Consider the following 141,313-nt stretch of genomic DNA (forward strand, 5'->3'; position numbering starts at 1 on the left):
GGGAAATTAAGCTGCATCGGTGGAGACTGCTGTGCGTTTCCCTACCCTCGGCGTAGAGAGAGTGGCTCCAAAGGGCTACGGGGCTGGATGTTGCTTAGGAGACCTAAGGGGTCCTGGGGTTAGTCTGTGTTACAGCCGGGAACAGGGAGCCCACGCGATTTTCCTAGGTGTCCGGAAAACTCTACTGCCATCAAAGATATGCAGAGCAGAGGCTACGGCCTCATGGAAAGGGCTGCACGCCTCCGTTTCTGCAGGGCAAGTCCGGCCTTAACCTACAGGCATGTGCTCACACTGAGTGTCCCGTTAGCGACACAGCTTTGAAAGATGCTGACTTTCTCCTCGAGCTGAGTGACTTCAGGTACGAGGTCCGCGAAGTATGCAAAGCAGAGTGTTTTCTCTTGGCAGCTCACACAAGGGCGGCAACCGGTATTTCCTGGGCGCTTTGGAAACACCAGAAATCGTGTCCTGAAGCTGTTTGAGGGCTCTGGAAATAGAGCTCTCCTCAAGGAACGCGCAGTGTGTTGCCCATCACTCGGCACGCACGGAGGGCATCGGAGGGGAAGACCACTGGGCCTCGATGTTGCTCAGCTGGTCCACCGGGGTCTGGAGATACTCACTGACAATGGAGGAAAATGGATGCAAACCAGAGGGGCCTACGAGTCCTCAGAAGGGTACTTCCCTGAAAGTAAAGGCAAAGAGCTACTAAGAACTCGTGGAAACAGCTGCATGCCTCCCTTTCTGCCCGGCTACTCAGGGCCTAACCTGGAGGCAAGTTCTCACGTTGAGTTTCTCTTGACTTCTAGAGCTTGTCAGGCTGACCACTACGGCGGCCATGGAAGCACCTGGTTTAGACCGAGCAAACTCAGTTTCTTCCCAGAAGCATTCCTACAGGGTTCCCAGGCCTGTCAACAGCAGGGATTTCAGGTAGCTTCAACGCACCGTGAATGCAGCCTTCCAAATTGGAAAGCGAGGATGTTTAAATCAGGCCCCCGATTTCATGCGCAAACGCAGCATACATTGCTGTTGTTTCTAACAAGTCAAAAGAGACACATGGCCCCTTGTGTTTGCTTGCCTGAATCAGCTTCTCGAAGCAGGGGGTTGTGCATCAAGTGGACTGCCTCAACCAAGGAACGCCCTAGCTACTCCCCTGGGGCCTGTGGCTATTCAGAAGCCTGCATTGCCACCGCAAGAAGCGGACTGAAATTGCAGTAAGAACGCAAGGGGACTTTCTTCTGGAGGCACGGTGACTTCAGGCAGGAGGTCCTAGATGGAATGCGAGGTCGAGGGTACTCTCAGTGCAGCTCAGACTATGGCAAGGAGTAAGACCTCAAGGCCTGTGAGACGTGCCAAAATTCTGTTCGTGAACGTGTGGGTATGATGGGGAAATTAGGCTGCTTCGGTGGAGACTGCTGTGCGTTTCCCTACCCTTGGCGTAGAGAGAGTGGCTCCAAAGGGCTACGGGGCTGGATGTTGCTTAGGAGACCTAAGGGGTCCTGGGATTAGTCTGTGTTCCAGCCGGGAACAGGGAGCCCACGCGATTTTCCTAGGTGTCCGGAAAACTCTACTGCCATAAAAGATATGCAGAGCAGAGGCTACGGCCTCATGGAAAGTGCTGCACGCCTCCGTTTCTGCAGGGCAAGTCCGGCCTTAACCTACAGGCATGTGCTCACACTGAGTGTCCCGTTAGCGACACAGCTTTGAAAGATGCTGACTTTCTCCTCGAGCTGAGTGACTTCAGGTACGAGGTCCGCGAAGTATGCAAAGCAGAGTGTTTTCTCTTGGCAGCTCACACAAGGGCGGCAACCGGTATTTCCTGGGCGCTTCGGACACACCAGAAATCGTGTCCTGAAGCTGTTTGAGGGCTCTGGAAATAGAGCTCTCCTCAAGGAATGCGCAGTGTGTTGCCCATCACTCGGCACGCACGGAGGGCATCGGAGGGGAAGACCACTGGGCCTTGATGTTGCTCAGCTGGTCCACCGGGGTCTGGAGATACTCACTGACAATGGAGGAAAATGGATGCAAACCAGAGGGGCCTACGAGTCCTCAGAAGGGTACTTCCCTGAAAGTAAAGGCGAAGAGCTACTAAGAACTCGTGGAAACAGCTGCATGCCTCCCTTTCTGCCCGGCTACTCAGGGCCTAACCTGGAGGCAAGTTCTCACGTTGAGTTTCTCTTTACTTCTAGAGGTTGTCAGGCTGACCACCACGGCGGCCATGGAAGCACCTGGTTTAGACCGAGCAAACTCAGTTTCTTCCCAGAAGCATTCCTACAGGGTTCCCAGGCCTGTGAACAGCAGGGATTTCAGGTAGCTTCAACGCACCGTGAATGCAGCCTTCCAAATTTGAAAGCGAGGATGTTTAAATCAGGCCCCCGATTTCATGCGCAAACGCAGCATACATTGCTGTTGTTTCTAACAAGTCAAAAGAGACACATGGCCCCTTGTGTTTGCTTGCCTGAATCAGCTTCTCGAAGCAGGGGGTTGTGCATCAAGTGGACTACCTCAACTAAGGAACGCCCTAGCTACTCCTCTGGGGCCTGTGGCTATTAAGAAGCCTGCATTGTCACCGCAAGAAGCGGACTGAAATTGCAGTAAGAACGCAAGGGGACTTTCTTCTGGAGGCACGGTGACTTCAGGCAGGAGGTCCTAAATGGAATGCGAGGTCGAGAGTCCTCTCAGTGCAGCTCAGACTAGGGCAAGGCGTAAGACCTCAAGGCCTGTGAGACGTGCCAAAATTCTGTTCGTGAACGTGTGGGTGTGATGGGGAAATTAAGCTGCTTCGGTGGAGACTGCTGTGCGTTTCCCTACCATCGGCGTAGAGAGAGTGGCTCCAAAGGGCTACGGGGCTGGATGTTGCTTAGGAGACCTAAGGGGTCCTGGGGTTAGTCTGTGTTCCAGCCGGGAACAGGGAGCCCACGCGATTTTCCTAGGTGTCCGGAAAACTCTACTGCCATAAAAGATATGCAGAGCAGAGGCTACGGCCTCATGGAAAGTGCTGCACGCCTCCGTTTCTGCAGGGCAAGTCCGGCCTTAACCTACAGGCATGTGCTCACACTGAGTGTCCCGTTAGCGACACAGCTTTGAAAGATGCTGACTTTCTCCTCGAGCTGAGTGACTTCAGGTACGAGGTCCGCGAAGTATGCAAAGCAGAGTGTTTTCTCTTGGCAGCTCACACAAGGGCGGCAACCGGTATTTCCTGGGCGCTTCGGAAACACCAGAAATCGTGTCCTGAAGCTGTTTGAGGGCTCTGGAAATAGAGCTCTCCTCAAGGAACGCGCAGTGTGTTGCCCATCACTCGGCACGCACGGAGGGCATCGGAGGGGAAGACCACTGGGCCTCGATGTTGCTCAGCTGGTCCACCGGGGTCTGGAGATACTCACTGACAATGGAGGAAAATGGATGCAAACCAGAGGGGCCTACGAGTCCTCAGAAGGGTACTTCCCTGAAAGTAAAGGCAAAGAGCTACTAAGAACTCGTGGAAACAGCTGCATGCCTCCCTTTCTGCCCGGCTACTCAGGGCCTAACCTGGAGGCAAGTTCTCACGTTGAGTTTCTCTTGACTTCTAGAGCTTGTCAGGCTGACCACTACGGCGGCCATGGAAGCACCTGGTTTAGACCGAGCAAACTCAGTTTCTTCCCAGAAGCATTCCTACAGGGTTCCCAGGCCTGTCAACAGCAGGGATTTCAGGTAGCTTCAACGCACCGTGAATGCAGCCTTCCAAATTGGAAAGCGAGGATGTTTAAATCAGGCCCCCGATTTCATGCGCAAACGCAGCATACATTGCTGTTGTTTCTAACAAGTCAAAAGAGACACATGGCCCCTTGTGTTTGCTTGCCTGAATCAGCTTCTCGAAGCAGGGGGTTGTGCATCAAGTGGACTGCCTAAACCAAGGAACGCCCTAGCTACTCCTCTGGGGCCTGTGGCTATTCAGAAGCCTGCATTGCCACCGCAAGAAGCGGACTGAAATTGCAGTAAGAACGCAAGGGGACTTTCTTCTGGAGGCACGGTGACTTCAGGCAGGAGGTCCTAGATGGAATGCGAGGTCGAGGGTCCTCTCAGTGCAGCTCAGACTATGGCAAGGGGTAAGACCTCAAGGCCTGTGAGACGTGCCAAAATTCTGTTCGTGAACGTGTGGGTATGATGGGGAAATTAGGCTGCTTCGGTGGAGACTGCTGTGCGTTTCCCTACCCTTGGCGTAGAGAGAGTGGCTCCAAAGGGCTACGGGGCTGGATGTTGCTTAGGAGACCTAAGGGGTCCTGGGGTTAGTCTGTGTTCCAGCCGGGAACAGGGAGCCCACGCGATTTTCCTAGGTGTCCGGAAAACTCTACTGCCATAAAAGATATGCAGAGCAGAGGCTACGGCCTCATGGAAAGTGCTGCACGCCTCCGTTTCTGCAGGGCAAGTCCGGCCTTAACCTACAGGCATGTGCTCACACTGAGTGTCCCGTTAGCGACACAGCTTTGAAAGATGCTGACTTTCTCCTCGAGCTGAGTGACTTCAGGTACGAGGTCCGCGAAGTATGCAAAGCAGAGTGTTTTCTCTTGGCAGCTCACACAAAGGAGGCAACCGGTATTTCCTGGGCGCTTCGGACACACCAGAAATCGTGTCCTGAAGCTGTTTGAGGGCTCTGGAAATAGAGCTCTCCTCAAGGAACGCGCAGTGTGTTGCCCATCACTCGGCACGCATGCAGGGCATCGGAGGGGAAGACCACTGGGCCTCGATGTTGCTCAGCTGGTCCACCGGGGTCTGGAGATACTCACTGACAATGGAGGAAAATGGATGCAAACCAGAGGGGCCTACGAGTCCTCAGAAGGGTACTTCCCTGAAAGTAAAGGTGAAGAGCTAGTAAGAACTCGTGGAAACAGCTGCATGCCTCCCTTTCTGCCCGGCTACTCAGGGCCTAACCTGGAGGCAAGTTCTCACGTTGAGTTTCTCTTGACTTCTAGAGCTTGTCAGGCTGACCACCACGGCAGCCATGGAAGCACCTGGTTTAGACCGAGCAAACTCAGTTTCTTCCCAGAAGCATTCCTACAGGGTTCCCAGGACTGTCAAGAGCAGGGATTTCAGGTAGCTTCAAGGCACCGTGAATGCAGCCTTCCAAATTGGAAAGCGAGGATGTTTAAATCAGGCCCCCGATTTCATGCGCAAACACAGCATACATTGCTGTTGTTTCTAACAAGTCAAAAGAGACACATGGCCCCTTGTGTTTGCTTGCCTGAATCAGCTTCTCGAAGCAGGGGTTTGTGCATCAAGTGGACTGCCTCAACCAAGGAACGCCCTAGCTACTCCTCTGGGGCCTGTGGCTATTCAGAAGCCTGCATTGCCACGCAGAAGCGGACTGAAATTGCAGTAAGAACGCAAGGGGACTTTCTTCTGGAGGCACGGTGACTTCAGGCAGGAGGTCCTAGATGGAATGCGAGGCCGAGGGTGCTCTCAGTGCAGGTCAGACTAGGGCAAGGCGTAAGACCTCAAGGCCTGTGAGACGTGCCAAAATTCTGTTCGTGAACGTGTGGGTGTGATGGGGAAATTAAGCTGCTTCGGTGGAGACTGCTGTGCGTTTTCCTACCCTCGGCGTAGAGAGAGTGGCTCCAAAGGGCTACGGGGCTGGATGTTGCTTAGGAGACCTAAGGGGTCCTGGGATTAGTCTGTGTTCCAGCCGGGAACAGGGAGCCCACGCGATTTTCCTACGTGTCTGGAAAACTCTACTGCCATAAAAGATATGCAGAGCAGAGGCTACGGCCTCATGGAAAGTGCTGCACGCCTCCGTTTCTGCAGGGCAAGTCCGGCCTTAACCTACAGGCATGTGCTCACACTGAGTGTCCCGTTAGCGACACAGCTTTGAAAGATGCTGACTTTCTCCTCGAGCTGAGTGACTTCAGGTACGAGGTCCGCGAAGTATGCAAAGCAGAGTGTTTTCTCTTGGCAGCTCACACAAGGGCGGCAACCGGTATTTCCTGGGCGCTTCGGACACACCAGAAATCGTGTCCTGAAGCTGTTTGAGGGCTCTGGAAATAGAGCTCTCCTCAAGGAACGCGCAGTGTGTTTCCCATCACTCGGCACGCACTGAGGGCATCGGAGGGGAAGACCACTGGGCCTCGATGTTGCTCAGCTGGTCCACCGGGGTCTGGAGATACTCACTGACAATGGAGGAAAATGGATACAAACTAGAGGGGCCTACGAGTCCTCAGAAGGGTACTTCCGTGAAAGTAAAGGCGAAGAGCTACTAAGAACTCGTGGAAACAGCTGCATGCCTCCCTTTCTGCCCGGCTACTCAGGGCCTAACCTGGAGGCAAGTTCTCACGTTGAGTTTCTCTTGACTTCTAGAGCTTGTCAGGCTGACCACCACGGCGGCCATGGAAGCACCTGGTTTAGACCGAGCAAACTCAGTTTCTTCCCAGAAGCATTCCTACAGGGTTCCCAGGCCTGTCAACAGCAGGGATTTCAGGTAGCTTCAACGCACCGTGAATGCAGCCTTCCAAATTGGAAAGCGAGGATGTTTAAATCAGGCCCCCGATTTCATGCGCAAACGCAGCATACCTTGCTGTTGTTTCTAACAAGTCAAAAGAGACACATGGCCCCTTGTGTTTGCTTGCCTGAATCAGCTTCTCGAAGCAGGGGTTTGTGCATCAAGTGGACTGCCTCAACCAAGGAACGCCCTAGCTACTCCTCTGGGGCCTCTGGCTATTCAGAAGCCTGCATTGCCACGCAGAAGCGGACTGAAATTGCAGTAAGAACGCAAGGGGACTTTCTTCTGGAGGCACGGTGACTTCAGGCAGGAGGTCTTAGATGGAATGCGAGGCCGAGGGTGCTCTCAGTGCAGGTCAGACTAGGGCAAGTCGTAAGACCTCAAGGCCTGTGAGACGTGCCAAAATTCTGTTCGTGAACGTGTGGGTGTGATGGGGAAATTAAGCTGCTTCGGTGGAGAATGCTGTGCGTTTTCCTACCCTCGGCGTAGAGAGAGTGGCTCCAAAGGGCTACGGGGCTGGATGTTGCTTAGGAGACCTAAGGGGTCCTGGGATTAGTCTGTGTTCCAGCCGGGAACAGGGAGCCCACGCGATTTTCCTAAGTGTCCGGAAAACTCTACTGCCATAAAAGATATGCAGAGCAGAGGCTACGGCCTCATGGAAAGTGCTGCACGCCTCCGTTTCTGCAGGGCAAGTCCGGCCTTAACCTACAGGCATGTGCTCACACTGAGTGTCCCGTTAGCGACACAGCTTTGAAAGATGCTGACTTTCTCCTCGAGCTGAGTGACTTCAGGTACGAGGTCCGCGAAGTATGCAAAGCAGAGTGTTTTCTCTTGGCAGCTCACACAAGGGCGGCAACCGGTATTTCCTGGGCGCTTCGGACACACCAGAAATCGTGTCCTGAATCTGTTTGAGGGCTCTGGAAATAGAGCTCTCCTCAAGGAACGCGCAGTGTGTTTCCCATCACTCGGCACGCACTGAGGGCATCGGAGGGGAAGACCACTGGGACTCGATGTTGCTCAGCTGGTCCACCGGGGTCTGGAGATACTCACTGACAATGGAGGAAAATGGATGCAAACTAGAGGGGCCTACGAGTCCTCAGAAGGGTACTTCCGTGAAAGTAAAGGCGAAGAGCTACTAAGAACTCGTGGAAACAGCTGCATGCCTCCCTTTCTGCCCGGCTACTCAGGGCCTAACCTGGAGGCAAGTTCTCACGTTGAGTTTCTCTTGACTTCTAGAGCTTGTCAGTCTGACCACCACGGCGGCCATGGAAGCACCTGGTTTAGACCGAGCAAACTCAGTTTCTTCCCAGAAGCATTCCTACAGGGTTCCCAGGCCTGTCAACAGCAGGGATTTCAGGTAGCTTCAACGCACCGTGAATGCAGCCTTCCAAATTGGAAAGCGAGGATGTTTAAATCAGGCCCCCGATTTCATGCGCAAACGCAGCATACATTGCTGTTGTTTTTAACACGTCAAAAGAGACACATGGCCCCTTGTGTTTGCTTGCCTGAATCAGCTTCTCGAAGCAGGGGGTTGTGCATCAAGTGGACTGCCTCAACCAAAGAACGCCCTAGCTACTCCTCTGGGGCCTGTGCCTATTCAGAAGCCTGCATTGCCACCGCAAGAAGCGGACTGAAATTGCAGAAAGAACGCAAGGGGACTTTCTTCTGGAGGCACGGTGACTTCAGGCAGGAGGTCCTAGATGGAATGCGAGGCCGAGGGTGCTCTCAGTGCAGGTCAGACTAGGGCAAGGCGTAAGACCTCAAGGCCTGTGAGACGTGCCAAAATTCTGTTCGTGAACGTGTGGGTGTGATGGGGAAATTAAGCTGCTTCGGTGGAGACTGCTGTGCGTTTCCCTATCCTCGGCGTAGAGAGAGTGGCTCCAAAGGGCTACGGGGCTGGATGTTGCTTAGGAGACCTAAGGGGTCCTGGGGTTAGTCTGTGTTCCAGCCGGGAACAGGGAGCCCACGCGATTTTCCTAGGTGTCCGGAAAACTCTACTGCCATAAAAGATATGCAGAGCAGAGGCTACGGCCTCATGGAAAGTGCTGCACGCCTCCGTTTCTGCAGGGCAAGTCCGGCCTTAACCTACAGGCATGTGCTCACACTGAGTGTCCCGTTAGCGACACAGCTTTGAAAGATGCTGACTTTCTCCTCGAGCTGAGTGACTTCAGGTACGAGGTCCGCGAAGTATGCAAAGCAGAGTGTTTTCTCTTGGCAGCTCACACAAGGGCGGCAACCGGTATTTCCTGGGCGCTTCGGACACACCAGAAATCGTGTCCTGAAGCTGTTTGAGGGCTCTGGAAATAGAGCTCTCCTCAAGGAACACGCAGTGTGTTGCCCATCACTCGGCACGCACGCAGGGCATCGGAGGGGAAGACCATTGGGCCTCGATGTTGCTCAGCTGGTCCACCGGGGTCTGGAGATACTCACTGACAATGGAGGAAAATGAATGCAAACCAGAGGGGCCTACGAGTTCTCAGAAGGGTACTTCGCTGAAAGTAAAGGCGAAGAGCTACTAAGAACTCGTGGAAACAGCTGCATGCCTCCCTTTCTGCCCGGCTACTCAGGGCCTAACTTGGAGGCAAGTTCTCACGTTGAGTTTCTCTTGACTTCTAGAGCTTGTCAGGCTGACCACCACGGCGGCCATGGAAGCACCTGGTTTAGACCGAGCAAACTCAGTTTCTTCCCAGAAGCATTCCTACAGGGTTCCCAGGCCTGTCAACAGCAGGGATTTCAGGTAGCTTCAACGCAACGTGAATGCAGCCTTCCAAATTGGAAAGCGAGGTTGTTTAAATCAGGCCCCCGATTTCATGCGCAAACGCAGCATACATTGCTGTTGTTTCTAACAAGTCAAAAGAGACACTTGGCCCCTTGTGTTTGCTTGCCTGAATCAGCTTCTCGAAGCAGGGGTTTGTGCATCAAGTGGACTGCCTCAACCAAGGAACGCCCTAGCTACTCCTCTGGGGCCTGTTGCTATTCAGAAGCCTGCATTGCCACCGCAAGAAGCGGACTGAAATTGCAGTAAGAACACAAGGGGACTTTCTTCTGGAGGCACGGTGACTTCAGGCAGGAGGTCCTAGATGGAATGCGAGGCCAAGGGTGCTCTCAGTGCAGGTCAGAGTAGGGCAAGGCGTAAGACCTCAAGGCCTGTGAGACGTGCCAAAATTCTGTTCGTGAACGTGTGGGTGGAATGGGGAAATTAAGCTGCTTCGGTGGAGACTGCTGTGCGTTTCCCTACCCTCGGCGTAGAGAGAGTGGCTCCAAAGGGCTACGGGGCTGGATGTTGCTTAGGAGACCTAAGGGGTCCTGGGGTTAATCTGTGTTCCAGCCGGGAACAGGGAGCCCACGCGATTTTCCTAGGTGTCCGGAAAACTCTACTGCCATAAAAGATATGCAGAGCAGAGGCTACGGCCTCATGGAAAGTGCTGCACGCCTCCGTTTCTGCAGGGCAAGTCCGGCCTTAACCTACAGGCATGTGCTCACACTGAGTGTCCCGTTAGCGACACAGCTTTGAAAGATGCTGACTTTCTCCTCGAGCTGAGTGACTTCAGGTACGAGGTCCGCGAAGTATGCAAAGCAGACTGTTTTCTCTTGGCAGCTCACACAAAGGCGGCAACCGGTATTTCCTGGGCGCTTCGGACACACCAGAAATCGTGTCCTGAAGCTGTTTGAGGGCTCTGGAAATAGAGCTCTCCTCAAGGAACGCGCAGTGTGTTTCCCATCACTCGGCACGCACGCAGGGCATCGGAGGGGAAGACCACTGGGACTCGATGTTGCTCAGCTGGTCCACCGGGGTCTGGAGATACTCACTGACAATGGAGGAAAATGGATGCAAACTAGAGGGGCCTACGAGTCCTCAGAAGGGTACTTCCGTGAAAGTAAAGGCGAAGAGCTACTAAGAACTCGTGGAAACAGCTGCATGCCTCCCTTTCTGCCCGGCTACTCAGGGCCTAACCTGGAGGCAAGTTCTCACGTTGAGTTTCTCTTGACTTCTAGAGCTTGTCAGGCTGACCACCACGGCGGCCATGGAAGCACCTGGTTTAGACCGAGCAAACTCAGTTTCTTCCCAGAAGCATTCCTACAGGGTTCCCAGGCCTGTCAACAGCAGGGATTTCAGGTAGCTTCAACGCACCGTGAATGCAGCCTTCCAAATTGGAAAGCGAGGATGTTTAAATCAGGCCCCCGATTTCATGCGCAAACGCAGCATACATTGCTGTTGTTTTTAACAAGTCAAAAGAGACACATGGCCCCTTGTGTTTGCTTGCCTGAATCAGCTTCTCGAAGCAGGGGGTTGTGCATCAAGTGGACTGCCTCAACCAAGGAACGCCCTAGCTACTCCTCTGGGGCCTGTGCCTATTCAGAAGCCTGCATTGCCACCGCAAGAAGCGGACTGAAATTGCAGAAAGAACGCAAGGGGACTTTCTTCTGGAGGCACGGTGACTTCAGGCAGGAGGTCCTAGATGGAATGCGAGGCCGAGGGTGCTCTCAGTGCAGGTCAGACTAGGGCAAGGCGTAAGACCTCAAGGCCTGTGAGACGTGCCAAAATTCTGTTCGTGAACGTGTGGGTGTGATGGGGAAATTAAGCTGCTTCGGTGGAGACTGCTGTGCGTTTCCCTACCCTCGGCGTAGAGAGAGTGGCTCCAAAGGGCTACGGGGCTGGATGTTGCTTAGGAGACCTAAGGGGTCCTGGGGTTAGTCTGTGTTCCAGCCGGGAACAGGGAGCCCACGCGATTTTCCTAGGTGTCCGGAAAACTCTACTGCCATAAAAGATATGCAGAGCAGAGGCTACGGCCTCATGGAAAGTGCTGCACGCCTCCGTTTCTGCAGGGCAAGTCCGGCCTTAACCTACAGGCATGTGCTCACACTGAGTGTCCCGTTAGCAACACAGCTTTGAAAGATGCTGACTTTCTCCTCGAGCTGAGTGACTTCAGGTACGAGGTCCGCGAAGTATGCAAAGCAGAGTGTTTTCTCTTGGCAGCTCACACAAGGGCGGCAACCGGTATTTCCTGGGCGCTTCGGACACACCAGAAATCGTGTCCTGAAGCTGTTTGAGGGCTCTGGAAATAGAGCTCTCCTCAAGGAACACGCAGTGTGTTGCCCATCACTCGGCACGCACGCAGGGCATCGGAGGGGAAGACCATTGGGCCTCGATGTTGCTCAGCTGGTCCACCGGGGTCTGGAGATACTCACTGACAATGGAGGAAAATGAATGCAAACCAGAGGGGCCTACGAGTTCTCAGAAGGGTACTTCGCTGAAAGTAAAGGCGAAGAGCTACTAAGAACTCGTGGAAACAGCTGCATGCCTCCCTTTCTGCCCGGCTACTCAGGGCCTAACTTGGAGGCAAGTTCTCACGTTGAGTTTCTCTTGACTTCTAGAGCTTGTCAGGCTGACCACCACGGCGGCCATGGAAGCACCTGGTTTAGACCGAGCAAACTCAGTTTCTTCCCAGAAGCATTCCTACAGGGTTCCCAGGCCTGTCAACAGCAGGGATTTCAGGTAGCTTCAACGCAACGTGAATGCAGCCTTCCAAATTGGAAAGCGAGGTTGTTTAAATAAGGCCCCCGATTTCATGCGCAAACGCAGCATACATTGCTGTTGTTTCTAACAAGTCAAAAGAGACACTTGGCCCCTTGTGTTTGCTTGCCTGAATCAGCTTCTCGAAGCAGGGGTTTGTGCATCAAGTGGACTGCCTCAACCAAGGAACGCCCTAGCTACTCCTCTGGGGCCTGTTGCTATTCAGAAGCCTGCATTGCCACCGCAAGAAGCGGACTGAAATTGCAGTAAGAACACAAGGGGACTTTCTTCTGGAGGCACGGTGACTTCAGGCAGGAGGTCCTAGATGGAATGCGAGGCCAAGGGTGCTCTCAGTGCAGGTCAGAGTAGGGCAAGGCGTAAGACCTCAAGGCCTGTGAGACGTGCCAAAATTCTGTTCGTGAACGTGTGGGTGGAATGGGGAAATTAAGCTGCTTCGGTGGAGACTGCTGTGCGTTTCCCTACCCTCGGCGTAGAGAGAGTGGCTCCAAAGGGCTACGGGGCTGGATGTTGCTTAGGAGACCTAAGGGGTCCTGGGGTTAGTCTGTGTTCCAGCCGGGAACAGGGAGCCCACGCGATTTTCCTAGGTGTCCGGAAAACTCTACTGCCATAAAAGATATGCAGAGCAGAGGCTACGGCCTCATGGAAAGTGCTGCACGCCTCCGTTTCTGCAGGGCAAGTCCGGCCTTAACCTACAGGCATGTGCTCACACTGAGTGTCCCGTTAGCGACACAGCTTTGAAAGATGCTGACTTTCTCCTCGAGCTGAGTGACTTCAGGTACGAGGTCCGCGAAGTATGCAAAGCAGAGTGTTTTCTCTTGGCAGCTCACACAAAGGCGGCAACCGGTATTTCCTGGGCGCTTCGGACACACCAGAAATCGTGTCCTGAAGCTGTTTGAGGGCTCTGGAAATAGAGCTCTCCTCAAGGAACGCGCAGTGTGTTGCCCATCACTCGGCACGCACGCAGGGCATCGGAGGGGAAGACCACTGGGCCTCGATGTTGCTCAGCTAGTCCACTGGGGTCTGGAAATACTCACTGACAATGGAGGTAAATGGATGCAAACCAGAGGGGCCTATGAGTCCTCAGAAGGGTACTTCCCTGAAAGTAAAGGCGAAGAGCTACTAAGAACTCGTGGAAACAGCTGCATGCCTCCCTTTCTGCCCGGCTACTCAGGGCCTAACTTGGAGGCAAGTTCTCACGTTGAGTTTCTCTTGACTTCTAGAGCTTGTCAGGCTGACCACCACGGCGGCCATGGTAGCACCTGGTTTAGACCGAGCAAACTCAGTTTCTTCCCAGAAGCATTCCTACAGGGTTCCCAGGCCTGTCAACAGCAGGGATTTCAGGTAGCTTCAACGCACCGTGAATGCAGCCTTCCAAATTGGAAAGCGAGGATGTTTAAATCAGGCCCCCGATTTCATGCGCAAACGCAGCATACATTGCTGTTGTTTCTACCAAGTCAAAAGAGACACATGGCCCCTTGTGTTTGCTTGCCTGAATCAGCTTCTCGAAGCAGGGGTTTGTGCATCAAGTGGACTGCCTCAACCAAGGAACGCCCTAGCTACTCCTCTGGGGCCTGTTGCTATTCAGAAGCCTGCATTGCCACCGCAAGAACCGGACTGAAATTGCAGTAAGAACACAAGGGGACTTTCTTCTGGAGGCACGGTGACTTCAGGCAGGAGGTCCTAGATGGAATGCGAGGCCGAGGGTGCTCTCAGTGCAGGTCAGAGTAGGGCAAGGCGTAAGACCTCAAGGCCTGTGAGACGTGCCAAAATTCTGTTCGTGAACGTGTGGGTGTGATGGGGAAATTAAGCTGCTTCGGTGGAGACTGCTGTGCGTTTCCCTACCCTCGGCGAAAAGAGAGTGGCTCCAAAGGGCTACGGGGCTGGATGTTGCTTAGGAGACCTAAGGGGTCCTGGGGTTAGTCTGTGTTCCAGCCGGGAACAGGGAGCCCACGCGATTTTCCTAGGTGTCTGGAAAACTCTACTGCCATAAAACATATGCAGAGCAGAGGCTACGGCCTCATGGAAAGTGCTGCACGCCTCCGTTTCTGCAGGGCAAGTCCGGCCTTAACCTACAGGCATGTGCTCACACTGAGTGTCCCGTTAGTGACACAGCTTTGAAAGATGCTGACTTTCTCCTCGAGCTGAGTGACTTCAGGAACGAGGTCCGCAAAGTATGCAGAGCAGAGTGTTTTCTCTTGGCAGCTCACACAAGGGCGGCAACCGGTATTTCCTGGGCGCTTCGGACACACCAGAAATCGTGTCCTGAAGCTGTTTGAGGGCTCTGGAAATAGAGCTCTCCTCAAGGTACGCGCAGTGTGTTGCCCATCACTCGGCACGCACAGAGGGCATCGGAGGGGAAGACCACTGGGCCTCGATGTTGCTCAGCTGGTCCACCGGGGTCTGGAGATACTCACTGACAATGGAGGAAAATGGATGCAAACCAGAGGGGCCTACGAGTCCTCAGAAGGGTACTTCCCTGAAAGTAAAGGCGCAGAGCTACTAAGAACTCGTGGAAACAGCTGCATGCCTCCCTTTCTGCCCGGCTACTCAGGGCCTAACCTGGAGGCAAGTTCTCACGTTGAGTTTCTCTTGACTTCTAGAGCTTGTCAGGCTGACCACCACGGCGGCCATGGAAGCACCTGGTTTAGACCGACCAAACTCAGTTTCTTCCCAGAAGCATTCCTACAGGGTTCCCAGGCCTGTCAACAGCAGGGATTTCAGGTAGCATCAAGGCACCGAGAATGCAGCCTTCCAAATTGGAAAGCGAGGATGTTTAAAAGAGGTCCCCGATTTCATGCGCAAACGCAGCATATATTGCTGTTGTTTCTAACAAGTCAAAAGAGACACATGGCCCCTTGTGTTTGCTTGCCTGAATCAGCTTCTCGAAGCAGGGGGTTGTGCATCAAGTGGACTGCCTCAACCAAGGAACGCCCTAGCTACTCCTCTGGGGCCTGTGGCTATTCAGAAGCCTGCATTGCCACCGCAAGAAGCGGACTGAAATTGCAGTAAGAACGCAAGGGGACTTTCTTCTGGAGGCACGGTGACTTCAGGCAGGAGGTCCTAGATGGAATGCGAGGCCGAGGGTGCTCTCAGTGCAGGTCAGACTAGGGCAAGTAGTAAGACCTCAAGGCCTGTGAGACGTGCCAAAATTCTGTTCATGAACGTGTGGGTGTGATGGGGAAATTAAGCTGCTTCGGTGGAGACTGCTGTGCGTTTCCCTACCCTCGGCGTAGAGAGAGTGGCTCCAAAGGGCTACGGGGCTGGATGTTGCTTAGGAGACCTAAGGGGTCCTGGGGTTAGTCTGTGTTCCAGCCGGGAACAGGGAGCCCACGCGATTTTCCTACGTGTCTGGAAAACTCTACTGCCATAAAAGATATGCAGAGCAGAGGCCACGGCCTCATGGAAAGTGCTGCACGCCTCCGTTTCTGCAGGGCAAGTCCGGCCTTAACCTACAGGCATGTGCTCACACTGAGTGTCCCGTTAGCGACACAGCTTTGAAAGATGCTGACTTTCTCCTCGAGCTGCGTGACTTCAGGTACGAGGTCCGCGAAGTATGCAAAGCAGAGTGTTTTCTCTTGGCAGCTCACACAAGGGCGGCAACCGGTATTTCCTGGGCGCTTCGGACACACCAGAAATCGTGTCCTGAAGCTGTTTGAGGGCTCTGGAAATAGAGCTCTCCTCAAGGAACGCGCAGTGTGTTGCCCATCACTCGGCACGCACGGAGGGCATCGGAGGGGAAGACCACTGGGCCTCGATGTTGCTCAGCTGGGCCACCAGGGTCTGGAGATACTCACTGACAATGGAGGAAAATGGATGCAAACCAGAGGGGCCTACGAGTCCTCAGAAGGGTACTTCCCTGAAAGTAAAGGCGCAGAGCTACTAAGAACTCGTGGAAACAGCTGCATGCCTCCCTTTCTGCCCGGCTACTCAGGGCCTAACCTGGAGGCAAGTTCTCACGTTGAGTTTCTCTTGACATCTAGAGCTTGTCAGGCTGACCACCACGGCGGCCATGGAAGCACCTGGTTTAGACCGACCAAACTCAGTTTCTTCCCAGAAGCATTCCTACAGGGTTCCCAGGCCTGTCAACAGCAGGGATTTCAGGTAGCATCAAGGCACCGAGAATGCAGCCTTCCAAATTGGAAAGCGAGGATGTTTAAAAGAGGTCCCCGATTTCATGCGCAAACGCAGCATATATTGCTGTTGTTTCTAACAAGTCAAAAGAGACACATGGCCCCTTGTGTTTGCTTGCCTGAATCAGCTTCTCGAAGCAGGGGGTTGTGCATCAAGTGGACTGCCTCAACCAAGGAACGCCCTAGCTACTCCTCTGGGGCCTGTGGCTATTCAGAAGCCTGCATTGCCACCGCAAGAAGCGGACTGAAATTGCAGTAAGAACGCAAGGGGACTTTCTTCTGGAGGCACGGTGACTTCAGGCAGGAGGTCCTAGATGGAATGCGAGGCCGAGGGTGCTCTCAGTGCAGGTCAGACTAGGGCAAGTAGTAAGACCTCAAGGCCTGTGAGACGTGCCAAAATTCTGTTCATGAACGTGTGGGTGTGATGGGGAAATTAAGCTGCTTCGGTGGAGACTGCTGTGCGTTTCCCTACCCTCGGCGTAGAGAGAGTGGCTCCAAAGGGCTACGGGGCTGGATGTTGCTTAGGAGACCTAAGGGGTCCTGGGGTTAGTCTGTGTTCCAGCCGGGAACAGGGAGCCCACGCGATTTTCCTACGTGTCTGGAAAACTCTACTGCCATAAAAGATATGCAGAGCAGAGGCTACGGCCTCATGGAAAGTGCTGCACGCCTCCGTTTCTGCAGGGCAAGTCCGGCCTTAACCTACAGGCATGTGCTCACACTGAGTGTCCCGTTAGCGACACAGCTTTGAAAGATGCTGACTTTCTCCTCGAGCTGCGTGACTTCAGGTACGAGGTCCGCGAAGTATGCAAAGCAGAGTGTTTTCTCTTGGCAGCTCACACAAGGGCGGCAACCGGTATTTCCTGGGCGCTTCGGACACACCAGAAATCGTGTCCTTAAGCTGTTTGAGGGCTCTGGAAATAGAGCTCTCCTCAAGGAACGCGCAGTGTGTTGCCCATCACTCGGCACGCACGGAGGGCATCGGAGGGGAAGACCACTGGGCCTCGATGTTGCTCAGCTGGTCCACCGGGGTCTGGAGATACTCACTGACAATGGAGGAAAATGGATGCAAACCAGAGGGGCCTAAGAGTCCTCAGAAGGGTACTTCCCTGAAAGTAAAGGCGAAGAGCTACTAAGAACTCGTGGAAACAGCTGCATGCCTCCCTTTCTGCCCGGCTACTCAGGGCCTAACCTGGAGGCAAGTTCTCACGTTGAGTTTCTCTTGACTTCTAGAGCTTGTCAGGCTAACCACCACCTCGGCCATGGAAGCACCTGGTTTAGACCGAGCAAACTCAGTTTCTTCCCAGAAGCATTCCTACAGGGTTCCCAGGCCTGTCAACAGCAGGGATTTCAGGTAGCTTCAACGCACCTTGAATGCAGCCTTCCAAATTGGAAAGCGAGGATGTTTAAATCAGGCCCCCGATTTCATGCGCAAACGCAGCATACATTGCTGTTGTTTCTAACAAGTCAAAAGAGACACATGGTCCCTTGTGTTTGCTTGCCTGAATCAGCTTCTCGAAGCAGGGGTTTGTGCATCAAGTGGACTGCCTCAACCAAGGAACGCCCTAGCTACTCCTCTGGGGCCTGTGGCTATTCAGAAGCCTGCATTGCCACCGCAAGAAGCGGACTGAAATTGCAGTAAGAACGCAAGGGGACTTTCTTCTGGAGGCACGGTGACTTCAGGCAGGAGGTCCTAGATGGAATGCGAGGCCGAGGGTGCTCTCAGTGCAGGTCAGACTAAGGCAAGGCGTAAGACCTCAAGGCCTGTGAGACGTGCCAAAATTTTTTTCATGAATGTGTGGGTGTGATGGGGAAATTAAGCTGCTTCGTTGGAGACTGCTGTGCGTTTCCCTACCCTCGGCGTAGAGAGAGTGGCTCCAAAGGGCTACGGGTCTGGATGTTGCTTAGGAGACCTAAGGGGTCCTGGGGTTTGTCTGTGTTCCAGCCGGGACCAGGGAGCCCACGCGATTTTCCTAGGTGTCCGGAAAACTCTACTGCCATAAAAGATATGCAGAGCAGAGGCTACGGCCTCATGGAAAGTGCTGCATGCCTCCGTTTCTGCAGGGCAAGTCCGGCCTTAACCTACAGGCATGTGCTCACACTGAGTGTCCCGTTAGCGACACAGCTTTGAAAGATGCTGACTTTCTCCTCGAGCTGAGTGACTTCAGGTACGAGGTCCGCGAAGTATGCAAAGCAGAGTGTTTTCTCTTGGCAGCTCACACAAGGGCGGCAACCGGTATTTCCTGGGCGCTTCGGACACACCAGAAATCGTGTCCTGAAGCTGTTTGAGGGCTCTGGAAATAGAGCTCTCCTCAAGGAACGCGCAGTGTGTTGCCCATCACTCGGCACGCACGGAGGGCATCGGAGGGGAAGACCACTGGGCCTCGATGTTGCTCAGCTGGTCCACCGGGGTCTGGAGATACTCACTGACAATGGAGGAAAATGGATGCAAACCAGAGGGTCCTACGAGTCCTCAGAAGGGTACTTCCCTGAAAGTAAAGGCGAAGAGCTACTAAGAACTCGTGGAAACAGCTGCATGCCTCCCTTTCTGCCCGGCTACTCAGGGCCTAACCTGGAGGCAAGTTCTCACGTTGAGTTTCTCTTGACTTCTAGAGCTTGTCAGGCTGACCACCACGGCGGCCATGGAAGCACCTGCTTTAGACCGAGCAAACTCAGTTTCTTCCCAGAAGCATTCCTACAGGGTTCCCAGGCCTGTCAACAGTAGGGATTTCAGGTAGCTTCAAGGCACCGTGAATGCAGCCTTCCAATTTGGAAAGCGAGGATGTTTAAATCAGGCTCCCGATTTCATGGGCAAACACAGCATACATTGCTGTTGTTTCTAACAAGTCAAAAGAGACACATGGCCCCTTGTGTTTGCTTGCCTGAATCAGCTTCTCGAAGCAGGGGGTTGTGCATCAAGTGGACTGCCTCAACCAAGGAACGCCCTAGCTACTCCTCTGGGGCCTGTTGCTATTAAGAAGCCTGCATTGCCACCGAAAGAACCGGACTGAAATTGCAGTAAGAACGCAAGGGGACTTTCTTCTGGAGGCACGGTGACTTCAGGCAGGAGGTCCTAGATGGAATGCGAGGCCGAGGGTGCTCTCAGTGCAGGTCAGACTAGGGCAAGCCGTAAGACCTCAAGGCCTGTGAGACGTGCCAAAATTCTGTTCGTGAACGTGTGGGTGTGATGGGGAAATTAAGCTGCTTCGGTGGAGACTGCTGTGCGTTTCCCTACACTCAGCATAGAAAGAGTGGCTCCAAACGGCTACGGGGCTGGATGTTGCTTAGGAGACCTAAGGGGTCCTGGGGTTAGTCTGTGTTCCAGCCGGGAACAGGGAGCCCACGCGATTTTCCTAGATGTCCGGAAAACTCTACTGCCATAAAAGATATGCAGAGCAGAGGCTACGGCGTCATGGAAAGTGCTGCACGCCTCTGTTTCTGCAGGGCAAGTCCGGCCTTTACCTACAGGCATGTGCTCACACTGAGTGTTCCGTTAGTGACACAGCTTTGAAAGATGCTGACTTTCTCCTCGAGCTGAGTGACTTCAGGTACGAGGTCCGCGAAGTATGCAAAGCAGAGTGTTTTCTCTTGCCAGCTCACACAAACGCGGCAACCGGTATTTCCTGGGCGCTTCGGACACACCAGAAATCGTGTCCTGAAACTGTTTGAGGGCTCTGGAAATAGAGCTCTCCTCAAGGAACGCGCAGTGTGTTGCCCATCACTCGGCACGCACGGAGGGCATCGGAGGGGAAGACCACTGGGCCTCGATGTTGCTCAGCTGGGCCACCGGGGTCTGGAGATACTCACTGACAATGGAGGAAAATGGATGCAAACCAGAGGGGCCTACGAGTCCTCAGAAGGATACTTCCCTGAAAGTAAAGGCGAAGAGCTACTAAGAACTCGTGGAAACAGCTGCATGCCTCCCTTTCTGCCCGGCTACTCAGGGCCTAACTTGGAGGCAAGTTCTCACGTTGAGTTTCTCTTGACTTCTAGAGCTTGTCAGGCTGACCACCACGGCGGCCATGGAAGCACCTGGTTTAGACCGAGCAAACTCAGTTTCTTCCCAGAAGCATTCCTACAGGGTTCCCAGGCCTGTCAACAGCAGGGATTTCAGGTAGCATCAAGGCACCGTGAATGCAGCCTTCCAAATTGGAAAGCGAGGATGTTTCAATCAGGCCCCCGATTTCATGCGCAAACGCATCATACATTGCTGTTGTTTCTAACAAGTCAAAAGAGACACATGGCCCCTTGTGTTTGCTTGCCTGAATCAGCTTCTCGAAGCAGGGGTTTGTGCATCAAGTGGACTGCCTCAACCAAGGAACGCCCTAGCTACTCCTCTGGGGCCTGTGGCTATTCAGAAGCCTGCATTGCCACCGCAAGAAGCGGACTGAAATTGCAGTAAGAACACAAGGGGATTTTCTTCTGGAGGCACGGTGACTTCAGGCAGGAGGTCCTAGATGGAATGCGAGGCCGAGGGTGCTCTCAGTGCAGGTCAGACTAGGGCAAGTAGTAAGACCTCAAGGCCTGTGAGACGTGCCAAAATTCTGTTCGTGAACGTGTGGGTGTGATGGGGAAATTAAGCTGCTTCGGTGGAGACTGCTGTGCATTTCCCTACCCTCGGCGTAGAGAGAGTGGCTCCAAAGGGCTACGGGGCTGGATGTTGATTAGGAGACCTAAGGGGTCCTGGGGTTAGTCTGTGTTCCAGCCGGGAACAGGGAGCCCACGCGATTTTCCTAGGTTTCCGGAAAACTCTACTGACATAAAAGATATGCAGAGCAGAGGCTACGGCCTCATGGAAAGTGCTGCACGCCTCCGTTTCTGCAGGGCAAGTCCGGCCTTAACCTACAGGCATGTGCTCACACTAAGTGTCCCGTTAGCGACACAGCTTTGAAAGATGCTGACTTTCTCCTCGAGCTGAGTGACTTCAGGTACGAGGTCCGCGAAGTCTGCAAAGCAGAGTGTTTTCTCTTGGCAGCTCACACAAGGGCGGCAACCGGTATTTCCTGGGCGCTTCGGACACACCAGAAATCGTGTCCTGAAGCTGTTTGAGGGCTCTGGAAATAGAGCTCTCCTCAAGGAACGCGCAGTGTGTTGCCCATCACTCGGCACGCACGAAGGGCATCGGAGGGGAAGACCACTGGGCCTCGATGTTGCTCAGCTGGTCCACTGGGGTCTGGAGATACTCACTGACAATGGAGGAAAATGGATGCAAACCAGAGGGGCCTACGAGTCCTCAGAAGGGTACTTCCCTGAAAGTAAAGGCGAAGAGCTACTAAGAACTCGTGGAAACAGCTGCATGCCTCCCTTTCTGCCCGGCTACTCAGGGCCTAACCTGGAGGCAAGTTCTCACGTTGAGTTTCTCTTGACTTCTAGAGCTTGTCAGGCTGACCACCACGGCGGCCATGGAAGCACCTGCTTTAGACCGAGCAAACTCAGTTTCTTCCCAGAAGCATTCCTACAGGGTTCCCAGGCCTGTCAACAGCAGGGATTTCAGGTAGCATCAAGGCACCGTGAATGCAGCCTTCCAAATTGGAAAGCGAGGATGTTTAAATCAGGCCCCCGATTTCATGCGCAAACGCAGCATACATTGCTGTTGTTTCTAACAAGTCAAAAGAGACACATGGCCCCTTGTGTTTGCTTGCCTGAATCAGCTTCTCGAAGCAGGGGGTTGTGCATCAAGTGGACTGCCTCAACCAAGGAACGCCCTAGCTACTCCTCTGGGGCCTGTGGCTATTCAGAAGCCTGCATTGCCACCGCAAGAAGCGGACTGAAATTGCAGTAAGAACGCAAGGGGACTTTCTTCTGGAGGCACGGTGACTTCAGGCAGGAGGTCCTAGATGGAATGCGAGGCCGAGGGTGCTCTCAGTGCAGGTCAGACTAGGGCAAGGCGTAAGAACTCAAGGCCTGTGAGACGTGCCAAAATTCTGTTCGTGAACGTGTGGGTGTGATGGGGAAATTAAGCTGCTTCGGTGGAGACTGCTGTGCGTTTCCCTACCCTCGGCGTAGAGAGAGTGGCTCCAAAGGGCTACGGGGCTGGATGTTGCTTAGGAGACCTAAGGGGTCCTGGGGTGAGTCTGTGTTCCAGCCGGGAACAGGGAGCCCACGCGATTTTCCTAGGTGTCCGGAAAACTCTACTGCCATAAAAGATATGCAGAGCAGAGGCTACGGCCTCATGGAAAGTGCTGCACGCCTCCGTTTCTGCAGGGCAAGTCCGTCCTTAACCTACAGGCATGTGCTCACACTGAGTGTCCCGTTAGCGACACAGCTTTGAAAGATGCTGACTTTCTCCTCGAGCTGAGTGACTTCAGGTACGAGGTCCGCGAAGTATGCAAAGCAGAGTGTTTTCTCTTGGCAGCTCACACAAGGGCGGCAACCGGTATTTCCTGGGCGCTTCGGACACACCAGAAATCGTGTCCTGAAGCTGTTTGAGGGCTCTGGAAATAGAGCTCTCCTCAAGGAACGCGCAGTGTGTTGCCCATCACTCAGCACGCACGCAGGGCATCGGAGGGGAAGACCACTGGGCCTTGATGTTGCTCAGCTGGTCCACCGGGGTCTGGAGATACTCACTGACAATGGAGGAAAATGGATGCAAACCAGAGGGGCCTACGAGACCTCAGAAGGGTACTTCCCTGAAAGTAAAGGCGAAGAGCTACTAAGAACTCGTGGAAACAGCTGCATGCCTCCCTTTCTGCCCGGCTACTCAGGGCCTAACCTGGAGGCAAGTTCTCACGTTGAGTTTCTCTTAACTTCTAGAGCTTGTCAGGCTGACCACCACGGCGGCCATGGAAGCACCTGGTTTAGACCGACCAAACTCAGTTTCTTCCCAGAAGCATTCCGACAGGGTTCCCAGGCCTGTCAACTGCAGGGATTTCAGGTAGCTTCAAGGCACCGTGAATGCAGCCTTCCAAATTGGAAAGCGAGGATGTTTAAATCATGCCCCCGATTTCATGCGCAAACGCAGCATACATTGCTGTTGTTTCTAACATGTCAAAAGAGACACATGGCCCCTTGTGTTTGCTTGCCTGAATCAGCTCTCGAAGCAGGGGGTTGTGCATCAAGTGGACTGCCTCAACCAAGGAACGCCCTAGCTACTCCTCTGGGGCCTGTAGCTATTCAGAAGCCTGCATTGCCACCGCAAGAACCGGACTGAAATTGCAGTAAGAACGCAAGGGGACTTTCTTCTGGAGGCACGGTGACTTCACGCAGGAGGTCCTAGATGAAATGCGAGGCCGAGGGTGCTCTCAGTGCAGGTCAGACTAGGGCAAGTCGTAAGACCTCAAGGCCTCTGAGACCTGCCAAAATTCTGTTCCTGAACGTGTGGGTGTGATGGTGAAATTAAGCTGCTTCGGTGGAGACTGCTGTGCGTTTCCCTACCCTCGGCGTAGAGATAGTTGGTTCCAAAGGGCTACGGGGCTGGATGTTGCTTAGTAGACCTAGGGGTCCTAGGGTTAGTCTGTGTTCCAGCCGGGAACAGGGAGCCCACGCGATTTTCCTAAGTGTCCGGAAAACTCTACTGCCATCAAAGATATGCAGAGCAGAGGCTACGGCCTCATGGAAAGTGCTGCACGCCTCCGTTTCTGCAGGGCAAGTCCGGCCTTAACCTACAGGCATGTGCTCACACTGAGTGTCCCGTTAGCGACACAGCTTTGAAAGATGCTGACTTTCTCCTCGAGCTGAGTGACTTCAGGTACGAGGTCCGCGAAGTATGCAAAGCAGAGTGTTTTCTCTTGGCAGCTCACACAAAGGCGGCAACCGGTATTTCCTGGGCGCTTCGGACACACCAGAAATCGTGTCCTGAAGCTGTTTGAGGGCTCTGGAAATAGAGCTCTCCTCAAGGAACGCGCAGTGTGTTGCCCATCACTCGGCACGCACGGAGGGCATCCGAGGGGAAGACCACTGGGCCTCGACGTTGCTCAGTTGGTCCACCGGGGTCTGGAGATACTCACTGACAATGGAGGAAAATGGATGCAAACCAGAGGGGCCTACGAGTCCTCAGAAGGGTACTTCCCTGAAAGTAAAGGCGAAGAGCTACTAAGAACTCGTGGAAACAGCTGCATGCCTCCCTTTCTGCCCGGCTACTCAGGGCCTAACCTGGAGGCAAGTTCTCACGTTGAGTTTCTCTTGACTTCTAGAGCTTGTCAGGCTGACCACCACGGCGGCCATGGAAGCACCTGCTTTAGACCGAGCAAACTCAGTTTCTTCCCAGAAGCATTCCTACAGGATTCCCAGGCCTGTCAACAGTAGGGATTTCAGGTAGCTTCAAGGCACCGTGAATGCAGCCTTCCAAATTGGAAAGCGAGGATGTTTAAATCAGGCCCCCGATTTCATGGGCAAACACAGCATACATTGCTGTTGTTTCTAACAAGTCAAAGAGACACATGGCCCCTTGTGTTTGCTTGCCTGAATCAGCTTCTCGAAGCAGGGGGTTGTGCATCAAGTGGACTGCCTCAACCAAGGAACGCCCTAGCTACTCCTCTGGGGCCTGTTGCTATTCAGAAGCCTGCATTGCCACCGCAAGAACCGGACTGAAATTGCAGTAAGAACGCAAGGGGACTTTCTTCTGGAGGCACGGTGACTTCACGCAGGAGGTCCTAGATGAAATGCGAGGCCGAGGGTGCTCTCAGTGCAGGTCAGACTAGGGCAAGGCGTAAGACCTCAAGGCCTCTGAGACCTGCCAAAATTCTGTTCCTGAACGTGTGGGTGTGATGGTGAAATTAAGCTGCTTCGGTGGAGACTGCTGTGCGTTTCCCTACCCTGGGCGTAGAGAGAGTTGGTTCCAAAGGGCTACGGGGCTGGATGTTGCTTAGTAGACCTAGGGGTCCTCGGGGTAGTCTGTCTTCCAGCCGGGAACAGGGAGCCCACGTGATTTTCCTAAGTGTCCGGAAAACTCTACTGCCATAAAAGATATGCAGAGCAGAGGCTACGGCCTCATGGAAAGTGCTGCACGCCTCCGTTTCTGCAGGGCAAGTCCGGCCTTAACCTACAGGCATGTGCTCACACTGAGTGTCCCGTTAGCGACACAGCTTTGAAAGATGCTGACTTTCTCCTCGAGCTGAGTGACTTCAGGTACGAGGTCCGCGAAGTATGCAAAGCAGAGTGTTTTCTCTTGGCAGCTCACACAAACGCGGCAACCGGTGTTTCCTGGGCGCTTCGGACACACCAGAAATCGTGTCCTGAAGCTGTTTGAGGGCTCTGGAAATAGAGCTCTCCTCAAGGAACGCGCAGTGTGTTGCCCATCACTCGGCACGCACGCAGGGCATCGGAGGGGAAGACCACTGGGCCTCGATGTTGCTCAGCTGGTCCACCGGGGTCTGGAGATACTCACTGACAATGGAGGAAAATGGATGCAAACCAGAGGGGCCTACGAGTCCTCAGAAGGGTACTTCCCTGAAAGTAAAGGCGAAGAGCTACTAAGAACTCGTGGAAACAGCTGCATGCCTCCCTTTCTGCCCGGCTACTCAGGGCCTAACCTGGAGGCAAGTTCTCACGTTGAATTTCTCTTGACTTCTAGAGCTTGTCAGGCTGACCACCACGGCGGCCATGGAAGCACCTGGTTTAGACCGAGCAAGCTCAGTTTCTTCCCAGAAGCATTCCTACAGGGTTCCCAGGCCTGTCAACAGCAGGGATTTCAGGTAGCTTCAAGGCACCGTGAATGCAGCCTTCCAAATTGGAAAGCGAGGATGTTTAAATCTGGCCCCCGATTTCATGGGCAAACACAGCATACATTGCTGTTGTTTCTAACAAGTCAAAACAGAGAGAGGGCCCCTTGTGTTTGCTTGCCTGAATCAGCGTCTCGAAGCAGGGGGTTGTGCATCAAGTGGACTGCCTCAACCAAGGAACGCCCTAGCTACTCCTCTGGGGCCTGTTGCTATTCAGAAGCCTGCATTGCCACCGCAAGAACCGGACTGAAATTGCAGTAAGAACGCAAGGGGACTTTCTTCTGGAGGCACGGTGACTTCAGGCAGGAGCTCCTAGGTGAAATGCGAGGCCGAGGGTGCTCTCAGTGCAGGTCAGACTAGGGCAAGGCGTAAGACCTCAAGGCCTCTGAGACCTGCCAAAATTCTGTTCCTGAACGTGTGGGTGTGATGGTGAAATTAAGCTGCATCGGTGGAGACTGCTGTGCGTTTCCCTACCCTCGGCGTAGAGAGAGTTGGTTCCAAAGGGCTACGGGGCTGGATGTTGCTTAGTAGACCTAGGGGTCCTGGGGTTAATCTATGTTCCAGCCGGGACCAGGGAGCCCACGCGATTTTCCTAAGTGTCCGGAAAACTCTACTGCCATAAAAGATATGCAGAGCAGAGGCTACGGCCTCATGGAAAGTGCTGCACGCCTCCGTTTCTGCAGGGCAAGTCCGGCCTTAACCTACAGGCATGTGCTCACACTGAGTGTCCCGTTAGCGACACAGCTTTGAAAGATGCTGACTTTCTCCTCGAGCTGAGTGACTTCAGGTACGAGGTCCGCGAAGTATGCAAAGCAGAGTGTTTTCTCTTGGCAGCTCACACAAACGCGGCAACCGGTGTTTCCTGGGCGCTTCGGACACACCAGAAATCGTGTCCTGAAGCTGTTTGAGGGCTCTGGAAATAGAGCTCTCCTCAAGGAATGCGCAGTGTGTTGCCCATCACTCGGCACGCACGCAGGGCATCGGAGGGGAAGACCACTGGGCCTCGATGTTGCTCAGCTGGTCCACCGGGGTCTGGAGATACTCACTGACAATGGAGGAAAATGGATGCAAACCAGAGGGGCCTACGAGTCCTCAGAAGGGTACTTCCCTGAAAGTAAAGGGGAAGAGCTACAAAGAACTCGTGGAAACAGCTGCATGCCTCCCTTTCTGCCCGGCTACTCAGGGCCTAACCTGGAGGCAAGTTCTCACGTTGAGTTTCTCTTGACTTCTAGAGCTTGTCAGGCTGACCACCACGGCGGCCATGGAAGCACCTGGTTTAGACCGAGCAAGCTCAGTTTCTTCCCAGAAGCATTCCTACAGGGTTCCCAGGCCTGTCAACAGCAGGGATTTCAGGTAGCTTCAAGGCACCGTGAATGCAGCCTTCCAAATTGGAAAGTGAGGATGTTTAAATCAGGCCCCCGATTTCATGGGCAAACACAGCATACATTGTTGTTGTTTCTAACAAGTCAAAACAGACAGAGGGCCCCTTGTGTTTGCTTGCCTGAATCAGCGTCTCGAAGCAGGGGGTTGTGCATCAAGTGGACTGCCTCAACCAAGGAACGCCCTAGCTACTCCTCTGGGGCCTGTTGCTATTCAGAAGCCTGCATTGCCACCGCAAGAACCGGACTGAAATTGCAGTAAGAACGCAAGGGGACATTCTTCTGGAGGCACGGTGACTTCAGGCAGGAGGTCCTAGATGAAATGCGAGGCCGAGGGTGCTCTCAGTGCAGGTCAGACTAGGGCAAGGCGTAAGACCTCAAGGCCTGTGAGACCTGCCAAAATTCTGTTCGCGAACGTGTGGGTGTGATGGGGAAATTAAGCTGCTTCGGTGGAGACTGCTGTGCGTTTCCCTACACTCAGCATAGAAAGAGTGGCTCCAAACGGCTACGGGGCTGGATGTTGCTTAGGAGACCTAGGGGGTCCTGGGGTTAGTCTGTGTTCCAGCCGGGAACAGGGAGCCCACGCGATTTTCCTAGGTGTCCGGAAAACTCTACTGCCATAAAAGATATTCAGAGCAGAGGCTACGGCCTCATGGAAAGTGCTGCACGCCTCCGTTTCTGCAGGGCAAGTCCGGCCTTAACCTACAGGCATGTGCTCACACTGAGTGTTCCGTTAGCGACACAGCTTTGAAAGATGCTGACTTTCTCCTCGAGCTGAGTGACTTCAGGTACGAGGTCCGCGAAGTATGCAAAGCAGAGTGTTTTCTCTTGGCAGCTCACACAAAGGTGGCAACCGGTATTTCCTGGGCGCTTCGGACACACCAGAAATCGTGTCCTGAAGCTGTTTGAGGGCTCTGGAAGTAGAGCTATCCTCAAGGAATGCGCAGTGTGTTGCCCATCACTCGGCCCGCACGGAGGGCATCCGAGGGGAAGACCACTGGGCCTCGATGTTGCTCAGCTGGTCCACCGGGGTCTGGAGATACTCACTGACAATGGAGGAAAATGGATGCAAACCAGAGGGTCCTACGAGTCCTCAGAAGGGTACTTCCCTGAAAGTAAAGGCGAAGAGCTACAAAGAACTCGTGGAAACAGCTGCATGCCTCCCTTTCTGCCCGGCTACTCAGGGCCTGACTTGGAGGCAAGTTCTCACGTTGAGTTTCTCTTGACTTCTAGAGCTTGTCAGGCTGACCACCACGGCGGCCATGGAAGCACCTGCTTTAGACCGAGCAAACTCAGTTTCTTCCCAGAAGCATTCTTACAGTGTTCCCAGGCCTGTCAACAGTAGGGATTTCAGGTAGCTTCAAGGCACCGTGAATGCAGCCTTCCAAATTGGAAAGCGAGGATGTTTAAATCAGGCCCCCGATTTCATGGCCAAACACAGCATACATTGCTGTTGTTTCTAACAAGTCAAAAGAGACACATGGCCCCTTGTGTTTGCTTGCCTGAATCAGCTTCTCGCAGCAGGGGGTTGTGCATCAAGTGGACTGCCTCAACCAAGGAACGCCCTAGCTACTCCTCTGGGGCCTGTGGGTATTCAGAAGCCTGCATTGCCACCGCAAGAAGCGTACTGAAATTGCAGTAAGAACACAAGGGGACTTCCTTCTGGAGGCACGGTGACTTCAGGCAGGAGGTCCTAGATGGAATGCGAGGCCGAGGGTGCTCTCAGTTCAGGTCAGACTAGGGCAAGGCGTAAGACCTCAAGGCCTGTGAGACGTACCAAAATTCTGTTCGTGAACGTGTGGGTGTGATGGGGAAATTAAGCTGCTTCGGTGGAGACTGCTGTGCGTTTCCCTACCTTCGGTGTAGAGAGAGTGGATCCAAAGGGCTACGGGGATGGATGTTGCTTAGGAGACCTAAGGGGTCCTGGGATTAGTCTGTGTTCCAGCCGGGAACAGGGAGCCCACGCGATTTTCCTACGTGTCTGGAAAACTCTACTGCCATAAAAGATATGCAGAGCAGAGGCTACGGCCACACGGAAAGTGCTGCACGCCTCCATTTCTGCAGAGCAAGTCCGGCCTTAACCTACAGGCATGTGCTCACACTTAGTGTCACGTTAGCGACACAGCTTTGAAAGATGCTGACTTTCTCCTCGAGCTGAGTGACTTCAGGTACGAGGTCCGCGAAGTATGCAAAGCAGAGTGTTTTCTCTTGGCAGCTCACACAAGGGCGGCAACCGGTATTTCCTGGGCGCTTCGGACACACCAGAAATCGTGTCCTGAAGCTGTTTGAGGGCTCTGGAAATAGAGCTCTCCTCAAGGAACGCGCAGTGTGTTGCCCATCACTCGGCACGCACGGAGGGCATCGGAGGGGAAGACCACTGGGCCTCGATGTTGCTCAGCTGGTCCACCGGGGTCTGGAGATACTCACTGACAATGGAGGAAAATGGATGCAAACCAGAGGGGCCTACGAGTCCTCAGAAGGGTACTTCCCTGAAAGTAAAGGCGTAGAGCTACTAAGAACTCGTGGAAACTGCTGCATGCCTCCCTTTCTGCCCGGCTACTCAGGGCCTAACCTGGAGGCAAGTTCTCACGTTGAGTTTCTCTTGACTTCTAGAGCTTGTCAGGCTGACCACCACGGCGGCCATGGAAGCACCTGGTTTAGACCGAGCAAACTCAGTTTCTTCCCAGAAGCATTCCTACAGGGTTCCCAGGCCTGTCAACAGCAGGGATTTCAGGTAACTTCAACGCACCGTGAATGCAGCCTTCCAAATTGGAAAGCGAGGATGTTTAAATCAGGCCCCCGATTTCATGCGCAAACGGAGCATACATTGCTGTTTTTTCTACCAAGTTAAAAGAGACACATGGCCCCTTGTGTTTGCTTGCCTGAATCAGCTTCTCGAAGCAGGGGTTTGTGCATCAAGTGGACTGCCTCAACCAAGGAACGCCCTAGCTACTCCTCTGGGGCCTGTGGCTATTCAGAAGCCTGCATTGCCACCGCAAGAAGCGGACTGAAATTGCAGTAAGAACGCAAGGGGACTTTCTTCTGGAGGCACGGTGACTTCAGGCAGGAGGTCCTAGATGGAATGCGAGGCCGAGGGTGCTCTCAGTGCAGGTCAGACTAGGGCAAGGCGTAAGACCTCAAGGCCTGTGAGACGTGCCAAAATTCTGTTCGTGAACGTGTGGGTGTGATGGGGAAATTAAGCTGCTTCGGTGGAGACTGCTGTGCGTTTCCCTACCCTCGGCGTAGAGAGAGTGGCTCCAAAGGGCTACGGGGCTGGATGTTGCTTAGGAGACCTAAGGGGTCCTGGGGTTAGTCTGTGTTCCAGCCGGGAACAGGGAGCCCACGCGATTTTCCTAGGTGTCCGGAAAACTCTACTGCCATAAAAGATATGCAGAGCAGAGGCTACGGCCTCATGGAAAGTGCTGCACGCCTCCGTTTCTGCAGGGCAAGTCCGGCCTTAACCTACAGGCATGTGCTCACACTGAGTGTCCCGTTAGCGACACAGCTTTGAAAGATGCTGACTTTCTCCTCGAGCTGAGTGACTTCAGGTACGAGGTCCGCGAAGTATGCAAAGCAGAGTGTTTTCTCTTGGCAGCTCACACAAGGGCGGCAACCGGTATTTCCTGGGCGCTTCGGACACACCAGAAATCGTGTCCTGAAGCTGTTTGAGGGCTCTGGAAATAGAGCTCTCCTCAAGGAACACGCAGTGTGTTGCCCATCACTCGGCACGCACGCAGGGCATCGGAGGGGAAGACCATTGGGCCTCGATGTTGCTCAGCTGGTCCACCGGGGTCTGGAGATACTCACTGACAATGGAGGAAAATGAATGCAAACCAGAGGGGCCTACGAGTTCTCAGAAGGGTACTTCGCTGAAAGTAAAGGCGAAGAGCTACTAAGAACTCGTGGAAACAGCTGCATGCCTCCCTTTCTGCCCGGCTACTCAGGGCCTAACTTGGAGGCAAGTTCTCACGTTGAGTTTCTCTTGACTTCTAGAGCTTGTCAGGCTGACCACCACGGCGGCCATGGAAGCACCTGGTTTAGACCGAGCAAACTCAGTTTCTTCCCAGAAGCATTCCTACAGGGTTCCCAGGCCTGTCAACAGCAGGGATTTCAGGTAGCTTCAACGCACCGTGAATGCAGCCTTCCAAATTGGAAAGCGAGGATGTTTAAATCAGGCCCCCGATTTCATGCGCAAACGCAGCATACCTTGCTGTTGTTTCTAACAAGTCAAAAGAGACACATGGCCCCTTGTGTTTGCTTGCCTGAATCAGCTTCTCGAAGCAGGGGTTTGTGCATCAAGTGGACTGCCTCAACCAAGGAACGCCCTAGCTACTCCTCTGGGGCCTCTGGCTATTCAGAAGCCTGCATTGCCACGCAGAAGCGGACTGAAATTGCAGTAAGAACGCAAGGGGACTTTCTTCTGGAGGCACGGTGACTTCAGGCAGGAGGTCTTAGATGGAATGCGAGGCCGAGGGTGCTCTCAGTGCAGGTCAGACTAGGGCAAGTCGTAAGACCTCAAGGCCTGTGAGACGTGCCAAAATTCTGTTCGTGAACGTGTGGGTGTGATGGGGAAATTAAGCTGCTTCGGTGGAGAATGCTGTGCGTTTTCCTACCCTCGGCGTAGAGAGAGTGGCTCCAAAGGGCTACGGGGCTGGATGTTGCTTAGGAGACCTAAGGGGTCCTGGGATTAGTCTGTGTTCCAGCCGGGAACAGGGAGCCCACGCGATTTTCCTAGGTGTCCGGAAAACTCTACTGCCATAAAAGATATGCAGAGCAGAGGCTACGGCCTCATGGAAAGTGCTGCACGCCTCCGTTTCTGCAGGGCAAGTCCGGCCTTAACCTACAGGCATGTGCTCACACTGAGTGTCCCGTTAGCGACACAGCTTTGAAAGATGCTGACTTTCTCCTCGAGCTGAGTGACTTCAGGTACGAGGTCCGCGAAGTATGCAAAGCAGACTGTTTTCTCTTGGCAGCTCACACAAAGGCGGCAACCGGTATTTCCTGGGCGCTTCGGACACACCAGAAATCGTGTCCTGAAGCTGTTTGAGGGCTCTGGAAATAGAGCTCTCCTCAAGGAACGCGCAGTGTGTTTCCCATCACTCGGCACGCACGCAGGGCATCGGAGGGGAAGACCACTGGGACTCGATGTTGCTCAGCTGGTCCACCGGGGTCTGGAGATACTCACTGACAATGGAGGAAAATGGATGCAAACTAGAGGGGCCTACGAGTCCTCAGAAGGGTACTTCCGTGAAAGTAAAGGCGAAGAGCTACTAAGAACTCGTGGAAACAGCTGCATGCCTCCCTTTCTGCCCGGCTACTCAGGGCCTAACCTGGAGGCAAGTTCTCACGTTGAGTTTCTCTTGACTTCTAGAGCTTGTCAGGCTGACCACCACGGCGGCCATGGAAGCACCTGGTTTAGACCGAGCAAACTCAGTTTCTTCCCAGAAGCATTCCTACAGGGTTCCCAGGCCTGTCAACAGCAGGGATTTCAGGTAGCTTCAACGCACCGTGAATGCAGCCTTCCAAATTGGAAAGCGAGGATGTTTAAATCAGGCCCCCGATTTCATGCGCAAACGCAGCATACATTACTGTTGTTTTTAACAAGTCAAAAGAGACACATGGCCCCTTGTGTTTGCTTGCCTGAATCAGCTTCTCGAAGCAGGGGGTTGTGCATCAAGTGGACTGCCTCAACCAAGGAACGCCCTAGCTACTCCTCTGGGGCCTGTGCCTATTCAGAAGCCTGCATTGCCACCGCAAGAAGCGGACTGAAATTGCAGAAAGAACGCAAGGGGACTTTCTTCTGGAGGCACGGTGACTTCAGGCAGGAGGTCCTAGATGGAATGCGAGGCCGAGGGTGCTCTCAGTGCAGGTCAGACTAGGGCAAGGCGTAAGACCTCAAGGCCTGTGAGACGTGCCAAAATTCTGTTCGTGAACGTGTGGGTGTGATGGGGAAATTAAGCTGCTTCGGTGGAGACTGCTGTGCGTTTCCCTACCCTCGGCGTAGAGAGAGTGGCTCCAAAGGGCTACGGGGCTGGATGTTGCTTAGGAGACCTAAGGGGTCCTGGGGTTAGTCTGTGTTCCAGCCGGGAACAGGGAGCCCACGCGATTTTCCTAGGTGTCCGGAAAACTCTACTGCCATAAAAGATATGCAGAGCAGAGGCTACGGCCTCATGGAAAGTGCTGCACGCCTCCGTTTCTGCAGGGCAAGTCCGGCCTTAACCTACAGGCATGTGCTCACACTGAGTGTCCCGTTAGCAACACAGCTTTGAAAGATGCTGACTTTCTCCTCGAGCTGAGTGACTTCAGGTACGAGGTCCGCGAAGTATGCAAAGCAGAGTGTTTTCTCTTGGCAGCTCACACAAGGGCGGCAACCGGTATTTCCTGGGCGCTTCGGACACACCAGAAATCGTGTCCTGAAGCTGTTTGAGGGCTCTGGAAATAGAGCTCTCCTCAAGGAACACGCAGTGTGTTGCCCATCACTCGGCACGCACGCAGGGCATCGGAGGGGAAGACCATTGGGCCTCGATGTTGCTCAGCTGGTCCACCGGGGTCTGGAGATACTCACTGACAATGGAGGAAAATGAATGCAAACCAGAGGGGCCTACGAGTTCTCAGAAGGGTACTTCGCTGAAAGTAAAGGCGAAGAGCTACTAAGAACTCGTGGAAACAGCTGCATGCCTCCCTTTCTGCCCGGCTACTCAGGGCCTAACTTGGAGGCAAGTTCTCACGTTGAGTTTCTCTTGACTTCTAGAGCTTGTCAGGCTGACCACCACGGCGGCCATGGAAGCACCTGGTTTAGACCGAGCAAACTCAGTTTCTTCCCAGAAGCATTCCTACAGGGTTCCCAGGCCTGTCAACAGCAGGGATTTCAGGTAGCTTCAACGCAACGTGAATGCAGCCTTCCAAATTGGAAAGCGAGGTTGTTTAAATCAGGCCCCCGATTTCATGTGCAAACGCAGCATACATTGCTGTTGTTTCTAACAAGTCAAAAGAGACACTTGGCCCCTTGTGTTTGCTTGCCTGAATCAGCTTCTCGAAGCAGGGGTTTGTGCATCAAGTGGACTGCCTCAACCAAGGAACGCCCTAGCTACTCCTCTGGGGCCTGTTGCTATTCAGAAGCCTGCATTGCCACCGCAAGAAGCGGACTGAAATTGCAGTAAGAACACAAGGGGACTTTCTTCTGGAGGCACGGTGACTTCAGGCAGGATGTCCTAGATGGAATGCGAGGCCAAGGGTGCTCTCAGTGCAGGTCAGAGTAGGGCAAGGCGTAAGACCTCAAGGCCTGTGAGACGTGCCAAAATTCTGTTCGTGAACGTGTGGGTGGAATGGGGAAATTAAGCTGCTTCGGTGGAGACTGCTGTGCGTTTCCCTACCCTCGGCGTAGAGAGAGTGGCTCCAAAGGGCTACGGGGCTGGATGTTGCTTAGGAGACCTAAGGGGTCCTGGGGTTAGTCTGTGTTCCAGCCGGGAACAGGGAGCCCACGCGATTTTCCTAGGTGTCCGGAAAACTGTACTGCCATAAAAGATATGCAGAGCAGAGGCTACGGCCTCATGGAAAGTGCTGCACGCCTCCGTTTCTGCAGGGCAAGTCCGGCCTTAACCTACAGGCATGTGCTCACACTGAGTGTCCCGTTAGCGACACAGCTTTGAAAGATGCTGACTTTCTCCTCGAGCTGAGTGACTTCAGGTACGAGGTCCGCGAAGTATGCAAAGCAGAGTGTTTTCTCTTGGCAGCTCACACAAAGGCGGCAACCGGTATTTCCTGGGCGCTTCGGACACACCAGAAATCGTGTCCTGAAGCTGTTTGAGGGCTCTGGAAATAGAGCTCTCCTCAAGGAACGCGCAGTGTGTTGCCCATCACTCGGCACGCACGCAGGGCATCGGAGGGGAAGACCACTGGGCCTCGATGTTGCTCAGCTAGTCCACTGGGGTCTGGAAATACTCACTGACAATGGAGGTAAATGGATGCAAACCAGAGGGGCCTATGAGTCCTCAGAAGGGTACTTCCCTGAAAGTAAAGGCGAAGAGCTACTAAGAACTCGTGGAAACAGCTGCATGCCTCCCTTTCTGCCCGGCTACTCAGGGCCTAACTTGGAGGCAAGTTCTCACGTTGAGTTTCTCTTGACTTCTAGAGTTTGTCAGGCAGACCACCACGGCGGCCATGGTAGCACCTGGTTTAGACCGAGCAAACTCAGTTTCTTCCCAGAAGCATTCCTACAGGGTTCCCAGGCCTGTCAACAGCAGGGATTTCAGGTAGCTTCAACGCACCGTGAATGCAGCCTTCCAAATTGGAAAGCGAGGATGTTTAAATCAGGCCCCCGATTTCATGCGCAAACGCAGCATACATTGCTGTTGTTTCTACCAAGTCAAAAGAGACACATGGCCCCTTGTGTTTGCTTGCCTGAATCAGCTTCTCGAAGCAGGGGTTTGTGCATCAAGTGGACTGCCTCAACCAAGGAACGCCCTAGGTACTCCTCTGGGGCCTGTTGCTATTCAGAAGCCTGCATTGCCACCGCAAGAACCGGACTGAAATTGCAGTAAGAACACAAGGGGACTTTCTTCTGGAGGCACGGTGACTTCAGGCAGGAGGTCCTAGATGGAATGCGAGGCCGAGGGTGCTCTCAGTGCAGGTCAGAGTAGGGCAAGGCGTAAGACCTCAAGGCCTGTGAGACGTGCCAAAATTCTGTTCGTGAACGTGTGGGTGTGATGGGGAAATTAAGCTGCTTCGGTGGAGACTGCTGTGCGTTTCCCTACCCTCGGCGAAAAGAGAGTGGCTTCAAAGGGCTACGGGGCTGGATGTTGCTTAGGAGACCTAAGGGGTCCTGGGGTTAGTCTGTGTTCCAGCCGGGAACAGGGAGCCCACGCGATTTACCTAGGTGTCTGGAAAACTCTACTGCCATAAAACATATGCAGAGCAGAGGCTACGGCCTCATGGAAAGTGCTGCACGCCTCCGTTTCTGCAGGGCAAGTCCGGCCTTAACCTACAGGCATGTGCTCACACTGAGTGTCCCGTTAGTGACACAGCTTTGAAAGATGCTGACTTTCTCCTCGAGCTGAGTGACTTCAGGAACGAGGTCCGCAAAGTATGCAGAGCAGAGTGTTTTCTCTTGGCAGCTCACACAAGGGCGGCAACCGGTATTTCCTGGGCGCTTCGGACACACCAGAAATCGTGTCCTGAAGCTGTTTGAGGGCTCTGGAAATAGAGCTCTCCTCAAGGTACGCGCAGTGTGTTGCCCATCACTCGGCACGCACAGAGGGCATCGGAGGGGAAGACCACTGGGCCTCGATGTTGCTCAGCTGGTCCACCGGGGTCTGGAGATACTCACTGACAATGGAGGAAAATGGATGCAAACCAGAGGGGCCTACGAGTCCTCAGAAGGGTACTTCCCTGAAAGTAAAGGCGCAGAGCTACTAAGAACTCGTGGAAACAGCTGCATGCCTCCCTTTCTGCCCGGCTACTCAGGGCCTAACCTGGAGGCAAGTTCTCACGTTGAGTTTCTCTTGACTTCTAGAGCTTGTCAGGCTGACCACCACGGCGGCCATGGAAGCACCTGGTTTAGACCGACCAAACTCAGTTTCTTCCCAGAAGCATTCCTACAGGGTTCCCAGGCCTGTCAACAGCAGGGATTTCAGGTAGCATCAAGGCACCGAGAATGCAGCCTTCCAAATTGGAAAGCGAGGATGTTTAAAAGAGGTCCCCGATTTCATGCGCAAACGCAGCATATATTGCTGTTGTTTCTAACAAGTCAAAAGAGACACATGGCCCCTTGTGTTTGCTTGCCTGAATCAGCTTCTCGAAGCAGGGGGTTGTGCATCAAGTGGACTGCCTCAACCAAGGAACGCCCTAGCTACTCCTCTGGGGCCTGTGGCTATTCAGAAGCCTGCATTGCCACCGCAAGAAGCGGACTGAAATTGCAGTAAGAACGCAAGGGGACTTTCTTCTGGAGGCACGGTGACTTCAGGCAGGAGGTCCTAGATGGAATGCGAGGCCGAGGGTGCTCTCAGTGCAGGTCAGACTAGGGCAAGTAGTAAGACCTCAAGGCCTGTGAGACGTGCCAAAATTCTGTTCATGAACGTGTGGGTGTGATGGGGAAATTAAGCTGCTTCGGTGGAGACTGCTGTGCGTTTCCCTACCCTCGGCGTAGAGAGAGTGGCTCCAAAGGGCTACGGGGCTGGATGTTGCTTAGGAGACCTAAGGGGTCCTGGGGTTAGTCTGTGTTCCAGCCGGGAACAGGGAGCCCACGCGATTTTCCTACGTGTCTGGAAAACTCTACTGCCATAAAAGATATGCAGAGCAGAGGCTACGGCCTCATGGAAAGTGCTGCACGCCTCCGTTTCTGCAGGGCAAGTCCGGCCTTAACCTACAGGCATGTGCTCACACTGAGTGTCCCGTTAGCGACACAGCTTTGAAAGATGCTGACTTTCTCCTCGAGCTGCGTGACTTCAGGTAAGAGGTCCGCGAAGTATGCAAAGCAGAGTGTTTTCTCTTGGCAGCTCACACAAGGGCGGCAACCGGTATTTCCTGGGCGCTTCGGACACACCAGAAATCGTGTCCTGAAGCTGTTTGAGGGCTCTGGAAATAGAGCTCTCCTCAAGGAACGCGCAGTGTGTTGCCCATCACTCGGCACGCACGGAGGGCATCGGAGGGGAAGACCACTGGGCCTCGATGTTGCTCAGCTGGGCCACCGGGGTCTGGAGATACTCACTGACAATGGAGGAAAATGGATGCAAACCAGAGGGGCCTACGAGTCCTCAGAAGGGTACTTCCCTGAAAGTAAAGGCGCAGAGCTACTAAGAACTCGTGGAAACAGCTGCATGCCTCCCTTTCTGCCCGGCTACTCAGGGCCTAACCTGGAGGCAAGTTCTCACGTTGAGTTTCTCTTGACTTCTAGAGCTTGTCAGGCTGACCACCACGGCGGCCATGGAAGCACCTGGTTTAGACCGACCAAACTCAGTTTCTTCCCAGAAGCATTCCTACAGGGTTCCCAGGCCTGTCAACAGCAGGGATTTCAGGTAGCATCAAGGCACCGAGAATGCAGCCTTCCAAATTGGAAAGCGAGGATGTTTAAAAGAGGTCCCCGATTTCATGCGCAAACGCAGCATATATTGCTGTTGTTTCTAACAAGTCAAAAGAGACACATGGCCCCTTGTGTTTGCTTGCCTGAATCAGCTTCTCGAAGCAGGGGGTTGTGCATCAAGTGGACTGCCTCAACCAAGGAACGCCCTAGCTACTCCTCTGGGGCCTGTGGCTATTCAGAAGCCTGCATTGCCACCGCAAGAAGCGGACTGAAATTGCAGTAAGAACGCAAGGGGACTTTCTTCTGGAGGCACGGTGACTTCAGGCAGGAGGTCCTAGATGGAATGCGAGGCCGAGGGTGCTCTCAGTGCAGGTCAGACTAGGGCAAATAGTAAGACCTCAAGGCCTGTGAGACGTGCCAAAATTCTGTTCATGAACGTGTGGGTGTGATGGGGAAATTAAGCTGCTTCGGTGGAGACTGCTGTGCGTTTCCCTACCCTCGGCGTAGAGAGAGTGGCTCCAAAGGGCTACGGGGCTGGATGTTGCTTAGGAGACCTAAGGGGTCCTGGGGTTAGTCTGTGTTCCAGCCGGGAACAGGGAGCCCACGCGATTTTCCTACGTGTCTGGAAAACTCTACTGCCATAAAAGATATGCAGAGCAGAGGCTACGGCCTCATGGAAAGTGCTGCACGCCTCCGTTTCTGCAGGGCAAGTCCGGCCTTAACCTACAGGCATGTGCTCACACTGAGTGTCCCGTTAGCGACACAGCTTTGAAAGATGCTGACTTTCTCCTCGAGCTGCGTGACTTCAGGTACGAGGTCCGCGAAGTATGCAAAGCAGAGTGTTTTCTCTTGGCAGCTCACACAAGGGCGGCAACCGGTATTTCCTGGGCGCTTCGGACACACCAGAAATCGTGTCCTGAAGCTGTTTGAGGGCTCTGGAAATAGAGCTCTCCTCAAGGAACGCGCAGTGTGTTGCCCATCACTCGGCACGCACGGAGGGCATCGGAGGGGAAGACCACTGGGCCTCGATGTTGCTCAGCTGGGCCACCGGGGTCTGGAGATACTCACTGACAATGGAGGAAAATGGATGCAAACCAGAGGGGCCTAAGAGTCCTCAGAAGGGTACTTCCCTGAAAGTAAAGGCGCAGAGCTACTAAGAACTCGTGGAAACAGCTGCATGCCTCCCTTTCTGCCCGGCTACTCAGGGCCTAACCTGGAGGCAAGTTCTCACGTTGAGTTTCTCTTGACTTCTAGAGCTTGTCAGGCTAACCACCACCTCGGCCATGGAAGCACCTGGTTTAGACCGAGCAAACTCAGTTTCTTCCCAGAAGCATTCCTACAGGGTTCCCAGGCCTGTCAACAGCAGGGATTTCAGGTAGCTTCAACGCACCTTGAATGCAGCCTTCCAAATTGGAAAGCGAGGATGTTTAAATCAGGCCCCCGATTTCATGCGCAAACGCAGCATACATTGCTGTTGTTTCTAACAAGTCAAAAGAGACACATGGTCCCTTGTGTTTGCTTGCCTGAATCAGCTTCTCGAAGCAGGGGTTTGTGCATCAAGTGGACTGCCTCAACCAAGGAACGCCCTAGCTACTCCTCTGGGGCCTGTGGCTATTCAGAAGCCTGCATTGCCACCGCAAGAAGCGGACTGAAATTGCAGTAAGAACGCAAGGGGACTTTCTTCTGGAGGCACGGTGACTTCAGGCAGGAGGTCCTAGATGGAATGCGAGGCCGAGGGTGCTCTCAGTGCAGGTCAGACTAAGGCAAGGCGTAAGACCTCAAGGCCTGTGAGACGTGCCAAAATTTTGTTCATGAATGTGTGGGTGTGATGGGGAAATTAAGCTGCTTCGTTGGAGACTGCTGTGCGTTTCCCTACCCTCGGCGTAGAGAGAGTGGCTCCAAAGGGCTACGGGTCTGGATGTTGCTTAGGAGACCTAAGGGGTCCTGGGGTTTGTCTGTGTTCCAGCCGGGACCAGGGAGCCCACGCGATTTTCCTAGGTGTCCGGAAAACTCTACTGCCATAAAAGATATGCAGAGCAGAGGCTACGGCCTCATGGAAAGTGCTGCACGCCTCCGTTTCTGCAGGGCAAGTCCGGCCTTAACCTACAGGCATGTGCTCACACTGAGTGTCCCGTTAGCGACACAGCTTTGAAAGATGCTGACTTTCTCCTCGAGCTGAGTGACTTCAGGTACGAGGTCCGCGAAGTATGCAAAGCAGAGTGTTTTCTCTTGGCAGCTCACACAAGGGCGGCAACCGGTATTTCCTGGGCGCTTCGGACACACCAGAAATCGTGTCCTGAAGCTGTTTGAGGGCTCTGGAAATAGAGCTCTCCTCAAGGAACGCGCAGTGTGTTGCCCATCACTCGGCACGCACGGAGGGCATCGGAGGGGAAGACCACTGGGCCTCGATGTTGCTCAGCTGGTCCACCGGGGTCTGGAGATACTCACTGACAATGGAGGAAAATGGATGCAAACCAGCGGGTCCTACGAGTCCTCAGAAGGGTACTTCCCTGAAAGTAAAGGCGAAGAGCTACTAAGAACTCGTGGAAACAGCTGCATGCCTCCCTTTCTGCCCGGCTACTCAGGGCCTAACCTGGAGGCAAGTTCTCACGTTGAGTTTCTCTTGACTTCTAGAGCTTGTCAGGCTGACCACCACGGCGGCCATGGAAGCACCTGCTTTAGACCGAGCAAACTCAGTTTCTTCCCAGAAGCATTCCTACAGGGTTCCCAGGCCTGTCAACAGTAGGGATTTCAGGTAGCTTCAAGGCACCGTGAATGCAGCCTTCCAATTTGGAAAGCGAGGATGTTTAAATCAGGCCCCCGATTTCATGCGCAAACACAGCATACATTGCTGTTGTTTCTAACAAGTCAAAAGAGACACATGGCCCCTTGTGTTTGCTTGCCTGAATCAGCTTCTCGAAGCAGGGGGTTGTGCATCAAGTGGACTGCCTCAACCAAGGAACGCCCTAGCTACTCCTCTGGGGCCTGTTGCTATTAAGAAGCCTGCATTGCCACCGAAAGAACCGGACTGAAATTGCAGTAAGAACGCAAGGGGACTTTCTTCTGGAGGCACGGTGACTTCAGGCAGGAGGTCCTAGATGGAATGCGAGGCCGAGGGTGCTCTCAGTGCAGGTCAGACTACGGCAAGCCGTAAGACCTCAAGGCCTGTGAGACGTGCCAAAATTCTGTTCGTGAACGTGTGGGTGTGATGGGGAAATTAAGCTGCTTCGGTGGAGACTGCTGTGCGTTTCCCTACACTCAGCATAGAAAGAGTGGCTCCAAACGGCTACGGGGCTGGATGTTGCTTAGGAGACCTAAGGGGTCCTGGGGTTAGTCTGTGTTCCAGCCGGGAACAGGGAGCCCACGCGATTTTCCTAGATGTCCGGAAAACTCTACTGCCATAAAAGATATGCAGAGCAGAGGCTACGGCCTCATGGAAAGTGCTGCACGCCTCTGTTTCTGCAGGGCAAGTCCGGCCTTTACCTACAGGCATGTGCTCACACTGAGTGTTCCGTTAGTGACACAGCTTTGAAAGATGCTGACTTTCTCCTCGAGCTGAGTGACTTCAGGTACGAGGTCCGCGAAGTATGCAAAGCAGAGTGTTTTCTCTTGCCAGCTCACACAAACGCGGCAACCGGTATTTCCTGGGCGCTTCGGACACACCAGAAATCGTGTCCTGAAGCTGTTTGAGGGCTCTGGAAATAGAGCTCTCCTCAAGGAACGCGCAGTGTGTTGCCCATCACTCGGCACGCACGGAGGGCATCGGAGGGGAAGACCACTGGGCCTCGATGTTGCTCAGCTGGGCCACCGGGGTCTGGAGATACTCACTGACAATGGAGGAAAATGGATGCAAACCAGAGGGGCCTACGAGTCCTCAGAAGGATACTTCCCTGAAAGTAAAGGCGAAGAGCTACTAAGAACTCGTGGAAACAGCTGCATGCCTCCCTTTCTGCCCGGCTACTCAGGGCCTAACTTGGAGGCAAGTTCTCACGTTGAGTTTCTCTTGACTTCTAGAGCTTGTCAGGCTGACCACCACGGCGGCCATGGAAGCACCTGGTTTAGACCGAGCAAACTCAGTTTCTTCCCAGAAGCATTCCTACAGGGTTCCCAGGCCTGTCAACAGCAGGGATTTCAGGTAGCATCAAGGCACCGTGAATGCAGCCTTCCAAATTGGAAAGCGAGGATGTTTCAATCAGGCCCCCGATTTCATGCGCAAACGCATCATACATTGCTGTTGTTTCTAACAAGTCAAAAGAGACACATGGCCCCTTGTGTTTGCTTGCCTGAATCAGCTTCTCGAAGCAGGGGTTTGTGCATCAAGTGGACTGCCTCAACCAAGGAACGCCCTAGCTACTCCTCTGGGGCCTGTGGCTATTCAGAAGCCTGCATTGCCACCGCAAGAAGCGGACTGAAATTGCAGTAAGAACACAAGGGGATTTTCTTCTGGAGGCACGGTGACTTCAGGCAGGAGGTCCTAGATGGAATGCGAGGCCGAGGGTGCTCTCAGTGCAGGTCAGACTAGGGCAAGTAGTAAGACCTCAAGGCCTGTGAGACGTGCCAAAATTCTGTTCGTGAACGTGTGGGTGTGATGGGGAAATTAAGCTGCTTCGGTGGAGACTGCTGTGCATTTCCCTACCCTCGGCGTAGAGAGAGTGGCTCCAAAGGGCTACGGGGCTGGATGTTGATTAGGAGACCTAAGGGGTCCTGGGGTTAGTCTGTGTTCCAGCCGGGAACAGGGAGCCCACGCGATTTTCCTAGGTTTCCGGAAAACTCTACTGACATAAAAGATATGCAGAGCAGAGGCTACGGCCTCATGGAAAGTGCTGCACGCCTCCGTTTCTGCAGGGCTAGTCCGGCCTTAACCTACAGGCATGTGCTCACACTAAGTGTCCCGTTAGCGACACAGCTTTGAAAGATGCTGACTTTCTCCTCGAGCTGAGTGACTTCAGGTACGAGGTCCGCGAAGTCTGCAAAGCAGAGTGTTTTCTCTTGGCAGCTCACACAAGGGCGGCAACCGGTATTTCCTGGGCGCTTCGGACACACCAGAAATCGTGTCCTGAAGCTGTTTGAGGGCTCTGGAAATAGAGCTCTCCTCAAGGAACGCGCAGTGTGTTGCCCATCACTCGGCACGCACGAAGGGCATCGGAGGGGAAGACCACTGGGCCTCGATGTTGCTCAGCTGGTCCACTGGGGTCTGGAGATACTCACTGACAATGGAGGAAAATGGATGCAAACCAGAGGGGCCTACGAGTCCTCAGAAGGGTACTTCCCTGAAAGTAAAGGCGAAGAGCTACTAAGAACTCGTGGAAACAGCTGCATGCCTCCCTTTCTGCCCGGCTACTCAGGGCCTAACCTGGAGGCAAGTTCTCACGTTGAGTTTCTCTTGACTTCTAGAGCTTGTCAGGCTGACCACCACGGCGGCCATGGAAGCACCTGCTTTAGACCGAGCAAACTCAGTTTCTTCCCAGAAGCATTCCTACAGGGTTCCCAGGCCTGTCAACAGCAGGGATTTCAGGTAGCATCAAGGCACCGTGAATGCAGCCTTCCAAATTGGAAAGCGAGGATGTTTAAATCAGGCCCCCGATTTCATGCGCAAACGCAGCATACATTGCTGTTGTTTCTAACAAGTCAAAAGAGACACATGGCCCCTTGTGTTTGCTTGCCTGAATCAGCTTCTCGAAGCAGGGGGTTGTGCATCAAGTGGACTGCCTCAACCAAGGAACGCCCTAGCTACTCCTCTGGGGCCTGTGGCTATTCAGAAGCCTGCATTGCCACCGCAAGAAGCGGACTGAAATTGCAGTAAGAACGCAAGGGGACTTTCTTCTGGAGGCACGGTGACTTCAGGCAGGAGGTCCTAGATGGAATGCGAGGCCGAGGGTGCTCTCAGTGCAGGTCAGACTAGGGCAAGGCGTAAGAACTCAAGGCCTGTGAGACGTGCCAAAATTCTGTTCGTGAACGTGTGGGTGTGATGGGGAAATTAAGCTGCTTCGGTGGAGACTGCTGTGCGTTTCCCTACCCTCGGCGTAGAGAGAGTGGCTCCAAAGGGCTACGGGGCTGGATGTTGCTTAGGAGACCTAAGGGGTCCTGGGGTGAGTCTGTGTTCCAGCCGGGAACAGGGAGCCCACGCGATTTTCCTAGGTGTCCGGAAAACTCTACTGCCATAAAAGATATGCAGAGCAGAGGCTACGGCCTCATGGAAAGTGCTGCACGCCTCCGTTTCTGCAGGGCAAGTCCGGCCTTAACCTACAGGCATGTGCTCACACTGAGTGTCCCGTTAGCGACACAGCTTTGAAAGATGCTGACTTTCTCCTCGAGCTGAGTGACTTCAGGTACGAGGTCCGCGAAGTATGCAAAGCAGAGTGTTTTCTCTTGGCAGCTCACACAAGGGCGGCAACCGGTATTTCCTGGGCGCTTCGGACACACCAGAAATCGTGTCCTGAAGCTGTTTGAGGGCTCTGGAAATAGAGCTCTCCTCAAGGAACGCGCAGTGTGTTGCCCATCACTCAGCACGCACGCAGGGCATCGGAGGGGAAGACCACTGGGCCTTGATGTTGCTCAGCTGGTCCACCGGGGTCTGGAGATACTCACTGACAATGGAGGAAAATGGATGCAAACCAGAGGGGCCTACGAGACCTCAGAAGGGTACTTCCCTGAAAGTAAAGGCGAAGAGCTACTAAGAACTCGTGGAAACAGCTGCATGCCTCCCTTTCTGCCCGGCTACTCAGGGCCTAACCTGGAGGCAAGTTCTCACGTTGAGTTTCTCTTAACTTCTAGAGCTTGTCAGGCTGACCACCACGGCGGCCATGGAAGCACCTGGTTTAGACCGACCAAACTCAGTTTCTTCCCAGAAGCATTCCGACAGGGTTCCCAGGCCTGTCAACTGCAGGGATTTCAGGTAGCTTCAAGGCACCGTGAATGCAGCCTTCCAAATTGGAAAGCGAGGATGTTTAAATCATGCCCCCGATTTCATGCGCAAACGCAGCATACATTGCTGTTGTTTCTAACATGTCAAAAGAGACACATGGCCCCTTGTGTTTGCTTGCCTGAATCAGCTCTCGAAGCAGGGGGTTGTGCATCAAGTGGACTGCCTCAACCAAGGAACGCCCTAGCTACTCCTCTGGGGCCTGTAGCTATTCAGAAGCCTGCATTGCCACCGCAAGAACCGGACTGAAATTGCAGTAAGAACGCAAGGGGACTTTCTTCTGGAGGCACGGTGACTTCACGCAGGAGGTCCTAGATGAAATGCGAGGCCGAGGGTGCTCTCAGTGCAGGTCAGACTAGGGCAAGTCGTAAGACCTCAAGGCCTCTGAGACCTGCCAAAATTCTGTTCCTGAACGTGTGGGTGTGATGGTGAAATTAAGCTGCTTCGGTGGAGACTGCTGTGCGTTTCCCTACCCTCGGCGTAGAGATAGTTGGTTCCAAAGGGCTACGGGGCTGGATGTTGCTTAGTAGACCTAGGGGTCCTAGGGTTAGTCTGTGTTCCAGCCGGGAACAGGGAGCCCACGCGATTTTCCTAAGTGTCCGGAAAACTCTACTGCCATCAAAGATATGCAGAGCAGAGGCTACGGCCTCATGGAAAGTGCTGCACGCCTCCGTTTCTGCAGGGCAAGTCCGGCCTTAACCTACAGGCATGTGCTCACACTGAGTGTCCCGTTAGCGACACAGCTTTGAAAGATGCTGACTTTCTCCTCGAGCTGAGTGACTTCAGGTACGAGGTCCGCGAAGTATGCAAAGCAGAGTGTTTTCTCTTGGCAGCTCACACAAAGGCGGCAACCGGTATTTCCTGGGCGCTTCGGACACACCAGAAATCGTGTCCTGAAGCTGTTTGAGGGCTCTGGAAATAGAGCTCTCCTCAAGGAACGCGCAGTGTGTTGCCCATCACTCGGCACGCACGGAGGGCATCCGAGGGGAAGACCACTGGGCCTCGATGTTGCTCAGTTGGTCCACCGGGGTCTGGAGATACTCACTGACAATGGAGGAAAATGGATGCAAACCAGAGGGGCCTACGAGTCCTCAGAAGGGTACTTCCCTGAAAGTAAAGGCGAAGAGCTACTAAGAACTCGTGGAAACAGCTGCATGCCTCCCTTTCTGCCCGGCTACTCAGGGCCTAACCTGGAGGCAAGTTCTCACGTTGAGTTTCTCTTGACTTCTAGAGCTTGTCAGGCTGACCACCACGGCGGCCATGGAAGCACCTGCTTTAGACCGAGCAAACTCAGTTTCTTCCCAGAAGCATTCCTACAGGATTCCCAGGCCTGTCAACAGTAGGGATTTCAGGTAGCTTCAAGGCACCGTGAATGCAGCCTTCCAAATTGGAAAGCGAGGATGTTTAAATCAGGCCCCCGATTTCATGGGCAAACACAGCATACATTGCTGTTGTTTCTAACAAGTCAAAAGAGACACATGGCCCCTTGTGTTTGCTTGCCTGAATCAGCTTCTCGAAGCAGGGGGTTGTGCATCAAGTGGACTGCCTCAACCAAGGAACGCCCTAGCTACTCCTCTGGGGCCTGTTGCTATTCAGAAGCCTGCATTGCCACCGCAAGAACCGGACTGAAATTGCAGTAAGAACGCAAGGGGACTTTCTTCTGGAGGCACGGTGACTTCACGCAGGAGGTCCTAGATGAAATGCGAGGCCGAGGGTGCTATCAGTGCAGGTCAGACTAGGGCAAGGCGTAAGACCTCAAGGCCTCTGAGACCTGCCAAAATTCTGTTCCTGAACGTGTGGGTGTGATGGTGAAATTAAGCTGCTTCGGTGGAGACTGCTGTGCGTTTCCCTACCCTGGGCGTAGAGAGAGTTGGTTCCAAAGGGCTACGGGGCTGGATGTTGCTTAGTAGACCTAGGGGTCCTCGGGGTAGTCTGTCTTCCAGCCGGGAACAGGGAGCCCACGTGATTTTCCTAAGTGTCCGGAAAACTCTACTGCCATAAAAGATATGCAGAGCAGAGGCTACGGCCTCATGGAAAGTGCTGCACGCCTCCGTTTCTGCAGGGCAAGTCCGGCCTTAACCTACAGGCATGTGCTCACACTGAGTGTCCCGTTAGCGACACAGCTTTGAAAGATGCTGACTTTCTCCTCGAGCTGAGTGACTTCAGGTACGAGGTCCGCGAAGTATGCAAAGCAGAGTGTTTTCTCTTGGCAGCTCACACAAACGCGGCAACCGGTGTTTCCTGGGCGCTTCGGACACACCAGAAATCGTGTCCTGAAGCTGTTTGAGGGCTCTGGAAATAGAGCTCTCCTCAAGGAACGCGCAGTGTGTTGCCCATCACTCGGCACGCACGCAGGGCATCGGAGGGGAAGACCACTGGGCCTCGATGTTGCTCAGCTGGTCCACCGGGGTCTGGAGATACTCACTGACAATGGAGGAAAATGGATGCAAACCAGAGGGGCCTACGAGTCCTCAGAAGGGTACTTCCCTGAAAGTAAAGGCGAAGAGCTACTAAGAACTCGTGGAAACAGCTGCATGCCTCCCTTTCTGCCCGGCTACTCAGGGCCTAACCTGGAGGCAAGTTCTCACGTTGAATTTCTCTTGACTTCTAGAGCTTGTCAGGCTGACCACCACGGCGGCCATGGAAGCACCTGGTTTAGACCGAGCAAGCTCAGTTTCTTCCCAGAAGCATTCCTACAGGGTTCCCAGGCCTGTCAACAGCAGGGATTTCAGGTAGCTTCAAGGCACCGTGAATGCAGCCTTCCAAATTGGAAAGCGAGGATGTTTAAATCAGGCCCCCGATTTCATGGGCAAACACAGCATACATTGCTGTTGTTTCTAACAAGTCAAAACAGAGAGAGGGCCCCTTGTGTTTGCTTGCCTGAATCAGCGTCTCGAAGCAGGGGGTTGTGCATCAAGTGGACTGCCTCAACCAAGGAACGCCCTAGCTACTCCTCTGGGGCCTGTTGCTATTCAGAAGCCTGCATTGCCACCGCAAGAAACGGACTGAAATTGCAGTAAGAACGCAAGGGGACTTTCTTCTGGAGGCACGGTGACTTCAGGCAGGAGCTCCTAGGTGAAATGCGAGGCCGAGGGTGCTCTCAGTGCAGGTCAGACTAGGGCAAGGCGTAAGACCTCAAGGCCTCTGAGACCTGCCAAAATTCTGTTCCTGAACGTGTGGGTGTGATGGTGAAATTAAGCTGCTTCGGTGGAGACTGCTGTGCGTTTCCCTACCCTCGGCGTAGAGAGAGTTGTTTCCAAAGGGCTACGGGGCTGGATGTTGCTTAGTAGACCTAGGCGTCCTGGGGTTAATCTATGTTCCAGCCGGGACCAGGGAGCCCACGCGATTTTCCTAAGTGTCCGGAAAACTCTACTGCCATAAAAGATATGCAGAGCAGAGGCTACGGCCTCATGGAAAGTGCTGCACGCCTCCGTTTCTGCAGGGCAAGTCCGGCCTTAACCTACAGGCATGTGCTCACACTGAGTGTCCCGTTAGCGACACAGCTTTGAAAGATGCTGACTTTCTCCTCGAGCTGAGTGACTTCAGGTACGAGGTCCGCGAAGTATGCAAAGCAGAGTGTTTTCTCTTGGCAGCTCACACAAGGGCGGCAACCGGTGTTTCCTGGGCGCTTCGGACACACCAGAAATCGTGTCCTGAAGCTGTTTGAGGGCTCTGGAAATAGAGCTCTCCTCAAGGAATGCGCAGTGTGTTGCCCATCACTCGGCACGCACGCAGGGCATCGGAGGGGAAGACCACTGGGCCTCGATGTTGCTCAGCTGGTCCACCGGGGTCTGGAGATACTCACTGACAATGGAGGAAAATGGATGCAAACCAGAGGGGCCTACGAGTCCTCAGAAGGGTACTTCCCTGAAAGTAAAGGCGAAGAGCTACTAAGAACTCGTGGAAACAGCTGCATGCCTCCCTTTCTGCCCGGCTACTCAGGGCCTAACCTGGAGGCAAGTTCTCACGTTGAGTTTCTCTTGACTTCTAGAGCTTGTCAGGCTGACCACCACGGCGGCCATGGAAGCACCTGGTTTAGACCGAGCAAGCTCAGTTTCTTCCCAGAAGCATTCCTACAGGGTTCCCAGGCCTGTCAACAGCAGGGATTTCAGGTAGCTTCAAGGCACCGTGAATGCAGCCTTCCAAATTGGAAAGCGAGGATATTTAAATCAGGCCCCCGATTTCATGGGCAAACACAGCATACATTGTTGTTGTTTCTAACAAGTCAAAACAGACAGAGGGCCCCTTGTGTTTGCTTGCCTGAATCAGCGTCTCGAAGCAGGGGGTTGTGCATCAAGTGGACTGCCTCAACCAAGGAACGCCCTAGCTACTCCTCTGGGGCCTGTGGGTATTCAGAAGCCTGCATTGCCACCGCAAGAAGCGTACTGAAATTGCAGTAAGAACACAAGGGGACTTTCTTCTGGAGGCACGGTGACTTCAGGCAGGAGGTCCTAGATGGAATGCGAGGCCGAGGGTGCTCTCAGTTCAGGTCAGACTAGGGCAAGGCGTAAGACCTCAAGGCCTGTGAGACGTACCAAAATTCTGTTCGTGAACGTGTGGGTGTGATGGGGAAATTAAGCTGCTTCGGTGGAGACTGCTGTGCGTTTCCCTACCTTCGGTGTAGAGAGAGTGGATCCAAAGGGCTACGGGGATGGATGTTGCTTAGGAGACCTAAGGGGTCCTGGGATTAGTCTGTGTTCCAGCCGGGAACAGGGAGCCCACGCGATTTTCCTACGTGTCTGGAAAACTCTACTGCCATAAAAGATATGCAGAGCAGAGGCTACGGCCACACGGAAAGTGCTGCACGCCTCCATTTCTGCAGAGCAAGTCCGGCCTTAACCTACAGGCATGTGCTCACACTTAGTGTCACGTTAGCGACACAGCTTTGAAAGATGCTGACTTTCTCCTCGAGCTGAGTGACTTCAGGTACGAGGTCCGCGAAGTATGCAAAGCAGAGTGTTTTCTCTTGGCAGCTCACACAAGGGCGGCAACCGGTATTTCCTGGGCGCTTCGGACACACCAGAAATCGTGTCCTGAAGCTGTTTGAGGGCTCTGGAAATAGAGCTCTCCTCAAGGAACGCGCAGTGTGTTGCCCATCACTCGGCACGCACGGAGGGCATCGGAGGGGAAGACCACTGGGCCTCGATGTTGCTCAGCTGGTCCACCGGGGTCTGGAGATACTCACTGACAATGGAGGAAAATGGATGCAAACCAGAGGGGCCTACGAGTCCTCAGAAGGGTACTTCCCTGAAAGTAAAGGCGTAGAGCTACTAAGAACTCGTGGAAACTGCTGCATGCCTCCCTTTCTGCCCGGCTACTCAGGGCCTAACCTGGAGGCAAGTTCTCACGTTGAGTTTCTCTTGACTTCTAGAGCTTGTGAGGCTGACCACCACGGCGGCCATGGAAGCACCTGGTTTAGACCGAGCAAACTCAGTTTCTTCCCAGAAGCATTCCTACAGGGTTCCCAGGCCTGTCAACAGCAGGGATTTCAGGTAACTTCAACGCACCGTGAATGCAGCCTTCCAAATTGGAAAGCGAGGATGTTTAAATCAGGCCCCCGATTTCATGCGCAAACGCAGCATACATTGCTGTTGTTTCTACCAAGTTAAAAGAGATACATGGCCCCTTGTGTTTGCTTGCCTGAATCAGCTTCTCGAAGCAGGGGTTTGTGCATCAAGTGGACTGCCTCAACCAAGGAACGCCCTAGCTACTCCTCTGGGGCCTGTGGCTATTCAGAAGCCTGCATTGCCACCGCAAGAAGCGGACTGAAATTGCAGTAAGAACGCAAGGGGACTTTCTTCTGGAGGCACGGTGACTTCAGGCAGGAGGTCCTAGATGGAATCCGAGGCCGAGGGTGCTCTCAGTGCAGGTCAGACTAGGGCAAGGCGTAAGACCTCAAGGCCTGTGAGACGTGCCAAAATTCTGTTCGTGAACGTGTGGGTGTGATGGGGAAATTAAGCTGCTTCGGTGGAGACTGCTGTGCGTTTCCCTACCCTCGGCGTAGAGAGAGTGGCTCCAAAGGGCTACGGGGCTGGATGTTGCTTAGGAGACCTAAGGGGTCCTGGGGTTAGTCTGTGTTCCAGCCGGGAACAGGGAGCCCACGCGATTTTCCTAGGTGTCCGGAAAACTCTACTGCCATAAAAGATATGCAGAGCAGAGGCTACGGCCTCATGGAAAGTGCTGCACGCCTCCGTTACTGCAGGGCAAGTCCGGCTTTAACCTACAGGCATGTGCTCACACTGAGTGTCCCGTTAGCGACACAGCTTTGAAAGATGCTGACTTTCTCCTCGAGCTGAGTGACTTCAGGTACGAGGTCCGCGAAGTATGCAAAGCAGAGTGTTTTCTCTTGGCAGCTCACACAAGGGCGGCAACCGGTATTTCCTGGGCGCTTCGGACACACCAGAAATCGTGTCCTGAAGCTGTTTGAGGGCTCTGGAAATAGAGCTCTCCTCAAGGAACGAGCAGTGTGTTGCCCATCACTCGGCACGCACGGAGGGCATCGGAGGGGAAGACCACTGGGCCTCGATGTTGCTCAGCTGGTCCACCGGGGTCTGGAGATACTCACTGACAATGGAGGAAAATGGATGCAAACCAGAGGGGCCTACGAGTCCTCAGAAGGGTACTTCCCTGAAAGTAAAGGCGCAGAGCTACTAAGAACTCGTGGAAACAGCTGCATGCCTCCCTTTCTGCCCGGCTACTCAGGGCCTAACCTGGAGGCAAGTTCTCACGTTGAGTTTCTCTTGACTTCTATAGCTTGTCAGGCTGACCACCACGGCGGCCATGGAAGCACCTGGTTTAGACCAACCAAACTCAGTTTCTTCCCAGAAGCATTCCTACAGGGTTCCCAGGCCTGTCAACAGCAGGGATTTCAGGTAGCTTCAAGGCACCGTGAATGCAGCCTTCCAAATTGGAAAGCGAGGATGTTTAAATGAGGCCCCCGATTTCATGCGCAAACACAGCATACATTGCTGTTGTTTCTAACAAGTCAAAAGAGACACATGGCCCCTTGTGTTTGCTTGCCTGAATCAGCTTCTCAAAGCAGGGGGTTGTGCATCAAGTGGACTGCCTCAACCAAGGAACGCCCTAGCTACTCCTCTGGGGCCTGTGGCTATTCAGAAGCCTGCATTGCCACCGCAAGAAGCAGACTGAAATTGCAGTAAGAACGCAAGGGGACTTTCTTCTGGAGGCACGGTGACTTCAGGCAGGAGGTCCTAGATGGAATGCGAGGCCGAGGGTGCTCTCAGTGCAGGTCAGACTAGGGCGAGGCGTAAGACCTCAAGGCCTGTGAGACGTGCCAAAATTCTGTTCGTGAACGTGTGGGTGTGATGGGGAAATTAAGCTGCTTCGGTGGAGACTGCTGTGCGTTTCCCTACCCTGGGAGTAGAGAGAGTGGCTCCAAAGGGCTACGGGGCTGGATGTTGCTTAGGAGACCTAAGGGGTCCTGGGGTTAGTCTCTGTTCCAGCCGGGAACAGGGAGCCCACGCGATTTTCCTAGGTGTCCGGAAAATTCTACTGCCATAAAAGATATGCAGAGCAGAGGCTACGGCCTCATGGAAAGTGCTGCACGCCTCCGTTACTGCAGGGCAAGTCCGGCCTTAACCTACAGGCATGTGCTCACACTGAGTGTCCCGTTAGCGACACAGCTTTGAAAGATGCTGACTTTCTCCTCGAGCTGAGTGACTTCAGGTACGAGGTCCGCGAAGTATGCAAAGCAGAGTGTTTTCTCTTGGTAGCTCACACAAGGGCGGCAACCGGTATTTCCTGGGCGCTTCGGACACACCAGAAATCGTGTCCTGAAGCTGTTTGAGGGCTCTGGAAATAGAGCTCTCCTCAAGGAACGCGCAGTGTTTTGCCCATCACTCGGCACGCACGGAGGGCATCGGAGGGGAACACCACTGGGCCTCGATGTTGCTCAGCTGGTCCACTGGGGTCTGGAGATACTCACTGACAATGGAGGAAAATGGATGCAAACCAGATTGGCCTACGAGTCCTCAGAAGGGTACTTCCCTGAAAGTAAAGGCGCAGAGCTACTAAGAACTCGTGGAAACAGCTGCATGCCTCCCTTTCTGCCCGGCTACTCAGGGCCTAACCTGGAGGCAAGTTCTCACGTTGAGTTTCTCTTGACTTCTAGAGCTTGTGAGGCTGACCACCACGGCGGCCATGGAAGCACCTGGTTTAGACCAACCAAACTCAGTTTCTTCCCAGAAGCATTCCTACAGGGTTCCCAGGCCTGTCAACAGCAGGGATTTCAGGTAGCTTCAAGGCACCGTGAATGCAGCCTTCCAAATTGGAAAGCGAGGATGTTTAAATGAGGCCCCCGATTTCATGCGCAAACACAGCATACATTGCTGTTGTTTCTAACAAGTCAAAAGAGACACATGGCCCCTTGTGTTTGCTTGCCTGAATCAGCTTCTCGAAGCAGGGGGTTGTGCATCAAGTGGACTGCCTCAACCAAGGAACGCCCTAGCTACTCCTCTGGGGCCTGTTGCTATTCAGAAGCCTGCATTGCCACCGCAAGAAGCGGACTGAAATTGCAGTAAGAACGTAAGGGGACTTTCTTCTGGAGGCACGGTGACTTCAGTCAGGAGGTCCTAGATGGAATGTGAGGCCGAGGGTGCTCTCAGTGCAGGTCAGACTAGGGCAAGGCGTAAGACCTCAAGGCCTGTGAGACCTGCCAAAATTCTGTTCATGAACGTGTGGGTTTGATGGGGAAATTAAGCTGCTTCGGTGGAGACTGCTGTGCGTTTCCCTACCCTCGGCGTAGAGAGAGTGGCTCCAAAGGGCTACGGGGCTGGATGTAGCTTAGGAGACCTAAGGGGTCCTGGGGTTAGTCTGTGTTCCAGCCGGGAACAGGGAGCCCACGCGATTTTCCTAGGTGTCCGGAAAACTCTACTGCCATAAAAGATATGCAGAGCAGAGGCTACGGCCTCATGGAAAGTGCTGCACGCCTCCATTTCTGCAGGGCAAGTCCGGCCTTAACCTATAGGCATGTGCTCACAATGGGTGTCCCGATAGCCACACAGCTTTGAAAGATGCTGACTTTCTCCTCGAGCTGAGTGACTTCAGGTACGAGGTCCGCGAAGTATGCAAAGCAGAGTGTTTTCTCTTGGCAGCTCACACAAGGGCGGCAACCGGTATTTCCTGGGCGCTTCGGACACACCAGAAATCGTGTCCTGAAGCTGTTTGAGGGCTCTGGAAATAGAGCTCTCCTCAAGGAACGCGCAGTGTGTTGCCCATCACTCGGCACGCACGGAGGGCATCGGAGGGGAAGACCACTGGGCCTCGATGTTGCTCAGCTGGTCCACCGGGGTCTGGAAATACTCACTGACAATGGAGGAGAATGGATGCAAACCAGAGGGGCCTACGAGTCCTCAGAAGGGTACTTCCCTGAAAGTAAAGGCGCAGAGCTACTAAGAACTCATGGAAACAGCTGCATGCCTCCCTTTCTGCCCGGCTACTCAGGGCCTAACCTGGAGGCAAGTTCTCACGTTGAGTTTCTCTTGACTTCTAGAGCTTGTCAGGCTGACCACCACGGCGGCCATGGAAGCACCTGGTTTAGACCAACCAAACTCAGTTTCTTCCAAGAAGCATTCCTACAGGGTTCCCAGGCCTGTCAACAGCAGGGATTTCAGGTAGCTTCAAGGCACCGTGAATGCAGCCTTCCAAATTGGAAAGCGAGGATGTTTAAATGAGGCCCCCGATTTCATGCGCAAACACAGCGTACATTGCTGTTGTTTCTAACAAGTCAAAAGAGACACATGGCCCCTTGTGTTTGCTTGCCTGAATCAGCTTCTCGAAGCAGGGGGTTGTGCATCAAGTGGACTGCCTCAACCAAGGAACGCCCTAGCTACTCCTCTGGGGCCTGTTGCTATTAAGAAGCCTGCATTGCCACCAAAAGAACCGGACTGAAATTGCAGTAAGAACGAAAGGGGACTTTCTTCTGGAGGCACGGTGACTTCAGGCAGGAGGTCCTAGATGAAATGCGAGGCCGAGGGTGCTCTCAGTGCAGGTCAGACTAGGGCAAGGCATAAGACCTCAAGGCCTGTGAGACGTGCCAAAATTCTGTTCCTGAACGTGTGCGTGTGATGGGGAAATTAAGCTGCTTCGGTGGTGACTGCTGTGCGTTTACCTACCCTCGGCGTAGAGAGAGTAGGTTCCAAAGGGCTAAGGGGCTGGATGTTGCTTAGTAGACCTAGGGGGTCCTGGGGTTAGTCTGTGTTCCAGCCGGGAACAGGGAGCCCACGCGATTTTCCTATGTGTCCGGAAACCTCTACTGCCATAAAAGATATGCAGAGCAGAGGCTACGGCCTCATGGACAGTGCTGCACGCCTACGTTTCTGCAGGGCAAGTCCGGCCTTAACCTACAGGCATGTGCTCACACTGAGTGTCCCGTTAGCGACACAGCTTTGAAAGATGCTGACTTTCTCCTCGAGCTGAGTGACTTCAGGTACGAGGTCCGCGAAGTATGCACAGCAGAGTGTTTTCTCTTGGCAGCTCACACAAAGGCGGCAACCGGTATTTCCTGGGCGCTTCGGACACACCAGAAATCGTGTCCTGAAGCTGTTTGAGGGCTCTGGAAATAGAGCTCTCCTCAAGGAACGCGCAGTGTGTTGCCCATCACTCGGCACGCACGGAGTGCATCCGAGGGGAAGACCACTGGTCCTCGATGTTGCTCAGCTGGTCCACCGGGGTCTGGAGATACTCACTGACAATGGAGGAAAATGGATGCAAACCAGAGGGGCCTACGAGTCCTCAGAAGGGTACTTCCCTGAAAGTAAAGGCGAAGAGCTACTAAGAACTCGTGGAAACAGCTGCATGCCTCCCTTTCTGCCCAGCTACTCAGGGCCTAACCTGGAGGCAAGTTCTCACGTTGAGTTTCTCTTGACTTCTAGAGCTTGTGAGGCTGACCACCACGGCGGCCATGGAAGCACCTGGTTTGGACCAACCAAACTCAGTTTCTTCCCAGAAGCATTCCTACAGGGTTCCCAGGCCTGTCAACAGCAGGGATTTCAGGTAGCTTCAAGGCACCGTGAATGCAGCCTTCCAAATTGGAAAGCGAGGATGTTTAAATGAGGCCCCCGATTTCATGGGCAAACACAGCATACATTGCTGTTGTTTCTAACAAGTCAAAAGAGACACATGGCCCCTTGTGTTTGCTTGCCTGAATCAGCTTCTCGAAGCAGGGGGTTGTGCATCAAGTGGACTGCCTCAACCAAGGAACGCCCTAGCTACTCCTCTGGGGCCTGTGGCTATTCAGAAGCCTGCATTGCCACCGCAAGAACCGGACTGAAATTGCAGTAAGAACGCAAGGGGACTTTCTTCTGGAGGCATGGTGACTTCAGGCAGGAGGTCCTAGATGGAATGCGAGGCCGAGGGTGCTCTCAGTGCAGGTCAGACTAGGGCAAGGCGTAAGACCTCAAGGCCTGTGAGACGTGCCAAAATTCTGTTCATGAACGTGTGGGTTTGATGGGGAAATTAAGCTGCTTCGGTGGAGACTGCTGTGCGTTTCCCTACCCTCGGCGTAGAGAGAGTGGTTCCAAAGGGCTACGGGGCTGGATGTTGCTTAGGAGACCTAAGGGGTCCTGGGGTTAGTCTGTGTTCCAGCCGGGACCAGGGAGCCCACGCGATTTTCCTAGGTGTCCGGAAAACTCTACTGCCATAAAAGATATGCAGAGCAGAGGCTACGGCCTCATGGAAAGTGCTGCACGCCTCCGTTTCTGCAGGGCAAGTCCGGCCTTAACCTACAGGCATGTGCTCACACTGAGTGTCCCGTTAGCGACACAGCTTTGAAAGATGCTGACTTTCTCCTCGAGCTGAGTGACTTCAGGTACGAGGTCCGCGAAGTATGCACAGCAGAGTGTTTTCTCTTGGCAGCTAACACAAAGGCGGCATCCGGTATTTCCTGGGCGCTTCGGACACACCAGAAATCGTGTCCTGAAGCTGTTTGAGGGCTCTGGAAATAGAGCTCTCCTCAAGGAACGCGCAGTGTGTTGCCCATCACTCGGCACGCACGGAGTGCATCCGAGGGGAAGACCACTGGTCCTCGATGTTGCTCAGCTGGTCCACCGGGGTCTGGATATACTCACTGACAATGGAGGAAAATGGATGCAAACCAGAGGGGCCTACGAGTCCTCAGAAGGGTACTTCCCTGAAAGTAAAGGCGAAGGGCTACTAAGAACTCTTGGAAACAGCTGCATGCCTCCCTTTCTGCCCGGCTACTCAGGGCCTAACCTGGAGGCAAGTTCTCACGTTGAGTTTCTCTTGACTTCTAGAGCTTGTCAGCCTGACCACCACGGCGGCCATGGAAGCACCTGGTTTAGACCGAGCAAACTCAGTTTCTTCCCAGAAGCATTCCTACAGGGTTCCCAGGCCTGTCAACAGCAGGGATTTCAGGTAGCTTCAAGGCACCGTGAATGCAGCCTTCCAAATTGGAAAGCGAGGATGTTTCAATCAGGCCCCCGATTTCATGCGCAAACGCAGCATACATTGCTGTTGTTTCTAACAAGTTAAAAGAGACACATGGTCCCTTGTGTTTGCTTGCCTGAATCAGCTTCTCGAAGCAGGGGTTTGTGCATCAAGTGGACTGCCTCAACCAAGGAACGCCCTAGCTACTCCTCTGGGGCCTGTGGCTATTCAGAAGCCTGCATTGCCACCGAAAGAACCGGACTGAAATTGCAGTAAGAACGCAAGGGGACTTTCTTCTGGAGGCACGGTGACTTCAGGCAGGAGGTCCTAGATGAAATGCGAGGCCGAGGGTGCTCTCAGTGCAGGTCAGACTAGGGCAAGGCGTAAGACCTCAAGGCCTGTGAGACCTGCCAAAATTCTGTTCCTGAACGTGTGGGTGTGATGGTGAAATTAAGCTGCTTCGGTGGTGACTGCTGTGCGTTTCCCTACCCTCGGCGTAGAGAGAGTAGGTTCCAAAGGGCTAAGGGGCTGGATGTTGCTTAGTAGACCTAGGGGTCCTGGGGTTAGTCTGTGTTCCTGCCGGGAACAGGGAGCCCACGCGATTTTCCTACGTGTCCGGAAAACTCTACTGCCATAAAAGATATGCAGAGCAGAGGCTACGTCCTCATGGAAAGTGCTGCACGCCTCCGTTTCTGCAGGGCAAGTCCGGCCTTAACCTACAGGCATGTGCTCACACTGAGTGTCCCGTTAGCGACACAGCTTTGAAAGATGCTGACTTTCTCCTCGAGCTGAGTGACTTCAGGTACGAGGTCCGCGAGGTATGCAAAGCAGAGTGTTTTCTCTTGGCAGCTCACACAAGGGCGGCAACCGGTATATCCTGGGCGCTTCGGAAACACCAGAAATCGTGTCCTGAAGCTGTTTGAGGGCTCTGGAAATAGAGCTCTCCTCAAGGAACGCGCAGTGTGTTGCCCATCACTCGGCACGCACGCAGGGCATCGGAGGGAAAGACCACTGGGCCTCGATGTTGCTCAGCTGGTCCACCGGGGTCTGGAGATACTCACTGACAATGGAGGAAAATGGATGCAAACCAGAGGGGCCTACGAGACCTCAGAAGGGTACTTCCCTGAAAGTAAATGCGAAGAGCTACTAAGAACTCGTGGAAACAGCTGCATGCCTCCCTTTCTGCCCGGCTACTCAGGGCCTAACCTGGAGGCAAGTTCTCACGTTGAGTTTCTCTTGACTTCTAGAGCTTGTCAGGCTGACCACCACGGCGGCCATGGAAGCACCTGGTTTAGACCGAGCAAACTCAGTTTCTTCCCAGAAGCATTCCTACAGGGTTCCCAGGCCTGTCAACAGCAGGGATTTCAGGTAGCTTCAAGGCACCGTGAATGCAGCCTTCCAAATTGGAAAGCGAGGATGTTTAAATGAGGCCCCCGATTTCATGCACAAACGCAGCATACATTGCTATTGTTTCTAAACAGTCAAAAGAGACACATGGCCCCTTGTGTTTGCTTGCCTGAATCAGCTTCTCGAAGCAGGGGGTTGTGCATCAAGTGGACTGCCTCAACCAAGGAACGCCCTAGCTACTCCTCTGGGGCCTGTTGCTATTAAGAAGCCTGCATTGCCACCGAAAGAACCGGACTGAAATTGCAGTAAGAACGCAAGGGGACTTTCTTCTGGAGGCACGGTGACTTCAGGCAGGAGGTCCTAGATGAAATGCGAGTCCGAGGGTGCTCTCAGTGCAGGTCAGACTAGGGCAAGGCGTAAGACCTCAAGGCCTGTGAGACCTGCCAAAATTCTGTTCGTGAACGTGTGGGTGTGGTGGTGAAATTAAGCTGCTACGGTGGAGACTGCTATGCGTTTCCCGACCCTCGGCGTAGAGAGAGTTGGTTCCAAAGGGCTACGGGGCTGGATGTTGCTTAGTAGACCTAGGGGTTCCTTGGGTTAGTCTGTGTTCCACCCGGGAACAGGGAGCCCACGCGATTTTCCTACGTATCCGGAAAACTCTACTGCCATAAAAGATATGCAGAGCAGAGGCTACGGCCTCATGGACAGTGCTGCACGCCTACGTTTCTGCAGGGCAAGTCCGGCCTTAACCTACAGGCATGTGCTCACACTCAGTGTCCCGTTAGCGACACAGCTTTGAAAGATGCTGACTTTCTCCTCGAGCTGAGTGACTTCAGGTACGAGGTCCGCGAAGTATGCACAGCAGAGGGTTTTCTCTTGGCAGCTCACACAAAGGCGGCAACCGGTATTTCCTGGGCGCTTCGGACACACCAGAAATCGTGTCCTGAAGCTGTTTGAGGGCTCTGGAAATAGAGCTCTCCTCAAGGAACGCGCAGTGTGTTTCCCATCACTCGGCACGCACGGAGTGCATCCGAGGGGAAGACCACTGGTCCTCGATGTTGCTCAGCTGGTCCACCGGGGTCTGGAGATACTCACTGACAATGGAGGAAAATGGATGCAAACCAGAGGGGCCTACGAGTCCTCAGAAGGGTACTTCCCTGAAAGTAAAGGCGAAGAGCTACTAAGAACTCGTGGAAACAGCTGCATGCCTCCCTTTCTGCCCGGCTACTCAGGGCCTAACCTGGAGGCAAGTTCTCACGTTGAGTTTCTCTTGAATTCTACAGCTTGTCAGGCTGACCACCACGGAGGCCATGGAAGTACCTGGTTTAGACCGACCAAACTCAGTTTCTTCCCAGAAGCATTCCTACACGGTTCCGAGGCCTGTCAACAGCAGGGATTTAAGGTAGCTTCAAGGCACCGTGAATGCAGCCTTCCAAATTGGAAAGCGAGGATGTTTAAATCAGGCCCCCGATTTCATGGGCAAACACAGCATACATTGCTGTTGTTTCTAACAAGTCAAAAGAGACACATGGCCCCTTGTGTTTGCTTGCCTGAATCAGCTTCTCGAAGCAGGGGGTTGTGCAGCAAGTGGACTGCCTCAACCAAGGAACGCCCTAGCTACTCCTCTGGGGCCTGTTGCTATTAAGAAGCCTGCATTGTCACCAAAAGAACCGGACTGAAATTGCAGTAAGAACGCAAGGGGACTTTCTTCTGGAGGCACGGTGACTTGAGGCAGGAGGTGCTAGATGAAATGCGAGGCCGAGGGTGCTCTCAGTGCAGGTCAGACTAGGGCAAGGCGTAAGACCTCAAGGCCTGTGAGACCTGCCAAAATTCTGTTCCTGAACGTGTGGGTGTGATGGGCAAATTAAGCTGCTTTGGTGGAGACTGCTGTGCGTTTCCCTACCCTCGGCGTAGAGAGAGTTGGTTCCAAAGGGCTACGGGGCTGGATGTTGCTTAGTAGACCTAGGGGGTCCTGGTGTTAGTCTGTGTTCCAGCCGGGAACAGGGAGCCCACGCGATTATCCTAGGTGTCCGGAAAACTCTACTGCCATAAAAGATATGCAGAGCAGAGGCTACGGCCTCATGGAAAGTGCTGCACGCCTCCGTTTCTGCAGGGCAAGTCCGGCCTTAACCTAAAGGCATGTGCTCACACTGAGTGTCCCATTAGCGACACAGCTTTGGAAGATGCTGACTTTCTCCTCGAGCTGAGTGACTTCAGGTACGAGGTCCGCGAAGTATGCAAAGCAGAGTGTTTTCTCTTGGCAGCTCACACAAAGGCGGCAACCGGTATTTCCTGGGCGCTTCGGACACACCAGAAATCCTGTCCTGAAGCTTTTTTAGGGCTCTGGAAATAGAGCTCTCTTCAAGGAACGCGCAGTGTGTTGCCCATCACTCGGCACGCACGCAGGGCATCGGAGGGGAAGACCACTGGGCCTCGATGTTGCTCAGCTGGTCCACCGGGGTCTGGAGATACTCACTGACAATGGAGGAAAATGGATGCAAACCAGAGGGGCCTACGAGTCCTCAGAAGGGTCTTCCCTGAAAGTAAAGGCGAAGAGCTGGTAAGAACTCGTGGAAACAGCTGCATGCCTCCCTTTCTGCCCGGCTACTCAGGGCCTAACCTGGAGGCAAGTTCTCACGTTGAGTTTCTCTTGACTTCTAGAGCTTGTCAGGCTGACCACCACGGCGGCCATGGAAGCACCTGGTTTAGACCGTCCAAACTCAGTTTCTTCCCAGAAGCATTCCTACAGGGTTCCCAGGCCTGTCAACAGCAGGGATTTCAGGTAGCTTCAAGGCACCGTGAATGCAGTCTTCCAAATTGGAAAGCGAGGATGTTTAAATCAGGCCCCCGATTTCATGGGCAAACACAGCATACATTGCTGTTGTTTCTAACAAGTCAAAAGAGACACATGGCCCCTTGTGTTTGCTTGCCTGAATCAGCTTCTCGAAGCAGGGGGTTGTGCATCAAGTGGACTGCCTCAACCAAGGAACGCCCTAGCTACTCCTCTGGGGCCGGTGGCTATTCAGAAGCTTGCATTGCCACCGCAAGAAGCGGACTGAAATTGCAGTAAGAACGCAAGGGGACTTTCTTCTGGAGGCACGGTGACTTCAGGCAGGAGGTCCTAGATGGAATGCGAGGTCGAGGGTCCTCTCAGTGCAGCTCAGACTAGGGCAAGGCGTAAGACCTCAAGGCCTGTGAGACGTGCCAAAATTCTGTCCGTGAACGTGTGGGTGTGTTGGGGAAATTAAGCTGCTTCGGTGGAGACTGCTATGCGTTTCCCTACCCTCGGCGTAGAGAGAGTTGGTTTCAAAGGGCTACGGGGCTGGATGTTGCTTAGTAGACCTAGGGGTCCTGGGGTTAGTCTGTGTTCCAGCCGGGACCAGGGAGCCCACACGATTTTCCTACGTGTCCGGAAAAGTCTACTGCCATAAAAGATATGCAGAGCAGAGGCTACGGCCTCATGGAAAGTGCTGCACGCCTCCGTTTCTGCAGGGCAAGTCCGGCCTTAACCTACAGGCATGTGCTCACACTGAGTGTCCCGTTAGCGAGACAGCTTTGAAAGATGCTGACTTTCTCCTCGAGCTGAGTGACTTCAGGTACGAGGTCCGCGAAGTATGCCAAGCAGAGTGTTTTCTCTTGGCAGCTCACACAAGGGCGGCAACCGGTATTTCCTGGGCGCTTCGGACACACCAGAAATCGTTTCCTGAAGTTGTTTGAGGGCTCTGGAAATAGAGCTCTCCTCAACGATCGCGCAGTGTGTTGCCCATCACTCGGCACGCACGCAGGGCATCGGAGGGGAAGACCACTGGGCCTCGATGTTGCTCAGCTGGTCCACCGGGGTCTGGAGATACTCACTGACAATGGAGGAAAATGGATGCAAACCAGAGGGGCCTACGAGTCCTCAGAAGGGTACTTCCCTGAAAGTAAAGGCGAAGAGCTACTAAGAACTCGTGGAAACAGCTGCATGCCTCCCTTTCTGCCCGGCTACTCAGGGCCTAACCTGGAGGCAAGTTCTCACGTTGAGTTTCTCTTGACTTCTAGAGCTTGTCAGGCTGACTACCACGGCGGCCATGGAGGCACCTGCTTTAGACCGAGCAAACTCAGTTTCTTCCCAGAAGCATTCCTACAGGGATCCCAGGCCTGTCAACAGTAGGGATTTCAGGTAGCTTCAAGGCACCGTGAATGCAGCCTTCCAAATTGGAAAGCGAGGATGTTTAAATCAGGCCCCCGAATTCATGGGCAAACACAGCATACATCGCTGTTGTTTCTAACAAGTCAAAACAGACAGAGATCCCCTTGTGTTTGCTTGCCTGAATCAGCGTCTCGAAGCAGGGGGTTGTGCATCAAGTGGACTACCTCAACCAAGGAACGCCCAGGCTACTCCTCTGGGGCCTGTGGCTATTCAGAAGCCTGCATTGCCACCGCAAGGAGCGGACTGAAATTGCAGTAAGAACGCAAGGGGACTTTCTTCTGGAGGCACGGTGACTTCAGGCAGGAGGTCCTAGATGGAATGCGAGGCCGAGGGTGCTCTCAGTGCAGGTCAGACTAGGGTAAGACGTAAGACCTCAAGGCCTGTGAGACGTGCCAAAATTCTGTTCGTGAACGTGTGGGTGTGATGGGGAAATTAAGCTGCTTCGGTGGAGACTGCTGTGCGTTTCCCTACCCTCGGCGTAGAGAGAGTGGCTCCAAAGGGCTACGGGGCTGGATGTTGCTTAGGAGACCTAAGGGGTCCTGGGGTTAGTCTTTGTTCCAGCCGGGAACAGGGAGCCCACGCGATTTTCCTAGGTGTCCGGAAAACTCTACTGCCATAAAAGATATGCAGAGCAGAGGCTACGGCCTCATGGAAAGTGCTGCACGCCTCCGTTTCTGCAGGGCAAGTCCGGCCTTAACCTACAGGCATGTGCTCACACTGAGTGTCCCGTTAGCGACACAGCTTTGAAAGATGCTGACTTTCTCCTCGAGCTGAGTGACTTCAGGTACGAGGTCCGCGAAGTATGCACAGCAGAGGGTTTTCTCTTGGCAGCTCACACAAAGGCGGCAACCGGTATTTCCTGGGCGCTTCGGACACACCAGAAATCGTGTCCTGAAGCTGTTTGAGGGCTCTGGAAATAGAGCTCTCCTCAAGGAACGCGCAGTGTGTTTCCCATCACTCGGCACGCACGGAGTGCATCCGAGGGGAAGACCACTGGTCCTCGATGTTGCTCAGCTGGTCCACCGGGGTCTGGAGATACTCACTGACAATGGAGGAAAATGGATGCAAACCAGAGGGGCCTACGAGTCCTCAGAAGGGTACTTCCCTGAAAGTAAAGGCGAAGAGCTACTAAGAACTCGTGGAAACAGCTGCATGCCTCCCTTTCTGCCCGGCTACTCAGGGCCTAACCTGGAGGCAAGTTCTCACGTTGAGTTTCTCTTGAATTCTACAGCTTGTCAGGCTGACCACCACGGAGGCCATGGAAGTACCTGGTTTAGACCGACCAAACTCAGTTTCTTCCCAGAAGCATTCCTACACGGTTCCGAGGCCTGTCAACAGCAGGGATTTAAGGTAGCTTCAAGGCACCGTGAATGCAGCCTTCCAAATTGGAAAGCGAGGATGTTTAAATCAGGCCCCCGATTTCATGGGCAAACACAGCATACATTGCTGTTGTTTCTAACAAGTCAAAAGAGACACATGGCCCCTTGTGTTTGCTTGCCTGAATCAGCTTCTCGAAGCAGGGGGTTGTGCAGCAAGTGGACTGCCTCAACCAAGGAACGCCCTAGCTACTCCTCTGGGGCCTGTTGCTATTAAGAAGCCTGCATTGTCACCAAAAGAACCGGACTGAAATTGCAGTAAGAACGCAAGGGGACTTTCTTCTGGAGGCACGGTGACTTGAGGCAGGAGGTGCTAGATGAAATGCGAGGCCGAGGGTGCTCTCAGTGCAGGTCAGACTAGGGCAAGGCGTAAGACCTCAAGGCCTGTGAGACCTGCCAAAATTCTGTTCCTGAACGTGTGGGTGTGATGGGCAAATTAAGCTGCTTTGGTGGAGACTGCTGTGCGTTTCCCTACCCTCGGCGTAGAGAGAGTTGGTTCCAAAGGGCTACGGGGCTGGATGTTGCTTAGTAGACCTAGGGGGTCCTGGTGTTAGTCTGTGTTCCAGCCGGGAACAGGGAGCCCACGCGATTATCCTAGGTGTCCGGAAAACTCTACTGCCATAAAAGATATGCAGAGCAGAGGCTACGGCCTCATGGAAAGTGCTGCACGCCTCCGTTTCTGCAGGGCAAGTCCGGCCTTAACCTAAAGGCATGTGCTCACACTGAGTGTCCCATTAGCGACACAGCTTTGGAAGATGCTGACTTTCTCCTCGAGCTGAGTGACTTCAGGTACGAGGTCCGCGAAGTATGCAAAGCAGAGTGTTTTCTCTTGGCAGCTCACACAAAGGCGGCAACCGGTATTTCCTGGGCGCTTCGGACACACCAGAAATCCTGTCCTGAAGCTTTTTTAGGGCTCTGGAAATAGAGCTCTCTTCAAGGAACGCGCAGTGTGTTGCCCATCACTCGGCACGCACGCAGGGCATCGGAGGGGAAGACCACTGGGCCTCGATGTTGCTCAGCTGGTCCACCGGGGTCTGGAGATACTCACTGACAATGGAGGAAAATGGATGCAAACCAGAGGGGCCTACGAGTCCTCAGAAGGGTCTTCCCTGAAAGTAAAGGCGAAGAGCTGGTAAGAACTCGTGGAAACAGCTGCATGCCTCCCTTTCTGCCCGGCTACTCAGGGCCTAACCTGGAGGCAAGTTCTCACGTTGAGTTTCTCTTGACTTCTAGAGCTTGTCAGGCTGACCACCACGGCGGCCATGGAAGCACCTGGTTTAGACCGTCCAAACTCAGTTTCTTCCCAGAAGCATTCCTACAGGGTTCCCAGGCCTGTCAACAGCAGGGATTTCAGGTAGCTTCAAGGCACCGTGAATGCAGTCTTCCAAATTGGAAAGCGAGGATGTTTAAATCAGGCCCCCGATTTCATGGGCAAACACAGCATACATTGCTGTTGTTTCTAACAAGTCAAAAGAGACACATGGCCCCTTGTGTTTGCTTGCCTGAATCAGCTTCTCGAAGCAGGGGGTTGTGCATCAAGTGGACTGCCTCAACCAAGGAACGCCCTAGCTACTCCTCTGGGGCCGGTGGCTATTCAGAAGCTTGCATTGCCACCGCAAGAAGCGGACTGAAATTGCAGTAAGAACGCAAGGGGACTTTCTTCTGGAGGCACGGTGACTTCAGGCAGGAGGTCCTAGATGGAATGCGAGGTCGAGGGTCCTCTCAGTGCAGCTCAGACTAGGGCAAGGCGTAAGACCTCAAGGCCTGTGAGACGTGCCAAAATTCTGTCCGTGAACGTGTGGGTGTGTTGGGGAAATTAAGCTGCTTCGGTGGAGACTGCTATGCGTTTCCCTACCCTCGGCGTAGAGAGAGTTGGTTTCAAAGGGCTACGGGGCTGGATGTTGCTTAGTAGACCTAGGGGTCCTGGGGTTAGTCTGTGTTCCAGCCGGGACCAGGGAGCCCACACGATTTTCCTACGTGTCCGGAAAAGTCTACTGCCATAAAAGATATGCAGAGCAGAGGCTACGGCCTCATGGAAAGTGCTGCACGCCTCCGTTTCTGCAGGGCAAGTCCGGCCTTAACCTACAGGCATGTGCTCACACTGAGTGTCCCGTTAGCGAGACAGCTTTGAAAGATGCTGACTTTCTCCTCGAGCTGAGTGACTTCAGGTACGAGGTCCGCGAAGTATGCCAAGCAGAGTGTTTTCTCTTGGCAGCTCACACAAGGGCGGCAACCGGTATTTCCTGGGCGCTTCGGACACACCAGAAATCGTTTCCTGAAGTTGTTTGAGGGCTCTGGAAATAGAGCTCTCCTCAACGATCGCGCAGTGTGTTGCCCATCACTCGGCACGCACGCAGGGCATCGGAGGGGAAGACCACTGGGCCTCGATGTTGCTCAGCTGGTCCACCGGGGTCTGGAGATACTCACTGACAATGGAGGAAAATGGATGCAAACCAGAGGGGCCTACGAGTCCTCAGAAGGGTACTTCCCTGAAAGTAAAGGCGAAGAGCTACTAAGAACTCGTGGAAACAGCTGCATGCCTCCCTTTCTGCCCGGCTACTCAGGGCCTAACCTGGAGGCAAGTTCTCACGTTGAGTTTCTCTTGACTTCTAGAGCTTGTCAGGCTGACTACCACGGCGGCCATGGAGGCACCTGCTTTAGACCGAGCAAACTCAGTTTCTTCCCAGAAGCATTCCTACAGGGATCCCAGGCCTGTCAACAGTAGGGATTTCAGGTAGCTTCAAGGCACCGTGAATGCAGCCTTCCAAATTGGAAAGCGAGGATGTTTAAATCAGGCCCCCGAATTCATGGGCAAACACAGCATACATCGCTGTTGTTTCTAACAAGTCAAAACAGACAGAGAGCCCCTTGTGTTTGCTTGCCTGAATCAGCGTCTCGAAGCAGGGGGTTGTGCATCAAGTGGACTACCTCAACCAAGGAACGCCCAGGCTACTCCTCTGGGGCCTGTGGCTATTCAGAAGCCTGCATTGCCACCGCAAGGAGCGGACTGAAATTGCAGTAAGAACGCAAGGGGACTTTCTTCTGGAGGCACGGTGACTTCAGGCAGGAGGTCCTAGATGGAATGCGAGGCCGAGGGTGCTCTCAGTGCAGGTCAGACTAGGGTAAGACGTAAGACCTCAAGGCCTGTGAGACGTGCCAAAATTCTGTTCGTGAACGTGTGGGTGTGATGGGGAAATTAAGCTGCTTCGGTGGAGACTGCTGTGCGTTTCCCTACCCTCGGCGTAGAGAGAGTGGCTCCAAAGGGCTACGGGGCTGGATGTTGCTTAGGAGACCTAAGGGGTCCTGGGGTTAGTCTTTGTTCCAGCCGGGAACAGGGAGCCCACGCGATTTTCCTAGGTGTCCGGAAAACTCTACTGCCATAAAAGATATGCAGAGCAGAGGCTACGGCCTCATGGAAAGTGCTGCACGCCTCCGTTTCTGCAGGGCAAGTCCGGCCTTAACCTACAGGCATGTGCTCACACTGAGTGTCCCGTTAGCGACACAGCTTTGAAAGATGCTGACTTTCTCCTCGAGCTGAGTGACTTCAGGTACGAGGTCCGCGAAGTATGCAAAGCAGAGTGTTTTCTCTTGGCAGCTCACACAAGGGCGGCAACCGGTATTTCCTGGGCGCTTCGGACACACCAGAAATCGTGTCCTGAAGCTGTTTGAGGGCTCTGGAAATAGAGCTCTCTTCAAGGAACGCGCAGTGTGTTGCCCATCACTCGGCACGCACACAGGGCATCGGAGGGGAAGACCACTGGGTCTCGATGTTGCTCAGCTGGTCCACCGGGGTCTGGAGATACTCACTGACAATGGAGGAAAATGGATGCAAACCAGAGGGGCCTACGAGTCCTCAGAAGGGTACTTCCCTGAAAGTAAAGGCGAAGAGCTACTAAGAACTCGTGGAAACAGCTGCATGCCTCCCTTTCTGCCCGGCTACTCAGGGCCTAACCTGGAGGCAAGTTCTCACGTTGAGTTTCTCTTGACTTCTAGAGCTTGTCAGGCTGACCACCACGGCGGCCATGGAAGCACCTGGTTTAGACCGACCAAACTCAGTTTCTTCCCAGAAGCATTCCTACTGGGTTCCCAGGCCTGTCAACAGCAGGGATTTCAGGTAGCTTCAAGGTACCGTGAATGCAGCCTTCCAAATTGGAAAGCGAGGATATTTAAATCAGGCCCCCGATTTCATGGGCAAACACAGCGTACATTGCTGTTGTTTCTAACAAGTCAAAAGAGACACATGGCCCCTTGTGTTTGCTTGCCTGAATCAGCTTCTCGAAGCAGGGGGTTGTGCATCAAGTGGACTGCCTCAACCAAGGAACGCCCTAGCTACTCCTCTGGGGCCTGTTGCTATTAAGAAGCCTGCATTGCCACCGAAAGAACCGGACTGAAATTGCAGTAAGAACGCAAGGGGACTTTCTTCTGGAGGCACGGTGACTTCAGGCAGGAGGTCCTAGATGAAATGGGAGGCCGAGGGTGCTCTCAGTGCAGGTCAGACTAGGGCAACGCGTAAGACCTCAAGGCCTGTGAGACCTGCCAAAATTCTGTTCCTGAACGTGTGGGTGTGATGGGGAAATTAGGCTGCTTTGGTGGAGACTGCTGTGCGTTTCCCTACCCTCGGCGTAGAGAGAGTTGGTTCCAAAGGGCTACGGGGCTGGATGTTGCTTAGTATACCTAGGGGGTCCTGGTGTTAGTCTGTGTTCCAGCCGGGAACAGGGAGCCCACGCGATTATCCTAGGTGTCCGGAAAACTGTACTGCCATAAAAGATATGCAGAGCAGAGGCTACGGCCTCATGGAAAGTGCTGCACGCCTCCGTTTCTGCAGGGCAAGTCCGGCCTTAACCTACAGGCATGTGCTCACACTGAGTGTCCCGTTAGCGACACAGCTTTGAAAGATGCTGACTTTCTCCTCGAGCTGAGTGACTTCAGGTACGAGGTCCGCGAAGTATGCAAAGCAGAGTGTTTTCTCTTGGCAGCTCACACAAGGCGGCAACCGGTATTTCCTGGGCGCTTCGGACACACCAGAAATCGTGTCCTGAAGCTTTTTTAGGGCTCTGGAAATAGAGCTCTCTTCAAGGAACACGCAGTGTGTTGCCCATCACTCGGCACGCACGCAGGGCATCGGAGGAGAAGACCACAGGGTCTCGATGTTGCTCAGCTGGTCCACCGGGGTCTGGAGATACTCACTGACAATGGAGGAAAATGGATGCAAACCAGAGGGGCCTACGAGTCCTCAGAAGGGTACTTCCCTGAAAGTAAAGGCGAAGAGCTACTAAGAACTCGTGGAAACAGCTGCATGCCTCCCTTTCTGCCCGGCTACTCAGGGCCTAACCTGGAGGCAAGTTCTCACGTTGAGTTTCTCTTGACTTCTAGAGCTTGTCAGGCTGACCACCACGGCGGCCATGGAAGCACCTGGTTTAGACCGACCAAACTCAGTTTCTTCCCGGAAGCATTCCTACAGGGTTCCCAGGCCTGTCAACAGCAGGGATTTCAGGTAGCTTCAAGGCACCGTGAATGCCGTCTTCCAAATTGGAAAGCGAGGATGTTTCAATCAGGGCCCCGAATTCATGGGCAAACACAGCATACATTGCTGTTGTTTCTAACAAGTCAAAACAGACAGAGGGCCCCTTGTGTTTGCTTGCCTGAATCAGCATCTCGAAGCAGGGGGTTGTGCATCAAGTGGACTACCTCAACCAAGGAACGCCCAGGCTATTCCTCTGGGGCCTGTGGCTATTCAGAAGCCTGCATTGCCACCGCAAGTAGCGGACTGAAATTGCAGTAAGAACGCAAGGGGACTTTCTTCTGGAGGCACGGTGACTTCAGGCAGGAGGTCCTAGATGGAATGCGAGGCCGAGGGTGCTCTCAGTGCAGGTCAGACTAGGGCAAGGCGTAAGACCTCAAGGCCTGTGAGACGTGCCAAAATTCTGTTCGTGAACGTGTGGGTGTGATGGGGAAATTAAGCTGCTTCGGTGGAGACTGCTGTGCGTTTCCCTACCCTCGGCGTAGAGAGAGTGGCTCCAAAGGGCTACGGGGCTGGATGTTGCTTAGGAGACCTAGGGGGTCCTGGGGTTAGTCTGTGTTCCAGCCGGGACCAGGGAGCCCACGCGATTTTCCTAGGTGTCCGGAAAACTCTACTGCCATAAAATATATGCAGAGCAGAGGCTACGGCCTCATGGAAAGTGCTGCACGCCTCCGTTTCTGCAGGGCAAGTCCGGCCTTAACCTACAGGCATGTGCTCACACTGAGTGTCCCGTTAGCGACACAGCTTTGAAAGATGCTGACTTTCTCCTCGAGCTGAGTGACTTCAGGTACGAGGTCCGCGAAGTATGCCAAGCAGAGTGTTTTCTCTTGGCAGCTCACACAAGGGCGGCAACCGGTATTTCCTGGGCGCTTCGGACACACCAGAAATCGTGTCCTGAAGCTGTTTGAGGGCTCTGGAAATAGAGCTCTCCTCAAGGAACGCGCAGTGTGTTGCCCATCACTCGGCACGCACGGAGTGCATCCGAGGGGAAGACCACTGGTCCTCGATGTTGCTCAGCTGGTCCACCGGGGTCTGGAGATACTCACTGACAATGGAGGAAAATGGATGCAAACCAGAGGGGCCTACGAGTCCTCAGAAGGGTACTTCCCTGAAAGTAAAGGCGAAGAGCTACTAAGAACTCGTGGAAACAGCTGCATGCCTCCCTTTCTGCCCGGCTACTCAGGGCCTAACCTGGAGGCAAGTTCTCACGTTGAGTTTCTCTTGAATTCTACAGCTTGTCAGGCTGACCACCACGGAGGCCATGGAAGTACCTGGTTTAGACCGACCAAACTCAGTTTCTTCCCAGAAGCATTCCTACACGGTTCCGAGGCCTGTCAACAGCAGGGATTTAAGGTAGCTTCAAGGCACCGTGAATGCAGCCTTCCAAATTGGAAAGCGAGGATGTTTAAATCAGGCCCCCGATTTCATGGGCAAACACAGCATACATTGCTGTTGTTTCTAACAAGTCAAAAGAGACACATGGCCCCTTGTGTTTGCTTGCCTGAATCAGCTTCTCGAAGCAGGGGGTTGTGCAGCAAGTGGACTGCCTCAACCAAGGAACGCCCTAGCTACTCCTCTGGGGCCTGTTGCTATTAAGAAGCCTGCATTGCCACCAAAAGAACCGGACTGAAATTGCAGTAAGAACGCAAGGGGACATTCTTCTGGAGGCACGGTGACTTGAGGCAGGAGGTGCTAGATGAAATGCGAGGCCGAGGGTGCTCTCAGTGCAGGTCAGACTAGGGCAAGGCGTAAGACCTCAAGGCCTGTGAGACCTGCCAAAATTCTGTTCCTGAACGTGTGGGTGTGATGGGCAAATTAAGCTGCTTTGGTGGAGACTGCTGTGCGTTTCCCTACCCTCGGCGTAGAGAGAGTTGGTTCCAAAGGGCTACGGGGCTGGATGTTGCTTAGTAGACCTAGGGGGTCCTGGTGTTAGTCTGTGTTCCAGCCGGGAACAGGGAGCCCACGCGATTATCCTAGGTGTCCGGAAAACTCTACTGCCATAAAAGATATGCAGAGCAGAGGCTACGGCCTCATGGAAAGTGCTGCACGCCTCCGTTTCTGCAGGGCAAGTCCGGCCTTAACCTAAAGGCATGTGCTCACACTGAGTGTCCCATTAGCGACACAGCTTTGGAAGATGCTGACTTTCTCCTCGAGCTGAGTGACTTCAGGTACGAGGTCCGCGAAGTATGCAAAGCAGAGTGTTTTCTCTTGGCAGCTCACACAAAGGCGGCAACCGGTATTTCCTGGGCGCTTCGGACACACCAGAAATCCTGTCCTGAAGCTTTTTTAGGGCTCTGGAAATAGAGCTCTCTTCAAGGAACGCGCAGTGTGTTGCCCATCACTCGGCACGCACGCAGGGCATCGGAGGGGAAGACCACTGGGCCTCGATGTTGCTCAGCTGGTCCACCGGGGTCTGGAGATACTCACTGACAATGGAGGAAAATGGATGCAAACCAGAGGGGCCTACGAGTCCTCAGAAGGGTCTTCCCTGAAAGTAAAGGCGAAGAGCTGGTAAGAACTCGTGGAAACAGCTGCATGCCTCCCTTTCTGCCCGGCTACTCAGGGCCTAACCTGGAGGCAAGTTCTCACGTTGAGTTTCTCTTGACTTCTAGAGCTTGTCAGGCTGACCACCACGGCGGCCATGGAAGCACCTGGTTTAGACCGTCCAAACTCAGTTTCTTCCCAGAAGCATTCCTACAGGGTTCCCAGGCCTGTCAACAGCAGGGATTTCAGGTAGCTTCAAGGCACCGTGAATGCAGTCTTCCAAATTGGAAAGCGAGGATGTTTAAATCAGGCCCCCGATTTCATGGGCAAACACAGCATACATTGCTGTTGTTTCTAACAAGTCAAAAGAGACACATGGCCCCTTGTGTTTGCTTGCCTGAATCAGCTTCTCGAAGCAGGGGGTTGTGCATCAAGTGGACTGCCTCAACCAAGGATCGCCCTAGCTACTCCTCTGGGGCCGGTGGCTATTCAGAAGCTTGCATTGCCACCGCAAGAAGCGGACTGAAATTGCAGTAAGAACGCAAGGGGACTTTCTTCTGGAGGCACGGTGACTTCAGGCAGGAGGTCCTAGATGGAATGCGAGGTCGAGGGTCCTCTCAGTGCAGCTCAGACTAGGGCAAGGCGTAAGACCTCAAGGCCTGTGAGACGTGCCAAAATTCTGTCCGTGAACGTGTGGGTGTGTTGGGGAAATTAAGCTGCTTCGGTGGAGACTGCTATGCGTTTCCCTACCCTCGGCGTAGAGAGAGTTGGTTTCAAAGGGCTACGGGGCTGGATGTTGCTTAGTAGACCTAGGGGTCCTGGGGTTAGTCTGTGTTCCAGCCGGGACCAGGGAGCCCACACGATTTTCCTACGTGTCCGGAAAAGTCTACTGCCATAAAAGATATGCAGAGCAGAGGCTACGGCCTCATGGAAAGTGCTGCACGCCTCCGTTTCTGCAGGGCAAGTCCGGCCTTAACCTACAGGCATGTGCTCACACTGAGTGTCCCGTTAGCGACACAGCTTTGAAAGATGCTGACTTTCTCCTCGAGCTGAGTGACTTCAGGTACGAGGTCCGCGAAGTATGCCAAGCAGAGTGTTTTCTCTTGGCAGCTCACACAAGGGCGGCAACCGGTATTTCCTGGGCGCTTCGGACACACCAGAAATCGTTTCCTGAAGCTGTTTGAGGGCTCTGGAAATAGAGCTCTCCTCAACGATCGCGCAGTGTGTTGCCCATCACTCGGCACGCACGCAGGGCATCGGAGGGGAAGACCACTGGGCCTCGATGTTGCTCAGCTGGTCCACCGGGGTCTGGAGATACTCACTGACAATGGAGGAAAATGGATGCAAACCAGAGGGGCCTACGAGTCCTCAGAAGGGTACTTCCCTGAAAGTAAAGGCGAAGAGCTACTAAGAACTCGTGGAAACAGCTGCATGCCTCCCTTTCTGCCCGGCTACTCAGGGCCTAACCTGGAGGCAAGTTCTCACGTTGAGTTTCTCTTGACTTCTAGAGCTTGTCAGGCTGACTACCACGGCGGCCATGGAGGCACCTGCTTTAGACCGAGCAAACTCAGTTTCTTCCCAGAAGCATTCCTACAGGGATCCCAGGCCTGTCAACAGTAGGGATTTCAGGTAGCTTCAAGGCACCGTGAATGCAGCCTTCCAAATTGGAAAGCGAGGATGTTTAAATCAGGCCCCCGAATTCATGGGCAAACACAGCATACATCGCTGTTGTTTCTAACAAGTCAAAACAGACAGAGGGCCCCTTGTGTTTGCTTGCCTGAATCAGCGTCTCGAAGCAGGGGGTTGTGCATCAAGTGGACTACCTCAACCAAGGAACGCCCAGGCTACTCCTCTGGGGCCTGTTGCTATTAAGAAGCCTGCATTGCCACCGAAAGAACCGGACTGAAATTGCAGTAAGAACGCAAGGGGACTTTCTTCTGGAGGCACGGTGACTTCAGGCAGGAGGTCCTAGATGAAATGGGAGGCCGAGGGTGCTCTCAGTGCAGGTCAGACTATGGCAACGCGTAAGACCTCAAGGCCTGTGAGACCTGCCAAAATTCTGTTCCTGAACGTGTGGGTGTGATGGGGAAATTAGGCTGCTTTGGTGGAGACTGCTGTGCGTTTCCCTACCCTCGGCGTAGAGAGAGTTGGTTCCAAAGGGCTACGGGGCTGGATGTTGCTTAGTATACCTAGGGGGTCCTGGTGTTAGTCTGTGTTCCAGCCGGGAACAGGGAGCCCACGCGATTATCCTAGGTGTCCGGAAAACTGTACTGCCATAAAAGATATGCAGAGCAGAGGCTACGGCCTCATGGAAAGTGCTGCACGCCTCCGTTTCTGCAGGGCAAGTCCGGCCTTAACCTACAGGCATGTGCTCACACTGAGTGTCCCGTTAGCGACACAGCTTTGAAAGATGCTGACTTTCTCCTCGAGCTGAGTGACTTCAGGTACGAGGTCCGCGAAGTATGCAAAGCAGAGTGTTTTCTCTTGGCAGCTCACACAAGGCGGCAACCGGTATTTCCTGGGCGCTTCGGACACACCAGAAATCGTGTCCTGAAGCTTTTTTAGGGCTCTGGAAATAGAGCTCTCTTCAAGGAACACGCAGTGTGTTGCCCATCACTCGGCACGCACGCAGGGCATCGGAGGAGAAGACCACAGGGTCTCGATGTTGCTCAGCTGGTCCACCGGGGTCTGGAGATACTCACTGACAATGGAGGAAAATGGATGCAAACCAGAGGGGCCTACGAGTCCTCAGAAGGGTACTTCCCTGAAAGTAAAGGCGAAGAGCTAGTAAGAACTCGTGGAAACAGCTGCATGCCTCCCTTTCTGCCCGGCTACTCAGGGCCTAACCTGGAGGCAAGTTCTCACGTTGAGTTTCTCTTGACTTCTAGAGCTTGTCAGGCTGACCACCACGGCCGCCATGGAAGCACCTGGTTTAGACCGACCAAACTCAGTTTCTTCCCGGAAGCATTCCTACAGGGTTCCCAGGCCTGTCAACAGCAGGGATTTCAGGTAGCTTCAAGGCACCGTGAATGCCGTCTTCCAAATTGGAAAGCGAGGATGTTTCAATCAGGCCCCCGAATTCATGGGCAAACACAGCATACATTGCTGTTGTTTCTAACAAGTCAAAACAGACAGAGGGCCCCTTGTGTTTGCTTGCCTGAATCAGCATCTCGAAGCAGGGGGTTGTGCATCAAGTGGACTACCTCAACCAAGGAACGCCCAGGCTATTCCTCTGGGGCCTGTGGCTATTCAGAAGCCTGCATTGCCACCGCAAGTAGCGGACTGAAATTGCAGTAAGAACGCAAGGGGACTTTCTTCTGGAGGCACGGTGACTTCAGGCAGGAGGTCCTAGATGGAATGCGAGGCCGAGGGTGCTCTCAGTGCAGGTCAGACTAGGGCAAGGCGTAAGACCTCAAGGCCTGTGAGACGTGCCAAAATTCTGTTCGTGAACGTGTGGGTGTGATGGGGAAATTAAGCTGCTTCGGTGGAGACTGCTGTGCGTTTCCCTACCCTCGGCGTAGAGAGAGTGGCTCCAAAGGGCTACGGGGCTGGATGTTGCTTAGGAGACCTAGGGGGTCCTGGGGTTAGTCTGTGTTCCAGCCGGGACCAGGGAGCCCACGCGATTTTCCTAGGTGTCCGGAAAACTCTACTGCCATAAAATATATGCAGAGCAGAGGCTACGGCCTCATGGAAAGTGCTGCACGCCTCCGTTTCTGCAGGGCAAGTCCGGCCTTAACCTACAGGCATGTGCTCACACTGAGTGTCCCGTTAGCGACAGAGCTTTGAAAGATGCTGACTTTCTCCTCGAGCTGAGTGACTTCAGGTACGAGGTCCGCGAAGTATGCAAAGCAGAGGGTTTTCTCTGGGCAGCTCACACAAGGGCGGCAACCGGTATTTCCTGGGCGCTTCGGACACACCAGAAATCGTGTCCTGAAGCTGTTTGAGGGCTCTGGAAATAGAGCTCTCCTCAAGGAACGCGCAGTGTGTTGCCCATCACTCGGCACGCACGGAGGGCATCCGAGGGGAAGACCACTGGGCCTCGATGTTGCTCAGCTGGTCCACCGGGGTCTGGAGATACTCACTGACAATGGAGGAAAATGGATGCAAACCAGAGGGGCCTACGAGTCCTCAAAAGGGTACTTCGCTGAAAGTAAAGGCCAAGAGCTACTAAGAACTCGTGGAAACAGCTGCATGCCTCCCTTTCTGCCCGGCTACTCAGGGCCTAAGCTGGAGGCAAGTTCTCACGTTGAGTTTCTCTTGACTTCTATAGCTTGTCAGGCTGACCACCACGGCGGCCATGGAAGCACCTGGTTTAGACCGAGCAAACTCAGTTTCTTCCCAGAAGCATTCCTACAGGGTTCCCAGGCCTGTCAACAGCAGGGATTTCAGGTAGCTTCAAGGCACCGTGAATGCAGCCTTCCAAATTGGAAAGCGAGGATGTTTCAATCAGGCCCCCGATTTCATGCGCAAACGCAGCATACATTGCTGTTGTTTCTAACAAGTCAAAAGAGACACATGGCCCCTTGTGTTTGCTTGCCTGAATCAGCTTCTCGAAGCAGGGGGTTGTGCATCAAGTGGACTGCCTCCACCAAGGAACACCCTAGCTACTCCTCTGGGGCCTGTGGCTATTCAGAAGCCTGCATTGCCACCGCAAGAACCGGACTGAAATTGCAGTAAGAACGCAAGGGGACTTTCTTCTGGAGGCACGGTGATTTCAGGCAGGAGTTCCTAGATGGAATGCGAGGCCGAGGGTCCTCTCAGTGCAGCTCAGACTAGGGCAAGGCGTAAGACCTCAAGGCCTGTGAGACGTGCCAAAATTCTGTTCGTGAACGTGTGGGTGTGATGGGGAAATTAAGCTGCTTCGGTGGAGACTGCTGTGCGTTTCCCTACCCTCGGCGTAGAGAGAGTTGGCTCCAAAGGGCTACGTGGCTGGATGTTGCTTAGGAGACCTAGGGGGTCCTGGGGTTAGTCTGTGTTCCAGCCGTGACCAGGGAGCCCACGCGATTTTCCTAGGTGTCCGGAAAACTCTACTGCCATAAAAGATATGCAGAGCAGAGGCTACGGCCTCATGGAAAGTGCTGCACGCCTCCGTTTCTGCAGGGCAAGTCCGGCCTTAACCTACAGGCATGTGCTCACACTGAGTGTCCCGTTAGCGACACAGCTTTGAAAGATGCTGACTTTCTCCTCGAGCTGAGTGACTTCAGGTACGAGGTCCGCGAAGTATGCAAAGCAGAGTGTTTTCTCTGGGCAGCTCACACAAGGGCGGCAAACGGTATTTCCTGGGCGCTTCGGACACACCAGAAATCGTGTCCTGAAGCTGTTTGAGGTCTCTGGAAATAGAGCTCTCCTCAAGGAACGCGCAGTGTGTTGCCCATCACTCGGCATGCACGGAGGGCATCCGAGGGGAAGACCACTGGGCCTCGATGTTGCTCAGCTGGTCCACCGGGGTCTGGAGATACTCACTGACAATGGAGGAAAATGGATGCAAACCAGAGGGGCCTACGAGTCCTCAGAAAGGTACTTCCCTGAAAGTAAAGGGGAAGAGCTACTAAGAACTCGTGGAAACAGCTGCATGCCTCCCTTTCTGCCCGGCTACTCAGGGCCTAACCTGGAGGCAAGTTCTCACGTTGAGTTTCTCTTGACTTCTAGAGCTTGTCAGGCTGACCACCACGGCGGCCATGGAAGCACCTGGTTTAGACCGAGCAAACTCAGTTTCTTCCCAGAAGCATTCCTACAGGGTTCCCAGGCCTGTCAACAGCAGGGATTTCAGGTAGCTTCAACGCACCGTGAATGCAGCCTTCCAAATTGGAAAGCGAGGATGTTTCAATCAGGCCCCCGATTACATGCGCAAACGCAGCATACATTGCTGTTGTTTCTAACAAGTCAAAAGAGACACATGGCCCCTTGTGTTTGCTTGCCTGAATCAGCTTCTCGAAGCAGGGGGTTGTGCATCAAGTGGACTGCCTCAACCAAGGAACGCCCTAGCTACTCCTCTGGGGCCTGTGGCTATTCAGAAGCCTGCATTGCCACCGCAAGAACCGGACTGAAATTGCAGTAAGAACGCAAGGGGACTTTCTTCTGGAGGCACGGTGACTTCAGGCAGGAGGTCCTAGATGGAATGCGAGGCCGAGGGTGCTCTCAGTGCAGCTCAGACTAGGGCAAGGCGTAAGACCTCAAGGCCTGTGAGACGTGCCAAAATTCTGTTCGTGAACGTGTGGGTGTGATGGGGAAATTAAGCTGCTTCGGTGGAGACTGCTGTGCGTTTCCCTACCCTCGGCGTAGAGAGAGTGGCTCCAAAGGGCTACGGGGCTGGATGTTGCTTAGGAGACCTAAGGGGTCCTGGGGTTAGTCTGTGTTCCAGCCGGGAAGAGGGAGCCCACGCAATTTTCCTACGTGTCCGTAAAACTCTACTGCCATAAAAGATATGCAGAGCAGAGGCTACGGCCTCATGGAAAGTGCTGCACGCCTCCGTTTCTGCAGGGCAAGTCCGGCCTTAACCTACAGGCATGTGCTCACACTGAGTGTCCCGTTAGCGACACAGCTTTGAAAGATGCTGACTTTCTCCTCGAGCTGAGTGACTTCAGGTACGAGGTCCGCGAAGTATGCAAAGCAGTGTTTTCTCTGGGCAGCTCACACAAGGGCGGCAACCGGTATTTCCTGGGCGCTTCGGAGACACCAGAAATCGTGTCCTGAAGCTGTTTGAGGGCTCTGGAAATAGAGCTCTCCTCAAGGAATGCGCAGTGTGTTGCCCATCACTCGGCACGCACGGAGGGCATCCGAGGGGAAGACCACTGGGCCTCGATGTTGCTCAGCTGGTCCACTGGGGTCTGGAGATACTCACTGACAATGGAGGAAAATGGATGCAAACCAGAGGGGCCTACGAGTCCTCCGAAGGGTACTTCGCTGAAAGTAAAGGCCAAGAGCTACTAAGAACTCGTGGAAACAGCTGCATGCCTCCCTTTCTGCCCGGCTACTCAGGGCCTAAGCTGGAGGCAAGTTCTCACGTTGAGTTTCTCTTGACTTCTAGAGCTTGTCAGTCTGACCAACACGGCGGCCATGGAAGCACCTGGTTTAGACCGAGCAAACTCAGTTTCTTCCAAGAAGCATTCTTACAGGGTTCCCAGGCCTGTCAACAGCAGGGATTTCAGGTAGCTTCAAGGCACCGTGAATGCAGCCTTCCAAATTGGAAAGCGAGGATGTTTCAATCAGGCCCCCGATTTCATGCGCAAACGCAGCATACATTGCTGTTGTTTCTAACAAGTCCAAAGAGACACATGGCCCCTTGTGTTTGCTTGCCTGAATCAGCTTCTTGAAGCAGGGGGTTGTGCATCAAGTGGACTGCCTCAACCAAGGAACGCCCTAGCTACTCCTCTGGGGCCTGTGGCTATTCAGAAGCCTGCATTGCCACCGCAAGAACCGGACTGAAATTGCAGTAAGAACGCAAGGGGACTTTCTTCTGGAGGCACGGTGACTTCAGGCAGGAGGTCCTAGATGGAATGCGAGGCCGAGGGTCCTCTCAGTGCAGCTCAGACTAGGGCAAGGCGTAAGACCTCAAGGCCTGTGAGACGTGCCAAAATTCTGTTCGTGAACGTGTGGGTGTGATGGGGAAATTAAGCTGCTTCGGTGGAGACTGCTGTGCGTTTCCCTACCCTCGGCGTAGAGAGAGTTTTCTCCAAAGGGCTACGGGGCTGGATGTTGCTTAGGAGACCTAGGGGGTCCTGGGGTTAGTCTGTGTTCCAGCCGGGACCAGGGAGCCCACGCGATTTTCCTAGGTGTCCGGAAAACTCTACTGCCATAAAAGATTAGCAGAGCAGAGGCTACGGCCTCAAGGAAAGTACTGCACGCCTCCGTTTCTGCAGGGCAAGTCCGGCCTTAACCTACAGGCATGTGCTCACACTGAGTGTCCCGTTAGCGACAAAGCTTTGATAGATGCTGACTTTCTCCTCGAGCTGAGTGACTTCAGGTACGAGGTCCGCGAAGTATGCAAAGCAGAGTGTTTTCTCTGGGCAGCTCACACAAGGGCGGCAACCGGTATTTCCTGGGCGCTTCGGACACACCAGAAATCGTGTCCTGAAGCTGTTTGAGGGCTCTGGAAATAGAGCTCTCCTCAAGGAACGCGCAGTGTGTTGCCCATCACTCGGCACGCACGGAGGGCATCCGAGGGGAAGACCACTGGGCCTCGATGTTGCTCAGCTGGTCCACCAGGGTCTGGAGATACTCACTGACAATGGAGGAAAATGGATGCAAACCAGAGGGGCCTACGAGTCCTCAAAAGGGTACTTCGCTGAAAGTAAAAGCCAAGAGCTATTAAGAACTCGTGGAAACAGCTGCATGCCTCCCTTTCTGCCTGGCTACTCAGGGCCTAAGCTGGAGGCAAGTTCTCACGTTGAGTTTCTCTTGACTTCTAGAGCTTGTGAGGCTGACCACCACGGCGGCCATGGAAGCACCTGGTTTAGACCGAGCAAATTCAGTTTCTTCCCAGAAGCATTCCGACAGGGTTCCCAGGCCTGTCAACAGCAGGGATTTCAGGTAGCTTCAAGGCACCGTGAATGCAGCCTTCCAAATTGGAAAGCGAGGATGTTTCCATCAGGCCCCTGATTTCATGCGCAAACGCAGCATACATTGCTGTTGTTTCCAACAAGTCAAAAGAGACACATGGCCCCTTGTGTTTTCTTGCCTGAATCAGCTTCTCGGAGCAGGGCGTTGTGCATCAAGTGGACTGCCTCAACCAAGGAACGCCCTAGCTACTCCTCTAGGGCCTGTGGCTATTCAGAAGCCTGCATTGCCACCGCAAGAACCGGACTGAAATTGCAGTAAGAACGAAAGGGGACTTTCTTCTGGAGGCACGGTGACTTCAGGCAGGAGGTCCTAGATGGAATGCGAGGCCGAGGGTCCTCTCAGTTCCGCTCAGACTAGGGCAAGGCGTAAGACCTCAAGGCCTGTGAGACGTGCCAAAATTCTGTTCGTGAACGTGTGGGTGTGATGGGGAAATTAAGCTGCTTCGGTGGAGACTGCTGTGCGTTTCCCTACCCTCGGCGTAGAGAGAGTTGGCTCCAAAGGGCTACGGGGCTGGATGTTGCTTAGGAGACCTAGGGGGTCCTGGGGTTAGTCTGTGTTCCAGCCGGGACCAGGCAGCCCACGCGATTTTCCTAGGTGTCCGGAAAACTCTACTGCCATAAAAGATATGCAGAGCAGAGGCTACGGCCTCATGGAAAGTGCTGCACGCCTCCGTTTCTGCAGGGCAAGTCCGGCCTTAACCTACAGGCATGTGCTCACACTGAGTGTCCCGTTAGCGACACAGCTTTGAAAGATGCTGACTTTCTCCTCGAGCTGAGTGACTTCAGGTACGAGGTCCGCGATGTATGCAAAGCAGAGTGTTTTCTCTGGGCAGCTCACACAAGGGCGGCAACCGGTATTTCCTGGGCGCTTCGGACACACCAGAAATCGTGTCCTGAAGCTGTTTGAGGGCTCTGGAAATAGAGCTCTCCTCAAGGAACGCGCAGTGTGTTGCCCATCACTCGGCACGCACGGAGGGCATCCGAGGGGAAGACCACTGGGCCTCGATGTTGCTCAGCTGGTCCACCGGGGTCTGGAGATACTCACTGACAATGGAGGAAAATGGATGCAAACCAGAGGGGCCTACGAGTCCTCAAAAGGGTACTTCGCAGAAAGTAAAGGCCAAGAGCTTCTAAGAACTCGTGGAAACAGCTGCATGCCTCCCTTTCTGCCCGGCTACTCAGGGCCTAAGCTGGAGGCAAGTTCTCACGTTGAGTTTCTCTTGACTTCTAGAGCTTGTCAGGCTGACCACCACGGCGGCCATGGAAGCACCTGGTTTAGACCGAGCAAACTCAGTTTCTTCCCAGAAGCATTCCTACAGGGTTCCCAGGCCTGTCAACAGCAGGGATTTCAGGTAGCTTCAAGGCACCGTGAATGCAGCCTTCCAAATTGGAAAGCGAGGATGTTTCAATCAGGCCTCCGATTTCATGCGCAAACGCAGCATACATTGCTGTTGTTTCTAACAAGTCCAAAGAGACACATGGCCCCTTGTGTTTGCTTGCCTGAATCAGCTTCTCGGAGCAGGGGGTTGTGCATCAAGTGTACTGCCTCAACCAAGGAACGCCCTAGCTACTCCTCTGGGGCCTGTGGCTATTCAGAAGCCTGCATTGCCACCGCAAGAACCGGACTGAAATTGCAGTAAGAACGCAAGGGGACTTTCTTCTGGAGGCACGGTGACTTCAGGCAGGAGGTCCTAGATGGAATGCGAGGCCGAGGGTCCTCTCAGTGCAGCTCAGACTAGGGCAAGGCGTAAGACCTCAAGGCCTGTGAGACGTGCCAAAATTCTGTTCGTGAACGTGTGGGTGTGATGGGGAAATTAAGCTGCTTCGGTGGAGACTGCTGTGCGTTTCCCTACCCTTGGCGTAGAGAGAGTTTTCTCCAAAGGGCTACGGGGCTGGATGTTGCTTAGGAGACCTAGGGGGTCCTGGGGTTAGTCTGTGTTCCAGCCGGGACCAGGGAGCCCACGCGATTTTCCTAGGTGTCCGGAAAACTCTACTGCCATAAAAGATTAGCAGAGCAGAGGCTACGGCCTCATGGAAAGTGCTACACGCCTCCGTTTCTGCAGGGCAAGTCCGGCCTTAACCTACAGGCATGTGTTCACACTGAGTGTCCCGTTAGCGACAAAGCTTTGATAGATGCTGACTTTCTCCTCGAGCTGAGTGACTTCAGGTACGAGGTCCGCGAAGTATGCAAAGCAGAGTGTTTTCTCTGGGCAGCTCACACAAGGGCGGCAACCGGTATTTCCTGGGCGCTTCGGACATACCAGAAATCGTGTCCTGAAGCTGTTTGAGGGCTCTGGAAATAGAGCTCTCCTCAAGGAACGCGCAGTGTGTTGCCCATCACTCGGCACGCACGGAGGGCATCCGAGGGGAAGACCACTGGACCTCGATGTTGCTCAGCTGGTCCACCGGGGTCTGGAGATACTCACTGACAATGGAGGAAAATGGATGCAAACCAGAGGGGCCTACGAGTCCTCAAAGGGTACTTCGCTGAAAGTAAAGGCCAAGAGCTATTAAGAACTCGTGGAAACAGCTGCATGCCTCCCTTTCTGCCCGGCTACTCAGGGCCTAACCTGGAGGCAAGTTCTCACGTTGAGTTTCTCTTGACTTCTAGAGCTTGTCAGGCTGACCACCACGGCGGCCATGGAAGCACCTGGTTTAGACCGAGCAAATTCAGTTTCTTCCCAGAAGCATTCCGACAGGGTTCCCAGGCCTGTCAACAGCAGGTATTTCAGGTAGCTTCAAGGCACCGTGAATGCAGCCTTCCAAATTGGAAAGCGAGGATGTTTCAATCAGGCCCCCTATTTCATGCGCAAACGCAGCATACATTGCTGTTGTTTCCAACAAGTCAAAAGAGACACATGGCCCCTTGTGTTTGCTTGCCTGAATCAGCTTCTCGGAGCAGGGGGTTGTGCATCAAGTGGACTGCCTCAACCAAGGAACGCCCTAGCTACTCCTCTAGGGCCTGTGGCTATTCAGAAGCCTGCATTGCCACCGCAAGAACCGGACTGAAATTGCAGTAAGAACGCAAGGGGACTTTCTTCTGGAGGCACGGTGACTTCAGGCAGGAGGTCCTAGATGGAATGCGAGGCCGAGGGTCCTCTCAGTGCAGCTCAGACTAGGGCAAGGCGTAAGACCTCAAGGCCTGTGAGACGTGCCAAAATTCTGTTCGTGAACGTGTGGGTGTGATGGGGAAATTAAGCTGCTTCGGTGGAGACTGCTGTGCGTTTCCCTACCCTCGGGGTAGAGAGAGTGGCTCCAAAGGGCTACGGGGCTGGATGTTGCTTAGGAGACCTAAGGGGTCCTGGGGTTAGTCTGTGTTCCAGCCGGGAAGAGGGAGCCCACGCGATTCTCCTAGGTGTCCGTAAAACTCTACTGCCATAAAAGATATGCAGAGCAGAGGCTACGGCCTCATGGAAAGTGCTGCACGCCTCCGTCTCTGCAGGGCAAGTCCGGCCTTAACCTACAGGCATGTGCTCACACTGAGTGTCCCGTTAGCGACACAGCTTTGAAAGATGCTGACTTTCTCCTCGAGCTGAGTGACTTCAGGTACGAGGTCCGCGAAGTATGCAAAGCAGTGTTTTCTCTGGGCAGCTCACACAAGGGCGGCAACCGGTATTTCCTGGGCGCTTCGGAGACAGCAGAAATCGTGTCCTGAAGCTGTTTGAGGGCTCTGGAAATAGAGCTCTCCTCAAGGAATGCGCAGTGTGTTGCCCATCACTCGGCACGCACGGAGGGCATCCGAGGGGAAGACCACTGGGCCTCGATGTTGCTCAGCTGGTCCACCGGGGTCTGGAGATACTCACTGACAATGGAGGAAAATGGATGCAAACCAGAGGGGCCTACGAGTCCTCCGAAGGGTACTTCGCTGAAAGTAAAGGCCAAGAGCTATTAAGAACTCGTGGAAACAGCTGCATGCCTCCCTTTCTGCCTGGCTACTCAGGGCCTAAGCTGGAGGAAAGTTCTCACGTTGAGTTTCTCTTGACTTCTAGAGCTTGTCAGGCTGACCACCACGGCGGCCATGGAAGCACCTGGTTTAGACCGAGCAAATTCAGTTTCTTCCCAGAAGCATTCCGACAGGGTTCCCAGGCCTGTCAACAGCAGGGATTTCAGGTAGCTTCAAGGCACCGTGAATGCAGCCTTCCAAATTGGAAAGCGAGGATGTTTCAATCAGGCCCCCGATTTCATGCGCAAACGCAGCATACATTGCTGTTGTTTCCAACAAGTTAAAAGAGACACATGGCCCCTTGTGTTTTCTTGCCTGAATCAGCTTCTCGGAGCAGGGGGTTGTGCATCAAGTGGACTGCCTCAACCAAGGAACGCCCTAGCTACTCCTCTAGGGCCTGTGGCTATTCAGAAGCCTGCATTGCCACCGCAAGAACCGGACTGAAATTGCAGTAAGAACGCAAGGGGACTTTCTTCTGGAGGCACGGTGACTTCAGGCAGGAGGTCCTAGATGGAATGCGAGGCCGAGGGTCCTCTCAGTGCAGCTCTGACTAGGGCAAGGCGTAAGACCTCAAGGCCTGTGAGACGTGCCAAAATTCTGTTCGTTAACGTGTGGGTGTGATGGGGAAATTAAGCTGCTTCGGTGGAGACTGCTGTGCGTTTCCCTACCCTCGGCGTAGAGAGAGTTGGCTCCAAAGGGCTACGGGGCTGGATGTTGCTTAGGAGACCTAGGGGGTCCTGGGGTTAGTCTGTGTTCCAGCCGGGACCAGGGAGCCCACGCGATTTTCCTAGGTGTCCGGAAATCTCTACTGCCATAAAAGATATGCAGAGCAGAGGCTACGGCCTCATGGAAAGTGCTGCACGCCTCCATTTCTGCAGGGCAAGTCCGGCCTTAACCTACTGGCATGTGCTCACACTGAGTGTCCCGTTAGCGACACAGCTTTGAAAGATGCTGACTTTCTCCTCGAGCTGAGTGACTTCAGGTACGAGGTCCGCGAAGTATGCAAAGCAGTGTTTTCTCTGGGCAGCTCACACAAGGGCGGCAACCGGTATTTCCTGGGCGCTTCGGACACACCAGAAATCGTGTCCTGAAGCTGTTTGAGGGCTCTGGAAATAGAGCTCTCCTCAAGGAACGCGCAGTGTGTTGCCCATCACTCGGCACGCACGGAGGGCATCCGAGGGGAAGACCACTGGGCCTCGATGTTGCTCAGCTGGTCCACCGGGGTCTGGAGATACTCACTGACAATGGAGGAAAATGGATGCAAACCAGAGGGGCCTACGAGTCCTCAGAAGGGTACTTCGCTGAAAGTAAAGGCCAAGAGCTACTAAGAACTCGTGGAAACAGCTGCATGCCTCCCTTTCTGCCCGGCTACTCAGGGCCTAAGCTGGAGGCAAGTTCTCACGTTGAGTTTCTCTTGACTTCTAGAGCTTGTCAGGCTGACCACCACGGCGGCCATGGAAGCACCTGGTTTAGACCGAGCAAACTCAGTTTCTTCCCAGAAGCATTCCTACAGGGTTCCCAGGCCTGTCAACAGCAGGGATTTCAGGTAGCTTCAAGGCACCGTGAATGCAGCCTTCCAAATTGGAAAGCGAGGATGTTTCAATCAGGCCCCCGATTTCATGCGCAAACGCAGCATACATTGCTGTTGTTTCTAACAAGTCAAAAGAGACACATGGCCCCTTGTGTTTGCTTGCCTGAATCAGCTTCTCGAAGCAGGGGGTTGTGCATCAAGTGGACTGCCTCAACCAAGGAACGCCCTAGCTACTCCTCTGGGGCCTGTGGCTATTCAGAAGCCTGCATTGCCACCGCAAGAACCGGACTGAAATTGCAGTAAGAACGCAAGGGGACTTTCTTCTGGAGGCACGGTGACTTCAGGCAGGAGGTCCTAGATGGAATGCGAGGCCGAGGGTCCTCTCAGTTCCGCTCAGACTAGGGCAAGGCGTAAGACCTCAAGGCCTGTGAGACGTGCCAAAATTCTGTTCGTGAACGTGTGGGTGTGATGGGGAAATTAAGCTGCTTCGGTGGAGACTGCTGTGCGTTTCCCTTCCCTCGGCGTAGAGAGATTGGCTCCAAAGGGCTACGGGGCTGGATGTTGCTTAGGAGACCTAAGGGGTCCTGGGGTTAGTCTGTGTTCCAGCTAGGAACAGGGAGCCCACGCGATTTTCCTACGTGTCCGGAAAACTCTACTGCCATAAAAGATATGCAGAGCAGAGGCTACGGCCTCATGGAAAGTGCTGCACGCCTCCGTTTCTGCAGGGCAAGTCCGGCCTTAACCTACAGGCATGTGCTCACACTGAGTGTCCCGTTAGCGACACAGCTCTGAAAGATGCTGACTTTCTCCTCGAGCTGAGTGACTTCAGGTACGAGGTCCGCGAAGTATGCAAAGCAGAGTGTTTTCTCTGGGCAGCTCACACAAGGGCGGCAACCGGTATTTCCTGGGCGCTTCGGACACACCAGAAATCGTGTCCTGAAGCTGTTTGAGGGCTCTGGAAATAGAGCTCTCCTCAAGGAACGCGCAGTGTGTTGCCCATCACTCGGCACGAACGGAGGGCATCCGAGGGGAAGACCACTGGGCCTCGATGTTGCTCAGCTGGTCCACCGGGGTCTGGAGATACTCACTGACAATGGAGGAAAATGGATGCAAACCAGAGGGGCCTACGAGTCCTCAGAAGGGTACTTCCCTGAAAGTAAAGGCGAAGAGCTACTAAGAACTCGTGGAAACAGCTGCATGCCTCCCTTTCTGCCCGGCTACTCAGGGCCTAACCTGGAGGCAAGTTCTCACGTTGAGTTTCTCTTGACTTCTAGAGCTTGTCAGGCTGACCACCACGGCGGCCATGGAAGCACCTGCTATAGACCGAGCAAACTCAGTTTCTTCCCAGAAGCATTCCTACAGGGTTCCCAGGCCTGTCAACAGCAGGGATTTCAGGTAGCTTCAAGGCACCGTGAATGCAGCCTTCCAAATTGGAAAGCGAGGATGTTTCAATCAGGCCCCCGATTTCATGCGCAAACGCAGCATGCATTGCTGCTGTTTCTAACAAGTCAAAAGAGGCACATGGCCCCTTGTGTTTGCTTGCCTGAATCAGCTTCTCGAAGCAGGGGGTTGTGCATCAAGTGGACTGCCTCAACCAAGGAACGCCCTAGCTACTCCTCTGGGGCCTGTGGCTATTCAGAAGCCTGCATTGCCACCGCAAGAACCGGACTGAAATTGCAGTAAGAACGCAAGGGGACTTTCTTCTGGAGGCACGGTGACTTCAGGCAGGAGGTCCTAGATGGAATGCGAGGCCGAGGGTCCTCTCAGTGCAGCTCAGACTAGGGCAAGGCGTAAGACCTCAAGGCCTGTGAGACGTGCCAAAATTCTGTTCGTGAACGTGTGGGTGTGATGGGGAAATTAAGCTGCTTCGGTGGAGACTGCTGTGCGTTTCCCTACCCTCGGCGTAGAGAGAGTTGGCTCCAAAGGGCTACGGGGCTGGATGTTGCTTAGGAGACCTAGGGGGTCCTGGGGTTAGTCTGTGTTCCAGCCGGGACCAGGGAGCCCACGCGATTTTCCTAGGTGTCCGGAAAACTCTACTGCCATAAAAGATATGCAGAGCAGAGGCTACGGCCTCATGGAAAGTGCAGCACGCCTCCGTTTCTGCAGAGCAAGTCCGGCCTTAACCTACAGGCATGTGCTCACACTGAGTGTCCCGTTAGCGACACAGCTTTGAAAGATGCTGACTTTCTCCTCGAGCTGAGTGACTTCAGGTACGAGGTCCGCGAAGTATGCAAAGCAGAGTGTTTTCTCTGGGCAGCTCACACAAGGGCGGCAACCGGTATTTCCTGGGCGCTTCGGACACACCAGAAATCGTGTCCTGAAGCTGTTTGAGGGCTCTGGAAATAGAGCTCTCCTCAAGGAACGCGCAGTGTGTTGCCCATCACTCGGCACGCACGGAGGGCATCCGAGGGGAAGACCACTGGGCCTCGATGTTGCTCAGCTGGTCCACCGGTGTCTGGAGATACTCACTGACAATGGAGGAAAATGGATGCAAACCAGAGGGGCCTACGAGTCCTCAGAGGGGTACTTCCCTGAAGGTAAGGCGAAGAGCTACTAAGAACTCGTGGAAACAGCTGCATGCCTCCCTTTCTGCCCAGCTACTCAGGGCCTAAGCTGGAGGCAAGTTCTCACGTTGAGTTTCTCTTGACTTCTAGAGCTTGTCAGGCTGACCACCACGGCGGCCATGGAAGCACCTGGTTTAGACCGAGCAAACTCAGTTTCTTCCCAGAAGCATTCCTACAGGATTCCCAGGCCTGTCAACAGCAGGGATTTCAGGTAGCTTCAAGGCACCGTGAATGCAGCCTTCCAAATTGGAAAGCGAGGATGTTTCAATCAGGCCCCCGATTTCATGCGCAAACGCAGCATACATTGCTGTTGTTTCTAACAAGTCAAAAGAGACACATGGCCCCTTGTGTTTGCTTGCCTGAATCAGCTTCTCGAAGCAGGGGGTTGTGCATCAAGTGGACTGCCTCAACCAAGGAACGCCCTAGCTACTCCTCTGGGGCCTGTGGGTATTCAGAAGCCTGCATTGCCACCGCAAGAACCGGACTGAAATTGCAGTAAGAACGCAAGGGGACTTTCTTCTGGAGGCACGGTGACTTCAGGCAGGAGTTCCTAGATGGAATGCGAGGCCGAGGGTCCTCTCAGTGCAGCTCAGACTAGGGCAAGGCGTAAGACCTCAAGGCCTGTGAGACGTGCCAAAATTCTGTTCGTGAACGTGTGGGTGTGATGGGGAAATTAAGCTGCTTCGGTGGAGACTGCTGTGCGTTTCCCTACCCTCGGCGTAGAGAGAGTTGGCTCCAAAGGGCTACGGGGCTGGATGTTGCTTAGGAGACCTAGGGGGTCCTGGGGTTAGTCTGTGTTCCGGCCGGGACCAGGGAGCCCACGCGATTTTCCTAGGTGTCCGGAAAACTCTACTGCCTTAAAAGATATGCAGAGCAGAGGCTACGGCCTCATGGAAAGTGCTGCACGCCTCCGTTTCTGCAGGGCAAGTCCGGCCTTAACCTACAGGCATGTGCTCACACTGAGTGTCCCGTTAGCGACACAGCTTTGAAAGATGCTGACTTTCTCCTCGAGCTGAGTGACTTCAGGTACGAGGTCCGCGAAGTATGCAAAGCAGAGTGTTTTCTCTGGGCAGCTCACACAAGGGCGGCAACCGGTATTTCCTGGGCGCTTCGGACACACCAGAAATCGTGTCCTGAAGCTGTTTGAGGGCTCTGGAAATAGAGCTCACCTCAAGGAACGCGCAGTGTGTTGCCCATCACTCGGCACGCACGGAGGGCATCCGAAGGGAAGACCACTGGGCCTCGATGTTGCTCAGCTGGTCCACCGGGGTCTGGAGATACTCACTGACAATGGAGGAAAATGGATGCAAACCAGAGGGGCCTACGAGTCCTCAGAAGGGTACTTCCCTGAAAGTAAAGGCGAAGAGCTACTAAGAACTCGAGGAAACAGCTGCATGCCTCCCTTTCTGCCCGGCTGCTCAGGGCCTAACCTGGAGGCAAGTTCTCACGTTGAGTTTCTCTTGGCTTCTAGAGCTTATCAGGCTGACCACCACGGCGGCCATGGAAGCACCTGGTTTAGACCGAGCAAACTCAGTTTCTTCCCAGAAGCATTCCTACAGGGTTCCCAGGCCTGTCAACAGCAGGGATTTCAGGTAGCTTCAAGGCACCGTGAATGCAGCCTTCCAAATTGGAAAGCGAGGATGTTTCAATCAGGCCCCCGATTTCATGCGCAAACGCAGCATACATTGCTGTTGTTTCTAACAAGTCAAAAGAGGCACATGGCCCCTTGTGTTTGCTTGCCTGAATCAGCTTCTCGAAGCAGGGGGTTGTGCATCAAGTGGACTGCCTCAACCAAGGAACGCCCTACCTACAACTCTAGGGCCTGTGGCTATTCAGAAGCCTGCATTGCCACCGCAAGAACCGGACTGAAATTGCAGTAAGAACGCAAGGGGACTTTCTTCTGGAGGCACGGTGACTTCAGGCAAGAGGTGCTAGATGGAATGCGAGGTCGAGTGTCCTCTCAGTGCAGCTCAGACTAGGGCAAGGCGTAAGACCTCAAGGCCTGTAAGACGTGCCAAAATTCTGTTCGTGAACGTGTGGGTGTGATGGGGAAATTAAGCTGCTTCGGTGGAGACTGCTGTGCGTTTCCCTACCCTCGGCGTAGAGAGAGTTGGCTCCAAAGGGCTACGGGGCTGGATGTTGCTTAGGAGACCTAGGGGGTCCTGGGGTTAGTCTGTGTTCCAGCCGGGACCAGGGAGCTCACGCGATTTTCCTAGGTGTCCGGAAAACTCTACTGCCATAAAAGATATGCAGAGCAGAGGCTACGGCCTCATGGAAAGTGCTGCACGCCTCCGTTTCTGCAGGGCAAGTCCGGCCTTAACCTACTGGCATGTGCTCACACTGAGTGTCCCGTTAGTGACAGAGCTTTGAAAGATGCTGACTTTCTCCTCGAGCTGAGTGACTTCGGGTACGAGGTCCGCTAAGCATGCAAAGCAGAGTGTTTTCTCTGGGCAGCTCACACAAGGGCGGCAACCGGTATTTCCTTGGCGCTTCGGACACACCAGAAATCGTGTCCTGAAGCTGTTTGAGGGCTTTGGAAATAGAGCTCTCCTCAAGGAACGCGCAGTGTGTTTCCCATCACTCGGCACGCATGGAGGGCATCCGAGGGGAAGACCACTGGGCCTCGATGTTGCTCAGCTGGTCCACCGGGGTCTGGAGATACTCACTGACAATGGAGGAAAATGGATGCAAACCAGAGGGGCCTACGAGTCCTCAGAAGGGTACTTCCCTGAAAGTAAAGTCGAAGAGCTACTAAGAACTCGTGGAAACAGCTGCATGCCTCCCTTTCTGCCCGGCTACTCAGGGCCTAACCTGGAGGCAAGTTCTCACGTTGAGTTTCTCTTGACTTCTAGAGCTTGACAGGCTGACCACCACGGCGGCCATGGAAGCACCTGGTTTAGACCGAGCAAACTCAGTTTCTTCCCAGAAGCATTCCTACAGAGTTCCCAGGCCTGTCAACAGCAGGGATTTCAGGTAGCTTCAAGGCACCGTGAATGCAGCCTTCCGAATTGGAAAGCGAGGATGTTTCAATCAGGCCCCCGATTTCATGCGCAAACGCAGCACACATTGCTGCTGTTTCTAACAAGTCAAAAGAGGCACATGGCCCCTTGTGTTTGCTTGCCTGAATCAGCTTCTCGAAGCAGGGGGTTGTGCATCAAGTGGACTGCCTCAACCAAGGAACGCCCTAGCTACTCCTCTGGGGCCTGTGGGTATTCAGAAGCCTGCATTGCCACCGCAAGAACCGGACTGAAATTGCAGTAAGAACGCAAGGGGACTTTCTTCTGGAGGCACGGTGACTTCAGGCAGGAGGTCCTAGATGGAATGCGAGGCCGAGGGTCCTCTCAGTGCAGCTCAGACTAGGGCAAGGCGTAAGACCTCAAGGCCTGTGAGACGTGCCAAAATTCTGTTCGTGAACGTGTGGGTGTGATGGGGAAATTAAGCTGCTTCGGTGGAGACTGCTGTGCGTTTCCCTACCCTCGGCGTAGAGAGAGTTGGCTCCAAAGGGCTACGGGGCTGGATGTTGCTTAGGAGACCTAGGGGGTCCTGGGGTTAGTCTGTGTTCCAGCCGGGACCAGGGAGCTCACGCGATTTTCCTAGGTGTCCGGAAAACTCTACTGCCATAAAAGATATGCAGAGCAGAGGCTACGGCCTCATGGAAAGTGCTGCACGCCTCCGTTTCTGCAGGGCAAGTCCGGCCTTAACCTACTGGCATGTGCTCACACTGAGTGTCCCGTTAGTGACAGAGCTTTGAAAGATGCTGACTTTCTCCTCGAGCTGAGTGACTTCGGGTACGAGGTCCGCTAAGCATGCAAAGCAGAGTGTTTTCTCTGGGCAGCTCACACAAGGGCGGCAACCGGTATTTCCTTGGCGCTTCGGACACACCAGAAATCGTGTCCTGAAGCTGTTTGAGGGCTTTGGAAATAGAGCTCTCCTCAAGGAACGCGCAGTGTGTTTCCCATCACTCGGCACGCATGGAGGGCATCCGAGGGGAAGACCACTGGGCCTCGATGTTGCTCAGCTGGTCCACCGGGGTCTGGAGATACTCACTGACAATGGAGGAAAATGGATGCAAACCAGAGGGGCCTACGAGTCCTCAGAAGGGTACTTCCCTGAAAGTAAAGTCGAAGAGCTACTAAGAACTCGTGGAAACAGCTGCATGCCTCCCTTTCTGCCCGGCTACTCAGGGCCTAACCTGGAGGCAAGTTCTCACGTTGAGTTTCTCTTGACTTCTAGAGCTTGACAGGCTGACCACCACGGCGGCCATGGAAGCACCTGGTTTAGACCGAGCAAACTCAGTTTCTTCCCAGAAGCATTCCTACAGAGTTCCCAGGCCTGTCAACAGCAGGGATTTCAGGTAGCTTCAAGGCACCGTGAATGCAGCCTTCCGAATTGGAAAGCGAGGATGTTTCAATCAGGCCCCCGATTTCATGCGCAAACGCAGCACACATTGCTGCTGTTTCTAACAAGTCAAAAGAGGCACATGGCCCCTTGTGTTTGCTTGCCTGAATCAGCTTCTCGAAGCAGGGGGTTGTGCATCAAGTGGACTGCCTCAACCAAGGAACGCCCTAGCTACTCCTCTGGGGCCTGTGGCTATTCAGAAGCCTGCATTGCCACCGCAAGAACCGGACTGAAATTGCAGTAAGAACGCAAGGGGACTTTCTTCTGGAGGCACGGTGACTTCAGGCAGGAGGTCCTAGATGGAATGCGAGGCCGAGGGTCCTCTCAGTGCAGCTCAGACTAGGGCAAGGCGTAAGACCTCAAGGCCTGTGAGACGTGCCAAAATTCTGTTCGTGAACGTGTGGGTGTGATGGGGAAATTAAGCTGCTTCGGTGGAGACTGCTGTGCGTTTCCCTACCCTCGGCGTAGAGAGAGTTGGCTCCAAAGGGCTACGGGGCTGGATGTTGCTTAGGAGACCTAGGGGGTCCTGGGTTTAGTCTGTGTTCCAGCCGGGACCAGGAAGCCCACGTGATTTTCCTAGGTGTCCGGAAAACTCTACTGCCATAAAAGATGCAGAGCAGAGGCTACGGCCTCATGGAAAGTGCTGCACGCCTCCGTTTCTGCAGGGCAAGTCCGGCCTTAACCTACAGGCATGTGCTCACACTGAGTGTCCCGTTAGCGACACAGCTTTGAAAGATGCTGACTTTCTCCTCGAGCTGAGTGACTTCAGGTACGAGGTCCGCGAAGTATGCAAAGCAGAGTGTTTTCTCTGGGCAGCTCACACAAGGGCGGCAACCGGTATTTCCTGGGCGCTTCGGACACACCAGAAATCGTGTCCTGAAGCTGTTTGAGGGCTCTGGAAATAGAGCTCACCTCAAGGAACGCGCAGTGTGTTGCCCATCACTCGGCACGCACGGAGGGCATCCGAAGGGAAGACCACTGGGCCTCGATGTTGCTCAGCTGGTCCACCGGGGTCTGGAGATACTCACTGACAATGGAGGAAAATGGATGCAAACCAGAGGGGCCTACGAGTCCTCAGAAGGGTACTTCCCTGAAAGTAAAGGCGAAGAGCTACTAAGAACTCGAGGAAACAGCTGCATGCCTCCCTTTCTGCCCGGCTGCTCAGGGCCTAACCTGGAGGCAAGTTCTCACGTTGAGTTTCTCTTGGCTTCTAGAGCTTATCAGGCTGACCACCACGGCGGCCATGGAAGCACCTGGTTTAGACCGAGCAAACTCAGTTTCTTCCCAGAAGCATTCCTACAGGGTTCCCAGGCCTGTCAACAGCAGGGATTTCAGGTAGCTTCAAGGCACCGTGAATGCAGCCTTCCAAATTGGAAAGCGAGGATGTTTCAATCAGGCCCCCGATTTCATGCGCAAACGCAGCATACATTGCTGTTGTTTCTAACAAGTCAAAAGAGGCACATGGCCCCTTGTGTTTGCTTGCCTGAATCAGCTTCTCGAAGCAGGGGATTGTGCATCAAGTGGACTGCCTCAACCAAGGAACGCCCTACCTACAACTCTAGGGCCTGTGGCTATTCAGAAGCCTGCATTGCCACCGCAAGAACCGGACTGAAATTGCAGTAAGAATGCAAGGGGACTTTCTTCTGGAGGCACGGTGACTTCAGGCAAGAGGTGCTAGATGGAATGCGAGGTCGAGTGTCCTCTCAGTGCAGCTCAGACTAGGGCAAGGCGTAAGACCTCAAGGCCTGTAAGACGTGCCAAAATTCTGTTCGTGAACGTGTGGGTGTGATGGGGAAATTAAGCTGCTTCGGTGGAGACTGCTGTGCGTTTCCCTACCCTCGGCGTAGAGAGAGTTGGCTCCAAAGGGCTACGGGGCTGGATGTTGCTTAGGAGACCTAGGGGGTCCTGGGGTTAGTCTGTGTTCCAGCCGGGACCAGGGAGCTCACGCGATTTTCCTAGGTGTCCGGAAAACTCTACTGCCATAAAAGATATGCAGAGCAGAGGCTACGGCCTCATGGAAAGTGCTGCACGCCTCCGTTTCTGCAGGGCAAGTCCGGCCTTAACCTACTGGCATGTGCTCACACTGAGTGTCCCGTTAGTGACAGAGCTTTGAAAGATGCTGACTTTCTCCTCGAGCTGAGTGACTTCGGGTACGTGGTCCGCTAAGCATGCAAAGCAGAGTGTTTTCTCTGGGCAGCTCACACAAGGGCGGCAACCGGTATTTCCTTGGCGCTTCGGACACACCAGAAATCGTGTCCTGAAGCTGTTTGAGGGCTTTGGAAATAGAGCTCTCCTCAAGGAACGCGCAGTGTGTTTCCCATCACTCGGCACGCATGGAGGGCATCCGAGGGGAAGACCACTGGGCCTCGATGTTGCTCAGCTGGTCCACCGGGGTCTGGAGATACTCACTGACAATGGAGGAAAATGGATGCAAACCAGAGGGGCCTACGAGTCCTCAGAAGGGTACTTCCCTGAAAGTAAAGTCGAAGAGCTACTAAGAACTCGTGGAAACAGCTGCATGCCTCCCTTTCTGCCCGGCTACTCAGGGCCTAACCTGGAGGCAAGTTCTCACGTTGAGTTTCTCTTGACTTCTAGAGCTTGACAGGCTGACCACCACTGCGGCCATGGAAGCACCTGGTTTAGACCGAGCAAACTCAGTTTCTTCCCAGAAGCATTCCTACAGAGTTCCCAGGCCTGTCAACAGCAGGGATTTCAGGTAGCTTCAAGGCACCGTGAATGCAGCCTTCCGAATTGGAAAGCGAGGATGTTTCAATCAGGCCCCCGATTTCATGCGCAAACGCAGCACACATTGCTGCTGTTTCTAACAAGTCAAAAGAGGCACATGGCCCCTTGTGTTTGCTTGCCTGAATCAGCTTCTCGAAGCAGGGGGTTGTGCATCAAGTGGACTGCCTCAACCAAGGAACGCCCTAGCTACTCCTCTGGGGCCTGTGGGTATTCAGAAGCCTGCATTGCCACCGCAAGAACCGGACTGAAATTGCAGTAAGAACGCAAGGGGACTTTCTTCTGGAGGCACGGTGACTTCAGGCAGGAGGTCCTAGATGGAATGCGAGGCCGAGGGTCCTCTCAGTGCAGCTCAGACTAGGGCAAGGCGTAAGACCTCAAGGCCTGTGAGACGTGCCAAAATTCTGTTCGTGAACGTGTGGGTGTGATGGGGAAATTAAGCTGCTTCGGTGGAGACTGCTGTGCGTTTCCCTACCCTCGGCGTAGAGAGAGTTGGCTCCAAAGGGCTACGGGGCTGGATGTTGCTTAGGAGACCTAGGGGGTCCTGGGGTTAGTCTGTGTTCCAGCCGGGACCAGGGAGCTCACGCGATTTTCCTAGGTGTCCGGAAAACTCTACTGCCATAAAAGATATGCAGAGCAGAGGCTACGGCCTCATGGAAAGTGCTGCACGCCTCCGTTTCTGCAGGGCAAGTCCGGCCTTAACCTACTGGCATGTGCTCACACTGAGTGTCCCGTTAGTGACAGAGCTTTGAAAGATGCTGACTTTCTCCTCGAGCTGAGTGACTTCGGGTACGAGGTCCGCTAAGCATGCAAAGCAGAGTGTTTTCTCTGGGCAGCTCACACAAGGGCGGCAACCGGTATTTCCTTGGCGCTTCGGACACACCAGAAATCGTGTCCTGAAGCTGTTTGAGGGCTTTGGAAATAGAGCTCTCCTCAAGGAACGCGCAGTGTGTTTCCCATCACTCGGCACGCATGGAGGGCATCCGAGGGGAAGACCACTGGGCCTCGATGTTGCTCAGCTGGTCCACCGGGGTCTGGAGATACTCACTGACAATGGAGGAAAATGGATGCAAACCAGAGGGGCCTACGAATCCTCAGAAGGGTACTTCCCTGAAAGTAAAGTCGAAGAGCTACTAAGAACTCGTGGAAACAGCTGCATGCCTCCCTTTCTGCCCGGCTACTCAGGGCCTAACCTGGAGGCAAGTTCTCACGTTGAGTTTCTCTTGACTTCTAGAGCTTGACAGGCTGACCACCACGGCGGCCATGGAAGCACCTGGTTTAGACCGAGCAAACTCAGTTTCTTCCCAGAAGCATTCCTACAGAGTTCCCAGGCCTGTCAACAGCAGGGATTTCAGGTAGCTTCAAGGCACCGTGAATGCAGCCTTCCGAATTGGAAAGCGAGGATGTTTCAATCAGGCCCCCGATTTCATGCGCAAACGCAGCACACATTGCTGCTGTTTCTAACAAGTCAAAAGAGGCACATGGCCCCTTGTGTTTGCTTGCCTGAATCAGCTTCTCGAAGCAGGGGGTTGTGCATCAAGTGGACTGCCTCAACCAAGGAACGCCCTAGCTACTCCTCTCGGGCCTGTGGCTATTCAGAAGCCTGCATTGCCACCGCAAGAACCGGACTGAAATTGCAGTAAGAACGCAAGGGGACTTTCTTCTGGAGGCACGGTGACTTCAGGCAGGAGGTCCTAGATGGAATGCGAGGCCGAGGGTCCTCTCAGTGCAGCTCAGACTAGGGCAAGGCGTAAGACCTCAAGGCCTGTGAGACGTGCCAAAATTCTGTTCGTGAACGTGTGGGTGTGATGGGGAAATTAAGCTGCTTCGGTGGAGACTGCTGTGCGTTTCCCTACCCTCGGCGTAGAGAGAGTTGGCTCCAAAGGGCTACGGGGCTGGATGTTGCTTAGGAGACCTAGGGGGTCCTGGGGTTAGTCTGTGTTCCAGCCGGGACCAGGAAGCCCACGCGATTTTCCTAGGTGTCCGGAAAACTCTACTGCCATAAAAGATGCAGAGCAGAGGCTACGGCCTCATGGAAAGTGCTGCACGCCTCCGTTTCTGCAGGGCAAGACCGGCCTTAACCTAGAGGCATGTGCTCACACTGAGTGTCCCGTTAGCGACACAGCTTTGAAAGAGGCTGACTTTCTCCTCGAGCTGAGTTACTTCAGGTACGAAGTCCGCCAAGTATGCAAAGCAGAGTGTTTTCTCTGGGCAGCTCACACAAGGGCGGCAACCGGTATTTCCTGGGCGCTTCGGACACACCAGAAATCGTGTCCTGAAGCTGTTTGAGGTCTCTGGAAATAGAGCTCTCCTCAAGGAACGCGCAGTGTGTTGCCCATCACTCGGCACGCACGGAGGGCATCCGAGGGGAAGACCACTGGGCCTCGATGTTGCTCAGCTGGTCCACCGGTGTCTGGAGATACTCACTGACAATGGAGGAAAATGCATGCAAACCAGAGGGGCCTACGAGTCCTCAGAGGGGTACTTCCCTGAAGGTAAGGCGAAGAGCTACTAAGAACTCGTGGAAACAGCTGCATGCCTCCCTTTCTGCCCGGCTACTCAGGGCCTAACCTGGAGGCAAGTTCTCACGTTGAGTTTCTCTTGACTTCTAGAGCTTGTCAGGCTGACCACCACGGCGGCCATGGAAGCACCTGGTATAGACCGAGCAAATTCAGTTTCTTCCCAGAAGCATTCCTACAGGGTTCCCAGGCCTGTCAACAGCAGGGATTTCAGATAGCTTCAAGGCACCGTGAATGCAGCCTTCCGAATTGAAAAGCGAGGATGTTTCAATCAGGCCCCCGATTTCATGCGCAAACGCAGCACACATTGCTGCTGTTTCTAACAAGTCAAAAGAGGCACATGGCCCCTTGTGTTTGCTTGCCTGAATCAGCTTCTCGAAGCAGGGGGTTGTGCATCAAGTGGACTGCCTCAACCAAGGAACGCCCTAGCTACTCCTCTAGGGCCTGTGGCTATTCAGAAGCCTGCATTGCCACCGCAAGAACCGGACTGAAATTGCAGTAAGAACGCAAGGGGACTTTCTTCTGGAGGCACGGTGACTTCAGGCAGGAGGTCCTAGATGGAATGCGAGGCCGAGGGTCCTCTCAGTGCAGCTCAGACTAGGGCAAGGCGTAAGACCTCAAGGCCTGTGAGACGTGCCAAAATTCTGTTCGTGAACGTGTGGGTGTGATGGGGAAATTAAGCTGCTTCGGTGGAGACTGCTGTGCGTTTCCCTACCCTCGGCGTAGAGAGAGTTGGCTCCAAAGGGCTACGGGGCTGGATGTTGCTTAGGAGACCTAGGGGGTCCTGGGGTTAGTCTGTGTTCCAGCCGGGACCAGGGAGCCCACGCGATTTTCCTAGGTGTCCGGAAAACTCTACTGCCATAAAAGATATGCAGAGCAGAGGCTACGGCCTCATGGAAAGTGCTGCACGCCTCCGTTTCTGCAGGGCAAGTCCGGCCTTAACCTACAGGCATGTGCTCACACTGAGTGTCCCGTTAGCGACACAGCTTTGAAAGATGCTGACTTTCTCCTCGAGCTGAGTGACTTCAGGTACGAGGTCCGCGAAGTATGCAAAGCAGAGTGTTTTCTCTGGGCAGCTCACACAAGGGCGGCAACCGGTATTTCCTGGGCACGTCGGACACACCAGAAATCGTGTCCTGAAGCTGTTTGAGGGCTCTGGAAATAGAGCTCTCCTCAAGGAACGCGCAGTGTGTTGCCCATCACTCGGCACGCACGGAGGGCATCCGAGGGGAAGACCACTGGGCCTCGATGTTGCTCAGCTGGTCCACCGGGGTCTGGAGATACTCACTGACAATGGAGGAAAATGGATGCAAACCAGAGGGGCCTACGAGTCCTCAGAAGGGTACTTCCCTGAAAGTAAAGGCGAAGAGCTACTAAGAACTCGTGGAAACAGCTGCATGCCTCCCTTTCTGCCAGACTACTCAGGGCCTAACCTGGAGGCAAGTTCTCACGTTGAGTTTCTCTTGACTTCTAGAGCTTGTCAGGCTGACCACCACGGCGGCCATGGAAGCACCTGGTTTAGAACGAGCAAACTCAGTTTCTTCCCAGAAGCATTCCTACAGGGTTCCCAGGCCTGTCAACAGCAGGGATTTCAGGTAGCTTCAAGGCACCGTGAATGCAGCCTTCCAAATTGGAAAGCGAGGATGTTTCAATCAGGCCCCCGATTTCATGCGCAAACGCAGCATACATTGCTGTTGTTTCTAACAAGTCAAAAGAGACACATGGCCCCTTGTGTTTGCTTGCCTGAATCAGCTTCTCGAAGCAGGGGGTTGTGCATCAAGTGGACTGCCTCAACCAAGGAACGCCCTAGCTGCTCCTCTGGGGGCTGTGGCTATTCAGAAGCCTGCATTGCCACCGCAAGAACCGGACTGAAATTGCAGTAAGAACGCAAGGGGACTTTCTTCTGGAGGCACGGTGACTTCAGGCAGGAGGTCCTAGATGGAATGTGAGGCCGAGGGTCCTCTCAGTGCAGCTCAGACTAGGGCAAGGCGTAAGACCTCAAGGCCTGTGAGACGTGCCAAAATTCTGTTCGTGAACGTGTGGGTGTGATGGGGAAATTAAGCTGCTTCGGTGGAGACTGCTGTGCGTTTCCCTACCCTCGGCGTAGAGAGAGTTGGCTCCAAAGGGCTACGGGGCTGGATGTTGCTTAGGAGACCTAGGGGGTCCTGGGGTTAGTCTGTGTTCCAGCCGGGACCAGGGAGCCCACGCGATTTTCCTAGGTGTCCGGAAAACTCTACTGCCATAAAAGATATGCAGAGCAGAGGCTACGGCCTCATGGAAAGTGCTGCACGCCTCCGTTTCTGCAGGGCAAGTCCAGCCTTAACCTACAGGCATGTGCTCACACTGAGTGTCCCGTTAGCGACACAGCTTTGAAAGATGCTGACTTTCTCCTCGAGCTGAGTGACTTCGGGTACGAGGTCCGCTAAGCATGCAAAGCAGAGTGTTTTCTCTGGGCAGCTCACACAAGGGCGGCAACCGGTATTTCCTTGGCGCTTCGGACACACCAGAAATCGTGTCCTGAAGCTGTTTGAGGGCTTTGGAAATAGAGCTCTCCTCAAGGAACGCGCAGTGTGTTGCCCATCACTCGGCACGCATGGAGAGCATCGGAGGGGAAGACCACTGGGCCTCGATGTTGCTCAGCTGGTCCACCGGTGTCTGGAGATACTCACTGACAATGGAGGAAAATGGATGCAAACCAGAGGGGCCTACGAGTCCTCAGAGGGGTACTTCCCTGAAGGTAAGGCGAAGAGCTACTAAGAACTTGTGGCAACAGCTGCATGTCTCCCTTTCTGCCCGGCTCCTCAGGGCCTAACCTGGAGGCAAGTTCTCACGTTGAGTTTCTCTTGACTTCTAGAGCTTGTGAGGCTGACCACCACGGCGGCCATGGAAGCACCTGGTATAGACCGAGCAAACTCAGTTTCTTCCCAGAAGCATTCCTACAGTGTTCCCAGGCCTGTCAACAGCAGGGATTTCAGGTAGCTTCAAGGCACCGTGAATGCAGCCTTCCAAATTGGAAAGCGAGGATGTTTCAATCAGGCCCCCGATTTCATGTGCAAACGCAGCATACATTGCTTCTGTTTCTAACAAGTGAAAAGAGGCACATGGCCCCTTGTGTTTGCTTGCCTGAATCAGCTTCTCGAAGCAGGGGGTTGTGCATCAAGTGGACTGTCTCAACCAAGGAACGCCCTAGCTACTCCTCTGGGGCCTGTGGCTATTCAGAAGCCTGCATTGCCACTGCAAGAACCGGATTGAAATTGCAGTAAGAACGCAAGGGGACTTTCTTCTGGAGGCACGGTGACTTCAGGCAGGAGGTCCTAGATGGAATGCGAGGCCGAGGGTCCTCTCAGTGCAGCTCAGACTAGGGCAAGGCGTAAGACCTCAAGGCCTGTGAGACGTGCCAAAATTCTGTTCGTGAACGTGTGGGTGTGATGGGGAAATTAAGCTGCTTCGGTGGAGACTGCTGTGCGTTTCCCTACCCTCGGCGTAGAGAGAGTTGGCTCCAAAGGGCTACGGGGCTGGATGTTGCTTAGGAGACCTAGGGGGTCCTGGGGTTAGTCTGTGTTCCAGCCGGGACCAGGGAGCCCACGCGATTTTCCAAGGTGTCCGAAAAACTCTACTGCCATAAAAGATATGCAGAGCAGAGGCTACGGCCTCATGGAAAGTGCTGCACGCCTCCGTTTCTGCAGGGCAAGTCCGGCCTTAACCTACAGGCATGTGCTCACACTGAGTGTCCCGTTAGCGACACAGCTTTGAAAGATGCTGACTTTCTCCTCGAGCTGAGTGACTTCAGGTCCGAGGTCCGCGAAGTATGCAAAGCAGAGTGTTTTCTCTGGGCAGCTCACACAAGGGCGGCAACCGGTATTTCCTGGGCGCTTCGGACACACCAGAAATCGTGTCCTGAAGCTGTTTGAGGGCTCTGGAAATAGAGCTCTCCTCAAGGAACGCGCAGTGTGTTCCCCATCACTCGGCACGCACGGAGGGCATCCGAGGGGAAGACCACTGGGCCTCGATGTTGCTCAGCTGGTCCACCGGGGTCTGGAGATACTCACTGACAATGGAGGAAAATGGATGCAAACCAGAGGGGCCTACGAGTCCTCAGAAGGGTACTTCCCTGAAAGTAAAGGCGAAGAGCTACTAAGAACTCGTGGAAACAGCTGCATGCCTCCCTTTCTGCCCGGCTACTCAGGGCCTAACCTGGAGGCAAGTTCTCACGTTGAGTTTCTCTTGACTTCAAGAGCTTGTCAGGCTGACCACCACGGCGGCCATGGAAGCACCTGGTATAGACCGAGCAAATTCTGTTTCTTCCCAGAAGCATTCCTACAGGGTTCCCAGGCCTGTCAACAGCGGGGATTTCAGATAGCTTCAAGGCACCGTGAATGCAGCCTTCCGAATTGAAAAGCGAGGATGTTTCAATCAGGCCCCCGATTTCATGCGCAAACGCAGCACACATTGCTGCTGTTTCTAACAAGTCAAAAGAGGCACATGGCCCCTTGTGTTTGCTTGCCTGAATCAGCTTCTCGAAGCAGGGGGTCGTGCATCAAGTGGACTGCCTCAACCAAGGAACGCCCTAGCTACTCCTCTCGGGCCTGTGGCTATTCAGAAGCCTGCATTGCCACCGCAAGAACCGGACTGAAATTGCAGTAAGAACGCAAGGGGACTTTCTTCTGGAGGCACGGTGACTTCAGGCAGGAGGTCCTAGATGGAATGCGAGGCCGAGGGTCCTCTCAGTGCAGCTCAGACTAGGGCAAGGCGTAAGACCTCAAGGCCTGTGAGACGTGCCAAAATTCTGTTCGTGAACGTGTGGGTGTGATGGGGAAATTAAGCTGCTTCGGTGGAGACTGCTGTGCGTTTCCCTACCCTCGGCGTAGAGAGAGTTGGCTCCAAAGGGCTACGGGGCTGGATGTTGCTTAGGAGACCTAGGGGGTCCTGGGGTTAGTCTGTGTTCCAGCCGGGACCAGGGAGCCCACGCGATTTTCCTAGGTGTCCGGAAAACTCTACTGCCATAAAAGATATGCAGAGCCGAGGCTACGGCCTCATGGAAAGTGCTGCACGCCTCCGTTTCTGCAGGGCAAGTCCGGCCTTAACCTACAGGCATGTGCTCACACTGAGTGTCCCGTTAGCGACACAGCTTTGAAAGATGCTGACTTTCTCCTCGAGCTGAGTGACTTCAGATACGAGGTCCGCGAAGTATGCAAAGCAGAGTGTTTTCTCTGGGCAGCTCACACAAGGGCGGCAACCGGTATTTCCTGGGCACTTCGGACACACCAGAAATCGTGTCCTGAAGCTGTTTGAGGACTCTGGAAATAGAGCTCTCCTCAAGGAACGCGCAGTGTGTTGCCCATCACTCGGCACGCACGGAGGGCATCCGAGGGGAAGACCACTGGGCCTCGATGTTGCTCAGCTGGTCCACCGGGGTCTGGAGATACTCACTGACAATGGAGGAAAATGGATGCAAACCAGAGGGGCCTACGAGTCCTCAGAAGGGTACTTCCCTGAAAGTAAAGGCGAAGAGCTACTAAGAACTCGTGGAAACAGCTGCATGCCTCCCTTTCTGCCCGGCTACTCAGGGCCTAACCTGGAGGCAAGTTCTCACGTTGAGTTTCTCTTGACTTCTAGAGCTTGTCAGGCTGACCACCACGGCGGCCATGGAAGCACCTGGTATAGACCGAGCAAATTCAGTTTCTTCCCAGAAGCATTCCTACAGGGTTCCCAGGCCTGTCAACAGCAGGGATTTCAGGTAGCTTCAAGGCACCGTGAATGCAGCCTTCCGAATTGAAAAGCGAGGATGTTTCAATAAGGCCCCCGATTTCATGCGCAAACGCAACATACATTGCTGCTGTTTCTAACAAGTCAAAAGAGGCACAGGGCCCCTTGTGTTTGCTTGCGTGAATCAGCTTCTCGAAGCAGGGGGTTGTGTATCAAGTGGACTCCCTCAACCAAGGAACGCCCTAGCTACTCCTCTGGGGCCTGTGGCTATTCAGAAGCCTGCATTGCCACCGCAAGAACCGGACTGAAATTGCAGTAAGAACGCAAGGGGACTTTCTTCTGGAGGCACGGTGACTTCAGGCAGGAGGTCCTAGATGGAATGCGAGGCCGAGGGTCCTCTCAGTGCAGCTCAGACTAGGGCAAGGCGTAAGACCTCAAGGCCTGTGAGACGTGCCAAAATTCTGTTCGTGAACGTGTGGGTGTGATGGGGAAATTAAGCTGCTTCGGTGGAGACTGCTGTGCGTTTCCCTACCCTTGGCGTAGAGAGAGTTGGCTCCAAAGGGCTACGGGGCTGGATGTTGCTTAGGAGACCTAGGGGGTCCTGGGGTTAGTCTGTGTTCCAGCCGGGACCAGGGAGCCCACGCGATTTTCCTAGGTGTCCGAAAAACTCTACTGCCATAAAAGATATGCAGAGCAGTGGCTACGGCCTCATGGAAAGTGCTGCACGCCTCCGTTTCTGCAGGGCAAGTCCGGCCTTAACCTACAGGCATGTGCTCACACTGAGTGTCCCGTTAGCGACACAGCTTTGAAAGATGCTGACTTTCTCCTCGAGCTGAGTGACTTCAGGTACGAGGTCCGCGAAGTATGCAAAGCAGAGTGTTTTCTCTGGGCAGCTCACACAAGGGCGGCAACCGGTATTTCCTGGGCGCTTTGGACACACCAGAAATCGTGTCCTGAAGCTGTTTGAGGGCTCTGGAAATAGAGCTCTCCTCAAGGAACGCGCAGTGTGTTGCCCATCACTCGGCACGCACGGAGGGCATCCGAGGGGAAGACCACTGGGCCTAGATGTTGCTCAGCTGGTCCACCGGTATCTGGAGATACTCACTGACAATGGAGGAAAATGGATGCAAACCAGAGGGGCCTACAAGTCCTCAGAAGGGTACTTCCCTGAAAGTAAAGGCGAAGAGCTACTAAGAACTCGTGGAAACAGCTGCATGCCTCCCTTTCTGCCCGGCTACTCAGGGCCTAACCTGGAGGCAAGTTCTCACGTTGAGTTTCTCTTGACTTCTAGAGCTTGTCAGGCTGACCACCACGGCGGCCATGGAAGCACCTGGTTTAGACCGAGCAAACTCAGTTTCTTCCCAGAAGCATTCCTACAGGGTTCCCAGGCCTGTCAACAGCAGGGATTTCAGGTAGCTTCAAGGCACCGTGAATGCAGCCTTCCAAATTGGAAAGCGAGGATGTTTCAATCAGGCCCCCGATTTCATGCGCAAACGCAGCATACATTGCTGTTGTTTCTAACAAGTCAAAAGAGACACATGACCCCTTGTGTTTGCTTGCCTGAATCAGCTTCTCGAAGCAGGGGGTTGTGCATCAAGTGGACTGCCTCAACCAAGGAACGTCCTAGCTACTCCTCTGGGGCCTGTGGCTATTCAGAAGCCTGCATTGTCACCGCAAGAACCGGACTGAAATTGCAGTAAGAACGCAAGGGGACTTTCTTCTGGAGGCACGGTGACTTCAGGCAGGAGGTCCTAGATGGAATGCGAGGCCGAGGGTCCTCTCAGTGCAGCTCAGATTAGGGCAAGGCGTAAGACCTCAAGGCCTGTGAGACGTGCCAAAATTCTGTTCGTGAACGTGTGGGTGTGATGGGGAAATTAAGCTGCTTCGGTGGAGACTGCTGGGCGTTTCCCTACCCTCGGCGTAGAGAGAGTTGGCTCCAAAGGGCTACGGGGCTGGATGTTGCTTAGGAGACCTAGGGGGTCCTGGGGTTAGTCTGTGTTCCAGCCGTGACCAGGGAGCCCACGCGATTTTCCTAGGTGTCTGGAAAACTCTACTGCCATAAAAGATATGCAGAGCAGAGGCTACGGCCTCATGGAAAGTGCTGCACGCCTCCGTTTCTGCAGGGCAAGTCCGGCCTTAAGCTACAGGCATGTGCTCACACTGAGTGTCCCGTTAGCGACACAGCTTTGAAAGATGCTGACTTTCTCCTCGAGCTGAGTGACTTCAGGTACGAGGTCCGCGAAGTATGCAAAGCAGAGTGTTTTCTCTTGGCAGCTCACACAAGGGCGGCAACCGGTATTTCCTGGGCGCTTCGGACACACCAGAAATCGTGTCCTGAAGCTGTTTGAGGGCTCTGGAAATAGAGCTCTCCTCAAGGAACGCGCAGTGTGTTGCCCATCACTCGGCACGCACGGAGGGCATCCGAGGGGAAAACCACTGGGCCTCGATGTTGCTCAGCTGGTCCACCGGGGTCTGGAGATACTCACTGACAATGGAGGAAAATGGATGCAAACCAGAGGGTCCTACGAGTCCTCAGAAGGGTACTTCCCTGAAAGTAAAGGCGAAGATCTACTAAGAACTCGTGGAAACAGCTGCATGCCTCCCTTTCTGCCCGGCTACTCAGGGCCTAACCTGGAGGCAAGTTCTCACGTTGAGTTTCTCTTGACTTCTAGAGCTTGTCAGGCTGACCACCACGGCCGCCATGGAAGCACCTGGTATAGACCGAGCAAACTCAGTTTCTTCCCAGAAGCATTCCTACAGGGTTCCCAGGCCTGTCAACAGCAGGGATTTCAGATAGCTTCAAGGCACCGTGAATGCAGCCTTCCGAATTGGAAAGCGAGGATGTTTCAATCAGGCCCCCGATTTCATGCGCAAACGCAGCATACATTGCTGTTGTTTCTAACAAGTCAAAACAGACACATGACCCCTTGTGTTTGCTTGCCTGAATCAGCTTCTCGAAGCAGGGTGTTCTGCATCAAGTGGACTGCCTCAACCAAGGAACGCCCTAGCTACTCCTCTGGGGCCTGTGGCTATTCAGAAACCTGCATTGCCACCGCAGGAACCGGACTGAAATTGCAGTAAGAACGCAAGGGGACTTTCTTCTGGAGGCACGGTGACTTCAGGCAGGAGGTCCTAGATGGAATGCGAGGCCGAGGGTCCTCTCAGTGCAGCTCAGACTAGGGCAAGGCGTAAGACCTCAAGGCCTGTGAGACGTGCCAAAATTCTGTTCGTGAACGTGTGGGTGTGATGGGGAAATTAAGCTGCTTCGGTGGAGACTGCTGTGCGTTTCCCTACCCTCGGCGTAGAGAGAGTTGGCTCCAAAGGGCTACGGGGCTGGATGTTGCTTAGGAGACCTAGGGGGTCCTGGGGTTAGTCTGTGTTCCAGCCGGGACCAGGGAGCCCACGCGATTTTCCTAGGTGTCCGGAAAACTCTACTGCCATAAAAGATATGCAGAGCAGAGGCTACGGCCTCATGGAAAGTGCTGCACGCCTCCGTTTCTGCAGGGCAAGTCCGGCCTTAAGCTACAGGCATGTGCTCACACTGAGTGTCCCGTTAGCGACACAGCTTTGAAAGATGCTGACTTTCTCCTCGAGCTGAGTGACTTCAGGTCCGAGGTCCGCGAAGTATGCAAAGCAGAGTGTTTTCTCTGGGCAGCTCACACAAGGGCGGCAACCGGTATTTCCTGGGCGCTTCGGACACACCAGAAATCGTGTCCTGAAGCTGTTTGAGGGCTCTGGAAATAGAGCTCTCCTCAAGGAACGCGCAGTGTGTTGCCCATCACTCGGCACGCACGGAGGGCATCCGAGGGGAAGACCACTGGGCCTAGATGTTGCTCAGCTGGTCCACCGGGGTCTGGAGATACTCACTGACAATGGAGGAAAATGGATGCAAACCAGAGGGGCCTACGAGTCCTCAGAAGGGTACTTCCCTGAAAGTAAAGGCGAAGAGCTACTAAGAACTCGTGGAAACAGCTGCATGCCTCCCTTTCTGCCCGGCTACTCAGGGCCTAACCTGGAGGCAAGTTCTCACGTTGAGTTTCTCTTGACTTCTAGAGCTTGTCAGGCTGACCACCACGGCGGCCATGGAAGCACCTGGTTTAGACCGAGCAAACTCAGTTTCTTCCCAGAAGCATTCCTACAGGGTTCCCAGGCCTGTCAACAGCAGGGATTTCAGGTAGCTTCAAGGCACCGTGAATGCAGCCTTCCAAATTGGAAAGCGAGGATGTTTCAATCAGGCCCCCGATTTCATGCGCAAACGCAGCATACATTGCTGTTGTTTCTAACAAGTCAAAACAGACACATGACCCCTTGTGTTTGCTTGCCTGAATCAGCTTCTCGAAGCAGGGGGTTGTGCATCAAGTGGACTGCCTCAACCAAGGAACGTCCTAGCTACTCCTCTGGGGCCTGTGGCTATTCAGAAGCCTGCATTGTTACCGCAAGAACCGGACTGAAATTGCAGTAAGAACGCAAGGGGACTTTCTTCTGGAGGCACGGTGACTTCAGGCAGGAGGTCCTAGATGGAATGCGAGGCCGAGGGTCCTCTCAGTGCAGCTCAGATTAGGGCAAGGCGTAAGACCTCAAGGCCTGTGAGACGTGCCAAAATTCTGTTCGTGAACGTGTGGGTGTGATGGGGAAATTAAGCTGCTTCGGTGGAGACTGCTGGGCGTTTCCCTACCCTCGGCGTAGAGAGAGTTGGCTCCAAAGGGCTACGGGGCTGGATGTTGCTTAGGAGACCTAGGGGGTCCTGGGGTTAGTCTGTGTTCCAGCCGTGACCAGGGAGCCCACGCGATTTTCCTAGGTGTCCGGAAAACTCTACTGCCATAAAAGATATGCAGAGCAGAGGCTACGGCCTCATGGAAAGTGCTGCACGCCTCCGTTTCTGCAGGGCAAGTCCGGCCTTAACCTACAGGCATGTGCTCACACTGAGTGTCCCGTTAGCGACACAGCTTTGAAAGATGCTGACTTTCTCCTCGAGCTGAGTGACTTCAGGTACGAGGTCCGCGAAGTATGCAAAGCAGAGTGTTTTCTCTTGGCAGCTCACACAAGGGCGGCAACCGGTATTTCCTGGGCGCTTCGGACACACCAGAAATGGTGTCCTGAAACTGTTTGAGGGCTCTGGAAATAGAGCTCTCCTCAAGGAACGCGCAGTGTGTTGCCCATCACTCGGCACGCACGGAGGGCATCCGAGGGGAAAACCACTGGGCCTCGATGTTGCTCAGCTGGTCCACCGGGGTCTGGAGATACTCACTGACAATGGAGGAAAATGGATGCAAACCAGAGGGTCCTACGAGTCCTCAGAAGGGTACTTCCCTGAAAGTAAAGGCGAAGATCTACTAAGAACTCGTGGAAACAGCTGCATGCCTCCCTTTCTGCCCGGCTACTCAGGGCCTAACCTGGAGGCAAGTTCTCACGTTGAGTTTCTCTTGACTTCTAGAGCTTGTCAGGCTGACCACCACGGCCGCCATGGAAGCACCTGGTATAGACCGAGCAAACTCAGTTTCTTCCCAGAAGCATTCCTACAGGGTTCACAGGCCTGTCAACAGCAGGGATTTCAGATAGCTTCAAGGCACCGTGAATGCAGCCTTCCGAATTGGAAAGCGAGGATGTTTCAATCAGGCCCCCGATTTCATGCGCAAACGCAGCATACATTGCTGTTGTTTCTAACAAGTCAAAACAGACACATGACCCCTTGTGTTTGCTTGCCTGAATCAGCTTCTCGAAGCAGGGGGTCGTGCATCAAGTGGACTGCCTCAACCAAGGAACGCCCTAGCTACTCCTCTCGGGCCTGTGGCTATTCAGAAGCCTGCATTGCCACCGCAAGAACCGGACTGAAATTGCAGTAAGAACGCAAGGGGACTTTCTTCTGGAGGCACGGTGACTTCAGGCAGGAGGTCCTAGATGGAATGCGAGGCCGAGGGTCCTCTCAGTGCAGCTCAGACTAGGGCAAGGCGTAAGACCTCAAGGCCTGTGAGACGTGCCAAAATTCTGTTCGTGAACGTGTGGGTGTGATGGGGAAATTAAGCTGCTTCGGTGGAGACTGCTGTGCGTTTCCCTACCCTCGGCGTAGAGAGAGTTGGCTCCAAAGGGCTACGGGGCTGGATGTTGCTTAGGAGACCTAGGGGGTCCTGGGGTTAGTCTGTGTTCCAGCCGGGACCAGGGAGCCCACGCGATTTTCCTAGGTGTCCGGAAAACTCTACTGCCATAAAAGATATGCAGAGCCGAGGCTACGGCCTCATGGAAAGTGCTGCACGCCTCCGTTTCTGCAGGGCAAGTCCGGCCTTAACCTACAGGCATGTGCTCACACTGAGTGTCCCGTTAGCGACACAGCTTTGAAAGATGCTGACTTTCTCCTCGAGCTGAGTGACTTCAGATACGAGGTCCGCGAAGTATGCAAAGCAGAGTGTTTTCTCTGGGCAGCTCACACAAGGGCGGCAACCGGTATTTCCTGGGCACTTCGGACACAGCAGAAATCGTGTCCTGAAGCTGTTTGAGGACTCTGGAAATAGAGCTCTCCTCAAGGAACGCGCAGTGTGTTGCCCATCACTCGGCACGCACGGAGGGCATCCGAGGGGAAGACCACTGGGCCTCGATGTTGCTCAGCTGGTCCACCGGGGTCTGGAGATACTCACTGACAATGGAGGAAAATGGATGCAAACCAGAGGGGCCTACGAGTCCTCAGAAGGGTACTTCCCTGAAAGTAAAGGCGAAGAGCTACTAAGAACTCGTGGAAACAGCTGCATGCCTCCCTTTCTGCCCGGCTACTCAGGGCCTAACCTGGAGGCAAGTTCTCACGTTGAGTTTCTCTTGACTTCTAGAGCTTGTCAGGCTGACCACCACGGCGGCCATGGAAGCACCTGGTATAGACCGAGCAAATTCAGTTTCTTCCCAGAAGCATTCCTACAGGGTTCCCAGGCCTGTCAACAGCAGGGATTTCAGGTAGCTTCAAGGCACCGTGAATGCAGCCTTCCGAATTGAAAAGCGAGGATGTTTCAATAAGGCCCCCGATTTCATGCGCAAACGCAACATACATTGCTGCTGTTTCTAACAAGTCAAAAGAGGCACAGGGCCCCTTGTGTTTGCTTGCGTGAATCAGCTTCTCGAAGCAGGGGGTTGTGTATCAAGTGGACTCCCTCAACCAAGGAACGCCCTAGCTACTCCTCTGGGGCCTGTGGCTATTCAGAAGCCTGCATTGCCACCGCAAGAACCGGACTGAAATTGCAGTAAGAACGCAAGGGGACTTTCTTCTGGAGGCACGGTGACTTCAGGCAGGAGGTCCTAGATGGAATGCGAGGCCGAGGGTCCTCTCAGTGCAGCTCAGACTAGGGCAAGGCGTAAGACCTCAAGGCCTGTGAGACGTGCCAAAATTCTGTTCGTGAACGTGTGGGTGTGATGGGGAAATTAAGCTGCTTCGGTGGAGACTGCTGTGCGTTTCCCTACCCTTGGCGTAGAGAGAGTTGGCTCCAAAGGGCTACGGGGCTGGATGTTGCTTAGGAGACCTAGGGGGTCCTGGGGTTAGTCTGTGTTCCAGCCGGGACCAGGGAGCCCACGCGATTTTCCTAGGTGTCCGAAAAACTCTACTGCCATAAAAGATATGCAGAGCAGTGGCTACGGCCTCATGGAAAGTGCTGCACGCCTCCGTTTCTGCAGGGCAAGTCCGGCCTTAACCTACAGGCATGTGCTCACACTGAGTGTCCCGTTAGCGACACAGCTTTGAAAGATGCTGACTTTCTCCTCGAGCTGAGTGACTTCAGGTACGAGGTCCGCGAAGTATGCAAAGCAGAGTGTTTTCTCTGGGCAGCTCACACAAGGGCGGCAACCGGTATTTCCTGGGCGCTTTGGACACACCAGAAATCGTGTCCTGAAGCTGTTTGAGGGCTCTGGAAATAGAGCTCTCCTCAAGGAACGCGCAGTGTGTTGCCCATCACTCGGCACGCACGGAGGGCATCCGAGGGGAAGACCACTGGGCCTAGATGTTGCTCAGCTGGTCCACCGGTATCTGGAGATACTCACTGACAATGGAGGAAAATGGATGCAAACCAGAGGGGCCTACGAGTCCTCAGAAGGGTACTTCCCTGAAAGTAAAGGCGAAGAGCTACTAAGAACTCGTGGAAACAGCTGCATGCCTCCCTTTCTGCCCGGCTACTCAGGGCCTAACCTGGAGGCAAGTTCTCACGTTGAGTTTCTCTTGACTTCTAGAGCTTGTCAGGCTGACCACCACGGCGGCCATGGAAGCACCTGGTTTAGACCGAGCAAACTCAGTTTCTTCCCAGAAGCATTCCTACAGGGTTCCCAGGCCTGTCAACAGCAGGGATTTCAGGTAGCTTCAAGGCACCGTGAATGCAGCCTTCCAAATTGGAAAGCGAGGATGTTTCAATCAGGCCCCCGATTTCATGCGCAAACGCAGCATACATTGCTGTTGTTTCTAACAAGTCAAAAGAGACACATGACCCCTTGTGTTTGCTTGCCTGAATCAGCTTCTCGAAGCAGGGGGTTGTGCATCAAGTGGACTGCCTCAACCAAGGAACGTCCTAGCTACTCCTCTGGGGCCTGTGGCTATTCAGAAGCCTGCATTGTCACCGCAAGAACCGGACTGAAATTGCAGTAAGAACGCAAGGGGACTTTCTTCTGGAGGCACGGTGACTTCAGGCAGGAGGTCCTAGATGGAATGCGAGGCCGAGGGTCCTCTCAGTGCAGCTCAGATTAGGGCAAGGCGTAAGACCTCAAGGCCTGTGAGACGTGCCAAAATTCTGTTCGTGAACGTGTGGGTGTGATGGGGAAATTAAGCTGCTTCGGTGGAGACTGCTGGGCGTTTCCCTACCCTCGGCGTAGAGAGAGTTGGCTCCAAAGGGCTACGGGGCTGGATGTTGCTTAGGAGACCTAGGGGGTCCTGGGGTTAGTCTGTGTTCCAGCCGTGACCAGGGAGCCCACGCGATTTTCCTAGGTGTCCGGAAAACTCTACTGCCATAAAAGATATGCAGAGCAGAGGCTACGGCCTCATGGAAAGTGCTGCACGCCTCCGTTTCTGCAGGGCAAGTCCGGCCTTAACCTACAGGCATGTGCTCACACTGAGTGTCCCGTTAGCGACACAGCTTTGAAAGATGCTGACTTTCTCCTCGAGCTGAGTGACTTCAGGTACGAGGTCCGCGAAGTATGCAAAGCAGAGTGTTTTCTCTTGGCAGCTCACACAAGGGCGGCAACCGGTATTTCCTGGGCGCTTCGGACACACCAGAAATGGTGTCCTGAAGCTGTTTGAGGGCTCTGGAAATAGAGCTCTCCTCAAGGAACGCGCAGTGTGTTGCCCATCACTCGGCACGCACGGAGGGCATCCGAGGGGAAAACCACTGGGCCTCGATGTTGCTCAGCTGGTCCACCGGGGTCTGGAGATACTCACTGACAATGGAGGAAAATGGATGCAAACCAGAGGGTCCTACGAGTCCTCAGAAGGGTACTTCCCTGAAAGTAAAGGCGAAGATCTACTAAGAACTCGTGGAAACAGCTGCATGCCTCCCTTTCTGCCCGGCTACTCAGGGCCTAACCTGGAGGCAAGTTCTCACGTTGAGTTTCTCTTGACTTCTAGAGCTTGTCAGGCTGACCACCACGGCCGCCATGGAAGCACCTGGTATAGACCGAGCAAACTCAGTTTCTTCCCAGAAGCATTCCTACAGGGTTCCCAGGCCTGTCAACAGCAGGGATTTCAGATAGCTTCAAGGCACCGTGAATGCAGCCTTCCGAATTGGAAAGCGAGGATGTTTCAATCAGGCCCCCGATTTCATGCGCAAACGCAGCATACATTGCTGTTGTTTCTAACAAGTCAAAACAGACACATGACCCCTTGTGTTTGCTTGCCTGAATCAGCTTCTCGAAGCAGGGTGTTCTGCATCAAGTGGACTGCCTCAACCAAGGAACGCCCTAGCTACTCCTCTGGGGCCTGTGGCTATTCAGAAACCTGCATTGCCACCGCAGGAACCGGACTGAAATTGCAGTAAGAACGCAAGGGGACTTTCTTCTGGAGGCACGGTGACTTCAGGCAGGAGGTCCTAGATGGAATGCGAGGCCGAGGGTCCTCTCAGTGCAGCTCAGACTAGGGCAAGGCGTAAGACCTCAAGGCCTGTGAGACGTGCCAAAATTCTGTTCGTGAACGTGTGGGTGTGATGGGGAAATTAAGCTGCTTCGGTGGAGACTGCTGTGCGTTTCCCTACCCTCGGCGTAGAGAGAGTTGGCTCCAAAGGGCTACGGGGCTGGATGTTGCTTAGGAGACCTAGGGGGTCCTGGGGTTAGTCTGTGTTCCAGCCGGGACCAGGGAGCCCACGCGATTTTCCTAGGTGTCCGGAAAACTCTACTGCCATAAAAGATATGCAGAGCAGAGGCTACGGCCTCATGGAAAGTGCTGCACGCCTCCGTTTCTGCAGGGCAAGTCCGGCCTTAAGCTACAGGCATGTGCTCACACTGAGTGTCCCGTTAGCGACACAGCTTTGAAAGATGCTGACTTTCTCCTCGAGCTGAGTGACTTCAGGTCCGAGGTCCGCGAAGTATGCAAAGCAGAGTGTTTTCTCTGGGCAGCTCACACAAGGGCGGCAACCGGTATTTCCTGGGCGCTTCGGACACACCAGAAATCGTGTCCTGAAGCTGTTTGAGGGCTCTGGAAATAGAGCTCTCCTCAAGGAACGCGCAGTGTGTTGCCCATCACTCGGCACGCACGGAGGGCAACCGAGGGGAAAACCACTGGGCCTCGATGTTGCTCAGCTGGTACACCGGGGTCTGGAGATACTCACTGACAATGGAGGAAAATGGATGCAAACCAGAGAGGCCTACGAGTCCTCAGAAGTGTACTTCCCTGAAAGTAAAGGCGAAGATCTACTAAGAACTCGTGGAAACAGCTGCATGCCTCCCTTTCTGCCCGGCTACTCAGGGCCTAACCTGGAGGCAAGTTCTCACGTTGAGTTTCTCTTGACTTCTAGAGCTTGTCAGGCTGACCACCACGGCCGCCATGGAAGCACCTGGTATAGACCGAGCAAACTCAGTTTCTTCCCAGAAGCATTCCTACAGGGTTCCCAGGCCTGTCAACAGCAGGGATTTCAGGTAGCTTCAAGGCACCGTGAATGCAGCCTTCCAAATTGGAAAGCGAGGATGTTTCAATCAGGCCCCCGATTTCATGTGCAAACGCAGCATACATTGCTGCTGCTTCTAACAAGTCAAAAGAGGCACATGGCCCCTTGTGTTTGCTTGCCTGAATCAGTTTCTCGAAGCAGGGGGTTGTGCATCAAGTGGACTGCCTCAACCAAGGAACGCCCTAGCTGCTCCTCTGGGGCCTGTGTCTATTCAGAAGCCTGCATTGCCACCGCAAGAACCGGACTGAAATTGCAGTAAGAACGCAAGGGGACTTTCTTCTGGAGGCACGGTGACTTCAGGCAGGAGGTCCTAGATGGAATGCGAGGCCGAGGGTCCTCTCAGTGCAGCTCAGACTAGGGCAAGGCGTAAGACCTCAAGGCCTGTGAGACGTGCCAAAATTCTGTTCGTGAACGTGTGGGTGTGATGGGGAAATTAAGCTGCTTCGGTGGAGACTGCTGTGCATTTCCCTACCCTCGGCGTAGAGAGAGTTGGCTCCAAAGGGCTACGGGGCTGGATGTTGCTTAGGAGACCTAAGGGGTCCTGGGGTTAGTCTGTGTTCCAGCCGGGACCAGGGAGCCCACGCGATTTTCCTAGGTGTCCGGAAAACTCTACTGCCATAAAAGATATGCAGAGCAGAGGCTACGGCCTCATGGAAAGTGCTGCACGCCTCCGTTTCTGCAGGGCAAGTCCGGCCTTAACCTACAGGCATGTGCTCAAACTGAGTGTCCCGTTAGCGACACAGCTTTGAAAGATGCTGACTTTCTCCTCGAGCTGAGTGACTTCAGGTACGAGGTCCGCGAAGTATGCAAAGCAGAGTGTTTTCTCTGGGCTGCTCACACAAGGGCGGCAACCGGTATTTCCTGGGCGCTTCGGACACACCAGAAATCGTGTCCTGAAGCTGTTTGAGGGCTCTGGAAATAGAGCTCTCCTCAAGGAACGCGCAGTGTGTTGCCCATCACTCGGCACGCACGGAAGGCATCCGAGGGGAAGACCACTGGGCCTCGATGTTGCTCAGCTGGTCCACCGGTTTCTGGAGATACTCACTGACAATGGAGGAAAATGGATGCAAACCAGAGGGGCCTACGAGTCCTCAGAAGGGTACTTCCCTGAAAGTAAAGGCGAAGAGCTACTAAGAACTCGTGGAAACAGCTGCATGCCTCCCTTTCTGCCCGGCTACTCAGGGCCTAACCTGGAGGCAAGTTCTCACGTTGAGTTTCTCTTGACTTCTAGAGCTTGTCAGGCTGACCACCACGGCGGCCATGGAAGCACCTGGTATAGACCGAGCAAATTCAGTTTCTTCCCAGAAGCATTCCTACAGGGTTCCCAGGCCTGTCAACAGCAGGGATTTCAGGTAGCTTCAAGGCACCGTGAATGCAGCCTTCCGAATTGGAAAGCGAGGATGTTTCTATCAGGCCCCCGATTTCATGCGCAAACGCAACATACATTGCTGTTGTTTCTAACAATTCAAAAGAGACACATGACCCCTTGTGTTTGCTTGCCTGAATCAGCTTCTCGAAGCAGGGGGTTGTGCATCAAGTGGACTGCCTCAACCAAGGAACGCCCTAGCTACTCCTCTGGGGCCTGTGGCTATTCAGAAGCCTGCATTGTCACCGCAAGGACCGGACTGAAATTGCAGTAAGAACGCAAGGGGACTTTCTTCTGGAGGCACGGTGACTTCAGGCAGGAGGTCCTAGATGGAATGCGAGGCCGAGGGTCCTCTCAGTGCAGCTCAGACTAGGGCAAGGCGTAAGACCTCAAGGCCTGTGAGACGTGCCAAAATTCTGTTCGTGAACGTGTGGGTGTGATGGGGAAATTAAGCTGCTTCGGTGGAGACTGCTGTGCATTTCCCTACCCTCGGCGTAGAGAGAGTTGGCTCCAAAGGGCTACGGGGCTGGATGTTGCTTAGGAGACCTAAGGGGTCCTGGGGTTAGTCTGTGTTCCAGCCGGGACCAGGGAGCCCACGCGATTTTCCTAGGTGTCCGGAAAACTCTACTGCCATAAAAGATATGCAGAGCAGAGGCTACGGCCTCATGGAAAGTGCTGCACGCCTCCGTTTCTGCAGGGCAAGTCCGGCCTTAACCTACAGGCATGTGCTCAAACTGAGTGTCCCGTTAGCGACACAGCTTTGAAAGATGCTGACTTTCTCCTCGAGCTGAGTGACTTCAGGTCCGAGGTCCGCGAAGTATGCAAAGCAGAGTGTTTTCTCTGGGCAGCTCACACAAGGGCGGCAACCGGTATTTCCTGGGCGCTTCGGACACACCAGAAATCGTGTCCTGAAGCTGTTTGAGGGCTCTGGAAATAGAGCTCTCCTCAAGGAACGCGCAGTGTGTTGCCCATCACTCGGCACGCACGGAGGGCAACCGAGGGGAAAACCACTGGGCCTCGATGTTGCTCAGCTGGTCCACCGGGGTCTGGAGATACTCACTGACAATGGAGGAAAATGGATGCAAACCAGAGGGGCCTACGAGTCCTCAGAAGGGTACTTCCCTGAAAGTAAAGGCGAAGATCTACTAAGAACTCGTGGAAACAGCTGCATGCCTCCCTTTCTGCCCGGCTACTCAGGGCCTAACCTGGAGGAAAGTTCTCACGTTGAGTTTCTCTTGACTTCTAGAGCTTGTCAGGCTGACCACCACGGCCGCCATGGAAGCACCTGGTATAGACCGAGCAAACTCAGTTTCTTCCCAGAAGCATTCCTACAGGGTTCCCAGGCCTGTCAACAGCAGGGATTTCAGGTAGCTTCAAGGCACCGTGAATGCAGCCTTCCAAATTGGAAAGCGAGGATGTTTCAATCAGGCCCCCGATTTCATGTGCAAACGCAGCATACATTGCTGCTGCTTCTAACAAGTCAAAAGAGGCACATGGCCCCTTGTGTTTGCTTGCCTGAATCAGTTTCTCGAAGCAGGGGGTTGTGCATCAAGTGGACTGCCTCAACCAAGGAACGCCCTAGCTGCTCCTCTGGGGCCTGTGGCTATTCAGAAGCCTGCATTGCCACCGCAAGAACCGGACTGAAATTGCAGTAAGAACGCAAGGGGACTTTCTTCTGGAGGCACGGTGACTTCAGGCAGGAGGTCCTAGATGGAATGCGAGGCCGAGGGTCCTCTCAGTGCAGCTCAGACTAGGGCAAGGCGTAAGACCTCAAGGCCTGTGAGACGTGCCAAAATTCTGTTCGTGAACGTGTGGGTGTGATGGGGAAATTAAGCTGCTTCGGTGGAGACTGCTGTGGGTTTCCCTACCCTCGGCGTAGAGAGAGTTGGCTCCAAAGGGCTACGGGGCTGGATGTTGCTTAGGAGACCTAAGGGGTCCTGGGGTTAGTCTGTGTTCCAGCCGGGACCAGGGAGCCCACGCGATTTTCCTAGGTGTCCGTAAAACTCTACTGCCATAAAAGATATGCAGAGCAGAGGCTACGGCCTCATGGAAAGTGCTGCACGCCTCCGTTTCTGCAGGGCAAGTCCGGCCTTAACCTACAGGCATGTGCTCAAACTGAGTGTCCCGTTAGCGACACAGCTTTGAAAGATGCTGACTTTCTCCTCGAGCTGAGTGACTTCAGGTACGAGGTCCGCGAAGTATGCAAAGCAGAGTGTTTTCTCTGGGCAGCTCACACGAGGGCGGCAACCGGTATTTCCTGGGCGCTTCGGACACACCAGAAATCGTGTCCTGAAGCTGTTTGAGGGCTCTGGAAATAGAGCTCTCCTCAAGGAACGCGCAGTGTGTTGCCCATCACTCGGCACGCACGGAAGGCATCCGAGGGGAAGACCACTGGGCCTCGATGTTGCTCAGCTGGTCTACCGGTTTCTGGAGATACTCACTGACAATGGAGGAAAATGGATGCAAACCAGAGGGGCCTACGAGTCCTCAGAAGGGTACTTCCCTGAAAGTAAAGGCGAAGAGCTACTAAGAACTCGTGGAAACAGCTGCATGCCTCCCTTTCTGCCCGGCTACTCAGGGCCTAACCTGGAGGCAAGTTCTCACGTTGAGTTTCTCTTGACTTCTAGAGCTTGTCAGGCTGACCACCACGGCGGCCATGGAAGCACCTGGTATAGACCGAGCAAATTCAGTTTCTTCCCAGAAGCATTCCTACAGGGTTCCCAGGCCTGTCAACAGCAGGGATTTCAGGTAGCTTCAAGGCACCGTGAATGCAGCCTTCCGAATTGGAAAGCGAGGATGTTTCTATCAGGCCCCCGATTTCATGCGCAAACGCAACATACATTGCTGTTGTTTCTAACAATTCAAAAGAGACACATGACCCCTTGTGTTTGCTTGCCTGAATCAGCTTCTCGAAGCAGGGGGTTGTGCATCAAGTGGACTGCCTCAACCAAGGAACGCCCTAGCTACTCCTCTGGGGCCTGTGGCTATTCAGAAGCCTGCATTGTCACCGCAAGGACCGGACTGAAATTGCAGTAAGAACGCAAGGGGACTTTCTTCTGGAGGCACAGTGACTTCAGGCAGGAGGTCCTAGATGGAATGCGAGGCCGAGGGTCCTCTCAGTGCAGCTCAGACTAGGGCAAGGCGTAAGACCTCAAGGCCTGTGAGACGTGCCAAAATTCTGTTCGTGAACGTGTGGGTGTGATGGGGAAATTAAGCTGCTTCGGTGGAGACTGCTGGGCGTTTCCCTACCCTCGGCGTAGATAGAGTTGGCTCCAAAGGGCTACGGGGCTGGATGTTGCTTAGCAGACCTAGGGGGTCCTGGAGTTAGTCTGTGTTCCAGCCGGGACCAGGGAGCCCACGCGATTTTCCTAGGTGTCCGGAAAATTCTACTGCCATAAAAGATATGCAGAGCAGAGGCTACGGCCTCATGGAAAGTGCTGCACGCCTCCGTTTCTGCAGGGCAAGTCCGGCCTTAACCTACAGGCATGTGCTCACACTGAGTGTCCCGTTAGCGACACAGCTTTGAAAGATGCTGACTTTCTCCTCGAGCTGAGTGACTTCAGGTACGAGGTCCGCGAAGTATGCAAAGCAGAGTGTTTTCTCTGGGCAGCTCACACAAGGGCGGCAACCGGTATTTCCTGGGCGCTTCGGACACACCAGAAATCGTGTCCTGAAGCTGTTTGAGGGCTCTGGAAATAGAGCTCTCCTCAAGGAACGCGCAGTGTGTTGCCCATCACTCGGCACGCACGGAGGGCAACCGAGGGGAAAACCACTGGGCCTCGATGTTGCTCAGCTGGTCCACCGGGGTCTGGAGATACTCACTGACAATGGAGGAAAATGGATGCAAACCAGAGAGGCCTACGAGTCCTCAGAAGTGTACTTCCCTGAAAGTAAAGGCGAAGATCTACTAAGAACTCGTGGAAACAGCTGCATGCCTCCCTTTCTGCCCGGCTACTCAGGGCCTAACCTGGAGGCAAGTTCTCACGTTGAGTTTCTCTTGACTTCTAGAGCTTGTCAGGCTGACCACCACGGCCGCCATGGAAGCACCTGGTATAGACCGAGCAAACTCAGTTTCTTCCCAGAAGCATTCCTACAGGGTTCCCAGGCCTGTCAACAGCAGGGATTTCAGGTAGCTTCAAGGCACCGTGAATGCAGCCTTCCAAATTGGAAAGCGAGGATGTTTCAATCAGGCCCCCGATTTCATGTGCAAACGCAGCATACATTGCTGCTGCTTCTAACAAGTCAAAAGAGGCACATGGCCCCTTGTGTTTGCTTGCCTGAATCAGTTTCTCGAAGCAGGGGGTTGTGCATCAAGTGGACTGCCTCAACCAAGGAACGCCCTAGCTGCTCCTCTGGGGCCTGTGTCTATTCAGAAGCCTGCATTGCCACCGCAAGAACCGGACTGAAATTGCAGTAAGAACGCAAGGGGACTTTCTTCTGGAGGCACGGTGACTTCAGGCAGGAGGTCCTAGATGGAATGCGAGGCCGAGGGTCCTCTCAGTGCAGCTCAGACTAGGGCAAGGCGTAAGACCTCAAGGCCTGTGAGACGTGCCAAAATTCTGTTCGTGAACGTGTGGGTGTGATGGGGAAATTAAGCTGCTTCGGTGGAGACTGCTGTGCGTTTCCCTACCCTCGGCGTAGAGAGAGTTGGCTCCAAAGGGCTACGGGGCTGGATGTTGCTTAGGAGACCTAAGGGGTCCTGGGGTTAGTCTGTGTTCCAGCCGGGACCAGGGAGCCCACGCGATTTTCCTAGGTGTCCGGAAAACTCTACTGCCATAAAAGATATGCAGAGCAGAGGCTACGGCCTCATGGAAAGTGCTGCACGCCTCCGTTTCTGCAGGGCAAGTCCGGCCTTAACCTACAGGCATGTGCTCAAACTGAGTGTCCCGTTAGCGACACAGCTTTGAAAGATGCTGACTTTCTCCTCGAGCTGAGTGACTTCAGGTACGAGGTCCGCGAAGTATGCAAAGCAGAGTGTTTTCTCTGGGCTGCTCACACAAGGGCGGCAACCGGTATTTCCTGGGCGCTTCGGACACACCAGAAATCGTGTCCTGAAGCTGTTTGAGGGCTCTGGAAATAGAGCTCTCCTCAAGGAACGCGCAGTGTGTTGCCCATCACTCGGCACGCACGGAAGGCATCCGAGGGGAAGACCACTGGGCCTCGATGTTGCTCAGCTGGTCCACCGGTTTCTGGAGATACTCACTGACAATGGAGGAAAATGGATGCAAACCAGAGGGGCCTACGAGTCCTCAGAAGGGTACTTCCCTGAAAGTAAAGGCGAAGAGCTACTAAGAACTCGTGGAAACAGCTGCATGCCTCCCTTTCTGCCCGGCTACTCAGGGCCTAACCTGGAGGCAAGTTCTCACGTTGAGTTTCTCTTGACTTCTAGAGCTTGTCAGGCTGACCACCACGGCGGCCATGGAAGCACCTGGTATAGACCGAGCAAATTCAGTTTCTTCCCAGAAGCATTCCTACAGGGTTCCCAGGCCTGTCAACAGCAGGGATTTCAGGTAGCTTCAAGGCACCGTGAATGCAGCCTTCCGAATTGGAAAGCGAGGATGTTTCTATCAGGCCCCCGATTTCATGCGCAAACGCAACATACATTGCTGTTGTTTCTAACAATTCAAAAGAGACACATAACCCCTTGTGTTTGCTTGCCTGAATCAGCTTCTCGAAGCAGGGGGTTGTGCATCAAGTGGACTGCCTCAACCAAGGAACGCCCTAGCTACTCCTCTGGGGCCTGTGGCTATTCAGAAGCCTGCATTGTCACCGCAAGGACCGGACTGAAATTGCAGTAAGAACGCAAGGGGACTTTCTTCTGGAGGCACGGTGACTTCAGGCAGGAGGTCCTAGATGGAATGCGAGGCCGAGGGTCCTCTCAGTGCAGCTCAGACTAGGGCAAGGCGTAAGACCTCAAGGCCTGTGAGACGTGCCAAAATTCTGTTCGTGAACGTGTGGGTGTGATGGGGAAATTAAGCTGCTTCGGTGGAGACTGCTGTGCGTTTCCCTACCCTCGGCGTAGATAGAGTTGGCTCCAAAGGGCTACGGGGCTGGATGTTGCTTAGGAGACCTAGGGGGTCCTGGGGTTAGTCTGTGTTCCAGCCGGGACCAGGGAGCCCACGCGATTTTCCTAGGTGTCCGGAAAACTCTACTGCCATAAAAGATATGCAGAGCAGAGGCTACGGCCTCATGGAAAGTGCTGCACGCCTCCGTTTCTGCAGGGCAAGTCCGGCCTTAAGCTACAGGCATGTGCTCACACTGAGTGTCCCGTTAGCGACACAGCTTTGAAAGATGCTGACTTTCTCCTCGAGCTGAGTGACTTCAGGTCCGAGGTCCGCGAAGTATGCAAAGCAGAGTGTTTTCTCTGGGCAGCTCACACAAGGGCGGCAACCGGTATTTCCTGGGCGCTTCGGACACACCAGAAATCGTGTCCTGAAGCTGTTTGAGGGCTCTGGAAATAGAGCTCTCCTCAAGGAACGCGCAGTGTGTTGCCCATCACTCGGCACGCACGGAGGGCAACCGAGGGGAAAACCACTGGGCCTCGATGTTGCTCAGCTGGTCCACCGGGGTCTGGAGATACTCACTGACAATGGAGGAAAATGGATGCAAACCAGAGGGGCCTACGAGTCCTCAGAAGGGTACTTCCCTGAAAGTAAAGGCGAAGATCTACTAAGAACTCGTGGAAACAGCTGCATGCCTCCCTTTCTGCCCGGCTACTCAGGGCCTAACCTGGAGGCAAGTTCTCACGTTGAGTTTCTCTTGACTTCTAGAGCTTGTCAGGCTGACCACCACGGCCGCCATGGAAGCACCTGGTATAGAGCGAGCAAACTCAGTTTCTTCCCAGAAGCATTCCTACAGGGTTCCCAGGCCTGTCAACAGCAGGGATTTCAGGTAGCTTCAAGGCACCGTGAATGCAGCCTTCCAAATTGGAAAGCGAGGATGTTTCAATCAGGCCCCCGATTTCATGTGCAAACGCAGCATACATTGCTGCTGCTTCTAACAAGTCAAAAGAGGCACATGGCCCCTTGTGTTTGCTTGCCTGAATCAGTTTCTCGAAGCAGGGGGTTGTGCATCAAGTGGACTGCCTCAACCAAGGAACGCCCTAGCTGCTCCTCTGGGGCCTGTGTCTATTCAGAAGCCTGCATTGCCACCGCAAGAACCGGACTGAAATTGCAGTAAGAACGCAAGGGGACTTTCTTCTGGAGGCACGGTGACTTCAGGCAGGAGGTCCTAGATGGAATGCGAGGCCGAGGGTCCTCTCAGTGCAGCTCAGACTAGGGCAAGGCGTAAGACCTCAAGGCCTGTGAGACGTGCCAAAATTCTGTTCGTGAACGTGTGGGTGTGATGGGGAAATTAAGCTGCTTCGGTGGAGACTGCTGTGGGTTTCCCTACCCTCGGCGTAGAGAGAGTTGGCTCCAAAGGGCTACGGGGCTGGATGTTGCTTAGGAGACCTAAGGGGTCCTGGGGTTAGTCTGTGTTCCAGCCGGGACCAGGGAGCCCACGCGATTTTCCTAGGTGTCCGTAAAACTCTACTGCCATAAAAGATATGCAGAGCAGAGTCTACGGCCTCATGGAAAGTGCTGCACGCCTCCGTTTCTGCAGGGCAAGTCCGGCCTTAACCTACAAGCATGTGCTCAAACTGAGTGTCCCGTTAGCGACACAGCTTTGAAAGATGCTGACTTTCTCCTCGAGCTGAGTGACTTCAGGTACGAGGTCCGCGAAGTATGCAAAGCAGAGTGTTTTCTCTGGGCAGCTCACACAAGGGCGGCAACCGGTATTTCCTGGGCGCTTCGGACACACCAGAAATCGTGTCCTGAAGCTGTTTGAGGGCTCTGGAAATAGAGCTCTCCTCAAGGAACGCGCAGTGTGTTGCCCATCACTCGGCACGCACGGAAGGCATCCGAGGGGAAGACCACTGGGCCTCGATGTTGCTCAGCTGGTCTACCGGTTTCTGGAGATACTCACTGACAATGGAGGAAAATGGATGCAAACCAGAGGGGCCTACGAGTCCTCAGAAGGGTACTTCCCTGAAAGTAAAGGCGAAGAGCTACTAAGAACTCGTGGAAACAGCTGCATGCCTCCCTTTCTGCCCGGCTACTCAGGGCCTAACCTGGAGGCAAGTTCTCACGTTGAGTTTCTCTTGACTTCTAGAGCTTGTCAGGCTGACCACCACGGCGGCCATGGAAGCACCTGGTATAGACCGAGCAAATTCAGTTTCTTCCCAGAAGCATTCCTACAGGGTTCCCAGGCCTGTCAACAGCAGGGATTTCAGGTAGCTTCAAGGCACCGTGAATGCAGCCTTCCGAATTGGAAAGCGAGGATGTTTCTATCAGGCCCCCGATTTCATGCGCAAACGCAACATACATTGCTGTTGTTTCTAACAATTCAAAAGAGACACATGACCCCTTGTGTTTGCTTGCCTGAATCAGCTTCTCGAAGCAGGGGGTTGTGCATCAAGTGGACTGCCTCAACCAAGGAACGCCCTAGCTACTCCTCTGGGGCCTGTGGCTATTCAGAAGCCTGCATTGTCACCGCAAGGACCGGACTGAAATTGCAGTAAGAACGCAAGGGGACTTTCTTCTGGAGGCACGGTGACTTCAGGCAGGAGGTCCTAGATGGAATGCGAGGCCGAGGGTCCTCTCAGTGCAGCTCAGACTAGGGCAAGGCGTAAGACCTCAAGGCCTGTGAGACGTGCCAAAATTCTGTTCGTGAACGTGTGGGTGTGATGGGGAAATTAAGCTGCTTCGGTGGAGACTGCTGGGCGTTTCCCTACCCTCGGCGTAGATAGAGTTGGCTCCAAAGGGCTACGGGGCTGGATGTTGCTTAGCAGACCTAGGGGGTCCTGGAGTTAGTCTGTGTTCCAGCCGGGACCAGGGAGCCCACGCGATTTTCCTAGGTGTCCGGAAAATTCTACTGCCATAAAAGATATGCAGAGCAGAGGCTACGGCCTCATGGAAAGTGCTGCACGCCTCCGTTTCTGCAGGGCAAGTCCGGCCTTAACCTACAGGCATGTGCTCACACTGAGTGTCCCGTTAGCGACACAGCTTTGAAAGATGCTGACTTTCTCCTCGAGCTGAGTGACTTCAGGTCCGAGGTCCGCGAAGTATGCAAAGCAGAGTGTTTTCTCTTGGCAGCTCACACAAGGGCGGCAACCGGTATTTCCTGGGCGCTTCGGACACACCAGAAATCGTGTCCTGAAGCTGTTTGAGGGCTCTGGAAATAGAGCTCTCCTCAAGGAACGCGCAGTGTGTTGCCCATCACTCGGCACGCACGGAGGGCATCCGAAGGGAAAACCACTGGGCCTCGATGTTGCTCAGCTGGTCCACCGGGGTCTGGAGATACTCACTGACAATGGAGGAAAATGGATGCAAACCAGAGGGGCCTACGAGTCCTCAGAAGGGTACTTCCCTGAAAGTAAAGGCGAAGATCTACTAAGAACTCGTGGAAACAGCTGCATGCCTCCCTTTCTGCCCGGCTACTCAGGGCCTAAGCTGGAGGCAAGTTCTCACGTTGAGTTTCTCTTGACTTCTAGAGCTTGTCAGGCTGACCACCATGGCGGCCATGGAAGCACCTGGTTTAGACCGAGCAAACTCAGTTTCTTCCCAGAAGCATTCCTACAGGGTTCCCAGGCCTGTCAACAGCAGGGATTTCAGGTAGCTTCAAGGCACCGTGAATGCAGCCTTCCAAATTGGAAAGCGAGGATGTTTCAATCAGGCCCCCGATTTCATGCGCAAACGCAGCATACATTGCTGTTGTTTCTAACAAGTCAAAACAGACACATGACCCCTTGTGTTTGCTTGCCTGAATCAGCTTCTCGAAGCAGGGGGTTGTGCATCAAGTGGACTGCCTCAACGAAGGAACGCCCTAGCTACTCCTCTGGGGCCTGTGGCTATTCAGAAACCTGCATTGCCACCGCAGGAACCGGACTGAAATTGCAGTAAGAACGCAAGGGGACTTTCTTCTGGAGGCACGGTGACTTCAGGCAGGAGGTCCTAGATGGAATGCGAGGCCGAGGGTCCTCTCAGTGCAGCTCAGACTAGGACAAGGCGTAAGACCTCAAGGCCTGTGAGACGTGCCAAAATTCTGTTCGTGAACGTGTGGGTGTGATGGGGAAATTAAGCTGCTTCGGTGGAGACTGCTGTGCGTTTCCCTACCCTCGGCGTAGAGAGAATTGGCTCCAAAGGGCTACGGGGCTGGATGTTGCTTAGGAGACCTAGGGGGTCCTGGGGTTAGTCTGTGTTCCAGCCGGGACCAGGGAGCCCACGCGATTTTCCTAGGTGTCCGGAAAACTCTACTGCCATAAAAGATATGCAGAGCAGAGGCTACGGCCTCATGGAAAGTGCTGCACGCCTCCGTTTCTGCAGGGCAAGTCCGGCCTTAACCTACAGGCATGTGCTCACACTGAGTGTCCCGTTAGCGACACAGCTTTGAAAGATGCTGACTTTCTCCTCGAGCTGAGTGACTTCAGGTCCGAGGTCCGCGAAGTATGCAAAGCAGAGTGTTTTCTCTTGGCAGCTCACACAAGGGCGGCAACCGTTATTTCCTGGGCGCTTCGGACACACCAGAAATCGTGTCCTGAAGCTGTTTGAGGGCTCTGGAAATAGAGCTCTCCTCAAGGAACGCGCAGTGTGTTGCCCATCACTCGGCACGCACGGAGGGCAACCGAGGGGAAAACCACTGGGCCTCGATGTTGCTCAGCTGGTCCACCGGGGTCTGGAGATACTCACTGACAATGGAGGAAAATGGATGCAAACCAGAGGGGCCTACGAGTCCTCAGAAGGGTACTTCCCTGAAAGTAAAGGCGAAGATCTACTAAGAACTCGTGGAAACAGCTGCATGCCTCCCTTTCTGCCCGGCTACTCAGGGCCTAACCTGGAGGCAAGTTCTCACGTTGAGTTTCTCTTGACTTCTAGAGCTTGTCAGGCTGACCACCACGGCGGCCATGGAAGCAGCTGGTATAGACCGAGCAAACTCAGTTTCTTCCCAGAAACATTCCTACAGGGTTCCCAGGCCTGTCAACAGCAGGGATTTCAGGTAGCTTCTAGGCACCGTGAATGCAGCCTTCCAAATTGGAAAGCGAGGATGTTTCAATCAGGCCCCCGATTTCATGCGCAAACGAAGCATACATTGCTGCTGCTTCTAACAAGTGAAAAGAGGCACATGGCCCCTTGTGTTTGCTTGCCTGAATAAGCTTCTCGAAGCAGGGGGTTGTGCATCAAGTGGACTGCCTCAACCAAGGAACGCCCTAGCTGCTCCTCTGGGGCCTGTGTCTATTCAGAAGCCTGCATTGCCACCGCAAGAACCGGACTGAAATTGCAGTAAGAACGCAAGGGGACTTTCTTCTGGAGGCACGGTGACTTCAGGCAGGAGGTCCTAGATGGAATGCGAGGCCGAGGGTCCTCTCAGTGCAGCTCAGACTAGGGCAAGGCGTAAGACCTCAAGGCCTGTGAGACGTGCCAAAATGCTGTTCGTGAACGTGTGGGTGTGATGGGGAAATTAAGCTGCTTCGGTGGAGACTGCTGTGCGTTTCCCTACCCTCGGCGTAGAGAGAGTTGGCTCCAAAGGGCTACGGGGCTGGATGTTGCTTAGGAGACCTAGGGGGTCCTGGGGTTAGTCTGTGTTCCAGCCGGGACCAGGGAGCCCACGCGATTTTCCTAGGTGTCCGGAAAACTCTACTGCCATAAAAGATATGCAGAGCCGAGGCTACGGCCTCATGGAAAGTGCTGCACGCCTCCGTTTCTGCAGGGCAAGTCCGGCCTTAACCTACAGGCATGTGCTCACACTGAGTGTCCCGTTAGCGACACAGCTTTGAAAGATGCTGACTTTCTCCTCGAGCTGAGTGACTTCAGGTACGAGGTCTGCGAAGTATGCAAAGCAGAGTGTTTTCTCTTGGCAGCTCACACAAGGGCGGCAACCGGTATTTCCTGGGCGCTTCGGACACACCAGAAATCGTGTCCTGAAGCTGTTTGAGGGCTCTGGAAATAGAGCTCTCCTCAAGGAACGCGCAGTGTGTTGCCCATCACTCAGCAAGCACGGAGGGCATCCGAGGGGAAGACCACTGGGCCTCGATGTTGCTCAGCTGGTCCACCGGGGTCTGGAGATACTCACTGACAATGGAGGAAAATGGATGCAAACCAGAGGGGCCTACGAGTCCTCAGAAGGGTACTTCCCTGAAAGTAAAGGCGAAGATCTACTAAGAACTCGTGGAAACAGCTGCATGCCTCCCTTTCTGCCCGGCTACTCAGGGCCTAACCTGGAGGCAAGTTCTCACGTTGAGTTTCTCTTGACTTCTAGAGCTTGTCAGGCTGACCACCACGGCGGCCATGGAAGCACCTGGTATAGACCGAGCAAATTCAGTTTCTTCCCAGAAGCATTCCTACAGGGTTCCCAGGCCTGTCAACAGCAGGGATTTCAGGTAGCTTCAAGGCACCGTGAATGCAGCCTTCCGAATTGGAAAGCGAGGATGTTTCTATCAGGCCCCCGATTTCATGCGCAAACGCAACATACATTGCTGTTGTTTCTAACAATTCAAAAGAGACACATGACCCCTTGTGTTTGCTTGCCTGAATCAGCTTCTCGAAGCAGGGGGTTGTGCATCAAGTGGACTGCCTCAACCAAGGAACGCCCTAGCTACTCCTCTGGGGCCTGTGGCTATTCAGAAGCCTGCATTGTCACCGCAAGGACCGGACTGAAATTGCAGTAAGAACGCAAGGGGACTTTCTTCTGGAGGCACGGTGACTTCAGGCAGGAGGTCCTAGATGGAATGCGAGGCCGAGGGTCCTCTCAGTGCAGCTCAGACTAGGGCAAGGCGTAAGACCTCAAGGCCTGTGAGACGTGCCAAAATTCTGTTCGTGAACGTGTGGGTGTGATGGGGAAATTAAGCTGCTTCGGTGGAGACTGCTGGGCGTTTCCCTACCCTCGGCGTAGATAGAGTTGGCTCCAAAGGGCTACGGGGCTGGATGTTGCTTAGGAGACCTAGGGGGTCCTGGAGTTAGTCTGTGTTCCAGCCGGGACCAGGGAGCCCACGCGATTTTCCTAGGTGTCCGGAAAATTCTACTGCCATAAAAGATATGCAGAGCAGAGGCTACGGCCTCATGGAAAGTGCTGCACGCCTCCGTTTCTGCAGGGCAAGTCCGGCCTTAACCTACAGGCATGTGCTCACACTGAGTGTCCCGTTAGCGACACAGCTTTGAAAGATGCTGACTTTCTCCTCGAGCTGAGTGACTTCAGGTCCGAGGTCCGCGAAGTATGCAAAGCAGAGTGTTTTCTCTTGGCAGCTCACACAAGGGCGGCAACCGGTATTTCCTGGGCGCTTCGGACACACCAGAAATCGTGTCCTGAAGCTGTTTGAGGGCTCTGGAAATAGAGCTCTCCTCAAGGAACGCGCAGTGTGTTGCCCATCACTCGGCACGCACGGAGGGCATCCGAGGGGAAAACCACTGGGCCTCGATGTTGCTCAGCTGGTCCACCGGGGTCTGGAGATACTCACTGACAATGGAGGAAAATGGATGCAAACCAGAGGGGCCTACGAGTCCTCAGAAGGGTACTTCCCTGAAAGTAAAGGCGAAGATCTACTAAGAACTCGTGGAAACAGCTGCATGCCTCCCTTTCTGCCCGGCTACTCAGGGCCTAAGCTGGAGGCAAGTTCTCACGTTGAGTTTCTCTTGACTTCTAGAGCTTGTCAGGCTGACCACCATGGCGGCCATGGAAGCACCTGGTTTAGACCGAGCAAACTCAGTTTCTTCCCAGAAGCATTCCTACAGGGTTCCCAGGCCTGTCAACAGCAGGGATTTCAGGTAGCTTCAAGGCACCGTGAATGCAGCCTTCCAAATTGGAAAGCGAGGATGTTTCAATCAGGCCCCCGATTTCATGCGCAAACGCAGCATACATTGCTGTTGTTTCTAACAAGTCAAAACAGACACATGACCCCTTGTGTTTGCTTGCCTGAATCAGCTTCTCGAAGCAGGGGGTTGTGCATCAAGTGGACTGCCTCAACGAAGGAACGCCCTAGCTACTCCTCTGGGGCCTGTGGCTATTCAGAAACCTGCATTGCCACCGCAGGAACCGGACTGAAATTGCAGTAAGAACGCAAGGGGACTTTCTTCTGGAGGCACGGTGACTTCAGGCAGGAGGTCCTAGATGGAATGCGAGGCCGAGGGTCCTCTCAGTGCAGCTCAGACTAGGACAAGGCGTAAGACCTCAAGGCCTGTGAGACGTGCCAAAATTCTGTTCGTGAACGTGTGGGTGTGATGGGGAAATTAAGCTGCTTCGGTGGAGACTGCTGTGCGTTTCCCTACCCTCGGCGTAGAGAGAATTGGCTCCAAAGGGCTACGGGGCTGGATGTTGCTTAGGAGACCTAGGGGGTCCTGGGGTTAGTCTGTGTTCCAGCCGGGACCAGGGAGCCCACGCGATTTTCCTAGGTGTCCGGAAAACTCTACTGCCATAAAAGATATGCAGAGCAGAGGCTACGGCCTCATGGAAAGTGCTGCACGCCTCCGTTTCTGCAGGGCAAGTCCGGCCTTAACCTACAGGCATGTGCTCACACTGAGTGTCCCGTTAGCGACACAGCTTTGAAAGATGCTGACTTTCTCCTCGAGCTGAGTGACTTCAGGTCCGAGGTCCGCGAAGTATGCAAAGCAGAGTGTTTTCTCTTGGCAGCTCACACAAGGGCGGCAACCGTTATTTCCTGGGCGCTTCGGACACACCAGAAATCGTGTCCTGAAGCTGTTTGAGGGCTCTGGAAATAGAGCTCTCCTCAAGGAACGCGCAGTGTGTTGCCCATCACTCGGCACGCACGGAGGGCAACCGAGGGGAAAACCACTGGGCCTCGATGTTGCTCAGCTGGTCCACCGGGGTCTGGAGATACTCACTGACAATGGAGGAAAATGGATGCAAACCAGAGGGGCCTACGAGTCCTCAGAAGGGTACTTCCCTGAAAGTAAAGGCGAAGATCTACTAAGAACTCGTGGAAACAGCTGCATGCCTCCCTTTCTGCCCGGCTACTCAGGGCCTAACCTGGAGGCAAGTTCTCACGTTGAGTTTCTCTTGACTTCTAGAGCTTGTCAGGCTGACCACCACGGCGGCCATGGAAGCAGCTGGTATAGACCGAGCAAACTCAGTTTCTTCCCAGAAACATTCCTACAGGGTTCCCAGGCCTGTCAACAGCAGGGATTTCAGGTAGCTTCTAGGCACCGTGAATGCAGCCTTCCAAATTGGAAAGCGAGGATGTTTCAATCAGGCCCCCGATTTCATGCGCAAACGAAGCATACATTGCTGCTGCTTCTAACAAGTGAAAAGAGGCACATGGCCCCTTGTGTTTGCTTGCCTGAATAAGCTTCTCGAAGCAGGGGGTTGTGCATCAAGTGGACTGCCTCAACCAAGGAACGCCCTAGCTGCTCCTCTGGGGCCTGTGTCTATTCAGAAGCCTGCATTGCCACCGCAAGAACCGGACTGAAATTGCAGTAAGAACGCAAGGGGACTTTCTTCTGGAGGCACGGTGACTTCAGGCAGGAGGTCCTAGATGGAATGCGAGGCCGAGGGTCCTCTCAGTGCAGCTCAGACTAGGGCAAGGCGTAAGACCTCAAGGCCTGTGAGACGTGCCAAAATGCTGTTCGTGAACGTGTGGGTGTGATGGGGAAATTAAGCTGCTTCGGTGGAGACTGCTGTGCGTTTCCCTACCCTCGGCGTAGAGAGAGTTGGCTCCAAAGGGCTACGGGGCTGGATGTTGCTTAGGAGACCTAAGGGGTCCTGGGGTTAGTCTGTGTTCCAGCCGGGACCAGGGAGCCCACGCGATTTTCCTAGGTGTCCGGAAAACTCTACTGCCATAAAAGATATGCAGAGCCGAGGCTACGGCCTCATGGAAAGTGCTGCACGCCTCCGTTTCTGCAGGGCAAGTCCGGCCTTAACCTACAGGCATGTGCTCACACTGAGTGTCCCGTTAGCGACACAGCTTTGAAAGATGCTGACTTTCTCCTCGAGCTGAGTGACTTCAGGTACGAGGTCCGCGAAGTATGCAAAGCAGAGTGTTTTCTCTTGGCAGCTCACACAAGGGCGGCAACCGGTATTTCCTGGGCGCTTCGGACACACCAGAAATCGTGTCCTGAAGCTGTTTGAGGGCTCTGGAAATAGAGCTCTCCTCAAGGAACGCGCAGTGTGTTGCCCATCACTCAGCAAGCACGGAGGGCATCCGAGGGGAAGAGCACTGGGCCTCGATGTTGCTCAGCTGGTCCACCGGGGTCTGGAGATACTCACTGACAATGGAGGAAAATGGATGCAAACCAGAGGGGCCTACGAGTCCTCAGAAGGGTACTTCGCAGAAAGTAAAGGCGAAGAGCTACTAAGAACTCGTGGAAACAGCTGCATGCCTCCCTTTCTGCCCGGCTACTCAGGGCCTAACCTGGAGGCAAGTTCTCACGTTGAGTTTCTCTTGACTTCTAGAGCTTGTCAGGCTGACCACCACGGCGGCCATGGAAGCACCTGGTTTAGACCGAGCAAACTCAGGTTCTTCCCAGAAGCATTCCTACAGTGTTCCCAGGCCTGTCAACAGCAGGGATTTCAGGTAGCTTCAAGGCACCGTGAATGCAGCCTTCCGAATTGGAAAGCGAGGATGTTTCAATCAGGCCCCCGATGTCATGCGCAAACGCATCATACATTGCTGTTGTTTCTAACAAGTCAAAAGAGACACATGACCCCTTGTGTTTGCTTGCCTGAATCAGCTTCTCGAAGCAGGGGGTTGTGCATCAAGTGGACTGCCTCAACCAAGGAACGCCCTAGCTACTCCTCTGGGGCCTGTGGCTATTCAGAAGCCTGCATTGTCACCGCAAGAACCGGACTGAAATTGCAGTAAGAACGCAAGGGGACTTTCTTCTGGAGGCACGGTGACTTCAGGCAGGAGGTCCTAGATGGAATGCGAGGCCGAGGGTGCTCTCAGTGCAGCTCAGACTAGGGCAAGGCGTAAGACCTCAAGGCCTGTGAGACGTGCCAAAATTCTATTCGTGAACGTGTGGGTGTGATGGGGAAATTAAGCTGCTTCGGTGGAGACTGCTGTGCGTTTCCCTACCCTCGGCGTAGATAGAGTTGGCTCCAAAGGGCTACGGGGCTGGATGTTGCTTAGGAGACCTAGGGGGTCCTGGAGTTAGTCTGTGTTCCAGCCGGGACCAGGGAGCCCACGCGATTTTCCTAGGTGTCCGGAAAATTCTACTGCCATAAAAGATATGCAGAGCAGAGGCTACGGCCTCATGGAAAGTGCTGCACGCCTCCGTTTCTGCAGGGCAAGTCCGGCCTTAACCTACAGGCATGTGCTCACACTGAGTGTCCCGTTAGCGACACAGCTTTGAAAGATGCTGACTTTCTCCTCGAGCTGAGTGACTTCAGGTCCGAAGTCCGCGAAGTATGCAAAGCAGAGTGTTTTCTCTTGGCAGCTCACACAAGGGCGGCAACCGGTATTTCCTGGGCACTTCGGACACACCAGAAATCGTGTCCTGAAGCTGTTTGAGGGCTCTGGAAATAGAGCTCTCCTCAAGGAACGCGCAGTGTGTTGCCCATCACTCGGTACGCACGGAGGGCATCCAAGGGGAAAACCACTGGGCCTCGATGTTGCTCAGCTGGTCCACCGGGGTCTGGAGATACTCACTGACAATGGAGGAAAATGGATGCAAACCAGAGGGGCCTACGAGTCCTCAGAAGGGTACTTCCCTGAAAGTAAAGGCGAAGATCTACTAAGAACTCTTGGAAACAGCTGCATGCCTCCCTTTCTGCCCGGCTACTCAGGGCCTAACCTGGCGGCAAGTTCTCACGTTGAGTTTCTCTTGACTTCTAGAGCTTGTCAGGCTGACCACCACGGCGGCCATGGAAGCACCTGGTTTAGACCGAGCAAACTCAGTTTCTTCCCAGAAGCATTCCTACAGGGTTCCCAGGCCTGTCAACAGCAGGGATTTCAGGTAGCTTCAAGGCACCGTGAATGCAGCCTTCCAAGTTGGAAAGCGAGGATGTTTCAATCAGGCCCCCGATTTCATGCGCAAAGGCAGCATACATTGCTGTTGTTTCTAACAAGTCAAAACAGACACATGACCCCTTGTGTTTGCTTGCCTGAATCAGCTTCTCGAAGCAGGGGGTTGTGCATCAAGTGGACTGCCTCAACGAAGGAACGCCCTAGCTACTCCTCTGGGGCCTGTGGCTATTCAGAAACCTGCATTGCCACCGCAGGAACCGGACTGAAATTGCAGTAAGAACGCAAGGGGACTTTCTTCTGGAGGCACGGTGACTTCAGGCAGGAGGTCCTAGATGGAATGCGAGGCCGAGTGTCCTCTCAGTGCAGCTCAGACTAGGACAAGGCGTAAGACCTCAAGGCCTGTGAGACGTGCCAAAATTCTGTTCGTGAACGTGTGGGTGTGATGGGGAAATTAAGCTGCTTCGGTGGAGACTGCTGTGCGTTTCCCTACCCTCGGCGTAGAGAGAATTGGCTCCAAAGGGCTACGGGGCTGGATGTTGCTTAGGAGACCTAGGGGGTCCTGGGGTTAGTCTGTGTTCCAGCCGGGACCAGGGAGCCCACGCGATTTTCCTAGGTGTCCGGAAAACTCTACTGCCATAAAAGATATGCAGAGCAGAGGCTACGGCCTCATGGAAAGTGCTGCACGCCTCCGTTTCTGCAGGGCAAGTCCGGCCTTAACCTACAGGCATGTGCTCACACTGAGTGTCCCGTTAGCGACACAGCTTTGAAAGATGCTGACTTTCTCCTCGAGCTGCGTGACTTCAGGTACGAGGTCCGCGAAGTATGCAAAGCAGAGTGTTTTCTCTTGGCAGCTCACACAAGGGCGGCAACCGGTATTTCCTGGGCGCTTCGGACACACCAGAAATCGTGTCCTGAAGCTGTTTGAGGGCTCTGGAAATAGAGCTCTCCTCAAGGAACGCGCAGTGTGTTGCCCATCACTCGGCACGCACGGAGGGCAACCGAGGGGAAAACCACTGGGCCTCGATGTTGCTCAGCTGGTCCACCGGGGTCTGGAGATACTCACTGACAATGGAGGAAAATGGATGCAAACCAGAGGGGCCTACGAGTCCTCAGAAGGGTACTTCCCTGAAAGTAAAGGCGAAGAGCTACTAAGAACTCGTGGAAACAGCTGCATGCCTCCCTTTCTGCCCGGCTACTCAGGGCCTAACCTGGAGGCAAGTTCTCACGTTGAGTTTCTCTTGACTTCTAGAGCTTGTCAGGCTGACCACCACGGCGGCCATGGAAGCACCTGCTTTAGACCGAGCAAACTCAGTTTCTTCCCAGAAGCATTCCTACAGGGTTCCCAGGCCTGTCAACAGCAGGGATTTCAGGTAGCTTCAAGGCACCGTGAATGCAGCCTTCCAAATTGGAAAGCGAGGATGTTTCAATCAGGTCCCCGATTTCATGCGCAAACGCAGCATACATTGCTGCTGCTTCTAACAAGTCAAAAGAGGCACATGGCCCCTTGTGTTTGCTTGCCTGAATCAGTTTCTCGAAGCAGGGGGTTGTGCATCAAGTGGACTGCCTCAACCAAGGAACGCCCTAGCTGCTCCTCTGGGGCCTGTGGCTATTCAGAAGCCTGCATTGCCACCGCAAGAACCGGACTGAAATTGCAGTAAGAACGCAAAGGGACTTTCTTCTGGAGGCACGGTGACTTCAGGCAGGAGGTCCTAGATGGAATGCGAGGCCGAGGGTCCTCTCAGTGCAGCTCAGACTAGGGCAAGGCGTAAGACCTCAAGGCCTGTGAGACGTGCCAAAATTCTGTTCGTGAACGTGTGGGTGTGATGGGGAAATTAAGCTGCTTCGGTGGAGACTGCTGTGCGTTTCCCTACCTTCGGCGTAGAGAGAGTTGGCTCCAAAGGGCTACGGGGCTGGATGTTGCTTAGGAGACCTAAGGGGTCCTGGGGTTAGTCTCTGTTCCAGCCGGGACCAGGGAGCCCACGCGATTTTCCTAGGTGTCCGTAAAACTCTACTGCCATAAAAGATATGCAGAGCAGAGGCTACGGCCTCATGGAAAGTGCTGCACGCCTCCGTTTCTGCAGGGCAAGTCCGGCCTTAACCTACAGGCATGTGCTCAAACTGAGTGTCCCGTTAGCGACACAGCTTTGAAAGATGCTGACTTTCTCCTCGAGCTGAGTGACTTCAGGTACGAGGTCCGCGAAGTATGCAAAGCAGAGTGTTTTCTCTGGGCAGCTCACACAAGGGCGGCAACCGGTATTTCCTGGGCGCTTCGGACACACCAGAAATCGTGTCCTGAAGCTGTTTGAGGGCTCTGGAAATAGAGCTCTCCTCAAGGAACGCGCAGTGTGTTGCCCATCACTCGGCACGCACGGAAGGCATCCGAGGGTAAGACCACTGGGCCTCGATGTTGCTCAGCTGGTCCACCGGGGTCTGGAGATACTCACTGACAATGGAGGAAAATGGATGCAAACCAGAGGGGCCTACGAGTCCTCAGAAGGGTACTTCCCTGAAAGTAAAGGCGAAGATCTACTAAGAACTCGTGGAAACAGCTGCATGCCTCCCTTTCTGCCCGGCTACTCAGGGCCTAACCTGGAGGCAAGTTCTCACGTTGAGTTTCTCTTGACTTCTAGAGCTTGTCAGACTGACCACCACGGCGGCCATGGAAGCACCTGGTATAGACCGAGCAAACTCAGTTTCTTCCCAGAAGCATTCCTACAGGGTTCCCAGGCCTGTCAACAGCAGGGATTTCAGGTAGCTTCAAGGCACCGTGAATGCAGCCTTCCAAATTGGAAAGCGAGGATGTTTCAATCAGGCCCCCGATATCATGCGCAAACGCAGCATACATTGCTGCTGCTTCTAACAAGTCAAAAGAGGCACATGGCCCCTTGTGTTTGCTTGCCTGAATCAGCTTCTCGAAGCAGGGGTTTGTGCATCAAGTGGACTGCCTCAACCAAGGAACGCCCTAGCTACTCCTCTGGGGCCTGTGTCTATTCAGAAGCCTGCATTGCCACCGCAAGAACCGGACTGAAATTGCAGTAAGAACGCAAGGGGACTTTCTTCTGGAGGCACGGTGACTTCAGGCAGGAGGTCCTAGATGGAATGCGAGGCCGAGGGTCCTCTCAGTGCAGCTCAGACTAGGGCAAGGCGTAAGACCTCAAGGCCTGTGAGACGTGCCAAAATGCTGTTCGTGAACGTGTGGGTGTGATGGGGAAATTAAGCTGCTTCGGTGGAGACTGCTGTGCGTTTCCCTACCCTCGGCGTAGAGAGAGTTGGCTTCAAAGGGCTACGGGGCTGGATGTTGCTTAGGAGACCTAGGGGGTCCTGGGGTTAGTCTGTGTTCCAGCCGGGACCAGGGAGCCCACGCGATTTTCCTAGGTGTCCGGAAAACTCTACTGCCATAAAAGATATGCAGAGCAGAGGCTACGGCCTCATGGAAAGTGCTGCACGCCTCCGTTTCTGCAGGGCAAGTCCGGCCTTAACCTACAGGCATGTGCTCACACTGAGTGTCCCGTTAGCGACACAGCTTTGAAAGATGCTGACTTTCTCCTCGAGCTGAGTGACTTCAGGTACGAGGTCCGCGAAGTATGCAAAGCAGAGTGTTTTCTCTGGGCAGCTCACACAAGGGCGGCAACCGGTATTTCCTGGGCGCTTCGGACACACCAGAAATCGTGTCCTGAAGCTGTTTGAGGGCTCTGGAAATAGAGCTCTCCTCAAGGAACGCGCAGTGTGTTGCCCATCACTCAGCACGCACGGAGGGCATCCGAGGGGAAGACCACTGGGCCTCGATGTTGCTCAGCTGGTCCACCGGGGTCTGGAGATACTCACTGACAATGGAGGAAAATGGATGCAAACCAGAGGGGCCTACGAGTCCTCAGAAGGGTACTTCGCAGAAAGTAAAGGCGAAGAGCTACTAAGAACTCGTGGAAACAGCTGCATGCCTCCCTATCTGCCCGGCTACTCAGGGCCTAACCTGGAGGCAAGTTCTCACGTTGAGTTTCTCTTGACTTCTAGAGCTTGTCAGGCTGACCACCACGGCGGCCATGGAAGCACCTGGTTTAGACCGAGCAAACTCAGTTTCTTCCCAGAAGCATTCCTACAGTGTTCCCAGGCCTGTCAACAGCAGGGATTTCAGGTAGCTTCAAGGCACCGTGAATGCAGCCTTCCGAATTGGAAAGCGAGGATGTTTCAATCAGGCCCCCGATGTCATGCGCAAACGCATCATACATTGCTGTTGTTTCTAACAAGACAAAAGAGACACATGACCCCTTGTGTTTGCTTGCCTGAATCAGCTTCTCGAAGCAGGGGTTTGTGCATCAAATGGACTGCCTCAACCAAGGAACGCCCTAGCTACTCCTCTGGGGCCTGTGGCTATTCAGAAGCCTGCATTGCCACCGCAAGAACCGGACTGAAATTGCAGTAAGAACGCAAGGGGACTTTCTTCTGGAGGCACGGTGACTTCAGGCAGGAGGTCCTAGATGGAATGCGAGGCCGAGGGTGCTCTCAGTGCAGGTCAGACTAGGGCAAGGCGTAAGACCTCAAGGCCTGTGAGACGTGCCAAAATTCTGTTCGTGAACGTGTGGGTGTGATGGGGAAATTAAGCTGCTTCGGTGGAGACTGCTGTGCGTTTCCCTACCCTCGGCGTAGAGAGAGTTGGCTCCAAAGGGCTACGGGGCTGGATGTTGCTTAGGAGACTTAGGGGGTCCTGGGGTTAGTCTGTGTTCCAGCCGGGACCAGGGAGCCCACGCGATTTTCCTAGGTGTCCGGAAAACTCTACTGCCATAAAAGATATGCAGAGCAGAGGCTACGGCCTCATGGAAAGTGCTGCACGCCTCCGTTTCTGCAGGGCAAGTCCGGCCTTAACCTACAGGCATGTGCTCACACTGAGTGTCCCGTTAGCGACACAGCTTTGAAAGATGCTGACTTTCTCCTCGAGCTGAGTGACTTCAGGTACGAGGTCCGCGAAGTATGCAAAGCAGACTGTTTTCTCTGGGCAGCTCACACAGGGGCGGCAACCGGTATTTCCTGGGCGCTTCGGACACACCAGAAATCGTGTCCTGAAGCTGTTTGAGGGCTCTGGAAATAGAGCTCTCCTCAAGGAACGCGCAGTGTGTTGCCCATCACTCAGCAAGCACGGAGGGCATCCGAGGGGAAGAGCACTGGGCCTCGATGTTGCTCAGCTGGTCCACCGGGGTCTGGAGATACTCACTGACAATGGAGGAAAATGGATGCAAACCAGAGGGGCCTACGAGTCCTCAGAAGGGTACTTCCCTGAAAGTAAAGGCGAAGAGCTACTAAGAACTCGTGGAAACAGCTGCATGCCTCCCTTTCTGCCCGGCTACTCAGGGCCTAACCTGGAGGCAAGTTCTCACGTTGAGTTTCTCTTGACTTCTAGAGCTTGTCAGGCTGACCACCACGGCGGCCATGGAAGCACCTGCTTTAGACCGAGCAAACTCAGTTTCTTCCCAGAAGCATTCCTACAGGGTTCCCAGGCCTGTCAACAGCAGGGATTTCAGGTAGCTTCAAGGCACCGTGAATGCAGCCTTCCAAATTGGAAAGCGAGGATGTTTCAATCAGGCCCCCGATGTCATGCGCAAACGCATCATACATTGCTGTTGTTTCTAACAAGTCAAAAGAGACACATGACCCCTTGTGTTTGCTTGCCTGAATCAGCTTCTCGAAGCAGGGGGTTGTGCATCAAGTGGACTGCCTCAACCAAGGAACGCCCTAGCTACTCCTCTGGGGCCTGTGGCTATTCAGAAGCCTGCATTGCCACCGCAAGAACCGGACTGAAATTGCAGTAAGAACGCAAGGGGACTTTCTTCTGGAGGCACGGTGACTTCAGGCAGGAGGTCCTAGATGGAATGCGAGGCCGAGGGTGCTCTCAGTGCAGCTCAGACTAGGGCAAGGCGTAAGACCTCAAGGCCTGTGAGACGTGCCAAAATTCTGTTCGTGAACGTGTGGGTGTGATGGGGAAATTAAGCTGCTTCGGTGGAGACTGCTGTGCGTTTCCCTACCCTCGGCGTAGAGAGAGTTGGCTCCAAAGGGCTACGGGGCTGGATGTTGCTTAGGAGACCTAGGGGGTCCTGGGGTTAGTCTGTGTTCCAGCCGGGACCAGGGAGCCCACGCGATTTTCCTAGGTGTCCGGAAAACTCTACTGCCATAAAAGATATGCAGAGCAGAGGCTACGGCCTCATGGAAAGTGCTGCACACCTCCGTTTCTGCAGGGCAAGTCCGGCCTTAACCTACAGGCATGTGCTCACACTGAGTGTCCCGTTAGCGACACAGCTTTGAAAGATGCTGACTTTCTCCTCGAGCTGAGTGACTTCAGGTACGAGGTCCGCGAAGTATGCAAAGCAGAGTGTTTTCTCTGGGCAGCTCACACAAGGGCGGCAACCGGTATTTCCTGGGTGCTTCGGACACACCAGAAATCGTGTCCTGAAGCTGTTTGAGGGCTCTGGAAATAGAGCTCTCCTCAAGTAACGCGCAGTGTGTTGCCCATC

This window comes from Phocoena phocoena, chromosome 18 (genome assembly GCF_963924675.1).
Source record: "Phocoena phocoena chromosome 18, mPhoPho1.1, whole genome shotgun sequence".
Taxonomy (NCBI): Eukaryota; Metazoa; Chordata; class Mammalia; order Artiodactyla; family Phocoenidae; genus Phocoena; species Phocoena phocoena.